We start from the raw sequence: 144,179 nt of genomic DNA, 5'->3' as shown, positions 1-144,179 counted from the left end.
CTTCATCCAATTATGACCCTGAGTTTCAGAAACATCGGAAACAACAGGAAGTTCACAACTTATAAAAACTTGTGTGATGTACTCTGAGTAAAATTTACAATGTAATCAAGTAAACTAAATCTAGCATTATAGTTTCGCCATTTAATATTTACTATGACGTACCAAGAAATTCTTAATCAAGGCCCTTAATTTTCTCCACGAAAGATTCAAACACTGGTGCTGCAACTTTATCGCGCGTGTGAATGCAGGATCGTGAATGCACCTGCCCAACACTGGGAAATAACCCTGTACCAATGTGTGCATATCGTCCAAGTTTTAGGACGCACTTTTGTACGTAAAGAAAGTACGAAAAAAATTATTTACTAGTAAAATGACACCCAATTCCTTTCATTGTTCCCAAAAGAAATTGGCTCACAAAATTTGATTGCAATCTAAGACCCTATGCATATATGGGTTAATGTCTTCCGAATGAATCTATTTACAGGTCATTTCAGGAGGAAATGGCCATCCACGTTAGCTTGATTCAACACTGAAAATAGCATACGTCTAGAGACGATTATTAGTTAAGATGGGGTTTTTTTCATTGACACCTGTAGAATCATGGCGTTTGTTTGCGTAATTACAAGTGTGTTATACAGAACGACTACTACTTGTAAGGTTGTATCGGTGAATTGCCATCATGCAATTTTATTTCTACCGCGAAATGTGGCTTTTGTATTAGACAGATTCGACAAATAAAAGAGGAAAATAATTTTGAATTGTAGTGTAAAAATCAGTGTAAATGGAAAATGATGTCGGGTACCCGTGGTATCAGTTGCTCAGCAACCATTTGCACATTATTTCCCGTACTTTTGTCACGATGTATACGTAAACATCACACTTAGTAATAACCTAATTCATTAACTATTTACTGACACGGGAACGTTACCTTAACGTCTATGCAATAGATACACAAATAGACGTTGCAGATATATTTTACCTTCCCGGCAAATTTGTTTCAATAATAGAAGCGAGAAAGTGAAATTGAGTGAGTTGGCAGTATTTCAGTTTATATAACTGCGTCCAGTAGAACTAGTCATACTCCGCTGTAGCTCACCTGTAAAAGTGTTAATGCGAACAAGGTACACAAAGGTAACTGTATATCACCGGAACCTTGTCGAAATCTGTGGGAATCGTTATGTGGGTAGTCAGTGATAGGCAGTGGTGTTGAGGGGACACTTCTTGGGGCGGTGATTGATTGATTATGGAAGGGCGATCGTATTTCTTGTGTTTGGGAGAAGCAGGCGCTGCATTCAGGCTTATTTCCAGTTATGCACTGTGTTCTACTTCTAGATTTTGCTTTTCTAAAGTAAACAAATTCAACCGGTGTTTTCAAGTTAGGAACGTCAGTGGAAAGACAGTCATTGTGTTCTTGCTGACATTTTGTTCAGTTTTTGAAAAGGCATTTAGAAGTTGGACGAACATGAATGCATGACACGTTTTATGGATACAATTTCTTTTTTATTGTTTCTTGCTCCGACGTTCACCTGATGAAGGAGCAAGAATTAGCTCTGAAACGTCGTGTAAAGAATATAAAAGAGTTGATATCCATACAATTTTGTTAGCACATCAGATATGATATATCACACATTCAAGGTGGAATGCCAGCTAAACTTCAGCCTCGGCTTGTTATGAGAAGCGACTTAATGATCCGGATGGTCTGGCTTAGTTGATTCCTCGACTGTGAGACGTCTCTCGTACTCCAGGGTTTATATAAACATCAGGGACAACGTCATATATCAATTCAGGAATTGTTAATTTAATACACTGGCTACTTTGACTTGGAATTATGGAAAAGGGTGTGAAAACAGTATATATACTTTGCAATTTAGAAAGTGGTCAAATGTAACAAATTTTATATTTGGGATTACACTTTCTCAGTAAAATACAGATTCTACAAGCCGGGGTGGCTGAGTTGGTTATGCGGCTGACTTTTGTGCTGGCGATTAGGTGTCTGATTCTGAGGGTGTTGGTTCGATCCTGGTTGGGACTTTACTGAGAAAGGGTAATCCCAAATATATCATTTGATATGTATGTATGTATACTTTGGTGTATGTGATTGTATAATGTATGCAACTCCAATGTATATGGGCCTGAAATACAATAAAACATCTTTGACTTTTGATTTTGTCTACCTTGTCAAAGGTGTTCAGATTCCTCTGTGTGTAAAGGCAAAATAGAAGTGAGTTGTATTTGAAAGCAGCCGTGAAATCAGTGATGACATGATGTGGTCGCGAACACAGAAAACCATGTCATGAAATACAGGCAGCACCCACCGCTGTCCACCCGCTGTACGACAATGTGACAGCGGCACATACACAAACCAAGCTACTTATTGTCTGGTCACACCACACGTATCATAAAAACACAAAACGATATATTATATTTGAATTACTTTGTGTACAAGCGCAGAAATTCTGCCGTTTATATGGTCAGAAAAACTAATTCTGATGTCTGTAATGACTAATTTTCTGTGTATTAAAAAGTACGCTGAAACGCTTCGAATGTATTCATAGAGAAAATAATTTGGTTGAGCCATTAAACATTATGTACTCAAAAACCTTTCATTTTCTTAATCGAACACAATGTTTTCAAAATGTTACAGAACATGAAAGTGGCGGCGCATGCCTAGCAGTTTGAACATTTTGCAAGCTTTGAGGCAAAATCGAACATGTTCTTTCTACCAAGATTGCAAAGAGCGACGGTTGATTTTTTAGTTCTTACAAACGGATGTAGGGCAATTCCCCACCAGGTAATTACCCCATCTGCCATTTTCCCACCTGGACATTTCCCCACTTCTTTGAAAACACCTCCCCAAATTGAGTTGAATAGTGAATCTGAGGGGAACCGTGTTTGGACGGTTATCAGCAGCTGATGAGTGGGGAAATGCCCAACACAACAGGGGAAAACATTCAAGGTCTGATAAAGGTTCTTTTATGTTCAGAATATGGATTTTAACACTTGACATGGAGTTCCCTATTTTGACGTACATTTCAGCATTTCCAGATGACTTGAGTTTGCAGGTGTTTTGTCAGATAATGTATCTGTGTATAGGGACATGTACATTATGCTATCAAGCAGACATTTGGAAGATAACAAAGCAATTTTACGTTGGGTATATCTCTGCCAAATTTCCAGCGATTTCATAACTGTATATATCTATTTAAATAATCATTCACCCATCAGTTGAAAAGACTTGTCTGCTAACAGGACACAAGGCCATGAAGCTGCCTAGACCCTAAAGGAAAACATATATAGCCGCTGTTCATACTGTTACTGAAGTCTTGAAAGGTGCGTTTCCAAGCTTCCCAGCTGAGTGGTTTCATATTAACGAAACAATGAATCAATACATCTCCACTCGTTTCAACAATGCAATACAATCGTCTTTCCAGGGGTGACGGAAACATCTGTCTTGTAATCGGGAAGGACCACCGAAATGTAAAGATTAAACATGGATCCATCAGAGCTCATATTAAACAAACCCGTGACGTTTCAGTTTCAATGGTTTCGGTGGTTTCTGGGCAGAATATGGGTTTTTGGGCGGACATCGTAAAAACTGGCCTTTAAACTGGCTTTTCAGTCAGGTGAGCTTCAGTAGCGATCACTGCAAACCACAACTCAAATAAGCTATCAAACAGGATTTAGAGTTTCTACAAATCATAAATTATATATGTGCAATTAATTCCCGTGGCTTGGTGGCAAAGAGAACGCTGGTGAATTTCTTATTCACAGAACGTAGGTCTCATGAAGAAATATTTGGTAACGGTACTTTTTCTACTGTTGCACCTGAAAGTCAGTTCGTGTTTTGGAATATCTTCAGAGAAAAAAGAGAACTGGTCCCACTTCCGTTCAAGTACGTTCATATTACAGACACGCCCACCCCGGGCCAGGCTGGACCTCAACAGTAGCCTTGTCTGTGCGTGTGTCTGTCTGGCAGACAGCGAGTGTGTAGGTTTCCAAGCTGTAATAGTCGACAAGCAGTGCAGCATGATCAACACGCCAGTGGGACTTGTTGGCGATATTTGGAAACGTTATCCAGGTGAGAGAACTCTCTGTAGAGCTCTGTTTGCTTTAGGAGTAGGATGAAATATAATATTTTTGATCAATTAAGGTAAAAAGAATAACTGCAGGTATCTATACTCCGTTGATAGTCCTGACAGGTTCTGTCCCTGTACTGTAATATAGGGGGAATAATGTGTGGCGTTAAACAACAAACCAACCAACCAACCAACCCTGTACTGAAGTATGAACTTACTTCAATGTTGCAGCCTTTAATATGCTATCAACAGAGAGATGTATTTGTCTATCTTTATCAGAGCTGTCAATAATACTGACATGTTTTTGTGTGTATTACTTGTGATCTCATATTACTGAATAATCAGCATGTCAGTTGCAAGTATGATGATTGGGTCTACACACGCGATCTCACAATCCATGTGTATACTTTTGAGGAAAGTTTTCTTTTAAAATTATACTAAATTTCGTGAATGTTTTCTTAGGAGTGGGCGTTAACTCGTGTTTTGTTTTTCGTGATATTGCTCATGTTGATTTGTTTGCTCTTCCAAACCATTTTTACACTGCATTACATATCACTATCAACTCTACTCAGAAACCATAGGAAAGTGAACAAAAGCTCAAACTTCACACCAGTGATGACACATGTGCTTGTTCAAATCCGCTGAGATTCACATTGGCTGTTCAATATGGCCGTCACGGTAGCATTTACTATTCTTTCAACGTGCATCTTTGACTTTACGAGCTTTATGATGTCGCCAGACTGACAAAGAAAGATGTTTGTTTGACGTTACAATGACAATTAATTATCGAATGAGAAACTTGTTGTGTCTTGTTACAAACAAAATTTAATTCAGAAATCGACTGAATAGCAATGGATTTTTTAATAGGCTGGTTCGAAGACATTTTACTCCGCTTCCTACATATCCTCGCGAGTTATTGTGCCGTTGAACCACATTTCAATTTCCTATAACAGCTCGGTCATGTTGTAGGACACCACGAACATGCTGAAAGAGTGCTTGGTAACAGGTTGACCCACCGAGTATATGGTACTTAGTCCATCATGTGTTGAATATTACTTTTTATGAATCTATATACGTTCAGTCGCATCAGCTCACCTACAACCTACCCGTGAAGGTCCGGGTTAGAATTGGCCTTCAGTAACCAATGCTTGTCGTAAGAGGCGACTAACGGGATCGGGTGGTCAGGCTCGCTGATTTGGTTGACACATGTCATCGGTTCCCAATTGCGCAGATCGCTGCTCATGCTGTTGATCACTGGATTGTCTGGTCCAGACTTGATTATTTACAGACCGCCGCCATATAGCTGGAATAGTGCTGAGTGCGGCGTAAAACTAAACTCACTCACTCACCTATAACCTGACTTCCGCAGATTCGGCCACATCTCGGGATTTCCAGAACTGTGAAAGGAAACACACGACTTTACATGATGTTCACAAGACGCCGAACCCTTTCTTTGTGTTTGCAACAAAAGGATCTGTTAACGTAACTGTGCTGGACTCTGACAATGGGACTACTCGTACCTGGACCCCTCTACTACCAGCTAAAGGCAACATAGCTGTCATTGCTGCATTTAGATCATCTGGGGAAATATTCTTGTGCTTCAATAACCCAGTGATCATCTACACTGGAAAGCTGTTTGAAGGTCAAAGGATGGATCGGGTGTTTTCTTCGCGATGTAGGTTGATGGTAAACTATTGCCTGTTGTTACGGTTAAATAATTGCCATGACAAAAGGTTTAAGAGTCCCCTTTGAACCAGCAAAATAAAACACACATGAGTGTAAAATATTCAATAATATATTGAACAAACAATGAGCAATCTACAATGAATCACAATACAGATTTCTAGTACAATTCAATTGAGTCACAAATCTTAAGTATTGGGTCACAAATATAAGATATCAACTCCAGAGTCTTGACATTTACAGTTAGAGCAGACATACTGAATAAAGGTAGTTTACAATGACAGTAGTCAGGCACACAGTGTTAGACGATGGCGATGGCAGACAGATGTACGCAACTCCAGTGATATGAAAAGTTCCCTGTAATTCCGAGTCGCACAACACAACAACCAGCCTTTATATAGCTCTTACACAGTTCTAGAGCATTCTAGCAAAGTTAGGCTGTATCATTATTCTCTCAGAACTTAATGCTACTTTCTCGAACATACGACCGGGAGTCAAAACCAAATAAGCCAAGGGAGGCAACTCTGGAGCGCTATCAAAAAAGGCGTACCGCTAAAAATAATATTGCCATTGAACATACATGATGCAAGGTCAACCCACTCTCAAAACTTTAAACACTGTGACCCATAATAACTATCACCTAATCAATGATTTTACAAATTATAAGAACACACTCTCAGAATACTGTGTATTCATCAATTGTGAAATAGGTTGTATACCTTTAGCAGTGTATGTATTACATGTACTCATCATGTCAACGTTTAGTAAGCAATAACGTTGCATGCCAAACCTGAGAATGACATGGTGTGCTAAGCTGTGTGTGTGCGTCTGTGCGTCTGTACGTGCTTGTGTATGTGTGCAAATCGTTACTTTGTTGATTATTGATATGGATTGTCCTCATTGCGTATTACCTTTGATAAGTTCTAATGTCCCTTATATTCACAACTGCCTCCGTGGTGTAGTGGTTAGTGCGTCCGCCCGGAGAGCGGAAAGTCGCGGGTTCGATCCGCGGCCGCGTCATACCAAAAGACGTTAAAATATTATGGTACTTGTTGGTCCCTGCCTGGCGCTCGGTATTAATGGGTACAACAAGGACTGGTCGGCTCGGAGTCAGTATAATGTGTCTGAGTGGGGTATTCATGCTTCACTGCGGCATGGTATGTCAGTGGGCTAGCACTATAAAACCAGCTTAAGTCTGGGCTAGTACAAGCAGCCGCACATACACACGCATGCACGTCGTCATATGAGCGAAATATTCTCAAGCACGACGTTAAACCCACTTTCACCTCACTTCACCTTATATTCACTCATTACAGTTAAAACAATTGGAGCCTTTGTGTTACACAAACACAAAGCGTACGTATCTATTGGTATGAACATCTCCCTCATCAACCTGCTGACACCAAGACCAAAATATGAATACATCACCACATCGAGGATTACAGATACCCAACTATTTCATGATGTCATTCAGAATAAAAGGTAGGTGTACTTATTGCCATCTTCAAGGTGCATCCCTCTCTCTTCAAGATGTGTCCCTCCCCGCATCTGACTCCGTTGTCACAGCAGGAAGAAAATTTACATGAAGTTGTTGCCATCTTCCAGGTGTAATCTTTCTTCTGTTGCAACGGTGGAACGTAACAAAACCAAAGGTGTACTTGTGATCTTCTTGAATGTATATTCCGGCCTGAGTAACTCGTCGTGCTATTTTGGCGGGTGTTCCTGCACAGTGTAAGTGTAATTACGTCTATCTACGCTGCAAAGGCGAGGTTGTCATGCTTGCTTTCTATTGCGTCGTCAAGTAATGATTAGCTTTAGGTGCAACAGAACAGGGAAGAATAGATAGCTGTACTACTCCTGCAGCCTCTAGTCCATACACATGTAATGCATGTGCTCCACTCAGGTTCTCATGTTCATGTTTATTACGTGATTCCGAAAGTACCAAGCACATCAGGGTAAAGCAAATCATACCTGCGGTATGTGCACAGCAGTTTTCTGAACTGCTAGAACGACAGCACAATTAATTACCTTTACTTGTCAGGGCCTGATGTAGACTAACCCAAAATACATGATGGCAGATTTGTGGTATACATGACGCCGGAATGTTCTGTTGCAGCATGGGTGCTGTTAAAAAGTTTTCAAAAACGCTACCGACGGTCATTATCGCGTATGGAGACGTATGGGGTTGTGTTTCGTATGACTGCCAGTTCGATTCCATTACAGTATCAAAGACATTCAGGGGATAGCGTTATCAACAGGAGGTACTGGATACCGCCGTCGTTACACATCTAGATAACCACAACTACGCCAGTCTTCCGATATTCATGGATGAGGAGGCGGGACCTCAGCCTTCTCAAGCCGTCATCGACCATTTGCAGAAACATGGTTTTGAAACATTAACATGGCCCGCAAGGGCCGCATGTCGGTGACATAATCCCCATGGAACATCTCTGATACTGCAGTGTGCTAAATAGCCACGGGTCCGCTAGCCCGTGGCTAGTAAATATCCAGTCAGTTCACAGTCACTGGCAACTGAATTTTCAAGAGGTCATTTAGTAAATATATCACTCTCTCCGACTTGTTAAGTTATAACACACAATCATGCAAGATTATGGCTTGATATATTTTTGAAAATTTTCATCATATTAGCAGTTTGATGATGAAACCCGTGTCTACGTTCATATTTCGGACTAGTGAATTATTTTGTGGGCTAGTAATTCAGGCATAGCTAGCCCGACTGGGTAGCAAACTTTGGAAACTATTTCGCACACTGCTGATACACACAAACTGATCGAGTTAGAGAGTATCGTATTCAGAATCTGCAGTAATTGTCGCAAGCACTACATAAGGAATAACTGCGGATTATGAGGAAGAAACTGGCAGATGATGTCCGTGCGAAGGTACACCAGCTACTGGTGTGGTCGCCAGTGGTGGTACATACAATCACAACAATCATTATTAGAGAACTGTGTGACACTCTGAGTGGCCAGTTGTCATCTTCACCATAGTTACCAGCATTGGTGATGTTTTGTGTTTTCCTGTCAGGCTGCAAGTGAACTTTTACCAGATATCAGTTCTGTTTTTGTTTTCATCAGGGTGAAATATGTTACAGTTACCATGTTCATAGGCGGAAGTTGGCATTGACCAAAACATGGAGAGTTTTTGTACTGATCATATCGAAATGTGCATTGTTCTTAATTAATGTTCAAGTGTATATTTGTATTTTTCTGAAGACGTTTTGACATGTTAACAATTGTTTGCACACATTAGGGCTGTCCTTGCAAATAGGCAGTATTCATTCTTCATCTCCTCTCAGGAATAGAATAAAAAAATTAAAACCCAGAGTTGTAATATTACTTTACAAAACGGAACATCAATTCAATCCGCAGCCTCTTGTTCTGGCCAAGCTCGAAGCTGAATCTCATTGAACGTATCAACTCTGACACCAGGACAAAGTTGGAACCGCTGAAGACAACCACACGCTTGCAGACTAACAACATCATCTGTATGACTATTGACAGAAACAGTATGTATTCTAAAATGACATATTATCAATGTTCAGATTGCGAGTATTCATTACTTCTTGGTGAATGCATGTTCTGCCTGCTCTTGTTACGAACCAAACCATATTGGTTCCAGCCTCCAAACATGATCGATAACCAGGATGATCGCGTAAAGAGGAACGACAAAACCATTTCCACATTCGCCAATAATCTTTGCTAAAACCAGAGTCGATTGTATAATTGTTACTATATCACGAGTATGTATTTGTTTAGCAGTATTGCATCTGTAGTAGACAATCCAGTGATTGACATCATGACATACGAAGCAGAGCATGTGTTTGTGATTCAAACAGTGATGACACCAGGTGTTCGCGAAAAAGTGAGCGTATCCTGCTCCACCGGTGGCACCCGTCATAAACATATTCACATTCCAGTCGACTATTCTGAAACAAATAGGGAACGTATGATACAATCAAAATTCGGAATTGCATTGGACATCATTGTTGTCACTGATGCATCACATTTAGACTCCACATGTCTAATGTAGACCTTGTTTAAAGGCTTTTCAAGTTTTGCATTCTAAGTCAAATGGAATCTATTTTGGCAGCATTTACACTCTTTAAATTACTTAGTAATCAATTGACATGATATTATTTCAGTTCACGTCATTTATGTCTTATCTACTGATGGCACTCTGACTCGACTAAAAGAGATTGGAGAAACGCCCAGTGCCAGCAAACCCGAGCTCGTGTTGAGATTACCTATATATGGATTTCCCGGACAAAGACTAATGCATCGTGGGAATTTTCTATACATCACCTCTCCAAATAAAGTGTGAGTAAAAGTGAGATTCGTTTCTGAAAAACTACCGAATCATAATGCACTTAAGCATGGTGACTTGGAGTTTCTGTGTAGACATTATAATATATGATTATCCATAGTTAATGAATTTACACTTTAAAAAAGAAAACTGATATACTCGACGAATGACATCGCAGTGACAGGTTCAGTAGACACTTCACATCAAAACTGATGTATCGAACGAATGCTATAACCAATGGCTACCATATCACACCTCGGTGCGGAGGGTGTTAAACACGAATGTGTGATAAGTGAACTCAAAGACAGAATGCATCATGCATAAGACTATACTCGTTTGTCATTCTACATCACAAGCAGTAATATTCTACCTACATAACGACAATTTATTGGAAGAGCAAAAGGAGAAATAGAAAAATGTATTATTGGTAACTATATGTAGATAAATATAGTACTCACATTACATATCCGTGCATCAGATGTTTGTGTTTTTGCATATTTATTACACTCACCTAGATTGCAGCTATATTATTGGCTATCCCGAACATGGTTACAGAGTGTCATTACACACTCTCTCTCTCTCATTTCAGTTCTCTTGACGTTGTTGATTTAGAGAAGAGAAAGTTTCTTCCCAACGCCGTCAGCTGGGGATGTTCGAGTTCTCCCCCAGATGTTGTCAGCATCATGGAATAGCGCCATCAACATTCGACGTTCCTCTTCCGCAGCATTAGTGCAGGGCGCTGTGATTGTGTTTTGTAGTTTACCTACAGGAGGTCTATCTTTCCAAAATACATATACAGTATACCCTGGTTATAATGCCACCGTTTGTCCACGAGTAAATATGGCATTATATCCAATGGTATTATAACCAGGTAGGACAGTTAGCGGCCGTATGCAATCACAAGGTGATTGAGCTGATGTCTCCCGTAATGAGCCTTGAATGACTGGATAATCCCAGCGTCTAGGACTTGCTGGTGACATGTAGGTGGCAGGAAGTGTATTGTCGCATGTGTTATCCTATCTGGGATTAAATGACTACTTAAAGCTATTAATGCGTTTGGTCAATTAATGTCAATTAACCAATTAAGGTATGTATACTACCTGCAGACATTGTAATTGGCATTATAACCAGGGGAAAATGATTTTTTGTACCAAAAGCCATTGGCATATGACATTATATCCAGTTTGGCATTATAACCAGAGTATTATATAGGCAGCAAATCCGTTCTGGCAAAAACATGACATTATATCCAGGATGGCATTATAACCAGGGGACACTGTATTCAACAGTTTCTCCTCTTTGGGTCCATTTTGTGACGCATGCTTCGAAAGGACCAATACTGATTTTACAGTTATGATCCCCATTAGCAGGGGGGCAACTCACAATATTTTGGTCCATATTTGAACAACTTAAGAATGTCGTTGTTGTCAACAATAGAGAGGTCGCCTGGTGTTACATGACCTATCGCTTGGTAACCAAAAGAAGTGAAGCTGCCAAGTCCACGTTCTCAAACACGTCCCTTTTACTGAACAACCTTGGTGAAACTCTATTCGTATGTATTGTTAAGGTTCCTGAACTATGAAATACTGTTGGACATTTCGGGAAACTGACCTGTGTGTCAGAATGTGAAGGCATCAAGTTTTCAAAATGAAACTTCTGATTCTATTTTTTGTTCATAATTGACAATGTTTATTTCCTGTTTCCCAAATTACAATAAAAGGCAATGGCGCCAGGGGACTCTAGGGCCTTTTGCAAGAAAACTTTGACAACAGGAAAACAGGATTTGTTCCTGTACCCCACAACACACCAATCACACTTACACGTTTCAAACAATTACAGTAAGTTTGTTTAAGGTCAAGTTCATTTAGTCTATATTTTTCTTCCTTAGGGAACACGAAGAAAGAATTCAGAAAGTCATTTAAAATTTGCAAAATCATGATATAACATCTATTTCTTATCAAACTTATCTCACTTTTACTGAAGGATTCTTTTCAATAAAATACCTATCTTGTAAATAATGTCTAAAATGTTTAAAACTAAGAGTAGTTTTTAATACCTAACATTAATATATGAAGAATTTAGCTAAGAACAATATTAAATCAAGCACATCATCAGTATATACATTTGTTCTCATTCCAAACACAGTAAGTTGCAGGTCCAATTTCATGTTGTGAACATGTTGACATTCAATCATTCTAGAAAGCATTTCCAAAAAGCTTGCACATGTTCACAATACCAAAACAAGTGGGAGATTGTTTCAACCTCACATTGACAAAAGGTACATAACTTGCTTTCAGCTAATTTGATCTTAAATAAAAATGAATTAGTTCAAAGAATACAATGTATAATCCTGAACTGAAACCACTGAAGTTTAGTATCCCTTGTAGTCTTAAAGGTTCTGATTCTGATTCCCATGCTTGATTCTGTACATATGTACACGCTGCCCCACTTTTTGATCATATCTCGCTTACCGACGCTAATGACGTACTTGTATTGTGATGTATGATTTGCTGTGTAACAACTCTCAGTTAGGATGACTGAAAATTGGTTGTATGGTCAGATTGCTTGCGATAGGTAATAAAATATATCCAGTTGTGCTATGTTTTACATTCTTATGTCACTGAGGCTATCTTCACCGAGGAACCTAGTACCGACCTCCATTACAGTTTCTTGACTCGTAGAATAAGTAGAATTGTTCATAAGCATATTTGGGCGGCGGGGTAGCCTGGTGGTTAAAGAGTTCGCTTGTCACGCTGAAGGCCTGTGTTCGATTCCCCACATGGGTACAATGTGTGAAGCACATTTCTGGTGTCTCCGCCGTGGTATTGCTGGAATATTCCTAAAAGAGGCGTAAAACCATACTAAGTCAGTCAGTTCTTGACATCACAGAATCCCCAATCACAGTCACTTCCGGTTTTTTTTGACCAAGTGATCAGCTGCGCTAGTTCTCAACACAAGTTAAGTTATTGCTTTTGCAGGTGCTGATGGTCGACGCGAGCCTGCAACACGCAGATGTTTGCTTCAAAACCTGCTGGCATTGTAAGCCTCAATTTGCCACTGGTTTCTGAGTGTGTAGAGCTGCCTCCCATATTAGAAAAACCTATTAGATCAACGTCAATTCCATTAGCGCGACCTTATTTTAAAGAATAATGTTAAATGTCATTTAACCCCTATCCGTTTCTTAAACTAAATTACATAAGGCCCTTATGTACAAGTCTTCAAAGGCACCATCTAAAGAGGTATCAAAATATGATAATTGCACCTATTATTGTCCATGTTTTATCAGCGATCATGGGTTTCACCAAAGAGGCCAATGTTTATTTCTATCCTACAAAAACCTCACATTTGTATTTGTTTGTTGCCCACGTAACTGACACAACGTTTGGTAAATTAGTTTTTTTTTAGTCCAGCCTACCCACATAAAGACAAGACGTCGTAGTATCAGTGGGAAACTGTCATTCATGCTTGAAACGTTGCACTCACAAAATAGAAGATGTTGATATCCAAAATGTGCCAGTATTGTGAGCATCTAAGGTTTTGAGAAGATAAATTACAGAACTAAAAGCAACTAGCACGGGTTATGAACCACGATGTCCATTATCTGCACGAATGTCAACGAGCAAGGCTGACCTGTCCGCCGAAGGATAAACAATTTTTAGGGAATCCTGGAAGGAGAATATGCATGAAGATTTAACCAATCAAACTATGATACTCCATGTGGCATACGGGTCAGAATATTGGCCTACAGTAACTTATGTTGGATGGAAGACATGACTCGGTAGAGTCGGTCACATATTGAGTTGCTCCTGGTCATCGCAGCCAACGGCGTTGATCATTGCTTAAAATATCAATCACTGGGTTGCCTAGTCCAGACGAGACAATATTCAGGCCGCCGTCACATATTTGCAATATTGCTGAGTGCGTTGTTAAACAGCAGCAACAGAAACTGCGGCATTTTAATGCAGATATAATAGTGATGTTAACCTAGGCAAAGGCTTGTGACTGTACTTAACGGTAGATATTTTAAGGTTACATTCACTGAGCCCTTGTAAAAGCTGGTTGTCGGGCGAAGGAGGCACCTAAAAGGATCGACTAGTTTAGGCATGTCAACGAAACTGTTTGACCAATGAAACTGAAATTGGTTATTTCTTCCAAAACATTTCTACCTCAGTTTCGAACAAGAAAGTGTCATAAATATGGCTCCCACGACTATGTCGGCACCCTCAAACTTGACACAATGCATTGTATACTTTCATTTTCCAGTTTCTCTACAATAATCTAATTACTTCAGCGCTGTGTGTGTCTTTTTCTTGTATATATTTATGTTTTGAACATTTTTAAAGTTTAATATCTGGTGTTTTGTTGTAACATTATATCCGACGTGAAACAAAATTTCCATTTTAGTCGTAAATGTTGACATGGTACGGGTCTTCCGATTCGAATGAACGAGTTCAAAAGTGTGATGATTTGTTTTCAGGCAAGAACTTGGCGTGTCACGATGAATTTAAACTCATTGACATTTCATTTGATACCATGTGCATTGACATTTTAACTTTCTGATTAATATTTCCCAATTTGTGTCCGTAAACATCTTTTAAACTTCGTCTTTTAAACTAGTTTTTCTAGTCTCTATATGTTCTTTCCCAAATTGTTTTCTTTTGGAGAGTCTTACAATTTAGCAGCTTGAAGCGGTGACCAATCTCATGAAACTTGGATGACTGGACATGAACTATCTACATAACATGACAGGGGCGGTGGGGTAGCCTAGTGGATAAAGCGTTCGCTCGTCACGTCGAAGACCCGGTTCGATTCCCCACATGAGTACAATGTGTGAAGCCCATTTCTGGTGTCCCCCACCGTGATATTGCTGGAATATTGCTAAAAGCGGCGTAAAAGTAAACTCACTCACATATCATGACAATTGAAAGCTACTGTGCTACTGATACTGTATTTGATAAAAGATAAATTAGGTCTATAAATATAGATATGATATTTCCATGAAAAGGATCTATCTACTGGAAGCTACTGTGCTACCATGATACATTGTTTTTGAAAATATTATTTTCTTCTTGTTATCAATAAATATTTTCTTGGCATCAGATATATTTCTGGCGTTTTTATTTTGACTATTTCATTATAATGTGTAGGTAACAGGTAGTAGCTATTCTGTTCATTGAACCGTAAATGTTGTTGTTGTAAGGCGTCTGCGAACTGCCTGTCTGCGTAATGGGAGGATACCTCATGGGCTGTCCATACCCGATCGAACACGTGGTCGGGTGATCAGGCGTTTCAGGGCTCATTGAAGTACCATGGGCCAACAGAGGACGTTTTTGAAAGTGCAATTGATTGGGGGCCTGGTTGTACAATACATGGATTTCATTCTTCTTCCGATTGTCCAACAAAAGCTGTCACGTGGTGTCCTTTATCAGACATCAGACACCTCTGGAATGTCGAGGAAAGTCGTGTCCGAAACGACCACTTTCTCCAGCCAACGGACAACAACTGATAAATGGCGATGTATCCCACATGACGTCATCAGACGACGAACAGTTTTCGCATGTACAGGTTTTTGATGTGTTCGCCCACTGTCCAAAGCTTGTTTTTGCCACCCCTCCTCGATTCGGGCCACTCTCCTGTTCATATCAGCTGCTGTATGCAGTGTCATTTTAAATGTGATATTGATCAATACATTTTACTTCACGCTTCTTTTTTGTGTCGTTTATAAAGTAGACTGCTTTGAAACAATGGGAGAGTTTCTTTTGAACGTGAGTTTAATAAATAAATAAGCTGTTCGAGAGAATTAATAAATTAGGCGACATCAGTTTTACTTTTTGGGCAAACAGTCTATATTTTGAATGTTGCTTTGTATAAATCATTCAGATAAAACTCTTCTCACTATGTTCTTTCTGTATGACCACTCGACCTGAACTTCCAGCATATAACATGGGAAAGGCATATATAAATATCAGTCTTTCAAATTGCGATCAGTCTTACATATAATGGCTGCCTCCTTAACTTCTGTCAGTTTCTCTTTCAAGAACGTAAATCTAATGAAGTGTCTGTGGGTTCTGATACTTTGCCTGTTTGTACTGAGAGTTGGAGGAATGGTCGGAACATCCCAGTGGAAGAACACGGGCCATAATGGTGTCCAGTTTCGTTCTGGAGCATTCAGTTCGGTATCAAAGAAACACCGACCTCGGGACCCGGTTCGTGCTGCTCGACTGATCCTATGTGCAGGGCAGTGTTTGTCTCAGGACAATTGTATCGGTTTATTGGTAGCCGAGGAAAGCATCACGTGTGAGACACTGACGAAGATATCGACCAAGGAAGGGATGGTTTGGAAACGACAATCAGGTACTCATTATAAAAAGTATACGTTTTAAACAGGTGTCCTCTTCTAACCTTTAACAGAGCTCACCCAAAAGAGGAATACAAAAAAGACCCTGTAATAAATGTCATGTTGTCCTGTGTACTAAATTACATTAGTAAATACTAGAAGAACACAAGCTATATGAGGCCTTCTGTGTTATCCAATCATATGTCCAAATAGTCCCCATAGTGTATAATGACGTTATATCAGGTTTAAAGTGTGTGTGGTTTAATAGACTATATCAGGTATTAAGTGTGTGGTTTAATAGACCATATCAGGTATAAAGTGTGTGGTTTAATAGACCATATCAGGTATAAAGTTTGTGGTTTAATAGACCTTATCAGGCATAACGGGTGTGGTTTAATAGACCATATCAGGTATAAAGTGTGTGGTTTAATAGACCATATCAGGCATAAAGTGTGTGGTTTAATAGACCATATCAGGTATAAAGTGTGTGGTTTAATAGACCATATCAGGTATAAAGTGTGTGGTTAAATAGACAAATCTCGTGTCATCTTACTGCTCTTCCAATGATATAATTTACAGAGAGCAGAATCTCCGTGTGCTGGATTGACTACAAAAAGCATACGACTCTGTCGAATGGATTCTGAAGTCTCTTCATTGTATAGACCTCCCTGAGCGATTTACTCAAGTCTTTAATGAGTTGCTGTCGACTCAACTTGAGATGTACTCGCAAGAGCAGATGCAGACTTCGGAATCTATTCCAATCAGAAGGGGAATATTTCAGTGGGATTCCTTTAGTCCTTTGCTTTTTTGTGTGTCTTTAAATCCTTTGAGATTTTTGCTCAATAAAGAGGAGGGTTACCATCCCGGACCTCCTCAGCACAGATCCCCAACACCCCTTACTCATCTCCTTTACATGGATGACATCGAGCTCCTTGCCAAAGGAGATACCAATTTGAAAGAGCAGGTTCTCCTTGTTGAGTCCTTTTCGAATGATATTGGCATGACATTTGGACTCGACAAATGTAATACTCTTCATTTGAAACGTGGCAAGGTAACTAATGATGGATCGGTCAAGTTACAAGGGGGAGGAGTTGTTGAGCATCTTGTGGAAGATCTGGCCTACACATATCTTGGAATGCAAGTTCGAGATAAGCTCCAGAACGCCCAGATTCAAGACAAACTTCACGTCGAGTACAAATCTCGTTTAAAGAAAATCTGGAGCTCAGAGCTAAATGCTCAAAACAAGGTCAAAGCCACCAATACATTTGCTGTGCCAGTCCTTTCCTATTCCTTTGGAGTAGTTGATTGGACAAAACCAGACATCCAGAGTCTTGACCGTCTGACCAGAAGGATCATGTCTGATAACAGAGCCCACCACCCTCGTTCCTCTCTTAACCGTTTATACATGCCAATCAATTCTGGAGGTCGGGGTTTGATTAATGTGGCGGCTCTTCATGATAGAATTTTATTGTGTACTTTTGCACATATGTATTTATCAGATGATCCTCTGGTGCTGCATGTGAAGACTCATGATGAAAGTGAGGTATTTCACAGCTATTTTAAGCGTGCCAAGGTTGTTGGACAGAATCTGAAATTTGAGGTTGATTTTGTTGATGGCGATGTACTGCTGGCCAGTACAGCGATGGTAGTAAACCAGGTGAAGTTCTTCACCAAGTCTGCCCAGAGTCGGTCTTTTGTGGAGAAGCTTTCTGAGAAGCCATTGCATCGTGTGTACATGCAGTGTGTTGAACAGAATAGCAATCCCACCGATTCTTTCACCTGGATGAAGTCGGCTGGTCTTAAATGTGAAACTGAGGGCTTCCTTTTTGTTGCTCAGGACCAGTCACTTCCCACTCGCAATCGCCTAAATGTGATTCTTAAAGAAAATATCAATATGAAATGTCGACTTTGCAATGAATTCACGGAGACTGTCCAACACCTTGTCAGTGGATGCCCTTCCTTGGCACAAACATCATATCTTCAACGACATGATGGCATGGGTCGTATCTTTTACTACCGTCTCCGACATGCCTGTGGCTTTGACTCAGAGGTCCATCCATGGTACGACCCTGAACATGTCCAGGGCGTCATGGAAAATGATGCTTTCAAACTTCTCTGGAATAGGCTCATATACAGCCTCAGAAGAATTCCTGCCAACAAACCTGATCTTGTGCTTTTTGATAAAGCCAATGAATTCATTTATGTCATTGAATTTTCTGTCCCTTTTGACACGAATGTGATTGGCAAGATTCAGGAAAAGCATACTAAATATGCGGACCTCGCCTTTGAAATGTCTCGCTTGCATCCCAAGAACACTGTCGCCAGGCTCCCCATTGTCGTCGGTGCCCTTGGTTTGGTACCGCCTTATCTCTTGGCGCAGATCAGGAGAGTGCCCGGGTTCTCCACCGGGAGTACAGCCCTTCTGACACTCTGGGTAATGCAGAAGGCTGCAGTGTTGGGGAGCCTTCATATTCTCCGGAAAGTTCTTGGTGGGTTCGACTAGGCAGCGCTTCCTGGGAGAAGTCCCATTCGCTGTCTGGGCTGCGTGTAGAGGGGGCAAGGGCCCTGAGCTGATGATGAGCCTTACCAGCGTGACTGTGCCAGGATCACCCGAACCCTCTCTGCTACATACTATCTTTAATCTGTAAAACATAATAAGAGCCTGATGATGTACGCCTCTTCGTGTTGGGCCTAGATAGGGGAAGTATGTTCCCTAAATCAAAACCCAGTTAGGGCTGACCCCTCGAAGCTGGGAAATTACTGGGTTACAAATAGTCAAGAAGAATTGAATCTTTCACTTCCGCAGCCCAGTCAGCCTTCCTCCGGTAGTCAAACCAACCACACTGGAAAAGGGACTTGCCCCAGGGGAAGGCACAGAACCCGACCAAGAATATATTGGTCAAACCATCTCAAAACCACACTACTTGAGTGTGCGAAAGCGACAGGATGGGCTGATAATCCACGATTAAATGGCAAGTCGCTTAAGCTGCATTTGGACAATGTCATGCCCATGTATGCTTACCTGACGGAGCAAAATCTCCGAGGCCAATTCCGGCGGCTTAAAAATTTCATGCCCCGTGAGCCAGTTCAACCCATAACTGGAGCCCGACAGGAACCTTTGCATGAGCAGAATGTTCAAGTGGCAGCAGACCCAAAACTTCTGATGGACGTCCGAGTTAACCTCTCTCCTCTTCCTGGTGCAAACTCTTCTGACTCTCACTCTTCCTCCTCCTCAGTTGCAGATCTTTCCGAAAATCCTGTGTATATTCTGTTCAATTCTATTTATGAGGAAATATCTGATATGCCTTTAGAAAAACGGAGGCCAATTAAACAAACAAATGAATCTTTTCCCCAAAATGAAATTAATTTATTAAATGACATTATTTCTATGAAACTTTCTCCAGACTGTTTATTACATGAAGTTAATTGTTGTGGCTATGCTACCGCTCGAACCCTGTAGGAACTTCACCAGTTCCCAAAGATAAAACATCTAATACTGAGAGCAATGCACCAAAGAAAGACCGGTTTCAAGTAAAACTAACAGAAACTAGAAAATAAATTTCCTGGATAGAGCTGTGCCTGAAGTTAAGATCATCAGGGAATCCAATGTGAAAACGGCAAAAGGCAATTTGGAGAAAATTAAAACTGAAATACAAAACAACGAAAGAAAACATATTTCTCCAAATTATCGTTTCCTTTAAGGCCAAAATAAAGGTTTGGACTGAAAAAAAGAAAAAATGGGAAAAAAAATTTATTGATCAAACAGAATTAACTTTTTAGAAATAATGAAAAGCACTTCTACAGGCAACTGAAAACAAATGGTGAAGGTGAGCATGACAAACGGCCTCCCAGGATGCCCACGAAAGGTTCTGGAAACAGTTGCGGTCTGTACCCGGCGACTGTAACCTTGAGGCACCATGGGTCCGTGATTATGACCATGCAATGCATGAGAAAATAACTGGGTCGTTTGTCTGTTACACCTCACCAGATTGCCTGAAAAGTGTCATCAAAAAGTCCAAATCTAATACAGTTCTGACTACTTTACTGATTAAAATTCATTGATAAGTTACTCGTGCTTCAATCGAACAGAAACCCGCTACTCGTGCCAAACACCTTAACACCTACCTGTTATTTTCCGATTGCAGCATAAACAGGTATTTATACAATAAAACACAATTAGAATAAATATAACACGAATCTAGTTATCTTTAATTCCTTTTATTAGACTTTTGATTCCAGTCATGAATTCAAAATGGCTCGAACATTCAGTGATACCTGAGTGCGTAAACAACTATGTGAATATCGCCGTAAGAGATAAAGGCCTGGATTACTTTTGAATGTTCAACATGTACAACATTGGTACTTTTACTGAAGAGTGTCATGCAACTTAAAAATACCTAACACGATAACGTCAGTGCCTGTCCATTGTGAAATCGACTTGCCTGGTTGTTTCTTTGATGAATTGATGTAGATGAAGTTTTCACTGATAAACCTGATGACTTTTGCGATAAAGATCCACTTCCAGCTTCGCCCTACTATTAGCCCAGCGGATAAGTGCAGTTTTTTCACTGAATTGTGCACTTCGTTTTACAAGAATGGAATTTGGGATGGTTGTAGCTTACACCCTTCTTATTAAATATAAATTGACAGGCCTCGCAGATGTTTTTTTTGTAAATCATATTTTTGGTGGGAAAAGTGAAAAAGGTACATTTTACTCGTCGTAATTATTTTTAAATTCTCCAATTCTCATAAATCATATATCAAATTGGTTATGTCTACGGAAGCCAGTTTATATCATGACAACCAGAAAATGGGAAAACTGACGTACATTTGTTTTTATATGTGATTACAATGCTATCAAATTCCCTTAGGCAATGAGAACCAAAGCACAATTGTTGAAACAATGTACAACATCGAAAGTTTGCAAGGTTCATGAGTGCAAATGGCGGCACACGTCCTTTTGATTCAATCGAACATGTACAGGAACGGTTGATCTACAAATACGTCATTGCTTCAGACATTCGCAGAATGTAACATGTAGAAAGTAATCAACTCACATTTCATACTGGCAACAGCGTAGCATCAGTACTTAACATTCCAAATGGCAGTTTGTGGCTCTGGAAAACGGGAAGGTTGCGGCGAAGAGTAGTCCCCAATTGATAGTGAACAAACATAACCTCAACAACGTCACATTCACGCACACGCATTACACCTAATTACACACAATAAATAGTTTTAGTAGATGGGGGAACGTTGAACGTAACCTGGTACACAAGTACAGGTCCCCAGTGTGCAGGGATATCCAAACAATTTTCCAATGTTGATATTCCTAAGCTGATGAATATGAGAAACGTGTAATAATCTGCTGCCTCACCAAATATTTAACTCCAGCAAGCCTCCATTATCCGATTATTTGATCACTGATGACACCAGATGTCGATGACGTCATCCATTATATCAGGCAAGCGCTACATTACACTAATGTAGGGTTTCTGTGTTTTCAATGTGTTTTAGGAAATCGGACCCCCATTCGAAAGAAGACTGCTGTAGACAACAGTCCTCGGAGTTTTGGACGGAAAGAGGACAATTTTCCTAAGTGCAAGTACTTTACCTAATGAATGGTACCAAGATAGGAAGTATGGCTCGACAAAAATATTGCGTTATAGCAGACAGGAAGGAACGAAAAATGTGTTGATTAGAATACAAGCATCGGGTCACCCCAGCCAGTGGGTGACTGGTTACCTGGGCGGGGTGTTTCATGGAATACGCATCCTAATCCTGTCTGAGCCGAGCTATTTGTGTACAGGACTACAGTTCACAGACATGTCTTGTATGGCATTAAATATACGTTGTAAGTAAAAGGGACATCATTAAGGTCGCATTGTTCTTAAAAGCGATATGATCTTATCCTTAATAATCTCCACAAGACTCTTTTCAGACTCAGAGTTCAAATTTTCAACTGTGAGTCCATTATAACATATGTTATATTTGGGATTACACTTTCTTAGTAAAGTACAGATTCTAGTACTTTTTGGGTTGAGTCCCATCCGGGATTCGAACCCACACCCTCAGAGTCAGGCACCTAATCGCCAGCACACAAAGTCAGACGCCTAGACCGCTCAGCCACCGCGGCTTCCACAAAAATGGAAGTCGGACAACTGATAGTCTAGACTGCGGACTTTGTGTACCCCCCTGATAAGTGTTAATTGGCACGGCTCCCACGGCCGAGAGCTATGAAATACACAATGCCATTTTAGAAGTCCATTAGTGAGTCCATTAGTTCCTGCCCCCCAATAAAACATACAATAAAAGGTTCAGTTGGAAATCAATGACCCCACGTATACACAAACCACCTTTATCAATCAAGTTAATCATTTCGTGGGATAACACTTGCATAGAAACTTTCCAAATCGCCTCAAGTCAAATGACTCTAGACTTAGTCGATGTCCATGAAAATCCGACTTCAGTGTACTATTCTTTTGATGTACAAGCGTATGTCCAGTTAATGTTAAAGAAATAATGTCTTTCTTTTCTTCAGTGAATCTCATGACATCATACATTGGCAAAGCAAGAACTAAAATCAGGGACAATCGGGTATCCGACTGGAAAAGCATACAGTATTTTTTATCGAAATGGAGTTTAATTTTGAAGTAATAGTATTGGAAGGAATGACTGATGTCAAGTATTAGTTCAGTCGTTTCCGATCAATTAGTTTAAATGACGTTTATTCACTTACTATGTATGTTAGATATATACACATTTGATTGTTCTATGCAGATTGTGTTTGATAATTGCATCTGTGTTTAAACTTTCAGGGATTAGTTTACAAGGAACGCCCTTTGATGTGAACTATTTGTACGGGTATATTGCATCTTCAATAAAGCGAATTCGGTTACCGGTTACACAGGGAAGAAAGTGGAAGCCTCAGATGGTGTTGTCCAATGTTGAAAAGCCTTTGGAAGTAGCCATTGACTCACAAGACGGGTACAGGTACTGTTATTTGACTACATATTTGTCAATTTTCTCCTTACAGTACCATCAATATTGCTGTTTCTGTTTTCTGGTCTATTAAGAGTGTATGCGCGACCATTTCAAATCAAGCATTTGGTTCCAGAACATGTTGATAAAGTGGGTTATGCAAACCTTTTAGCACGGATTCCTTGGTTGTTCGTTGGTCATTCAATATCTTGTTGTCTTATTTGTTTTTTTCATCAATGTTCATTGCAAAATACAAATATAACTAAACTAGTTCTGTCGTGGACTAATTATTACCTTATAGCATCATCTTCTGGAGTGATAAGACGTATACAGGCATATATCGCGCCCGGAATACCCCAAGCAAGCCGTTTAAACGCATGGATCCGTTAACTTGCAACCGTCCAGGTGTGCCGTTCCACTTCACGATCTATCCAGCTGGTAGGTGGCGCTTGTTCAAATATCTCAAAATGATAAGAATATAACTAAATCCATATCCCGTGGGGGTATGTATATTTCTGGCACAAGAGACAGGAAACATGAAAGAATTTCTTTCAATATTGCTACATTCGAATATGTTCACTCCTAATGACTGTTGCAGATAGCATGACGTAGCCCTTGCGCTTCTTCGCGGTATATACAGCTCGGCTGTAAAAGACGTTTAATTCAGTTTATCAGAATAACTTTTAGACTGGTTTCCACAGGTGAAATGTTTAGAAACACACTTCCACTCCCACTTCCACCCGAAATTTACCCCGACCATGTCCACGGGCACGCCATGAAGAACGTTTGCACGAAACTGGAGCGTCTAAGCGAGATCCATAACACATTGTGAATTAAATAATCATTTTCTAAATGCACATACAACTTGGTTCTTAAGCAGTATCACCCAAACATGAAATATATCCCATTATTTCAAAGAGTATTAATCTACAATAAAAGCATATAATTTATGACATGGTTGACGCATCCCAAAATAGTTCTCAATGTTTATAAAATCAATTTTCAGTGACGATGGAAGAGTTGCAGGTTCTGATGTTAGAATGTTCCTGGTGTAGATTTGTTACAGTACATTTCTTACAGTTAGAATGTTCCTGGTGTAGATTTTGTTACAGTTAGAATGTTCCTGGTGTAGATTTGTTACAGTTAGAATGTTCCTGGTGTAGATTTGTTACAATTAGAATATTCCTGGTGTTGATTTGTTACAGTTAGAATGTTCCTGGTGTAGATTTGCTACAGTTAGAATGTTGCTGGTGTAGATTTGTTACAGTTAGAATGTTGCTGGTGTAGATTTGTTACAGTTAGAATGTTGCTGGTGTAGATTTGTTACAGTTAGAATGTTCCTGGTGTAGATTTGTTACAGTTAGAATGTTCCTGGTGTAGATTTGTTACAGTTAGAATGTTGCTGGTGTAGATTTGTTACAGTTAGAATGTTGCTGGTGTAGACTTATTACAACTGGGATGTTCCTGGTGTAGATTTGTTTCAGTTAGATTGTTCCTAGCGTACATTTGTTACAGTTAGAATGTTCCTGGTGTAGATTTGTTACAGTTACAATGTTCCTGGTCAGGACTTATTACAGTTAGAATGTTCCTGGTGTCGATTTTTTACAGTTAGAATGTTCCTGGTATAGATTTGTTACAGTAAGAATTTGTTACAGTTAGAATGTTGCTGGTGTAGATTTCTTACAGTTAGAATGTTCCTGGTGTAGATTTGTTACAGTTAGAATGTTACTGGTGTAGATTTCTTACAGTTAGAATGTTGCTGGTATACATTTGTTACAGTTAGAATGTTACTGGTGTACATTTCTTACCGTTAGAATGTTCCTGGTGTAGATTTGTTACAGTTAGAATGTTACTGGTGTAGATTGCTTACAGTTAGAATGTTCCTGGTGTAGATTTGTTACTGGTGTTACTGGTGTAGATTTGTTACAGTTAGAATGTTGCTGGTGTAGACTTATTACAACTGGGATGTTGCTGGTGTAGATTTGTTACAGTTAGATTGTTCCTAGCGTACATTTGTTACAGTTAGAATGTTCCTGGTGTAGATTTGTTACAGTTACAATGTTCCTGGTCAGGACTTATTACAGTTACAATGTTCCTGGTGTAGATTTTTTACAGTTAGAATGTTCCTGGTATAGATTTGTTACAGTTAGAATGTTCCTGGTATAGATTTGTTGCAGTTAGAATTTGTTACAGTTAGAATGCTGCTGGTGTAGATTTGTTACAGTTAGAATGTTCCTGGTGTAGATTTCTTACAGTTAGAATGTTGCTGGTATACAATTGTTACAGTTAGAATGTTACTGGTGTACATTTCTTACAGTTAGAATGTTCCTGGTGTACATTTCTTACAGTTAGAATGTTCCTGGTGTAGATTTGTTACAGTTAGAATGTTCCTGGTGTAAATTTGTTACTGGTGTTACTGGTGTAGATTTCTTACAGTTAGAATGTTGCTGGTGTAGACTTATTACAACTTGGATGTTGCTGGTGTAGATTTGTTACAGTTAGATTGTTCCTAGCGTACATTTGTTACAGTTACAATGTTCCTGGTGTAGATTTGTTACAGTTACAATGTTCCTGGTCAGGACTTATTACAGTTAGAATGTTCCTGGTGTAGATTTTTTACAGTTAGAGTTTGTTACAGTTAGAATGCTGCTGGTGTAGATTTGTTACAGTTAGAATGTTCCTGGTGTAGATTTGTTACAGTTAGAATGTTACTGGTGTAGATTTCTTACAGTTAGAATGTTGCTGGTATACAATTGTTACAGTTAGAATGTTACTGGTGTAGATTTCTTACAGTTAGAATGTTGCTGGTGTAGATTTGTTACAGTTAGAATGTTTCTGGTGTAGATTTCTTACAGTTGGGATGTTCCTGGTCTGGACTTATTACAGTTAGACTGTTCCTGGTGTACATTTTTCACAGTTGGGATGTTCCTGGTATAGATTCATTTTTCACAGTTGGGATGTTCCTGGTATAGATTTCTTACAGTAAGATGTTCCTGGTCTGGACTTTTAGAATGTTCCTGGTGTAGATTTTTTACAGTTGGGATGTTCCTGGTACAGATTTCTTACAGTTAGATTGTTCCTGGGGTAGATTTTTTACAGTTAGAATGTTACTGGTGTAGATTTGTTACAGTTAGAATGTTCGTAGTATAGATTTCTTACAGTTGGGATGTTCCTGGTATAGATTTCTTAGAGTTGGGATGTTCCTGGTGTAGATTTCTTACAGTTGGGATGTTCGTGGTGTAGATTTGTTACAGTTGGAATGTTCCTGGTGTAGATTTGTTACAGTTGGGATGTTCCTGGTGTAGATTTCTTACAGCTGGGATGTTCCTGGTGTAGATTTCTTACAGTTGGGATGTTCCTGGTATAGATTTCTTAGAGTTGGGATTTTCCTGGTGTAGATTTGTTAGAGTTGGGATGTTGCTGGTGTAGATTTGTTACAGTTAGAATGTTCCTGGTATAGATTTGTTACAGTTGGGATGTTCCTGGTGTTGATTTGTTACAGTTAGAATGTTCCTAGTGTAGATTTGTTACAGTTAGAATGTTCCTGGTGTAGATTTGTTACAGTTAGAATGTTCCTGGTGTAGATTTCTTACAGTTGGGATGTTCCTGATGTAGATTTCTTACAGTTGGGATGTTCCTGGTGTAGATTTGTTACAGTTGGGATGTTCCTGGTGTAGATTTGTTACAGTTGGGATGTTCCTGGTGTAGATTTCTTACAGTTAGCTACAGTAGGTGTTAGCCTTGTGTTGAGTTGCTGTATTTAGATTGTTCCTGGAGTAGAGCCGTTGTTACAGTCATCTGCGTCATTCACGATGAGGTCGTCGACTGAGTAGTTTTGTATATGTTAACAATGAATGGCAATGTGTTGTGATCAGGTCTGGAGTGTGTTTTGTTGTGAAAGCCGGCGGTGATTATCTGCTTTCAGGTGACCAGATATACATGTTGAGATCCTTGGAGACGCTGTTGTTGTTTAATAACATATCTTTCCAAACAAGCCCTGGGCCAGTGTGGAAAAAAGGCATCCGTTTCAGAATCTCGGTTATAAGCTGTTCCTTACTGTTTCATTGGCCGTCTATATACGTGATCATGAAAGACTTAAAGTAAGTTACATGTGTTGGTCAAGCCTATATTTCATATTTCTTAGTATACCCGTGAAAGCCCGGTTTAGAATATTGATCTTCAGTAACCCATGCTTGTCGTAACAGGCGACTGACGGGATAGGGTGGTCAGGCTCGCTGACTTGGTTGACACATGTCATCGGTTCCCAATTGCGCAGATCGCTGCTCATGCTGTTGATCACTGGATTGTCTGGTCCAGACTCGATTACTTACAGACCGCCGCCATATAGCTGGATTATTGCTGAGTGCGGCGTAAAACTAAACCCACTCATTCATATTATTTAGTATAAACAATTCAGTTTATGGTAATGTATTGAATATACGTTGGAGAAATGGGCGTTATCTTAATGATTTATGGATCCACTTAAACAAAAATTGAAATTAAAATTATTCAAAAAATTATTAATATTCGGGGTACAATAAATGATAAAAGGAGCGTATGTGCGTTATACTGGTTTTCTTTGGTTTGGTTTTCACACTTCCAAATCTTAACTTCTTGGCAAAAGAAAGTGTACACTTGACAGTTGGATTTGAACCAAACTTACAAACGTTACCAAACCGTTACTAGGCTGATCCCAGTCGCAGAACCACTGGGCCAAAACATAAGGCGTTATAGTCTGGGCGATAGTGCAGCAGCCAGGATGACCGCAACAAGCGTTTGAGGCAAAAAGTTCCTTACCGGGAAAACGAACAGCAGAAACAATCCGCATCAGTCGACGTACTGTGCTTCATGTTCGCAGGTGTTTCGAAACTGCCGACCCGTTTCAGTAGAATAAACCCTAGACATCAAACTCGAAGACTGCACGGTACATGAATAGTACAATGCTGGCAGAACGGAAAAAAGTGTCCTTCTTTCGAAAGAAGATTAAGAGTATGACAATGATAGTCGAGATCGTCTATATTCAAGCTGGGGACTCATGCTGGTTGCATTTAGGTTGATTGGTTGGGTTGTTGTTTTCTGCAATATTCCATCTATGTGACGCCGGTCTGTAAATAATCGTGTCTGGACCAGACAATCCAGTGAACAATAGCATGAGCATCGGTCTATGCAACTGGGATAGCAACGGGACAGGACAACGACGCTACGTCCTCAGAACGACGAGGTCGTCCGGGTGGTCCAGGTCGTCTGTGCTGCTTACAACGTCGTCATTGTTCCATAATAATAATAATAACAATGCTAATTTTTGCGCCAAGGACCCAACACGATGCTGTTCTCTGGCGTTACATTATTACCCTGACGGAATTGTACTTTCAAAGCTGCTACTAAGCGCTAAGCGCGACCGTATAGGTCCATACATCTACATCACCACACGGCTCACCACCACATTGATGAGAAACCGAGTCAGGATGTGTGCTGACGCTCGCGTGGTCGTATTCACTTGTGAGGATGTCTGTTCGTTAATGTGGGATGTAAACTAACGACCCAGTATGTTATGTACAAATTACCAGATATGGGATACCCATTGACATCATGCATGTAAGATCGTGTATGGTACCAGTAGCAAATCCATCACCATCGAGAAACCATTTCTTCATCGTTACGCTCTCTTCCAGGCAGTTTACTTCTTGAGGACAACTAATATTTTCATTTCCAACACTATGTTATTACTATAGTCCGTAATGCACAAACCATTAAAAATTAATATCCTTACATTGTTTTCAACAGTACGATTGCTACTGTCGATGTCCGGAACAGGCGTGTCAAGTATATCAGGCAAAGTGAACACCATTTGAGCAAACCACCTCGTGTTGTTACCATCTTTGGAAACTGACCAATCAGAAGAGATGGCAGAGCCCATCATCCCCTACTGATCAATTAGGGAACAGGAAAAAGCCCATCATCTTCAAAAAAGGCAAAGACCACCAAACAAATGTATGAACATGATTGATCACCTATTAAATAACTAAATAAGAGCATTTTTTTATTGGTCAAATGCCATGAGTGAATGCGGCGAGTTTTACGCCGCCTTGAGCAATATTTCAGCAGTATCATGGCGGCACAAAAAAATGGACTTCACACATTGTACCCATGTGGGGTATCGAACCAGGGTGTTAGGCGTGACGAGCGAACGCTTTAACCACTAGGCTACCAACCGCCATCAAACGCCAGGAAAAACAGATAAATGTGAATGCGTGCCATACTGATGACGTCCGAAGTGTCATATAGCAGAGAAAGAATTCATTATAATATGTGCCTTGTAACTGCAGCTATGAGGAACAGAAGAAGTTGCTGAATTGTTCTGACCGTAACTATGCGTTGATAGATTTAAAGGTGCGAGTAACACTGGCCTCGGAGGTACTCACACATCTATCAACAGAGTCGCACTGGTAAAGATTCCCCCCTGGCGGTGCAGAAAGTACCCGCTCGCCAGAGACGACGTCATCATTATTTACTTAATGCTTGCAAGACATTCTGTCTTCGGTGTGATATTCGATGTTTTCGGATGCGTTGTAGCTGTGGCGACTACAACCTGGAATTACACCATAAAATATCAATTGTCTCCGAAAATATTTTAAACAAATTTAATATGCTTTACAATGAAGAAAAACACACACATTAAATTCAAAGTTTGGGATGCTATCAAAAACACTTATTAGGCGCATCGTGAGGTGAGGAATCGGACGCCAAGGAAACCAGTGAGTCCAGCTTATTCCCATCTCTGGAGGTCGTATTGGGTATGTCACATGTTATGTTTCGTTAACCCTCACTGATCAGGACACAGGGGCGGATTGAGGATTTTGGAGAAGGTCGGGGTGCACATACACTCAGGGGCAAATGAAACGATACCATACTATTGAGGAGGTATCCTGTTCCACTCCTCCCTCAAAGCTTGGATAAGGGTTTGTCTGTTCACTGGGGCGACCTGTCTGGCACGAATCTGTCTCCCAAGATGGTCCCACAAATGCTCAATGGGTGAAAGATCCGGAGAGCGTGATGGCCATGGCAGGACAACAACGTTGTGGCGTTGAGAAAGCCTTGAACACGTTTAGCTGTGTGACATGGGGCGCTGTCCTGTTGAAATACGGTTCTTGGATTCTGTTGTATACTGGCCACATAAAGAAACTGTGCACATTGATGGTGGCCTATGTACTTGTAATGTGTTACTGCACGTGCAGCCCTTGCAACTGCACACAACATGTGAAACTCAGAAATTGCTGTCACTGTCGAAAGCTTGATCTTTGCTCATTCAAACGTTCACAAATTCACATGAAAAGTCACATGCACATCATGCCAAGATTAACATCTGCTCAACGTCATGAAACCATTGGAATGGTTCGAGCAGGCATGAGCCAACAACAGGTGGAAGCACATTTCCAATGCCATCGTAACACGACATCTGCATTTGTCAGGCGTTATGGAAACAGTAATGACGTCGCCGACCACCCACGTTCTGGGCGTCCCCGAGTAACGACGCCAAGACAGGACAGATGGATTCGGATGATTCATCTCAGACACAGGTTCCAGGCGGCAGTGACCACGTCCCAAACCATTCCCCAGGCCTTCAATGTTCATTTATCTATGCGTCGTCGATGCACTGCTGTGCTTCACGCGCATGATGGTCATACCCGTTATTGACTGTGACTTCGACGTGTGACCCCCTACTCAATTGTGAACTTCTGACGTCATCGTTACGGATATTGTTCATGTTCTTTTGAAATGTTGTTGCGGCCCGACACTTCACCTTATAAAGTGTCTACATCATTTCGTCTTTTCTGTGTTGTATTCCAATTCTGAAGGAATTTTCTGTGTGCACAGTTTCTTTATGTGGCTAGTATAGAAAGGGTAGAACAACTGGCCAAATTCCCATCGACAACAACCAGATCTGTCTTTCTGTCACCACATATTCTTCCCCACACCATAACGCCCTCGCCGCCAAACGGCTCAACCTCCTGCACGCAGCAACGTGCCGTCTGCTCTCCTCTGTGTGGATGTACTCGTGTCCTGCCGTCAGGTCTGTTCAGGAGGTATCTGCTCTCATCAGTAAACAAGACTCTGTCCCATTGTCTGCGCTGCCAACCTTGAACGATACGTGCCCATCTCACACGTCGACGTCGATGTAGGCGCCTCAGTGCTACACCACGGTAGGGTCTGTAAGCTCGGATACCATGCTGACGAAGTCTCCCTGGACACCGTCCTTCGGCTGATACGATGACCCAACGCAGTCGATGCTGATGATGTCACTGTGAAGAATCGGTTGCGCAAATGCAGGGTACGCAAGTACCGGTCTTCAGCTGGGATCGTGACCCGAGGTCTGCCACTCCTCGGCCTGTCCTGTCTGTCTGTGTGTAACGGGTCATCAGCCTGGTTATTGTCAATCGGCTACAACCGAAGATCCTGGCGACGTGATTGTGAGTAGCGCCAAGCTGGATCATGCCAATTGCCCTTTATCTCTCTTCTTGCGATAATCTCGGCATGGTCGCAAATGTAATCGTAAAATGTGGATGTCCATAAACATTTTCAGGTGCTTTTATACCGAATATTTGTCACATGTGTCATGTGTGCACGTGCACGAAACTATCGTGAATAAGTTCACTTTTCTGGGCTCTTGCTTTGCACGTGCATCGCTGTTTCATTGAGTCAGCTTTGTTGCGTTCGGTTGAATGTTTCTAGCAATAAATACTCAAAATATCAAGGAAACATGGCCACGAGAGGGGTACGAGACTCCATCCGGCTTGCCGGAATGACACGAGTAGTTACGAATGTCTCGTACCCCTCTCGTGGCCATGTTTACGACTTGGCCCTGTCTAAGCGCAAACGGGCATGGAGATGAAAATAGTCTAGCTAGCACTATTTCCAAGGAAAGATAACTCTGAATTTCCAAACATGGCTCCTTGAATATCCTATATCCTGTGGGCAAAACAGCAATACAGTCATTCCCTTTGTAAATATGTTTCAGTGTTTTAAGTTTCTGGTCCTTTAGCTCAAAGTTTATGTTTAAATTGTGCTTTGCATAGTTTAGCGAAGTTTCAAACTTCAACGGTGCCGCCATTTTCATGCTTCGAAATGCGTTTTACTACGCGCGATTTGATTGGTTTGCCACGATTCTTGGCAAAAATGGCGTACGATAGGGGTACGAGTCATCTTGTAGGTCACGGAAAAAGGCGAGTAGTTACGAATGGGGTACGAGACTCCATCCGGCTTGCCGGAATGACACGAGTAATTACGAATGATAATATCATAAGATCAAGGCGCATGCGCATGTTAGAAGTACTGTGGTCATGCTTCTTTCATGCTCTTCATTTCCAAAGTAGCATTAAGCAAAATTATGACATAGCTTGAAAATGCTATGTAATTTACATACACGAAGTGTAGCGTAGTGTACACAAGTCCGCTCCGGTTGTTCCAATTTCCTATGTACTTAACAATTCTCAACATGTTAAACATAATTTCATAAACGAAATTGTGAATATGAATGTCCAATAAAAGTGAAAACATGAAAGTGTCCGGAAGCTGGAAAAATATTAACGCCAGTGACTGATAAAATATTGCTTAAAGCCGCATCAATTCGCAGCTACACCGTCAGTTATAGAAATAATCACAGACCAGTGAGTTTCTCCATGATGCAATTTCATATACGGCTGGCATATTCATTCAAAGAAAATTCTAAGCGACCAATTTGTAGCAGTCGGCTAAAATGAGCGTGTCTGATGTTTTACTCGACACCATATTCGCTAGTTTAGGCCATAAAATATTAATTAATAGATTTTCTTCTGCTCCCGCCTGACTACAAAACACCATGCTTTGTATTATTTTTTTGTCTTCAAGTTCCTACATGTACATTTATATCGCTTATAGTTGTGTTCCTGTGGCAGCCATGATATGGTGGAGTTCCAATGTGTTATCAACCACAGACTACGGGTTATGAGTAAGACAGCTGTTTATTTCCATATCGTGGTGGAAGAAGACACCCTGTAATAACAATAATATACACGATATACATACCATAAAATCACATCTGATGAACATGTCATCGTAATAAATATAGTGCATAAGAGTGCACGTACAGGTATTACGCGATGCAGTATAACACAGGTGACTTACGCGATCACACGTTTACAGTGATATACAAAATGAGTGTTGGTATAACTATGGTAAGACTTCTAATAATACATGGTATAATGATTAAATAGACTGTAGAAACTGTACAAAGAAACCTATCCTGTGCGTGACACGAGAGTGTGTCTGCACATCCAGCAGCCGGGCAGTCAACGCATGCAATAATCCCATATAAATACCACACACTGATCAAATGTATTCTGTGTGAAATACATACAATATACATGATGGATGAGATATATCAATCTTACATGATACAGAAAATAGTTACCAAACAAGAACTACTAGCTAGCATATTGACTAGACATATAGAAAACAAAACATAAGCACATTCATACAAGTTAAAGGATATACTGTGTATTGACTTTTATTTTGTTTATCACGAGCATATGTATACCTATTTTGTGTAATGATTAATATTAATGTTGGGGTTTATACAATTAAAATGTATAATAACTAACCTTTGATTCTGACCAAACTAGGACACAGAACTGTACTTGAAACACAAAGAGATTAGAATGTCCGGGTTAGAATGTATCTTCAGTAACCCATGCTTGTCGTAAGAGGCGACTAACGGGATCGGGTGGTCAGGCTCGCTGACTTGGTTGACAAATGTCATCGGTTCCCAATTGCGCAGATCGATGCTCTTGCTGTTGATCACTGGATTGTCTGGTCCAGACTCGATTATTTACAGACCGCCGCCATATAGCTGGAATATTGCTGAGTGCGGCGTAAAACTAAACTCACTCACTCACACTCTGAAACACAAAGACAAGAGGCAGCTGAACTGACAACTAATTGCAACTTAAATACATAAAAAAAAGTCGTCGTCTGCGAGACCACTTTTTCCTGATATAAGATAACGATGATTTGTTATATCAATATACAACCACTCGCGCGGTGGGCGAGCTGGTTAAAGTGCTAGGCTAGTAATCCAGCGAGGTTGAGATGTCGGGATCGAGCCCACCTGTGACCGGGTGTAAAAACCTTGGAGTGAACTTTGTGTGCAGACTCTTTCCGCGTTGTCACAATCCCCAGTGTACAGTACACAACCCAGTGCACTTAAAAGCACCCACGAATCCGTTGGTATATGACCAGATGGTGACCACGTGAATACATGCAAACACCTAGTTGCGGGTACAACAACGTGCAGTGAACTTGAAAAAAGTACTGTGACTATGTGTCCCAGTCCACCCAGCTGTGAATGGGTACCTCGTAAGGATGAGAAAGTCACAGTGCGCCTAGAGACAGCAAGAGTTGTATACTCCCAAAGGAGTTAAGATTGATAATACGATGTGCCGTTGAGATTGACATCCAATGATGGAGGAGGAAAAAATACCAGAGCTTTGAGCAAGCACTAGTTGCGTGGATATGTGCGATATATAAATATATATATCCTATGATGTTAATAATAATAATTCATCCCTGTTACATTCCTACTTTCTTTACTTGATGAAATACTCCACAAACGTAGCCCTACTGAACATGCTTGATGCATGTGAATCCAATCCTTAAAAAGTTCGATTAGAAAAAAAATAAAATGTAAATTAATATCCTTCCCGCCTTCCATGTTTTTTTAGAAATTAATCAAACTCTGTATATTAATTTATTACGGTCTTACCTTCACAAGCTCGGCATGCTAATACTGGATATAACCCCCCATTCACAGCCCGGGGTACGTGCATTGCTCTGAATAAGTGAGTGAGTTTGGCTTAACACGACTTTCAACAGTATTTATCTTTCAGCTATATCACGGCTTGTCAGCTCGAAAAAGGATGAAATGCACCAACATAGGTTTCTGGCATGCTCAAGGGACGCAACTCCATTGCGACGTCTCAGACGACTGAGCTACCCGTGATCCTGGTTCAAGATGACTGTATAGGTAATTGGCAGAAAAACGCGAGATCGCGAGATCGCGAGATATATCAAGTGTCGCAATCTCGCGATCTCGCTATTTCGTGCTTTTGTGCCAATTGCCCATGCAGTTCTATGTAACGATTTTTATAGGGGCACTGATCCAGAGCGATTAATGTTTCTCGCCAACAGTCTAATTACAAATCCTAGCTGCAAGCTGGTCAGTACCTGCTCCCTCGACTCGGGGACTGGGCTACTGTCCACCTTGGCAGACTTTCTTCAACCTAAATGTAACAGAGGTATTCGTATATGGTATTTCAATGAAGACGAACACTTGTGTAGATTTTCAGGCATTTATTCTGGCTCTGGTAGCGTGGGATATGGAGATCCCCAGTTGGCTGAACTAGAACAAAACGCCCTGAATAAAATAATAAAATATCCATCAATTAGTACATGTCTCTCATAATGAAATGCGTATCATGTTAAACATTTAATATGGTTACCACTATACTATTAATACATCTGATAACTGTCAATCATCCAGATTTAAACGAAGACATGTACTCTGATTATCACTCACATATATAACAACTATAATTACTTATATTTACAATCACATTCTGAAAACAATACCTCACCTCGTCTCGGGGACGCAGGCAGAATAGGCCAACAGCTAATAAAATATCTGATTCTCAGTGAACCTAAATAAACAAAATATTGCCTAAGTATACTGCTAGTATATGCAGATATACATCATAAATGGCATTAGCATACACATAAATAGTTATTTACACTAATACAAGTAGAACAGGCATCCCTTTGTCCACTGTTTATCGTGTTTTGAAAAATATTGCAAATGGATATGGCATTGAGCACCAGGGAGGCGCAGGTACGCCCAGAAAATTGACTGTCGGTGACAGGAGGCGGCTTGGTATTCTTGTTTCTAAAAACAAACGAAGAAGTTTAGAAAACTTAAGGCTGGATATGATTGATAGAAGGAACTGTGGCTGTCTGTAAGGAGACAATTAGAACTGAGCTGCATGCAATGGGTTGGCAGGAAAGTCGAGGAATTCCATCACCGATCATGAAACCTGAACAAAAGGAGCGAAGGTTTAACTGGTGCTTACAGCATAGAAATTTTAACTGGGACAATGTGATTTTCTCAGATGAAAGTTCTGTGTGGCTGTTTCCTAATACACTGAAATTCTGGACCAAACAAACTGATAAACCTTTGTATCAGGTCCAAAGTACAGTCCGAAATTTAACGTGTGGGGTGGCATATCTGTGTTAGGGGCAACGCCCCTCTGTGTATTTGAAGGGAATATGAACAGTGAGCGGTACACAGATATTCTCGAGGGACATTTACTTCCATCTGCTCATGTGTTCTATGGACTCTCTTTGCACGCTCCCTCGTAACAAACAGTGAACTGTGTCAAAAGTTTAATGATAATTTGTTAAACAACTTTTTTACTTTTAAGAACATAAATTCTGCAACAAAAATCACAGAGCTGGTCTGATGTTATGATTATGATCAGTGTTTCATTGAATATTATATGTTTAATAGTTTTCGAGTTAGATTGCAATTCATCGGTCCGATTTTGAGCCAAACGGACTACAGTGTGATATGGATTGCAGTTGGATCACAATGCATTTCGTCTGGCAGCGTGACACAATTTATAAGAAAGGACACCAAACGCAGAAGAACGTGTCGATCTTAATAGAATCGTAATAGATCATAATAGATCGTAATAGATCTTGGTAGAATCGTGGGACAATGGGAACTAACATCTCGTACTCGTTATTACGATCATCCAGACACGCTCCATTGCGCTTTTCCACGCTCTTATACGATTTGTTCCGATGCCCATACTCTACTACGCATTACCGCGTTCTGAAGCGATAGCTAAAACTATCGGCATGATCGTAGCAAGATATTAACATGTTTAATATTTTGCCACGATTATCAAGATGTTTCACGATCATGGATATCGCTTGCGATCGCCATGATTTGGATCTACGATCTCTCACGCTTTATGAGATGAGTTACAACTTTCAAAAAAAATTGGAATCGTGGCCTAATCGTGGCCTATTTTTTTGTGGTATGCAAATCAGATATCCACCTATCCATGTGAACAGAAAGTAAATATACGTTTACTCATGTGAGTTAATTTACTCCATAAGTAAATATACGTACAGGAGTAAATGTGTGCATGTAAAGAGGCTTGGACGTTCCAGCGTTCGTTAAGGAAATACAGACCGCATCACCCTTATGTAATGATCAGGTCATGGATGGTCGGGGCAGGGGGTAAATGTTTTTTACCGGGATTTCGGAGAATATGTCATGAAGTCCAAAGACTAGGGGGGAATGCTCAGGGAATCTTTTATCGGGGGAGAAGGTGGGGTGCGGACGCACGCACGCGCGCTCACAAACACACACACACATACACACACACACACACACACAGTGCCCAGTGTCGATAATCTACTGAAACAGACACCATAGTACATAAAATGACACAACAGTGATGACAATTACGTGATTTACATGAGTTACTTATGACCCAGTGACTCCACTAACGACAGACGCAATGTACTGGCTATCCTTAACTACAACGTGTGTGGCAAGAGAAATCACAACCACCTTCCGCTCGAATGCTGGACTTCAAGGACATTTACTGGAGTATGTTAATCGATTTATCTTGTAAAGTTTCATTAAGTTACCTCCAAAAGATTCAGTTACATAGCAAATCAGTAATTAGCTAGGGTTAATCCATTCTATCAGGCAGGGGAGTATGGTGTGTTTTCTTTGTTAATTACCTACTCCACTGTCTCATAACTGGGAGTCTCACAATTGGGAGTTCTCACAAATGGGAGTAGACCAATTCAGATGCCTGGGAATAAATCACATAAGTGACACTGAAACCAAATCGCTACAGTTTTCATTTCAAAATTTTCATAATTATTGATTACCACGTGCAATTCAAAACAACAGTATCGGTTATCTTCTGAAACAGACACCATAGTGCATAAAAAGACTCAATAGTGATGACAATTACGTTCATGGATCACTTTACATCAGTAATGACACCGGGTGTTCTCTAAAACGGCAAGCACCTGCTACAGACCGTGCCTCATCCTTTTTGTTTACCGTTCAGCATGACCAAGTCAGGATCTGCAATCACTGACAGTACATGGTGGGGATGAATGTGTAACTGCCAGTTGTGGGCCTTATATACATACATATATGTACGCTGAAAAAAGAAAGATACTGGGTTTTTGCAAGTTATATATGGCAATACAAATACTAATATAGGATTCACTGCCATTACCAACAGGGAATGGATACGGTGTTTTCAAGTAACCAGTAATTAAGTGCAAATTATTAATGCATCAGTGTCCTCTTTATGAGGATCTGTACAACAAAATGCCTTCTCTTGTTCCGCCTCTTGGTTTGAGAATTAAAACCATTCATTTCTGCTGCCGGCATTGAACTGGAAAATATATCTCCTTCCCGCCTTCTTTCTTCTCCTCCTTGGCAACTGGTGAGGCCTGAAGTTGACCTAACTCTGACAAAGTTTAAGAAATCTGTAACTAATGAATTACAATTTAAACAAGAATATAATCAATTAAAAAATAAATATAATACATACAAATCCTTATTTACATATGGGTCTAAGGATGGTGGCGCGGTGGCATGTGCCACTATAATTGGATCCCGAACAATATCTTCTCGACTACCAAATAATAACAGCTCTATTTTCACAGCAGAAGCTAACGCCATATTAACAGCTGTTCAATATATTAATGAACACCGTAAATATAAAAAATACATAATATTTTCCGATTCTCTTTCAAGTAACCAGTAATTAAGTGCACATTATTAATGCATCAGTGATCTTTAAGAGTTTAATGTAGATATACATGCCAACACTCACGCATTTGGTTTGAGATTCACGCTTGTATTACTCATGTCACGCTTTCGCAACAAAACTGATAAATCTACCAAGCTTGGTTCATGTACATGCATGTAAGAGTGTAGCTGTTCTATCTCACTAAACATTGAGGCGGTGGGGTAGCCTAGTGGTTAAAGCGTTGGCTCGTCACGCCGGAGACCCGGGTTCGATTCCCCACATGGGTACAATGTGTGAAGCCCATTTCTGGTGTTCCCCGCCGTGATATTGCTGGAATATTGTTAAAAGCGGCGTAAACCATACCCATTCACTCACTCATTAAACATTGGAACAGAATACAGTTTAAAAGTCCAATCCATAAGAAGGGTGTAATTATAACTTCGCAAAGAAATTTCCCCTCTCACCCGATCACACGTGTACGTTTGATATTGAGTGACGGGAGGAGGGAGGAAGAAAGAGTTTGAGGGAGGGACTACGTGATTCTTATAAACTGATTGTATTTTTGGGTAGATATGAAAAGAGTGCGTGAGTTTAGTTTTACGCCGCTTTTAGCAATCTTCCAGCAATATCACGGCGGGGGACACCAGAAATGGGGAATCGACCCCGGGCCTTCGGCATGACGAGCGAACGCTTTAACCACTAGGCTACCCCACGGCCCCAGATATGAAAAGTGACGTCTGGTCAGTGCTTTATGACCATAAAAAACAGTGAAAAGAAAGGAACTTTCTTATTTTTCACCTCATTCTAAGTAAACTTAGGCTCAGTATTATTCGTTACACTGCTCAGTATAACAGTGTAACGAATAACACTGAGCCTATACTTAGACTGTTTACATTACCCAAAACATTTGTTCTGTTTCATTTTTACGAAACAAATAACTCTCAGTTACTAGTATCTCCACTTCAACCATACGAAGGCTACAGTACATACAAATGCTATTTCGTTTCCTGTAATCCGCAATTTACATTATATTCAGGGCGCCATTTTCAAGATGTCCTCCTCCCGAGAGAAGACGGGTAATGAAAGCGGATAACGGCATTAGAAACCTATTTATGTGCTCAGTACCTGCATGGCATTCGCTGATACGTGTAAGTTAGTTAAAGGCAAGGGTGATAATACAAAAATAAACAGGTTTCCAGTACCAGTGATTAAGACGTGAATTATGACTGTACAAAGCTATGACTGAGTACGACTGCTGCCATGTTTTACGACGAAAGCTGGACAGGATGAAAAGTTATGTTCCAAGCAGAAGTCTGTTTTGCCACTTTGTGTAGCGAGTAATTCCTATATTCCCAGTACATTAATTAAGTACGTGACATTTTGAATTTTGTCATAACATTGTGACAAGGTCATGCAGATCGTGTGACAAGATCATGCAGATGCTGATCCCTGTAAAATATCATGTAGATATATCTAGGCAAGAGCACACGTTTGTAAGGAAAATTGTTGCCTTGGTTACTGCCAAACATGTCCATTCAGTATCACAAGATCACAGGAGTCCCATTTTAAGTTATTAGGGACATAATTTTCTGAATTATTTATGATTATACACTTCGCCACTATCCGTATTTTATCACAGACACATGATATGTTGCTAGTTTCCTTTATCTGTTACCATTCTTACAATTGACATGTACACAGGGGACTCAAAAATCATGTTTCAGAAACGGTTGATATAGTGATGACCTACACAGCCTGACGATGGACCCAGCAGTAGCTTGCAGGTGTCCATCAGTGGATGTCACATGTGTGGTCAGGAGAAGGAGAAAACGAGTGGATGTTTCCCAGCTCGGGATGGGTGAGCTAAACCATGACAACAACTGCTTTCATTCCTCCGTCAATGTTGTATTTAACATGTTACTTGGCAGATGAAACAATAAACTTTAAACCTTTGGAACTGAAGCACCAATGTACACACAGTTCTCACAGTTTTCAACCTCAGAATTTTGTGTCCCTTTTTTTCAAGATGATTCCAGACATGAGCCTGCTGCCTTTGACCCTTTGAGTTGGTAGTGAATTATTTTAATCTGAACTGAACCAATAGCCTTATGATCTTGAAATAGCACACACAACCTATGAAGACATGAGAGGTATCATATAAATTGTGTGTTGGGGGGTGTCTGATTGTACGTTTTCTCTCTGGGTTATTATATGATCTCTGGTTTGAGAAAGGAATTATAAATTTGCCATGTTCACCAGATCCTCAAAATTTCACAACATCAAAATATCCATTTCTTACTACTGGCAAACAAGGAAAAGTTGAGCACCAACCTGACAATTGACTCGTATTAGCACGTATGAGTCAGGGCTCCCACAGGTCAGGGAAATTTGGCTTTTCTCTGAAAGTCAGGGAAAAGTAAGGGAATTTTGATATGTTTTCAAAAGTCGGAATAATCAGGGAATTTCGGGTTTAAGTCAGGGATATTTAGGGTTTTGGTCAGGGAAAAATAAGACTCAGAATGTGGCTAATCAGGTATGGCAGTAGTCAAAGTCAAAGATGCTTATTGTACTTAAGGGCTCCGGTCCATATACAGGCAATACAAGTATTCATACAGCACATGTTACAGACATTTCATGAAATAAATTACAGTTCAGATAAGAGATTGCTTCTAAGCATATCAGCATGTTTTACATAAAGCCCTAGATTACATATTACATTTTCATTTTTGGAGGATAGAATGGAAACGAAGTAACGTGAAGGATATTTTTACAGATAATTATTTAACATGTATTGTTTTCTTAAATCAGCATAATGTGAATTTCATCTTCTACAGCTGGGTTACATAACAGACATATTCTTCTATGAAGCACAATCGTTGGATTTGTGAATCAAACAATATGAAACATATTTTCCGGGTTAACATTCCAAAATTCTGGAAAACTGACATAAATTTAATAAGAGCCTTCTTAGCATGTGATTTCAGATTTATAACACCCTTTTTATCCCCCCGGCATGTAATGCGGGGGATATAGATGACGCCTTGTCCGTCTGTCCATCCATCCGTCCATAATCATGTTGTTTCCGGAGCATAACTCGAAAACGGTTCAATATTTTTCAACAAAACTTTGCAGATATATCAAACAGAACCTAAAGTGGTGCCTTTTGCTATTTACAGATTTTTGTCATTTTTATTTTTCCTGGTTGCCATGGAAACGTTTTGGACTGAGTCTCAAACATTTTTCTTTATAGGCAACAGATCCACCTCTTCTAAGGGGCTGTGGGGTAGACTAATGGTTAAAGCGTTGGCTCGTCACGGCGAAGAACCGGGTTCGAATCCCCACATGGGTACAATGTGTGAAGCCCATTTCTTGTGTCCCCCGCCGTGATGTTGCTGGAATATTGCTAAAAGCGGCGTAAAACCAAACTCAGTCAGTCAGGCAGTCCACCTCTTCTAAAGATAACTATGTTAACAGATAATTTGTATTCATTTGTATACCGTTCCAAAATATTATAAATAGTATGATGGCTATGGTGGTTCTTGCAAATTGTGAAAGCCCATTTTGGCCAAAAATACCCATATAAGTTTCATTGTTAAAGTACAGCATAGGTTTATAATATGGCCTATGTTCTGACATTTGCTGTTTATTCACAAAATTGAAAGTGGTTGAATGGTGTTCATAATCTAGTTGTCATTGTTGTACTGAATGTAAAGTTACATCTTGCATGTATATTCTTTCCAAATACGCTTTTGATAATTACAACATTTTGTGATAATGAAGAAATGTGTTCCTGACTTTGAATGAAACAATTCAATTAAATCATTAGTTTCACATGTATGCTCTTTGTCAAAAGCCTTTAATATAAAATACAAATTTTTCAGATGATATTACTGACTTCACCTTAGAATATATATTTGATGGTCACGCTCAAATGTATCTAATAGTATTATGTAACATTGTGGCAGGAGAGTCAAGGAAAAATTTCTTCATCACAAATATCAATGTTTTGGTTAGTGTAATAAATTAACAAATATTGTGTGTATTTATGATATGTGTGAAGGAAATATCTAAACAGGGTGGTTAGGACTGACTGAAAGGGAGGAAGGTGGCCAGTTTTTACTCTTAAATGGTCAGGGAATAATCTATACTTGTCAGGAAAAGTCAGGGAATTTTGGCCTGCCATGCCTGTGGGAACCCTGATGAGTGCCGCACACTGGCGCTTGCCATTGTTAGCGTAGGGGCCCCAGGTTGTCCGAGATCAAGTATAGTGCGACTTGCTACACTGACGTGAGAGTCTTATGAGCAAGGCCTGTGCAGCTATGCGCGGAATCAATTTCATCATCATGCACTGCTCGTTCACTAGCCTACATCTGCTCTACCTTTCACAAACCAAATGGGTTTGCTCATTGCCCTGCACCGCCTACTTGTTGTAAATGCATTCTCTACGCCAGTCCAACTTATCCTTGTTTGCCAGTAGTATCCTACATTTTTCAATTTTTTTGAACCAGATGCAGTTGGTATTGTGTCCATTATAAATGCAGCTGTTTTCATTATCGGGGTCATTGGAATCGATCAAGAAATATACCTGATCTAATAGGTCTAAATTTATCTTAAAATAATTGTGGTATACACTAATTAACGATAATTGGCTGTGTGGAGATGTAGGTGGAGGGAACTTGAGCTGGTTTGAGGATCTCACACATCAGGCACAGCAGAAGCTGCAGCACATGCCCGACGCTGCCACCCCCGAGACAGGATGACCTTCACCTTGCTGGTTTTGACTCACCATGCTTCTTGCCACAGCCAGTAGAGCTGATGCAAGGTAAGCGAGTGAAGGTGAACATCTTAATGCCTTTCATGACTGAAGGGATATCAAAGTAAGTGTCTTTCAGAAAGTGGGAAATTGAACTTGTGTTACATTTGGGATTACACTGTCACAGTAAACTTGGTCTGACTGAAGCTAATTGAGTTGAAGTATGCTTGTGACATATATATAAAGATACATACAAGAGTGAGTGATTCTTTTTCAGAAGTCCTCCTTGGGGTACATATAAGCATTTAAATGTCCATTTTAAATCCTACGACAGTTGTAATTATATTTTTTAATAAAATATTTACAAAACAAAAAACTCGTTTTTGTCTTGTGAGACCACCCCTACAGGGCCCCACCGGACCCCCTACAGCCAAGAGCAGGTAACTCTCGCCGTCTACCTCGTACCTCACTTTTCATGCTGTCGTTCTGTTGAATAAACGTGCGTGATGTTCGTTTCGAGTTTGCTCTCCTACCGATACGATGAGTGTAAAAGAGTCTCAGTCTGTATGCATGGTTCCTTTCTCTACGCACGGGCGTTAGATGGACGTCATATGTTGATATTCTCATTCATCTTTTGTTGTAACTTTGCCGTGGGTTCTCTGTTTTCCAGCCATGTGGCAGGCAAAATGGCGGACCGCGCGATCGTGGTTTCCTTGCTATATGTTCTTGGTAGCTTGTAGTAGGGAGTTCATATATTATGTTTGCATATTATATGGTAGGCTTGCCTAAATTCTCTTTCTTTTCAGCGGATTTGTGGTAAGTCGTTGTTGAGTAATTTTGATAGTGTTCGTTTCGTATCACTCAACTTTACTCTATCACTAGTATGTACACGCAGGTGTGGCTAGCCTTTTTCTGCTTTGCATTGTATGTTTAGTATTTAAATGGCTGTAGCTTGGAGCATTTAAATATCGCCGTGCGTGTTATTCTTGCTATTTACTTGTGTTTATGTGTTTGCTGCTTCACAGTTCCTGCTAGTAACACTGGCATGGTTCTGTTTGTTGCAGTTTAAGCCCTGTGCGTTGTGCCGTGCACACTACCGCCCCCAGGATTGTCATAAAGTGTGCCTCCGGTGTTTAGCCGAGGACGCTCACGACGATCAAGGATGCTCATAATAAACGCCCTTGCGTCAATATTCCTGTTACATTATGTTGTGTTATGTTACATATATACATATTTCATACGTTTACACACAACGTGGCTCATAGGCCGAGGTTGTGTTTTTTGTCTGGGTTTCTGCGCCTCACGCGCATTCTTTCAGACACGCAGATTTTATGTTTTTCAGTAATCTGCTTCAGGCGGGGAATAATATTTGATGAAAGGTTTCTAAGGAAATCCCTTTATCGTTGCCCCGCAAACAATGTTGCTGCCTTAAATATTGACTCAATTGCTTCACTATTTCAGCAACATATGCTTCGGCAGATGACTAATGTGAAGTCGATGATTGATAGCGCGATGTCCGGGCTCCATCAGGAGCTTGGCTCACAACGTGTTGATCTCGATGGTAAGTGAACCAGGTGTCGTCTGTGAAATCCCTGATTGACACGGCGCTGTCTGGGTTCCGCAAAGAGCTCAGCACGCCTGTCGTCGGGGGTTGCCGATCACCTCGATGCTCCTAGGTCTACCCGTGTACACCAGGGGAACCCTGCATTGCCAGGCTACTCCCTTGTGTCTTGGGACTGCAGATCGGACTAGCACCGACCTGGGCTTCGGCCCCGGTACGGAGCAGATCCCCGGCGCTGTTAGCTCAGGTCTCGGCCTGATGTCTATCGATGCCCTGGCCAAGAGGCCGTTGAGTGTGACAGAGCTACCGATCACCTCGACGCGCCGAGGTCTACCCGTGTACACCAGGGGAGACCTGCATTGTCAGGCTACTCCCATGTGTTTCGGGATCGGGGTTCGAACTCGAACCGCCGACCCGAGCACTTACGTATATATATATATGTATATATTTATATATATACACATATATGTGTATGTATGGGTATTTTTATATCGTTATAGGCTATGTTTGACTATATGCTCAGTGCGCTTTTGGAGAGTACTTTGGGAAACCTGATTTATCAGGCTACTCCTACGTGTCTCGGGATCGGGGTTCGGTCTAGAACCGCTGAGCTTCGGCTCCGCGGATACTCTGAACCCCGTGGGTAGCACCGACCCAGGCTTCGGCACTGGTAGGGCGCAGATTCCCGGCGCCGGTAGATCAGGTCTCGGCCTGATGTCTATCGACGTCTTGACCCAGATGCTATCGAGTGTGCCGGGTGTGTCGGTCACCTCGACGCTCCGAGGTCTGTCTGTGAAACCTTGATTTGTCAGGCTTCTCACATGTGCCTCCGAACCAGGGTTCAGGCTCGTACAGTGGACAAGTCGATTTGAGCTTCGGCTCATTTCGCTACTTTGAACTAACCACTGAGTAGGTTCGTCCCTGAGGCAAGTGCGAGATATAATCGCGGCTGTGTTGCCTCAGGTGTTGTTCACGTCGAATACCCGAACCGTTGGAGTTCGCCTCCCGGAGGGAAGCCTGCTTCCAGCATGGCATCCAGGACAAGGCCTCACACTCTACCGTCAGTCTGCCGTTCTTTCCCCTTCACAGCTCAACGCTGTATGCTCCACTCGGCGCATCTCTCAGCTCTGCTGAGGGAGCTGGTGGAAAGGGGAGAGAGCGCCGGTGTTTTTTTTTTCGTCGGCGACTCTGGGCTGCATCTGACGGAGGTCAACTCTCATCTGGCTAGGGACTGCATTGTAGCTGTGCCAGCCACATGATGAGTGCGGTTATGGGCCTATGACGCCAGTGTCGGCTTCCCGGGAGACGGCGAAAATACTCCGTGCCGAGATCCAGTCTCTGCTGGGCAAGGCAACCAGCGTGGTGGTTTCCAATGGTCAGGAAAATGTGGGGTTTGACTCCATTTATTTCATCGTTGCCATTAAGAATGGAATGTTCAAACCCATTCTCATCTGAGAGCTGAACAAGTTAATAGAGGTACTGTCCTTCAAGATGGAGACACCGCGCTCGGTGATCTCATCTGTCGACAGGGGATTGGTGCACGTCAATCGACCTCGAAGTCGCGTACCTCCTTGTTCCATTGCACCCTGATTTTAAGATTTACCTTCGGTTCTTGTTTGACGGGAGGCGCTACCAGTTTCGTGTGCTCCCCTTAGGCTACATTACGGCGCCAAGGGTGTTCACCAAATTGAGGTTTATTACAGCTCAGATAGCCAGATCGCAGTGCCGGTGTTGTCACCCGTACCTAGGCGACTGGCTCATCGTGGTTTTAGAATAACTATTGAGTCTGGGGACCTCACGATCAGTGTTGATCAATCTTACGAAACTGGGCGGAATTGTCAACCTCACGCAGTCAGATGGACAGACGTCAGGCGTCTCTCCGAGGCCCCTGGAGACACCGTCACTCTCAGTCCAGCCAGATACATCCCTACCGAGTTAGGGCGATGTTCTGGGCGACCTGCAGTCTCTTGACGACAAAGTCACAACCTGCACGACACCCGAATCCTCGGATTCACTGGGTGGCTTGGCCTCTGTCGGGTATAATGCCCAGACACGCGGAATTCCTGCAACCGTTGCAGACACAATTCTAGCTTCAAGGCGGGATTCGACACCCGTTCAGTGTGTTGATAGGTGGGGCGCGCTCGTGTGCAGATAGGGGGATTTCATAATCCCTATTCTGCGGATTTAGCTCGGATATTGGAGTTACTATAACTTCGTTTTGGTTGAGAGCCTTATGACCTCCACCATTCCCGGGTACTCCATGGCTATTTCCACGTTTCACACCTCGTTCTATGGTGCTCTGCCTAGGCAGCATCTTCTCGTACATCGCGTCGTAGCTGGCATGAACAGGGTTCGACCGCCTTGGCGGCGACCCAGCCCACCTTAAAATTGCCACTTATTCTCAATTGGCTGTCTGGCCCTGATTTTTCAAGAATATCGTCTCTCTCACTTCACTTGTTGACGTGGAAGGCGACTTTACTTGTTGTGGTGAGCTCTGGTAGAAGGGTCGGGTGCATCCTTCGCGATTCCCACTGACCCGACACTGACAGTATTTTATACTGATCATGTCGTATTAAGCCTCGGATACCTACCACTGTCAGTCGCGATATTGCTTTCCGCGTGACTGCTCATATCGCACTTCCACCCTTACCCAGCCTTCAAACCGGGGACCAATCTTTCGATCGGCTCACCCCGTGACTGTAGCGAACGAGCGGACAAAAGGGATCGTCGGGTACCCATGTGTTCTGTTTGGTGGCGGGAAGACTGGGGAGTCTGCTAGCAAGCGAACTTTATCTCGTTGGCTTGTTTCCGTAATTGTTTGGTTACAATGATAAGGTTTACCTCCCGAGGGTTGAAGGCAGACTGGGTAGGGCAGATGCGCTTTGTTGGCAATACACAGCGGCACTGCTCAATGAAAGATCGGTTTTGTCGGCTCTTCACGAGCGGCAGAACACCTTCATTCGCCATTACCAACTTGACACGCATTCTAAGGATCATGCTCGGTTCGGTCTTTGGTTCTCTCCAGTGGAGAATGTCCTGCCACCCTGACCAAGTTAGTAACTGGTCATTGGTATCGGTTCTGTGTTCAATGTCGATATATTTCATATCACTACATCATTATTAGCCTTACCATCATTTCGGGTTGGGTGGGTTTGGGTGTACATATCGTCCCTTCGTCCTGTTCAAGAGGCGGGTCCGTTTTGAGCAGCTTTAACCAGTCATATATCGCGATTAACCCGTCTTGCGGCGGAATTGAGTACGAACCCCACGGGGCACTGTTGGTATGCCTCTCTTTGAGCCGCATGTCGCGTGACCAGGTTAGTGTAATGGTGAGCCAACACATGTTCGACTCGCTTTTAAGCTATTCAGGGGATTTTGAGTGCGGCTTACAGTTTTTCCCTCTTCCGAGACCCGGTATTTGGGAGTCTGTGTTAATCAGCTTTGTGGGATGGTGGTCTACACTTACTCTCCTCGCCCGAGAGTGTTTGGTGGGGTGTTCTATCCTGTTTTTCACTCGTACAATGCATGGCGTTTGTACTCGTTCGATTTCCTCAGAAAGTTTTTAGCGAGGCTAATAATTTCTCTGGGTTTTATCGAGGTCCCGGCAAGCCCTCTTCCAAACAAGAAGGGTGCATTCGAGCATTAGTTTGCAGTACTTATTAGCTTGACTCCTGGGTTATTGGCTTTTTAGCGTTTAAATTTTTTACGCTTTCCCTACCCTTATACCTCTCGCCACGCTTCTCTGGCTGGGGCTATCTTAGGGTTGGGAGTTGTTTCGGCATGTCCCTATACATTCCTTTCCATTGTAATGGTTGGGGGTGGGGTTTTATGTCATAATTGATATTGAGTCAATTGACATATAAGCTTGGGCTCTCTAGTTCACGCCCCCGTCTGATTGACATCAGCGGTCAGGTGGCTCGGTAAGTGTTTTTTCTATTTCTGTATCGGTTGTAGATTTCACTCCACCACAGGTTTAGTTGTTGCCAGACAGAATGCCACTCCCGTCTCAAATATCTTTGGGAGTCTGTCATATGCTTATATGTACCCCAAGGAGGACTTCTTCTGAAAAAGAATTATACAAACCTGTAGAGGTTATGAATTCTTTGAAGAAAGTCCTCCTTGGGGTACGGCCACCCGCCTCCCCTCATTCTGTCTGACACGTTCAGCATGAAAAGTGAGGTACGAGGTAAATTGCGAGAGTTACCTGCTCTTGGCTGTAGGGGGTCCAGTGGGGCCCTGTAGGGGTGGTCTCACAAGACAAAAACGAGTTTTTTGTTTTGTAAATATTTTATTAAAAAATATAGTTACAACTGTCGTAGGTTTTAAAATTGACATTTAAATGCTTATATGTACCCCAAGGAGGACTTTCTTCAAAGAATTCATAACCTCTACAGGTTTGTATAAGTTTAGTTTTACGCCGCATTCAACAATATTCCAGCTATATGGCGGCGGTCTGTAAATAATCGAGTCTGGAGCAGACAATCCAGTGATCAACAGCAAGAGCATCGATCTGCGCAAGGGGGAACCAATGACGTGTCAACCAAGTCAGCGAGTCTGACCACCCGATCCCTTTTTCTTACGACAAGCATGGGTTACTGAAGATCAATATTCTAACCCGGACCTTCACGGGACGTTCAAGAAATTCAGCATCATGTCCCAACTCTGTAGATCGTTATGATGTGTGAGCTGACCAATCAGCATCATGTCCCAACACTGTAGATCGTTGTGATGTGTGAGCTGACCAATCAGCATCATGTCCCAACTCTGTAGATTGTTGTGATGTGTGAGCTGACCAATCAGCATCATGTCCCAACTCTGTAGATCGTTGTGATGTGTGAGCTGACCAATCAGTATCATGTCCCAACTCTGTAGATCGTTGTGATGTGTGAGCTGACCAATCAGTATCATGTGACAACTCTGTAGATCATTGTGATGTGTGAGCTGACCAATCAGCATCATGTCCCAACTCTGTAGATCGTTGTGACAATGTGATGTGTGAGCTGACCAATGAGCATCATGAGCCAACTCTTTAGATCCTAGTGACAATGTGATGTGTGAGCTGACCAGTCAGCATCATGAGCCAACTCTTTAGATCGTTGTGATATGCGAGCTGACCAATCAGCATCATGAGCCAACTCTGTCGATTGTTGTGATGTGTGAGCTGACCAATCAGCATCATGTCCCAGCTCTGTAGATCGTTGTGATGTGTGAGCTGACCAATCAGCATCATGTCCCAACATGTATATGTTGTTCATGGTATCTATTATTGGTGTCCCAAGACTTGATTAGTTACATGTAGGCCACCATTCACTCTGTTCCCTTTGCTGCGTAGCTACTACACCAGGAACAGGCAGCCTGACACCCCTCAGTGCATGGGCTCTTCTAAGTTCCCAGGATCCCAGCACAAGTACACCAACATCAGTGGATCATCCCAATATAGGAAACAGGTAAGACCTATACAATTGAAACTCTTTTCTTTTAAACCAGAAGGAACCATGGCTTGCAAATTAAAGATGTTTATATATAAAACTTATGTAAGCCCTGTTAGCACAGGGGTGGTGGGGTAGCCTTGACCGCTCATCAAAACGAAGGCCCGGGTTCGATTCCCCACATGGGTACAATGTGTGAAGCCCAATTCTGGTGTCCTCCGCCGTGATATTGCTGGAATATTGCTGAAAAGAGGCGTAAAACCATACTCACTCACCTGTTAGCACGGTGAGAATTCCTGGAGTGTGTGATGCTACCTTACTTTTCACAGCAACATTACAGAAGTTCCTTTTAGTGTACGTCTCACAACAAGGTGCAGCAGTTGACCTGGCAGAGACCGTTAGTCTCAGGAGGCAGTGGGGTAGAGCCTAGTGGTTAAAGCATTCGCTCATCGCACCCCACATAGGTACGATGTGTGAAGCCCATTTCTGGTGTCCCCTGCTGTGATATTGCTGGAATATTGCTATTCAATAGTCTGAGACAAGTAAAAATCTAGTTGAACATGACGTACCCATATGTTACATCAGCTACAACTTGAAAGTATAAGTCTGAGGAAAAGTTTGAAGAAAATAATGACACATGCCAAGATGAATGTGACTGTTCCTTGGTTTCCAGTCCTTGTCTAGTGTCTCCACCAGGTGTTGAGTCCTGTCTGAAGACATGTCGTGGCATCAGCGAACGACTCGGTCTTGTCGCCTCTAACGAGGACTGCAACATGTCCTGGACAAACTCCATGGCAACACCATGTCTTGGGGGCGAGCTCCACACATCACAGGAGGGTCAGTAAAACCGCTAATACTCTCTGGGCAGGACATTTTAATAACTCCCGGTGAGCGTTGTTATTTTTGGCTTTATGCTGATGGCCAGTTCATGCCTGTTGTTTTAATTATTTGTGAAGGGGTTCATAACAGAGTGTCAGGTAAATGTGTTGTTGACGATTCAGAGTGGTAAAAAATAAAACTTTTTAATTTTTTTAAGTTGAAGAGCTAAATTGGTAACAGATTGAATGTATGGCAGATGTCAATAGAATCTTGTAAATGTTTCATGAGGATAAAGTTCTTCGTTCTAATGAAATTACAAATTTTTAAACTTATCCTATCTCATGGTATGCACTTCTCTCTCTTGATTCGACACTGAGTGAAATGATGTAAATGTTTTCTCCCTAGGCCTCTCTTGTCCATCCGCCCAAGCACTCCATGCTACCCTCATTATAAGACAGCTTCCTAGTTGTCATGCACAGCATGCGGCATGCTCCACTAGCTACCCACGTGACTATCTCTGAATCATCATTCTCCTTCTTGTTGCACATGAGTGTGAACGTGTTTTGCTTTACTCAACATTTTCAACATTTGTCTACAACATGGGGAAGGCTGACCAGCCCCAAAAAAGAGGAAGAAATGTGTGCAGTGTAATAAGGTGTTCTCTGCGAGTGATCCACATGCGTTTTGTGTTGACTGTGTGGGACAGTGTAAATGGGACTCTCGTTGCGATAAATGCAAAGATCTTACCTTCAAGGCGTTTGGTGACTACACTCGGGCTTACGTTCGTCGTGTTGCTGACAGAGCTCGTTATGCAGCCTCGCTAGACGGACCCAGTCCCACCAAGAAAGGCAAGTTTAAGCGTCCTACTTTGTCTGCTCGTCGGTCACAGTCCCTTCCCTCGAATGAAGAGGATTTCACGAGAGCGTCGTCAGACTCTTATTTATCTGAAGACCTTCAGAATCTGCTTGGCTCTCCACATTCCAGCCTGAGTTGCTTCGTCTTCAACCATGTAACTGGGAGTGGTTGTCGAGCATGCTACCACCCCTCAGGATACTTCTGCACAGCGGGATCTTTGAACTACGCTCTCTTTCTCTCACTCCCTGGACCAGCTATCTAGGCAACCTGGCTTATCTGTTTCGGACAAGAATCAGCTGATCTCTACGTCTGACGTAGCCGTTTTCGCTCTCGTCGTTCGTCTAGCAGTGACAGGAATCGGTCTTCCTCGCCTAAACGCCTTTTAGTGGCTGCTTCGCCGTCTTCGTTGCGATACCTCCCCTCCTCAGCGGGTCTCCATATGTGCGTCTTCTCCCGGATCATCCCCCTCCAGACATAGATATGGTTCTACAGATAGGAGATCTACTCAACGGGGCTCCGATTATAGATCTCAGCGTGCTACGACCTCTGAGGGGGCTCCTGCCTCCTCGCATCTCTCTGCTCAGATTGTACCAGATTCTTGGACTCCTGCACAGGAAACTACTCCTCCCCCAGATCTGGTTGCGATGTTGAGTGCTATTACTACTGCTTGGAATCAGCAACAGTCTGCTCAATCGGAGGGGAACCCGGAGGACTTAACACATTCCTTCTCCATGAGACAACGGGACTTGGCGTCTATTACCTTTCCACCACGACCTTGTATTGCTCATCTAGCTACGTTCTTGTATCATGCCTTTAAAAGCCTTAAGTGGATTAAGGATGGCCTGTCTTTGCCTAGATTGTCCTTAGCAGCGCCTCACTTCCATGGGTTCCAGTCATTGTCTACTGCCTCTTCGGTGGATGAAGATGTCCAAACACTTTGCGGGAAAAGGACTTGTTCAGCTTTTTAGTTGAGGACAGAGAACTGTCTCACATGGGCACAGCTATTTGTCGCTCCTTATCCACGATCAACTGCATCATCTCGGAGGTGGACGCTGTTGCGGCATCAGTGGAGCACTTTTTCACTGACCAGGATGCTTACATGAGGGGCTGTATGTCCCTTATACTGGACCAATGTCAGATCGTACTTGACCAGCTGTCTCACTTCCTTGGTATCTCCTGGCAGTTCGACATCGCAGCCCGCTCAATTTGTCTTCATGGGATGACAGGTTTAAGGCTGAACTCTTCATCAACCGTGGTCTGCAGAGTAATTATTTAATGGCATGACTGGCGGAGTTTCGACGAAGGTGGATCGGGACACTCATTCTTTTTTATATATTCCTCCTTGGGGTACTTATAAGCATTTAAATGTCCATTTAAATTCCCTACGACAGTTGTAACAATATTTGAATAAAATATTTACAAAACAAAAGCTACGTTTTGTCTTGTGAGACCACCCTTACAGGGCCTTCCGGCCCCCTACAGCCAAGAGCAGGTAACTCTAGACCGTAACCTCGTACCTCACTTTCCATGCTGTCGTTGTACCGACAAGACGTGGGTCCATACCAGAAGGTTTTTCCTTGCGACTAAGAGAGTTATGAGTGTTTCAGAAACTGCAACTGTATGTATGGTTCTCTTTTTTCCCTGCATGGGCGAATTGGAGTTTTTTTCTGAATTTTTTCATTCATAATTTCTCGTTGTAACTCGGTACCTGTCGCGGTCGGCTCGCTAGTGCGTGGCAAGATGGCGGACAGGTCCCTTCGCTAACCTTCCTGTTCATTGGTTTCCCATGTGGTTTTCAATGTTACAGGTGGTTTTAGTGGTTTTATTTGTATCTTTGTGCGTGTAGAGTATGTCTACTGCTCGCATTTTCTATATTACGCTAAAAACCCGTAATTGTTAGTTATGCTGCAGTGTGTACTAGGTTGTCAACTGCATGCTACGTTTGTCGCATTAGTTGTGTAAGCCCATGCGTCTTTTTTACATGTATTTGTATGTGGGTATAGGGTAGATTGCTGCACAGGGTTTTTACTTGTTGCAGTTTAAACCCTGTACTGCCGTGCCTTGCTGCAATTCCCGTACAGGATTCCCACGAGGTCTGCTTACGCTGTTTAGTGCAGAAGGAACATGAGGAAGAGGGGTGTCGCGGCATGTGCCATGTTCTCATCCCCAAACCATTCGGCGTAGGGCGGATAGACAACAGCTGTTTTACAACAACCTGCTTCAGGCGGGGTGATCTCTGGGCACAGGATCCCCGTCCAAAGCGCTCCCATAGTAAAAAAAAGGGGTCCACTGGAGCCGCTTCCCACGCGGAGCCGGCTCCCAAAAAAGCTAAGGCGGCTTCGTCTTCACGCACTCATGCCCCTTCTGCATCTCCTACTGCTTCCGTCTCTGTACCCGCCACCCCCCCTCTTGATTCAGCACCTGTAAAAAGTGTTCCTGTTGATTCGTTAACCGTTTTTTCCAGGAGCAGATGTCGTCAGTCAAGTCCCTGATTGATCACGGCGTTAGCGGGGTTCCGTAAGGAGCTCAGCCGCCCGGTGCGTCGAGGGCAGGGCTGACACATCTGGGGGGGTTAGCTGCGGCCCGACTCCGGCTCGGAAGCGCGCCTCCCGGGCGGCTTGATCCTGGCTTCGCCCTGGTGAAGGCATGCCCTCGGCGTCTGGTGGCGACCTGGCTTTATGCACTGGTCTGTCACAGGTGCCTGGTGCGGGCGATACAGGGTTGCCCCTGTCATTGTCTGGTGTCCCGACTGGCGATGCGCCCAGGGCGCCGACCAGTTCGGGATACCTCGGCGCCCGGCAGCCAGTCGGGGTTGCCAGGGAAGCCTGTTGCGGCAGGTTCCTCTCGAGGCGACTTCGGTGACCTGGTGCGGGTTCCTCCCGGCAGAGGCGATGTTTTCCCTGGCTCCTCTTGACCTTATGAGTTTTCTGGTCCTGCCTCTGGCGTCTCCTCGGCGCTCTCTCAGGAGTCTGAGATTATGGCGGCCAAGGATTCTGCCGAGGTCGATATGGAGGAGGAGGAGGGGCGGTGGAATCGGGAGGCAGTGCCGTGCTCTCTTTGCCTCGTCCCTGCGGCAGGTTCGGGATAAGATCGCCGAAGTCCTGCCGCAGGTGGCTGTTCCGTCCGGCACCCGACCCAGCGGAGTTTGGCTCCGGGAGGCGTTCGCACCTAACCAGGTCGCAGAGGCGCGGCTACGCATTCTCCCATCACTGGTCAGTGAGGTGGTGAATCCGGCTCCTGGCTGGTACTTCGCTCGGCGTTTTGATTTGCCTGGAAGTAGGCGGGCGGTACCAGTTAGGTGCGGAGGCGCTCTTCGAACCACCAGTGGTGGATGAAGTCGTCTTTGCCTCAGTCCGTTAGGAGGGTCGTCTTCGTCTTCCCTGGCCTCGGCCGAGGCAGGGCAAGCGCCTCCCCTTTTCCGGCTAGTGCGTCACTGCGCTGAAGTCTGCCTACCGGTCATTGAAGAATGTTACGGTCTTGTGACCAACAACTTAAAGTAGCAGTCCATTCAGCCTACCTGTCGGCGTTGCAGGGACAGCTGGTGGCCCACAGCGCTGGCGGTGCCGATTCATCGGAGTCGGTGCTTTCGCCGGCAGTTAGCGGACGTACACTCGCATCTGGCCGGGACAGCATTCGGTGCTGTGCCAGCCAGATGATGGTGCCGTCATGGGCTTTGCGCCGCCTGTGGCTGTCTGTGGCGGTGATTCGCGCGGCCACACAGCAAGCTCTACTGTCATTGCCCTATACCATGGGATCTTCCCTGTTCCTGGGGCCTTGCAGGTGGTAAGGGGAGGCAGCGGAGGCTGTCTCTACCTTTAAGGACTCAAAGCCTTTGTTGGAGCAGCCCTCCGCTCCTGCGCCATCGGCCCTCCCGCTATGCGTCCGGCAACCTTCTGCCTCGGCACCCGAAGGATGTTGTTAAGTGGGCTGCCCTTTGCAGTCCAAGCGGAGCGAGCGCCACGAGGCAGGGGCAAGCCTGCTCCAGCGCAGCAGTCTTTTGGGGCAAGGGAAGCCAGCCCGGCTTCCCACTGATTCATTCCCCAGAGCCCTTGTTGCCCCACTCCATGGCCGGAGACTTGCCCGGCGGTGGGGTGCACTGCCTCTTTGCCACCGCGTCCTGTCGGCGGCGGCTGTCCCTATTCCTCCGGGAGTGGGAGGCAGCCACCTCAAATCCTGGGTCCTGTCCACGCTCAGGGATGGCCATTTTGCCACAGTGGGTAGCGATCCTCCGTCCTTCTCCGGGGGTTCGGCTGCGCCTGTGCCGACCCCGACAAAGCGGAAGTCCTCCGATGCCCGAGGTTCAGTCTTTACTGACCAAAGCTGACCATCGAGTGGTTCCTGTGAGTCAGCGAGAAGAGGGGTTTTATTCCACCTACTTCCTCGTGACCCAAAAGGGCGGAGGGTTCAGACCCATTCTGAATCTCAGAGGGCTGAACAAATTACTGGAGGTGCCGTCTTTCAGGATGGAGACACTCAGGTCAGTGATCTCCTCCGTCGAGACAGGGGATTGGCTTACGTCAATCGATCTCAAAGGCGCATACCTCCATGTTCCAATGCACCCGAATTCAGAAGTACCTCGGTTCTCCTTCGACGGGGCGTGCTACCAGTTTAGCGTGCTCCCCTTCGGCATCTCCACGCAGCCAAGGGTGTTCACCAAACTTATGCTAATCCCAGCTCAGTTAGCCAGGTCTCAGGGCAGGTGTTGTCACCCGTACCTGGACGATTGGCTTCACGGGCCTTAGGGCCTCAGTTAAGCAGAGCCCACACTGTGCGTGCTGGATACTCTGGTGTCACTGGGCTGGATTATCAATCTCAAGAAATCAGACCTCGTTCCGGCGCGGGATCTGATATTCTTGGGAGCCAGATTCAACACGGGCTAGGGATTGTTTCCCTTGCTCCGGACCGCATCGTCAAAGTCCGGGGACTGTGTTACAGTTCCTCCAGTCCCCGTTCGCGTCGGCCCGAACATGGCCGGTTGCTCGGCAACATGGCGGCGACAGTGGGCGTGGTTTGGCGTGCGGCGTTTGAGGATGCGACCAATTCAGCAAGCATTAGCTCAGCTGTGGTCCCCACTCGCAGGGGCTACGAGATTATGCTCATAGCGCCAGAGTGGTTAATCCCTCACTTGCGATGGTGGGCCGGGCGTCGGGGAATTTGTCCAGGGGATCCCCTCGACACCCGACACCTTCCCTCTCAGTTCAGACGGACGCCTCCCTCACAGGTTGGGGGTCCTGGGCGAGCACTCAGCCTCCGGCCTCTGGTGGAGCGGGGAGGTCAGCCTACACATCAATGTGTTAGAACTGAGAGCAGTCCGCGCAAGGTGTTCGAGTGCTTCGGTGTTGGTGCAGGGCCGTGTGGTTCGTCTAGAAATGGACAATCAAGCGGCCATGTCTTACATTCTCAAGCAAAGGCGGCACAGTGTCTCCGTCGCTCCTTCAGGGGCGTGGCAGTTTCTACTGTAGTGCGATCAGTTCAACATTAGGGTTTTGCCTGTTTATCTCCGGGGGTAGACAGCGTCCGTGCAGATGCTCTCTCACGGCGTATACTAGCCCCTGCAGTGGATGCTTTCGACGGGGAGATATTCGGGATTATCTCCCAGTTGTTGGTCGTTCCAGGTGGATCTGTTTGCGTCTGGGGTGGCGAACCAGATTCCTGTGTTTTGCTCCAGTTCGGATCCGGAGTGCGTTAGCCAACGGCGCCTTTCAGCTAGATTGGGCCGGACAGGGTACTGTGGGCGTTCCCCGATACCACTGATTTCCAGGGTCCTGTAAGCAGCTGACCGCACAACCAGCTCGGCTACTTGTGCTTCTGGCACCCTTTGGTCGGCACAAAGCTGGTTTCGGTAATTCTCAGGTTTCTGGCTCAGCCTCCTGTTCTATTACCTTTTCGACCGGACCTCCTATCCCAGAGCGGGCGCCCACCCGAATCCCAGGATTCAGTGGGTGGCTTAGCTGCTATCGGGGATGCGCCTCCATCGCGGCGGAATTCCTGCACCAGTTGCAGACACAATTCTGGCCAGCGGAGGATTCGACAAACGTTCAATATGAGGATAGATGGGCCTGTTATTCGCGCTGGTGTGTCAACAGGGGGATTCTTGATCCCTTTTCTACAGATTTAGTCTGTGTGTTAGAATTCCTCCAGTCTCGGTTGGAAGCCGGTCTAGCGGCTTCCACTGTTCGGGGATATTCTACGGCTATTTCTGCGTTTCATATTCCTGTTGACGGTGCTCTCTTGGGGCAGCACCCTCTTGTACAGCGCTTTTTAGTGGAAGACGGCGTTTCTTGTGGCGGTGACTTCTGGCAGGCGGGTTGGCGATATTCATGCAATGTCGGCCGATCCCGCGCTTACTGTTTTTCACAAAGACAGAGTTAGCATTCGGCTGCCTGAGACTTACCGTCCTAAGAAGGATAGTCCCTTCCATGTGACGGCGCCTATTGAGCTCCCAGCTTTCACTCAGCCTTCCCTGTCCGGTACCTCTCTACAACGTGCTCACGTCTTAGATGTCCGTAAGACACTTCAGGCTTATATCAAACGAACAAGGGGTACCCGTAAGGGTAACCAATTGTTTTGTTGTTATGGCGGGGTTCAGGCTGGTCTTCCGGCGATCGAGCAGACCATTTCTCGGTGGCTTGTCTCTGCCATACATATGAGTTATACTCAAACAGGGCGTATCCCGCCTGTTGGGTTGAAAGCTCATTCGGTTAGGGCAGTAGCTACATCGACAGCTTACGCTGCAGCCCTGCCCATTGAGGAGATCTGCTCCGCGGCTATTTGGAGCCGTCCGAGTACGTTCATCCGTCATTACCAACTTGACAGACTCTCCAGTGAGCGTGCTCGGTTCGGTCAGTCAGTTCTCTCCAGTGGGCATGGTTCCACCTCTCTAGCCGATTGAGCTTTCGAGGTTTTTTATTGTGTGAACCATTATCTGCCTATTTTTAACACTGGTGTTGGGTTTTACAAATCTTGTTACATTTTCCCTTGGTGATGGGTTTTATGTGGTGCTGGTTTTTTATTCCCATGTCTCTTGCTTTCTAACCGAGAAGCTCTAGACTAAACTGCCCTTGGAAACTTTGCTGTTCATATTCCGGCATTTCGTTTCTGGGTTTATTGCGGGACCCTTATCTTCACTTCCGAGTAGATTACGGGAAGGAGGGAGGGTGTGTCTCGTTCGTTGCATTAGCGAGGTTTCGCTGGACAAATTTGCATACGTTTAACCCTGACCCTGGCTCATGCCCCCGCCTGATTGGCTTTGGTGGACACGTGACCGGGTAAGTGTGCCTTTTCTGCTATAATTAGCTTGGGAAATTCCACTTCTTGTCGGGGTGTTTAAGCAGACAGAATGCCGCTCCTGAGATCCGTCTTTAGGAGTCTGTCTTATGCTTATAAGTACCCCAAGGAGGAATATATAAAAAAGAATCGAACTAACCTGTAGAGGTTTCAGATTCTTTGAATATATTCCTCCTTGAGAATACTACCACCTCCCTCCGCATTCTGTCTGACTTCGTTCAGCATGGAAAGTGAGGTACGAGGTTACGGTCTAGAGTTACCTGCTCTTGGCTGTAGGGGGCCGGAAGGCCCTGTAAGGGTGGTCTCACAAGACAAAACGTAGTTTTTGTTTTGTAAATATTTTATTCAAATATTGTTACAACTGTCGTAGGGAATTTAAATGGACATTTAAATGCTTATAAGTACCCCAAGGAGGAATATATTCAAAGAATCTGAAACCTTCACAGGTTAGTTCGAATTTCAAGTTTGGTTGGAGTTATTGAAACTCCAGAAATCCCATCTGCAAGTTTCCATGATACAGAGAAGTGCTCCGCAGTTTGTACCATCTCTTCCGGAACTGTGGCCATCTGGTGTTTGTGGCCATTCATCCTGAGCTAGAGGTAGCCGGTTCTCTCATGGCACCTCTTCCCGACGTCCTCCCAAGTCCGACACTGGGGTTGGGAGTGGGTCCCCAAGTAGTGACTCGTCAAAACATGGGCACAACTTGGATCTCCCGCCTCCAGCCCTCCCCATTTACGACTCTGCAGTGTATGGGAGATTAGGGAGGTTTGCTCCCAATTGGGCCATCCTAGACGATCCTTTTGTGACCAACCTCCTCGCCAAAGGCTATCAACCTCCAGTCATCGGACGCCCGCCTCTGACAGTGCATCCGGTACATCGCAGTTACCCAGCGGACCAGATCCATTTTCTTCACTCCACCATAGTTACGCTCATAGCAAAATGTGCAGTCCAGTCTCTCGGTCCCGCGCCCAGCACTCCGGGGTTCTATTCCCCCATCTTTCTGGTTCCCAAGAAAAACTCCTAAAAACAAGACTCATTTTCAACATGCCATTCTCCAGCGCCTGCCTCACTTCAGGATGGTATCGATCGTCCTTCTTGCTGAAGAAAGGAGATTTTCTTGTCAGCCGACGCCGAAGACCCGGGTTTGAATCCCCACATGTGTACAATGTGTGAAGCCCATTGCTAAAAGCGGCGTAAAACCAAACTCAGTCAGTCAGTCAGTCTTGTCAGCCGAGACCTTCAAGATGCTTATCTTCATGTGACCATTCATCTGGATTGGCGGAAATTCCTCCGGTTCATGTTCCAAGGGATCTATTATCAATGGACCTTCCTGCCATTTGGAATTTCCACGGCCCCGTGGCTGTTTACCAGGATCACCAAGCCGATCACCAGGTTTCTTCATCTCCACGGGGTCGTGTTAGAAAGTTACATAGACGACTGCACCCAGTCGTTCTTCTACGTCAGTTGGACTTCGGTATGAAGCTTCTCCAGCAGCTGGGTTGGCTGTAAAACTCTGCGAGGTCGGAACTAACACCGACCCAGACCCTTCAATTCATCGGGGCAACTTTCGACACGCATTGAGGCCTGATTTTCTTTCCACAAGACAGATGGCTGAAAATTCTTCGTCTAGTTCCGTTAGCACTGTCGCAGGCCAGGACCTTACGACAGTGGCGGGAACTTTTGGCCCTCTTGACATCGGCAAAGGCATTGACACGGCGGAAACGATTGCAACTACGTCTGTTGCCACACTTCCTGCTGCCGTATCTCGTCCCAGAGTATCTCAAGGAGTTGATTCGTCTTCCCGAACCCTTATGTCCTCTTCTTCAGTGGTGGCTTGTAGAACCGAACGTTTGTGCCGGAGTTTGTTTGATGCCGTTCATTCCAGTGCACCACTTGTTCGTCGACGCGTCGCTTAAAGGTTGGGGGCTCACTTTCTTAATCTTCAGACGGCTGGGCTGTGGTCGTCCGCAGAACGGGACTTTCACATCAACGAACTCGAGTTCTTGGAGGTTCTTCCCGCCATTCGGCATTTGGCGACGGACCTTCAGGGGTCTGATTCAGACAGACAACTCCAGAAGGGGTATTGAGAGTATGCCGGATTAGAGGGCTGCCAATTTAGAGGGCTTCCACTGTACTTCACTTAGTTTTATACTATTTGCTTATGGGTTAGAACTACTTCACTTTGTTTGATACTAAGACACGGAGATACTACTGTCTCAGTGATTGGAGGAATCTGGAGCACGATTCTGTATCACGATGCTGAAGGGTTCGACATTTCACGTTTCCTGACCTCTACTTTTCAAAGCAATGACGTCAGTGAAGTGTGTTGTAGATTTCGTAGAGTTCTGACTCCAAAGTTGCCAGGCTCATCCTTTGACTAAGCTTATGTAAAGGAGTGAGGGTCAATTTGATGTTGACTGGAACTGAACGTTAAAACCGCGAGTTTTCCGAGTGGTGCTTCTCTTTCACCCACCCCTGGTCGGTGTCTGTTCGGGGGGGTCTTCTCGAAGCAGGGGCTATCCCGATTATTGTCTATGACTTTACCAACATAGGGTATCTGCGTCCCGCCATCTGACACTGGGATAAGTGCATACCGTGAGATAGCATAAGTTTAAAAATTTGAAAATTTAAATATAAATTGTATATTTATTTACTTATCCTATCTCACGCAACGGATTCCCGCCCATCCTCCCCGCTATGAAGATTCTCCAAGATTGATATTATCCAGTGGCTCCAAGAAGAATGATGATTCAGAGATAGTCACGTGGGTAGCTAGTGGAGCATGCCGCATGCTTTGCATGACAACTAGGAAGCTGTCTTATAATGAGGGTAGCATGGAGTGCTTGGGCAGATGGACAAGAGAGGCCTAGGGAGAAAAAGTTTACTTCATTCCACTCAGTGTCGAATCAAGAGAGAGAAGTGCATACCGTGAGATAGGATAAGTATATAAATATACAATTTATATTAAAAAAATTCAATTTGTTTCAGCAGAGGAAGCTCCTAGCCCACCAAAACCTAAAGTAAGATATGCCACAGTGTCATGAGTCTCTTCCAAACATGGCCTACAATGCAATGTATCCAAAGCAATAATTCACCTCTTTGAAAAAGTTGAAGTTAGCCTTTTGTTACTGATGCTTGCTGTAAGAGGCAACTAATGAAATCAGGCTTGCAGACTTGGTCTAGGCATGGCATCATAGCCCAACTGCACATATTGACACTCATGGTGTCAATCAGTAGATTGTCTGGTCCAGGCAGGATTAATTACAGGACACTGACAGAGATAGAATATTGTTGTCTTTGTTTCTTTGTCAAGTGAGTGAGTGAGTTTAGTTCAACGCCGCACTCAGCAATATTCCAGCTATATGGTGTGGTCTGTAAATAATCGAGTCTGGACCAGACAATTCAGTGATCAACAGCACAAGCATCGATCTGCGCAATGGAGAACCGATGACATGTGTCAACCAAGTCAGCGAGTCTGACCACCCGGACCTTCACAGGTGCAACAAGTTTGACTTTAAATTTGTTGGTAGTGCTATTTTCCGGAACATAACATAAAAACCTTTCAATAATCTCCTTCCACTTTGCAATATAGTCACTGACTCGGTTGACACATATCATTGTATCCCAATTGTGTAGATCGATGCTCATGCTCATCACTGGATTATCTCGTCCAGATTCTATTATTTACAAACAGCTAGAATACTGCTGAGTGTGGCATAAAACTAAACGCACTCGCTCACTGCCACACTCACACCATGCCAAAACATTTGACATAGTCGTAACTAATAGACATATTCATGAAGAGTACGGGATCGGGTGGTCAGGTTCGCTGACTTTGTTAACACATGTCATTGGTTCCCAATTGCACAGATCGATGCTCATGCTGTTGATCACTGGATTGTCTGGTCCAGACTTGATTATTTACAGACCGCCGCCATATAGCTGGAATATTGCTGAGTGCAGCGTAAAACTAAACTCACTCACTCACTCACTCACTCACTCACTGACTCACTCACTCACTGATGAAGAGTATTTTGCCATTGCGGGGGACATTGATGACTTCCTCTTCTTGTTTTGACATTGCTTTGGTGTTTTCAGGGGTTTCCACGAGCACTGTTTTCTCCTGATCAGGGCAGAACAGATTCAGATGAGTTGGTGAAGGAGCTCAATGCTACAATGGAGGAGGAAGGTCTCTCTGGCATCTCTCCAGGTCCTCGATCTTCCTTAATGGTGCAAACTGACCGAGGGAAGAACTTGATTAAGGAGCTATTCCTACGCTCCACTGGGCAGAACCAGGAGGTGCACCAGGGTGGATCTCCCCGAGCAGGACAACCTCACTCCCAGACTGTGCAGTCAACTGCTTCACCTAGAGCCAGCTGTAAGAGGAGGAATTTCAGTAATGTTGCTGTGAAAAGTAATATTGCATCACCTCTAGCTAAAGATGGTAAATCTCCAGTTTCCAAAAATCCTGGACGTAAGACTGTGATTGACATTGAAAATGAAGATGTTCAGTTGAAAATAAACATTTTGCAAATGGCAGCCAGTTTTAAAGGTGATATATCTACCCTTCCCACTGATGATGTGTTTGATAAACAAGTGGTTAGTGATACCGAGGTTGATGTTGTGAATCATTTGACAAACAGCAACCAATTGTATCGAGGGAGAGGAGATGAGGGCAATTACACACCTTCTTCTGAACAAAGGACCAACTCCTCCATGTTAAACAGACGAGTGAGGAATTCTCAAGAGCGATTAAAACAGAATAAACGCCTGCCATCTGACCAAAATAGCAGTTTGGTAACGCAGTCAGTTGTGCATGAAGCACTGTCCATTTTCATGGACAGTCCCTCCAGTGCTGAGATCCGACGTCGCAGTGCTCCACGGAAGGGAAAGAAACGGAAGTCCACAGAAACCTGTCTACCTGAGGGTGATGTGGATGGTGCCATGTTCTCTACTCCTTCTCCACATGGAAGTCAGGCCATCAAACCTCACTCTATATTGTCCTCCTCCAAGAAAAGAAAGCATGGCTCTGGCAGGAAGAAAGTGACGTTTGCTGAGAACTTGTGTGAAGAGGAGGGAGTTGGAGCCAGTAAGAAGCTGAACTATGACCAGTGGACGAACACAAATACCAATAGTGTCTGTTCCTCTGTTCCTGAAACCGCCATTGAGCTTACATGCAAGGACAGTTTGATGTTGAAAGAACCCGATCTATCAGACTCTGTTAAGGCTGATGATAAAACCTGTGCTGAGTTTCAGCCAGAGGATAATAAGAGTGTCCAAGGCAATTGTGCCAGTCCACATGTTGATGGATATGATAAAAGACTGAAGGAGAAAGCTACCCAGTTTGTTCAAGACGAGTGTATTAGTCTACATGCAGATGACGATAGTAAAATATTGAAGGAGGAAGGTACCAAGCCTGTTCAAGATGAGTGTGTCAGTCTACATGCAGATAGCAATAGTGGAACACAGAGAGAGGAAAATAACAAGCTTGTTCAAGAAAAGCATATCAGTCCACATCCTGATGACAATTGTGGAAAAATAAAGGAGAAAGGTATCGGACCTGTTAAAGACAAGTGGATCAGTCCACATGCTGCAGAGCCATCAGACGGAGAACAGTCACTCTTTGAGTCACAGCCAGATGAACAGTTTCAGTCAGAGATATGTCAATCAAATATTGGCAATAATATCCAACCAGACATCTCTTGTAATGGTTTACTTAAGGAAAATAGTATTGATGCATCATGTAAGGAACATTCTGACCAGCTCACACGTCAGAATTGTGATTTTCTGTCCATTCCTAATGTTACCAAAGTACTGTCAACAGAGACCTGAGCAATCCCAAGTACAAGGTGCAGCTGATTCACCAACTGAAAATATAAACAGCATATCTCTATCAAAACCCAATGCAGCTGTTTGTGAGAGTTCTGTATCCACGCCAGTCCGTCCTCATCCAATTGTGCATGATGAAATGTTTTCCCAGATTTCTCCGTCCAGTTTGACTGAGATGTGTCTTGTGGCCAGTTCTGATCAGTCTAAACTCAACAATGTTGTTAATGCTCAAGAACCATTCTGCTCCACAGAAGCACACAGAGTTGATGCTCAAAAAACAATCAGTGATGTAATAACAAACTCTGCTGCTCTGTACCAACATTCCATGGAACATGTTGATAAGCTTGTAACAAGAGCCAGTTCAGCTCAGACCTCTCTACCTCAAGTTATGCCCAGAGTCACTACCTCTTCTGATGACAGTTGTGTTAAATGCCCAGATAAGGAGGCTGTATCAGTGCCAACAGAGAATGAAAGGAGTTCCTTATCACATCTACCTGCCACAAACCTCCAGACCTCATCAACAGACATCATATCAAGCAAAAAAGAAGCTCTGAAATCAGACAGCCTTTCATTTACTTCAGATAGATCTTCTCTTGCATGTACGGGACACACAGATGTTACTGAGCCATATGTCCAGAACCCTTTCACCAGGAAACCTAAGGCTAAGCGGTTCTTCTACCCAACCTCATCCCAGATAAAGGCTGTCTGTCCCAAGACTGTGTTTAGTTTCAAAGGTTGTGATGTTGATGCCAAAGCCTCTGCTGCAGTCAGAGAAGCAGAACCTGTTGCCAGTGCTGTTTCCTTTCCTAATGTAGATAATACATCAGTTGTTAATGTTGTTGGACAAAACATGGAATATGAAGCTGGTGTTGGTGTAGATGCTAGCAAGGATGGTGCTACTGATGTGAAGGAAGCTGGTACACTACCTGATGTTTTGCAGACAGTTAGGGACATAGGGGCTGGCAGGAACACTGTGACAGACCCTCCACCACTGACAGACAAGAAAGGAACCATGACCAAACAGCAGGACTTTGGTAGGTATTTAGAATCTCTCATTCTTGATCTTACGAGGGATTAAGGCTGTTATGTGTGATAGTTAGAAATAAACCTAATAAAGGTCCTTTGAGCATTTCTTTTGGAGAAAGTTAGGATTTAACATCATAAGTATCAGTATCATAAGTAGGAGCACATGAATATTATCTTTCTCATGCTTGGTCATTAATTACTATTGAGGTTTGCATTCTCAGACTTGGTATGCCTGAGGTTTGTGTACTCTGATGAAAGTTGCTTTGTATACTTCTTATCTTCCACAGGTTTCACCAAGTTCTCGGAGATGTTTGATGAGAGTCTCATTGACTGGGAAGACTGGGACTGTGCCTCCCAGACTGCTGATCTTCCTGATGGAGAACCGACCTCCAAGTCTGCTGTACTTTCTCATGGTTGTCAAGACATGACCTCTGAAACTGCTGTACCTGCTGTTGGTGTTGGAGAGAGAGAACAAACTCTAAGAATACCCCATCTGCTCATGTTGGTGGAGAAATCACCTCCAAGCTTGCTGTATCTGCTGATGTTGGTGGAGAAACGACCTCCAAGTCTTCTGTATCTGCTGATGTTGGTGGAGAAACGACCTCCAAGACTGCCCCACCTGTTGATGTTGGTGGAGAGACAAACTCTAAGACTGCCCCACCTCCTGATGTTGGTGAAGCAATGACCTCCAAGCCTTCTGTATCTGCGGATGTTGGTGGAGAAACGACCTCCAAGCCTTCTGTATCTGCGGATGTTGGTGGAGAAATGACCTCCAAGCCTTCTTTATCTGCGGATGTTGGTAGAGAAATGACCTCCAAACCTTCTGTATCTGCTGATGTTGGTGGAGAAACGACATCCAAGCCTTCTTTATCTGCTGATGTTGGTGGAGAAACGACATCCAAGCCTTCTTTATCTGCTGATGTTGGTGGAGAAATGACCTCCAAGACTGCCCCACCTGTTGATGTTGGTGGAGAGACAAACACTAAGACTGCCCCACCTCCTGATGTTGGTGAAGAAATGACCTCCAAGCCTTCTGTATCTGCTGATGTTGGTGCAGAAATGACCTCCAAGCCTGCTGTATCAGCTGATGTTGGTGGAGAAATGACATCTAAGACAGCTGTATCTCCTGATTCTGTAGAACATATGACCTCCAAGACTGATGTACCAGCTGAAGGTGGTGGAGAAACAACCTTTCAAGCTGTTGTACTGACTGATGTTGGTGGACATACAACCTTGCAACAAGCTGTACAAGATGATAATGGAGATACAACCTCCCGGACTGGTGTACTGGCTGATGGTGGTGGTCAGAGCCCATCTTCTTCATGTACTCATGACATTGCTGGACATGGAGCAGAAGAGATAGGAATTGTTGTAAAGATAGGTCTTGTGTGAAACCAGGCAATGATATGTTGTGTAAAAACGTTCCTTTTGTGGATGGTAAAGATGTGAAGACACATGAGAATGAGGCACTAAATCAATCTGCTGTGGCAGTATCTGGTGCAGTGAAACAGAATGCTTCAGTAGTGAAAGATGATGGTCAAGAGCAGGTCAAGGCATGCAGTGATGTCGCTAATTGTTCCCACTGGGTGCCCTCTTCCCAATATGTCCACAACTTGGTGAAGGATGTCCAGGAGGAACTCTTTAGTGACATTGAGTTCTCCCAAGTAGATGTAGCAGCAAGTGAGACCACAGATGTCAGAACTGAACCTGAGCAAGAATCATGCAGGGAAGGACGTGATGATTCTCTTCATTCTGTCACAGGAGACAAAAAGGTGTCAAATTTGCTTTCAGAGAAGGTGTTATCAGTTTCTGTTCAAAGTGCAGGAGAACAATGTGTTGAATCGGAAGCATCAGTCAGTGGAAGTATCATGGCCTCTGCCACGGGGCATCAAGGAAAGGATGTATTCAAGAAGCCTGATGTTCCAGGGAAAGCTAGCAATCAGAAGGCTCTGGTGTTCAGTGACTCGGTCACAGATGCAATATTGAGTGATATGGACCTTTCTGAAACATGTGTCAGAGACAAAGGGATGCAGCTTGACAGTTCAGCTCAAGGATGCCGTGACATGTCCTCATCTGATTCCAGTGACTTTGAATCTTGCAAGAGTGAAAGTGATGTTAAGAATGAGAAAAAGTTTAATGTAAACCAAACAAATTGTGCAGCTGACTCATCTTTGAGTGACTCCGATACTGATCTGTATGTGACATCCACAGAAGAAATAAAGGAAATGTCTTCTGAAGTCAAACATCAAACTCCCAGAACCAGAATCAGCACAAGGTCAAGGACATCCAGAAAAGACTCTGTTCTTCTTAGCAAATCACTGATGATAGGTGATTCTGACTCTGATGTCAGTTGTGAGAGAATTGTTCACAAAAATAGGAAAGAGTATCACTTCGAGATGTTTCCCAAGAAAGAACCAAAATTAGTGAATGAATCTGACCCAGATATATTATGGAGTGGTCTTGAATCTCATGGAAGGGATATTACCCAAGGTGGTCCAACAGATGGGACAGACTGTCACAAGGATATCAAGAATATAGAGTTTGTGTCAGATGCAGTAGAATTTAGTTTGAAGAGGGATCAAACAGACACAACCAAAATGGGAAATGAGTCATTAACCCTTGAAGAAGCAAAGTCACCTGCTTCTGTAACTATGAGAAAGAAGAGGACAAGCAGAAGCCAGACAGATTAAACAGAGCTGGAAGTATTTCAGGATCAGAGTCAGTGTGGAGTGATCTTGAACAGGGTGAAGCAGAGATTCTTGAGGAGGAAACAGTTGGTGTGTCTTTCGTGACAGAAAGAGCTGAAGCTGTTACAGTGTCCTCAGCATCTCATCAGTTTGTGGCAGTTGATGAGGAGGTGCAGATCAAAACAGTCCTCAAAGATGAAAGACCAGAGACAGGAGAAGTAAGACCTAGTGCAGAATCTCAAGGCTCTGTGATCTCTCTGAGTCAGGGTAAATCATTAACCAGAGGAAGTAATTTGCCTCTGATGAATATTGATTCTGAACAATCTACATTCAGGGATTGGGACATTAACAACCAGGAAAGTGCCAGACCACCGATTGATAGCCTTGACAGTCCTCAGATCCATTCAGAAGATGCTGGTGTCGAGTTGCCTGAAACAGTGAAGACATTGTTAGATACATCTAACTCTAACTTCAGAACAGATAAAGGTCATCAGTTTATACAGGAACAGAAATTGCTGCAGAAAGCCACTGCTTTGCTTGAATCTGAGGCTAATATGTCTCGAGACATACATAGATCTTCCCTTACATGTTCTAAAACTGGTACGTCCAAAACTGGCTTTTCTACAGCAAGTGGCAAGAAGTTCAGCTTTGATCCAAAATCTCTTCAGAAAGCCACTGCATTGCTTGAAACAGATGTCACTGTCTCTAAAGTGAAGCATAAAACAGAAGACATTCACAACCTTTCAGAAAATGTCAGTTCAAAAGGCATGAAACATACAGTGGCTGGCTTTTCAACAGCAAGTGGTAAGAAGTTCAGCTTTGATCCAAAAACTCTTCAGAAAGCATCTGAATTGCTTGAAACTCATGTTATGTCTGAAGGACCAAATATTTCAAAACCTTTCAGTAAGTCTGATGAAAATGTTAATTCCCCAAATATTTCCCAAACTGTTGTCTCAGGTTTTTCAACAGCAAGTGGCAAGAAGTTTAACTTTGATCCAAAATCTCTTCAGAAAGCCACAGCATTGCTGGAAACTGATGTTGATATGCCTGAAGTTGTGGACACTAATCAAGGAAGGTGATTTCAGGACGGGGCACATGTAAGAGCAACTCTCATTCCAGACGACACAAGACACACATTGACGTAGCAGATGTGACAGCGAGCTGTATTGCAGACGCCAAAAGTAATCTTCCATCATTTGCTACTGCCAGTGGTAAAGATCTGTTTCTGAATAAAGATGCTCTTGTGAAAGCTCAGACCCTAATGGCAATGGAAGAAGGCCTAGGAACTGATGTCAACACACCAAAGGACCAAAAGTTTAAGAGAATTCCAGATCAGAGTACTTCCAAGGCTGCTTCAAACACTGTCCCATTTGGTGGTTGTGAACTGGACTCAATACTTGAGGATTTGCTCAAATCAAAGAAAAGTACATTGGAAAAACATTCCAAAGATAGTGAGTCACAAAGTGAAGATCTTAATCTTCTATCACATAAATCAGTAAAGATGAAAACATTTGAGGATGTGCTTCAGACTTCTGCAAACATCACTCATCAACCTATAGGATTTCGATCACCTTCTTCGGGTTTCTCAACTGCTGGAAAGAAAGGTCTTCAGTATGTCAGTAATAAAAGCATGAAAAAGGGAGACCCAATGCTGAAACCTAAAGGTTTTAGGCCATTTAAGAAACCAAGGATTGTTCCAAAACCTAAGGCATTAGACACAACCAGTAAACACATAGAGAATTTCTCCAGAAACATCTGGTGCAGGAGGAGGTGGACAACCTGCTGGTCAATGGCAGACCACTCCAGGGGACTCCGCAACCAAAGAAAATACTGACTCAGAGCTATGTGATATGATGTTGCTTGAGTTCTCACATGACATGACAGAGTTATCTCAAGGTGGTTTTCAAACAAGTGCCCCCAAAGATCCAATTCAAACAGGTGCTCAAGGACACTCTCAAGCAGATGACACTGCACAAGCAGTTGTCACTAATACCAGTGACGGTTACAATAAGGGTAAAACACATGAACAGGGTTCTGAGATAAAGAACATCAAATCAAGTCCATTCAGCACAGCATCAGCAAAAGTGTGACTATATCAGAAGAGGCACTGATGTCAGCTAGATCACTGATGGATGAAGGTAATGATAATACTGCAGACTCTCAAGCATTGCTGGAAGAGGAGCTGTTTCGGGGAGATATGAGCAGTCAGCTTGATGTTAGGGCAGCACCTTTTGGGATGGAAAGAACTAGGGATGGACATCATGAAGCTAGTGCTCATGTGTCAGATTCAGGGAGAGAAACAGCTCATCCTGAGCCTGATGTTCCCTCAGCTGGTGAGTTTGGAGGGGCTAATGTTGGGTTAAAAGGGACTGGGTTCCAGACTGCTTCAGGGAGACAGATGTGTCTTTCAGAAGATTCACTTAGACATGCAAAAGCAATGTGGGATGATCTTCCTATTTCTGAATCAAAAGCAAATGCTGCTTCAGGAGAAAATGCTGCAAATGAGAATAGGAAGATGCTGAATGTTTGCAGTGAGCAAGATCACGTGGTGCCTAATATTGGCCACTTTGATAGCAAATGTGAAGGGAAGGACACCAAGGTTGATCTGAGAACTGAATCAACTGTTGCTTCATCTACCTCCATTGATCAAGAGGCAATTACACTTTCATGTCGGAATCAGAATTTAGTTGCAAGAGATGTTGATGATATGAAGATGTCTTCGAATCCCTTTCAGACAGCTTCTGGGAAGGTAGTCAGTGTTTCATTAGCAGCTCTGAATCAGGCCAGGAAGGTGGTGAGGGAATGTAGGGACATGGCAGAAGTGCCCGAAGAACCAAGTGTAAGAAATGTTTCATATTTGTCAGATGCCAAACATATGGTTAAGGCAACTAAAGAAGATGAGATGTCATTGTCTAGCCTGTTCCAAACAGCATCAGAGAAGGGGGTTACAGTGTCAGAAAGTTCCTTGTCAGCAGCCAAGAAGACACTCAGTGAAGACTTTGATAGTAAACCTCCCAGCCTGTTCCAAACAGCATCCGGGAAAGGGGTTACAGTATCAGAGAGTTCCCTGTTAGCTGCCAAGAAGACACTCAGTGAAGACTTTGATAGTAAACCTCCCAGCCTGTTCCAAACAGCATCAGGGAAGGGGGTTACAGTGTCAGAGAGTTCCCTGTTAGCAGCCAAGAAGACACTATGTGAAGACTTTGATAGTAAACCTCCCAGCCTGTTCCAAACAGCATCAGGGAAAGGGGTTATAATGTCAGAAAGTTCCTTGTCAGCGGCCAAGAAGACACTTAGTGAAGACTTTGATAGTAAACCTCCCAGCCTGTTCCAAACAGCATCAGGGAAAGGGGTTATAATGTCAGAAAGTTCCTTGTCAGCGGCCAAGAAGACACTTAGTGAAGACTTTGATAGTAAACCTCCCAGCCTATTCCAAACAGCATCAGGGAAGGGGGTTACAGTGTCAGAGAGTTCCTTGTTAGCAGCCAAGAAGACACTTAGTGAAGACTTTGATAGTAAACCTCCCAGTCTGTTCCAAACAGCATCAGGGAAAGGGGTCACTGTGGACAAGCAGTCCCTGGCCAAGGCAAAGAAGCTGATGAAGGATGCTCATGAAACCCAGTTGTTAACTATGCCATCATCAAGTTTGTTTCAAACAGCATCTGGAAATGCAGTGACTCTATCTGAGCATGCCCTAGTCAAATCGAGGGAAATTTTCACTGATGAGCACTTTAAACAGGCCAGTTTGTTCAAGACAGCATCAGGCTCTTCTGTTTCTGTATCTTCTGATTCTTTGGATCATGCAAAGTCCTTATTTAATGAATCAGTAGATGACACGTGTACAGAATCATCAACCTTAATCAGTACTTCCAATACAGCTTTGGGTAGTAATGTTTTCGGTGAACATAATTCTCCACAGCAATCCCACATGTTCCAAACAGCTTCAGGAACAGCTGTTGATGTGTCAGCAAATGCTTTGGTCGGAGCCCAGAGACTGCTACAAGATGATCACGACTCATCAGCAGTGCTATCTAAATCCCTCTTCCAAACAGCCTCTGGGTCCTGTGTTGGAGGTTCTACTGAAGCATTAGCCCAAGGAAAGAGACTGTTGGTAGAAGTACAAAAACCACCCACAGCATTGGCTACTTCTGGGCATGGGTTCCAGACTGCTTCTGGGTCTTGTGTTGGAGTTTCTACTGAAGCATTAGCCCAAGGAAAGAAACTGTTGGTAGAAGTACAAGGACCACCCACAACATTGGCTACTTCTGGGCATGGGTTCCAGACTGCTTCTGGCAGAGGCGTGCTTGTGTCTGAGTCTTCGTTGAAGTCCTCCAGGAAGCTGCTGGATGATGCAAATGAGGACAATGTGATCCCTGAACTCGAAGTTCATCAGACTGGATCTCATGAGGAACTTCTTACAACTGATGAACAGAGAAGATTTGGTGAGTTATGTTGAAACTCTGTTTTGTAGAGAGATGATATGGATTACTAATGTTAATATTAAGTAATGAAACTTGTAGGAAAATGCAGGGTTGATGTTACTGTTCATGGAACTTGAATTAACTTGTACCAGATTCATGTAGACATGAAAAACAAGTCACACCGAACAAAAGAAGATTGCACCCTGGTCATATAAATTGTATGTTCAATGAACAGTTAGGTTATGTTAAGTTATGGTTACAAATTTTCTGTTTGTAATTACACTTTCTCAGTAGGTTAGAGTACAAATTCTGAGGTTGAGTCCTATTTGGGATTGAAACTCACACTCTCAGAGTGAAGCACCAAGTCACAACCACACAAAGTCTGTGATACTTCCCGCTCAGCCACCTAGGTTTCCACTTAAATGGACCCGTGAAGATTGGTTATAATATTGATTTTCAGTAACCGACAAATGTCAAGCGTCCCATATAACAGGAGCTGTTGGTCAACTATGACAAATGTCATTGGTTCCCAATTGTGCAGATCGATGTTCATGCTGTTGATCACTGAATTGTCTGGTCCAGACTCCATTATTTACAGAGTGTCGCCATATGACTGGAATATTATTGAGTGCGGCGTAAAACTAAACTCACTCACTCCACTTAAATGGAAACCTGTGCAGATCTGGGTTAGAATTCGCTTGTTGTAACAGGATCTGGTGGTCAGCTGACTTGGTTGACACATGTCATTGTATCCCAGTTGCGTAGGTCGATGCTCATGCTGATGATCACTGGATTGTCTGGTCCAGACTCGATTATTTACAGACCGACACCATATAGCTGGAATATTGCTGAGTGCGGCAATGCACAACAAACACACAAAAATGGAAGTCTGACAACTTGTCCAGACCACATACTTTGTGCACCCCTCCGACATGGCTGATAAGAAAAGTTGTTAGACACCAAAAGGCAGCAGAATAGGGTACCTGTTGTTTCCCTGACTGAAATTAAGGAAATAATAACATTTCTCCTCAGGTCACAGATGCAGATCAAAGACTCCAATGATGTCATCACCAGAATGTAAGATCAGTTTTGTCAATTCCTTGTTTGTTTATTAAAAGAATTTTGAATTATATATTTGGACAATATTTGCTTAGAACGCATAAAATAAACATTAGATTTGCATTCATACGAATACTCCATGGTGTGTCGTACCTGTTCTTGGTGGTGAGGAAAGTGCTTAGTACAGAACTAATGGAGAAACCATCCATTAAATGAAGCATACAACTTTATGGATAAGAACTTCTTGTTTATTGCATAGTGGAACGCTTCGGTGTAGATTCTGACACTGTTAACAAGCTAAAAGTGATTACAACCAAGTGAAGAGAAGTATAGGTCCGTCTCCTATTCTCGTGGGTTTCCTATCCTCGCGGTAAACACGTTTTCTGCCGAGATTGCCGATGCGGAACACTTAGTGGTTGTAAAAGGAAGTAGGAAGTGGCCCAAGTCTGTGAGTGATCAAAATCTTGCAATGTCACGAATATTGGGGAGTTTATACCAACTTGGACATATCATAACTTTTTCCCGCCCTTTCCGGCAGGATTGCTCTTCCATACACTCCATAACGTTACTTCCTTGTTTTACCGCGGAAATAGGAGCAGCCTCATTTCGTCAATGTCGGATGGCATTGTTTATCACCGGACTCAAGAGTGGTAATTCACCTGATGGATCTAGCAGCTGATAGATGCAGATGTTAGAGGAGAAGGTCCTTCATTTAAAACAACAAGCATTCATACGATAAGAATTGTTTGTGTTATTTTTTCAGCCGATATCCATAAGTACCGCGAGAATAGGAAACGCCTTCCTATATATGTACATAGTATGTTATGACAAACAGAAGATTGACATTAACAACATGATGTAGTTGATAATAAGTGGCACATAATTGGGTGAGGTCAGGTGGGGAGTAAGAACAACAAATCACGCAACAAATAGTATGGGTGATGAAACCAATAAACAGGAGGGACTATGTAGTGAAAACAAGCTGATTGGGTGCTACTGATAGCATCTATAGTTTGGCACTATACAGAGCAGTGTTCATGACATGCTTGGTCAGAGTCGAGATGACACCAGGTTAAGAGGGTTGGTTGGAGTTAAAATGATGTACTGGGCCCACTTGCACAAAGCGATACAATAATAGTAACTCCCATTCTACAACATAGGCTAAGATAGTCGTGGCACTAAGATCCCTTTGTGCAAGTGGGCCCAGGTCAGAATGGGTGGGCTTTCTGTGGACTGGTTTGGATCTATTTACATGGGTCTCTGGATACAAGGACATATAGGAATGGGAGTCTCCATAGTGAACTTATTTGGGGATGTTTGGTGTTGAGGTGATGGAGTAGTGAGGTGGGATCTTGATCTTGTCTGGGGGTGATAAAGGTATCCTCCAATTTCCTATACCAACACACAGGTTGGACTAGGGAGTTGGCAAGGGTTCTTGGGTCATGTAGATTTCTTGTAAAGCTGAGGGACAGAGGGGATCCCATGGTCATTCCGTGGATCTGATAAAAAGGTTGTCTCCCACAGTGAAGTAAATGGACGTAACACAAGATTTAGTTAGGCTGATGATAGCTTGGAAAGGTTGGTGATGAGTGGTTGATCCAGCCTGGAGATATGCTGATGATAGCTTGGAAAGGTTGGTGATGAGTGGTTGATCCAGCCTGGAGATATGCTGATGATAGCTTGGAAAGGTTGGTGATGAGTGGTTGATCCAGCCTGGAGATATGCTGATGATAGCTTGGAAAGGTTGGTGATGAGTGGTTGATCCAGCCTGGTGATAGGCTGATGATAGCTTGGAAAGGTTGGTGATGAGTGGTTGATCCAGCCTGGAGATATGCTGATGATAGCTTGGAAAGGTTGGTGATGAGTGGTTGATCCAGCCTGGAGATATGCTGATGATAGCTTGGAAAGGTTGGTGATGAGTGGTTGATCCAGCCTGGTGATATGCTGATGATAGCTTGGAAAGGTTGGTGATGAGTGGTTGATCCAGCCTGGAGATATGCTGATGATAGCTTGGAAAGGTTGGTGATGAGTGGTTGATCCAGCCTGGAGATATGCTGATGATAGCTTGGAAAGGTTGGTGATGAGTGGTTGATCCAGCCTGGAGATATGCTGATGATAGCTTGGAAAGGTTGGTGATGAGTGGTTGATCCAGCCTGGAGATATGCTGATGATAGCTTGGAAAGGTTGGTGATGAGTGGTTGATCCAGCCTGGAGATATGCTGATGATAGCTTGGAAAGGTTGGTGATGAGTGGTTGATCCAGCCTGGAGATATGCTGATGATAACTTGGAAAGGTTGGTGATGAGTGGTTGATCCAGCCTGGAGATATGCTGATGATAGCTTGGAAAGGTTGGTGATGAGTGGTTGATCCAGCCTGGAGATATGCTGATGATAGCTTGGAGAGGTTGGTGATGAGTGGTTGATCCAGCCTGGAGATAGGCTGATGATAGCTTGAGACAAGTTGGTGATGAGTGGTTGATCCAGCCTGGAGATATGCTGATGATAGCTTGGAGAGGTTGGTGATGAGTGGTTGATCCAGCCTGGAGATATGCTGATGATAGCTTGGAAAGGTTGGTGATGAGTGGTTGATCCAGCCTGGAGATATGCTGATGATAGCTTGGAAAGGTTGGTGATGAGTGGTTGAACCAGCCTGGAGATATGCTGATGATAGCTTGGAAAGGTTGGTGATGAGTGGTTGATCCAGCCTGGAGATATGCTGATGATAGCTTGGAAAGGTTGGTGATGAGTGGTTGATCCAGCCTGGATATATACTGATGATAACTTGGAAAGGTTGGTGATGAGTGGTTGATCCAGCCTGGAGATATGCTGATGATAGCTTGGAAAGGTTGGTGATGAGTGGTTGATCCAGCCTGGAGATATGCTGATGATAGCTTGGAAAGGTTGGTGATGAGTGGTTGATCCAGCCTGGAGATATGCTGATGATAGCTTGGAAAGGTTGGTGATGAGTGGTTGATCCAGCCTGGAGATATGCTGATGATAACTTGGAAAGGTTGGTGATGAGTGGTTGATCCAGCCTGGATATATACTGATGATAGCTTGGAAAGGTTGGTGATGATTGGTTGATCCAGCCTGGAGATATGCTGATGATAGCTTGGAGAGGTTGGTGATGAGTGGTTGATCCAGCCTGGAGATAGGCTGATGATAGCTTGGAGAGGTTGGTGATGAGTGGTTGATCCAGCCTGGAGATATGCTGATGATAGCTTGGAAAGGTTGGTGATGAGTAGTTGATCCAGCCTGGAGATATGCTGATGACAGCTTGGGAAGGTTGGTGATGAGTGGTTGATCCAGCCTGGAGATATGCTGGAGGAGGGATATGCATCCAACTTGTTTTGGAAAAAGAACTGTTACTCATGCATCATGTTTAGTAAGTGTGCAGATTAATTGATTCGGGCATTTGCTTCCTGAACAGCGACCCACCTTGACCGGCTGGTGAAAGGAGGCCGGAGACTTCAGCCAATCATGTCAACATCGTTCAGCACAACACCCAGGTATCATCTGTCACAGCCACAGTTGTAATGATAATATATTTGCCCTCTTTATTTCACCAGCTTTTGAAATAGTGCCCTGGCCTGAGATGGGTTTGAATTCCCACATGGGTACAATGTATGAAGCCCATTTCTGGTGTCCCAGCCATGATATTGCTGGACAATTGCTAAAAGTGGCATAAAACCCAACTCACTCACTCTCACTCTCTCACTCATTCATTCATTCACTCACTCACTCACTCACTCACTCACTCACTCACTCACTCACTCACTCACTCACTCACTCACTCACTCACTCACTCACTCACCTCACTCAGACTTGACTAGATACATACTTTTAACATTAACATTGTCATTAAAGGCCAGGTGGGCAAACCTCCCAAAATTCCATTAGCTCCCATTGGCTACTAGTCAGCAGTGTACTGGTAGATGTTATCTGCCCAGTGTAATAATGTATGCTTTGTAGGCTGTCTGCATACATACATTTTATAATGAGCCTTCATAACATACTTCTTTACACTATAGCTTAATTTCATCATGAACTGGTAAGTCAATTTTGTGATATTTCATGGAATGTATTTCATTGCCATAGTGTAAAGAAGCATGTTATGAAGGCTCATTATAAAATGTATGTATGCAGACAGCTTTAACAAGGTAAGGAGGCCACACCCTATCTGTGTATAGGTTTGAACCCCCGCCTTTAAGGACTTCTTAGTCATAAACATGATTGTATGTTATTTTTGCAATATCCCAGCATTATCACAGAGCTTGACTCATTGTATCCCTGCAGGGAAACGAACCCAGGCCTTCACCATCACAAGCAAACACTTTTATCACTTGGCTACATTACCGCCCCTGGAATTTCATAAAGTAAATGTAAATAGTCCTAGGCCAAATGCTAGAAAAGTGCCTATCTTTTAGCATCTGTCTACAGCAGTAAAACTGTTATCCAGTAATTAGTATGACACCTCCCACCCACTGGAAATTCTTTGTGATATGGAACTAGCCACAGAATATATCAGGTTACTAAAAGCAAACAAGGTTTTACTCACTGCTTGACCCACACAGTCCACATGTAATCAGACCATGAATATAAAGCCTGCTCTACTGGAGGGTGTACCCGTAAAGGTCTGGGTTAGAATATTGATCTTTAGTAACCCATGCTTGTCGTAACAGGCGACTAACGGGATCGGGTGGTCAGGCTCGCTGACTTGGTTGACACATGTTATCGGTTCCCAATTGCACAGATCGATGCTCATGCTGTTGATCACGGGATTGTCTGGTCCAGACTCCATTATTTACAGACCGCCGTCATATGGCTGGAATATTGCTGAGTGCAGCATAAAACTAAACTCACTCACTACTGGAGGGTGACAAGCACTGGTGTTCCACATGGTAAAGATATACTGTGTGGGTGATACGGCTGGGTCTATCATATCACCTGATTTTGATGCTATCTCTACATTTGTCCTTGGAGTATATAACATTATATTATTCATTTACTGGTATTTCAAACAAAAATATTTCATATCTGAATGCTAATTGTCAAATTACAGCATGAACCCTCCTCTTCCTAAAGCTGCAGCTGCCCTTTAATAGACGACATAAAGTTACAATTCAGATATTCTCTGCTTGACGCAGGTCTGATGACTATGATCTTGATGCTATTCTGAACAAGTCATCTGAGAAGCGGACATCAAACACTACCTCCAGCTTCAAGACTCCATACAAGAACTCTGCATTCATCACTCCAGTCCGCAAAGCCAGTGATCAGGACAAACACACTCTAGGGAACTCCAGCAAAACACCTGTATTCTACCCCAGAGCATCTCTGAGAGCCAATCAAAAGCAGGCTAGAAACATCCAAACCAATCACAACAGAAGAAGTCTTGAGTTAGCCAGACATGATTCTTGTGGAATGGGTCCATCTGGTTCAAATACAAGATCTGGTTCAGGGACTGACAACACTTATAGAACTAAGCCATCTATTGCAAGTTTAAGGTCAGGGGAGGACATTTCTGGTAGAGGGAGTCCTGTGACAATGGAGAACAGTAGTGAGAATGCAATGAGCATTGATGATGGACAACAGCAATTTGAGTCTGTTGTCAGTGTTCTCAAGCAGAACACAGGATGTGTTGGGGTAGCTGGGGAGGATCTTGTGTTTCAGCCAGGCAAAATAAGTTCAGTTCAGGCAAAGGAAATAGCTTCTACATCTATTGACTTGAAGCACCACCTGGAGGAAGCAAGACAGAAACAAGGGGAGATAATTCAGAGGAAGAAGAAGCAGAAGGTTCGCCCAAGCTGTGGCCGCCTGTTCAGTGAGAAGCAGTCTGCAGGGATGAGACTACAGTACAGAGACCTCATGGTGGAGGGATCTTTGAGTGATCAGGAGGTGAGATAGAGGGCTTTTTATCTAGGCCATGTCAGCTATGTTGTGGAGGTCATGTCAGATGTGATGAGTCATGTCAGGTTGTTTGTGGTTGTCAATTACAGTATATTTTTGGAGGTCAAGTTTGTATGTAGAGGTCATGTAAGCTTTGTTGTTTGAGGTTATGCCGGGAGGTGATGGGAAACCATGAAAGGTAGGTTTGTTGAGGTCATGCCAGGAGGTAATGGGAAACCATAAAGTGTATGTTTGTTGAGGTCATGCCAGGAGGTGATGGGAAACCATGAAGTGTATGTTTGTTGAGGTCATGCCAGGAGGTGATGGGAAACCATAAAGTGTATGTTTGTTGAGGTCATGCCAGGAGGTGAGTGTATGTTTGTTGAGGGGAAACCATGAAGAGTATGTTTGTTGAGGTCATGCCAGGAGGTGATTGGAAACCATGAAAGGTATGTTTATTGAGGTCATGCCAGGAGGTGATGGGAAACCATAAAGTGTATGTTTGTTGAGGTCATGCCAGGAGGTGATGGGAAACCATGAAGAGTAGGTTTGTTGAGGTCATGCCAGGAGGTGATGGGAAACCATAAAGTGTATGTTTGTTGAGGTCATGCCAGGAGGTGATGGGAAACCATGAAGTGTATGTTTGTTGAGGTCATGCCAGGAGGTGATGGGAAACCATGAAGTGTATGTTTGTTGAGGTCATGTTGATTGCAGTCCATGTTTACTTGGAATTATATCAGGAGTGTTAATTAGTTGCCCTAGTTATCACTCACATCATTCTCATACTGACAACCAGTGATCCTAATAAATCATTGAAAAATTGAAATCTTTGTATATTCTTGTCCACTAATCTTTTTTCACAAAACCTAACTTACATGTTTGTGATTTCCTGGTTTCTACAGCCAGGACTTACCATGTTGCAGAATGATGAAGTTTTGACTGAACATTGTTCACAATATAACGTCTTTCACTCTTGTTTTGACAATACATGTTCTAAGTGTCTACAGTGTACAATCTGCCTTCAGCTGTGTTCTATGGGAGTGAGACAGGAGATTCCTGACATCAGCAGCAACAACGCTGAGGACTTCCGCTTCAACCTGCTACTCTACTACCCCAACATGACGAGCCGTGTTCTGGTGGGGGATGGGGCACACTTGCTTCCTGACAACTCGGGGTTCGCTGGCAAGGAGGAATTCTACAGGTCTGTGTTCCACCTTGGAATTATCAAGAGCAATAACATAACTCTCCTCAGCTATCTAGTATGTCCTCAATTCTTTTATGATGTGCACCTGGAACCATTCAACACCATGACTCTGTTTTACACATCACAAGCATCTGAGTCTCCTACATCTGACCTTAGAGTAAAATAAAAACATTTTTACGATTTTTTTTCCATTTGGATCAGTCTCAAGGTTTATTATATGACAGGTAGATTTCCGCCCTTCTGATTGGCCCACTTGGTCACATGACAGCTTTGACGCTAAGCGATGTCGACCTTCGCCACGTCACGAGAGGTTGACATACAACCTCGGCCCGTCGCGAGAGGTTGATATAACAATCCAAGCACCTCCCGTGGCTAAAAATAGATTTAGGATATTCAAGCTGTGAACTCTGACTGCGTGCGTCACGCTAGATAAGGAATTTTATGCATCGCTTCATCCCTGTGACTGTGTTGGTTGAGAGTTGCGTCCTATCTGTATCAAAATGGCAGACGACACACCATGAAGAATCATGACTGTGTCAGAAGAGGAAATACATCGTCTACTGAAGGAAAAAGATGCATGCAACACTAGAAGGGCTTTCATTTCCACTTACATGTTTCAGAACATGCTTTCATTTACTATTTCTGCCTCTGAAAGCTGTAAGCCTAGTCCAGCTCTCCTATGTGTCTCTCCTATGTCAAAGAAGACCAGGTATTCAGTACTTTTGTCATATAATAAAACAATTATTGACTTCAGCTCAGCTTCGCCTCGGTGAATATCCCATGTCCAAGGTCGATAAATCATTGGATCAACCTCACTAGAAGTCAATAATTGTATAGTGTTGGTAGAGAGATCATGGGTAATAATAATCATCATATCCTGGGTCATTGATGATTTATACACATTGTGGTCTCACCTTAGGCAAGTGAGTTTGTTCAAAATTGCCTCTATTCACCCAGCAGAAAATGGGTACCCGGTGGGATAAGTCATATGACTATTGACTAGTAACCTTCTGCAGCTTGGGTTACCTGGGGTAATGATGTCCATCAAGTCGTATTCTCTTAGAGCATGTCCATGCAGCGTGGAGTTACAGTCCTCCCTCGCAATAACGCTCTTCACGATACCACCGATTCGGTTGAATTATCATGTCTAGTGATGTTTGATTGCAAGGTTCCTGTACACACATCTATTTTCATGTACAAAGTTGTTGTTTTTTTCACCTCTAACAATACGATATAGTTTCGACTTGGCACAATACACAAAGAAGAAGTTTTGTTATGTCCATGGAAAATAGGATTTTACTGGGCCTTTGTTCCCCGTTATGTAATAGTTACTATAACGTGGGTGTCTAATAACGCGGGGGGTCATCCGCGTTATGGCGAGGGATGACTGTATTATTATTATAGACATTACTAACACTAAGGGGGCGGTGGGGTAGCCTAATGGTTAAAGCGTCCGCTCGACATGCTGAAGACCTGGGTTCGATCCCCCACATAGGTGCAATGTGTGAAGCCCATTTCTGGTGTCCCCCGCCGTGATATTGCTGGAATATTGCTAAAAGCGGCGTAAAACCATACTCACTCACTCACTAACACTAAGCATATGTTGTTATCAGTGGGTCAAATGGGGCTGTAGTGATACAGTGGGGATATGTGTGTGAGTGTCTTAAGTTTCGCTGTGATTTAATGCTTATATACAGTTCTACTTCATCAGACTCGTGAAGATCCGGGTTAGAATTGATCTTCAGTAACCCATGCTTGTTGTAACAGGCAACTAACATGATCAGGTGGTCAGGCTCGCTGACTTGGTTGACACATGTCATTGTATCCCAGTTCTGTAGGTCGATGCTCATGCTGTTGATCACTGGATTGTGTGGCCTCGATTATTTACAGAACGCCGCGGTATATAGCTGGAATGTTGCTGAGTGTGGCGTAAAACTAAACTCACCCACTCACTCTACTTCATCAAGGGGAAAGTGTCAGAATGTGCTGGAGTTGGGTAGCAATGTTAAGCGGCAACATTGTATATCAAGAGATGACACTATTGGATTGACATAGGTCTAGTGCAAGCAGCCACACACATGCACATATAGCAGTATATGTGAAACTGTTTTCAACATGGCATTAAACTTCATTTCTCCTCCCCCAGCTCACCCCCAAATGGCATCTTGTAATCATATTCATGAAAGACAGTAACTTTGTACATGTTTTGTTTAAATTTCAGATCGTTTATCAGCCTGGAGAGTGTTGACCCGGCTTTGGTGTCCGATATCTGGGTGTACAATCACTACCGGTGGATCGTGTGGAAGCTGGCTGCTTATGAGGCATCGTATCCAGCTCAGTTTTCTGGAAGGTGAGTTGGTCAGGAACGTGATACCTGGGAGAATAACCACTAACGGTAGAGTGCGTGAGACGCATGCAACATTTCTGCCTAAGGTTTTCTCGAATTTGAGTTGCAAAAGATCAAGTCTCCAATATGTGACTGTTCAATCAATTCCTGTGGATTTTGAGATGTTATACTTTAGACATAATGATGAAAGGCGACATTCCACTGAAAAGTAATGTGAAATAGAAAAAGGTTATTAATAATTTATACATAGGAAACATTTAATGAAAATAAGACAGAATATGGATCAAGGCTCCATTTGATTCAGATCTTGTTGAATCAGAGATCACAAAAATAATAGTGATCAAAGAGTTTGTCCACAAGTTCATTATGTTCAGGCTGCCTGGTGGCTGTGATTTTGTTGACCATAGCACAAAACAACATTCACTCTCACACTGAAGCCTGCGATCTGTTTCAGATGAAATTCCAAAGTACCCAAACAACTCTTTTTTGTTGTAAAACTTAAGGTCATTTTGCATACATTTGTACCATCCTGTGACACCCTGTAAAGTTCTCTCTGATCCTCAGGTGCCTGACCCCAAACAATGTGATGCTGCAGCTGAAGTATCGATATGACCGTGAAGTGGACCGCTGTCACAGGTGAGGATGGAGTGACTCAGTAGATCGCTGTCACAGGTGAGGATGGAGTAACTCAGTAGATCGCTGTCACAGGTGAGGATGGAGTATGACTCAGTAGATCGCTGTCACAGGTGAGGATGGAGTGTAGCTGTCACAGGTCAGTAGATCTCCGTGGAGGTGAACACAGATGGAGTGACTCAGTAGATCGCTGTCACAGGTGAGGATGGAGTGACTCAGTAGATGACTCAGAGTGAGGATGGAGATCGCTGTCACAGGTGAGGATGGAGTGACTCAGTAGATCGCTGTCACAGGTGAGGATGGAGTGATGTCAGTAGATCGCTGTCACAGGTGAGGATGGAGTGACTCAGTAGATCGCTGTCACAGGTGAGGATGGAGTGACTCAGTAGATCGCTGTCACAGGTGAGGATGGAGTGACTCAGTAGATCGCTGTCACAGGTGAGGATGGAGTATGTGATTCAGTAGATCGCTGTCACAGGTGAGGATGACTCAGTAGATCGCTGTCACAGGTGAGGATAGAGTGATTCAGTAGATCGCTGTCACAGGTGAGGATGGAGTATGTGATTCAGTAGATCAGCTGTCACAGGTGAGGATGGAGTATGTGACTCAGTAGATCGCTGTCACAGGTGAGGATGGAGTATGTGATTCAGTAGATCGCTGTCACAGGTGAGGATGGAGTATGTGACTCAGTAGATCGCTGTCACAGGTGAGGATGGAGTGACTCAGTAGATCGCTGTCACAGGTGAGGATGGAGTATGTGATTCAGTAGATCGCTGTCACAGGTGAGGATGGAGTATGTGATTCAGTAGATCGCTGTCACAGGTGAGGATGGAGAGTGACTCAGTAGATCGCTGTCACAGGTGAGGATGGAGATTCAGTAGATGTGCTGTTCAGTGAGATCGTGATTCAGTGATGGCTGTCAGGTGAAGATGAAATTGATTCAGTAGATCGCTGTCAAAGGTGAGGATAGATTAAGTGACCCAGTATATCCTTGGTTTGAGGTGGATGGTGGGGTGGATGTGAAAAGGGTAGATCCTTGGTGAGGGTGTGTGTGGTGGGATGTAGGGTGGATGTGAGGGAGGGTAGATGCTTGGTTTGAGGTGGGTGGGGTGGATGTGAGGGAGGGTAGATGCTTGGTTTGTGGTGGGTGGGGTGGATGTGAAGGAGGGTAGATTCTTGGTGTGAGGTGAATGGGTTCGGTTGATGTGAGGGAGGGTAGATGCTTGGTTTGTGATGGGTGTGGGTGGGGTGGATGTGATGGAGGGTAGATCCTTGGTGTGAGGTGAATTGGTTCGGTTGATGTGAGGGAGGGTAGATGCTTGGTTTGTGATGGGTGTGGGTGGGGTGGATGTGAAAGAGGGTAGATCCTTGGTGTGAGGTGAATAGGTTCGGTTGATGTGAGGGAGGGTAGATGCTTGGTTTGTGATGGGTGTGGGTGGGGTGGATGTGAAGGAGGGTAGATCCTTGGTGTGAGGTGAATGGGTTTGGTTGATGTGAGGGAGGGTAGATGCTTGGTTTGTGATGGGTGTGGGTGGGGTGGATGTGAAGGAGGGTAGATTCTTGGTTTGAGGTGAAAGGGTTCGGTTGATGTGAGGGAGGGTAGATGCTCGGAGTGTTAGGTGGGGTGGATGTGAGGGAGTGTAGATGCATGGGGTGTGGGTGGGGAGGATTTGAAGAAGGGTAGATCCATGGCTTGGCGTGAGGAGGGTCGATTGGTTAATTGGTAGCGTGGATCTATATGTGGGGGCAGGATTTAGGAAGGAAGGGGAGGGAAGGTGGGTCAACCTTTATTATTGAACTCTCTCAGCTGGTTGTTTATCAGTAAATGGAACTATGAGATCCACTTTCTTTTCTCAAAACTAGCAGATTTTACTTAAACAACAGGACTGTTCTATGGATCTCTCATGGTCCTGTCTCTGTAAGCCTATACATTTCTGATGTAACAGAACCTATGCCCACTGCTTGATATGCCTACTGTCCATCTTTCATATGCAGGTCAGCCCTGAAAAAAATAGTTGAGTGAGATGATGCTGCCTGCAAGAGGCTGGTGCTGTGTGTGTCTGGGATCAAGATGCCCCAGACAGGACCAGACAGTGAGGGGGCGGGACAGGTGAGAGAACAGGTGTGTGGGGGCTGTGTGTGTGGACAGGCAGTGACAGGGCAGAACATGTCTGTATCTCAGTCTGTCTGTCTGTGGATGGACAGTTAATGGATAGAACAGGTGAGAAAACAGGTGTGTGTGTGTGTTTCAGTGATCAGGGTTGCCCAGTCAGGACCGGACAATGATATGATAGGACAGGTGAGAGAAAAGGTGTGTGTGTGTGTCTGAGGGATCAAGATGCCCGAATCAGTACCAGACACTGACAGTACAGGTGAGCACAGGTGTTGTGGTGTATGTCAGGGAGCAGAGTCGGCAAGTCATTACCAAACAATTACAGGACAGGTGTGAGAAAACAGTGTGTGTGTGGTATATTGAATTTGTGTATGTAAAATACAGGATCTTCTGGTTAATCAATTATGTGGCTCTACCTGTCAGATTTATTAGCATGATTTGTCATACACATCATGTAGCCACTGAACACTTTTCAATAGGGTTTTCTATTGTTGAACAATGTATACATGGGATTTCAGTGTGTGGTAGAGCTGACTGATGGATGGTACTGTATAAAGGGTCAGCTGGATGTGGGTCTGGCGGCACTGGTGGCCACCAAGAAGATCTCTGTTGGTCAGAAGATCTGTGTCAGTGGATCGGAGCTGACTGGGTCGCAGGAGGCGTGTCCCCCACTTGAGGTGAGTCAGGGCTGTAGGGTCCCCACTGGGAGGCGAGTCCCCACTTAGTGTCCCCACTTGAGGTGAGTCAGGGCTGTAGTGTCCCCCACTTGAGGTGAGTCAGGGCTGTAGTGTCCCCACTTGAGGTGAGTCAGGGCTGTAGTGTCCCCACTTGAGGTGAGTCAGGGCTGTAGTGTCCCCACTTGAGGTGAGTCAGGGCTGTAGTGTCCCCCACTTGAGGTGAGTCAGGGCTGTAGTGTCCCCACTTGAGGTGAGTCAGGGCTGTAGTGTCCCCACTTGAGGTGAGTCAGGGCTGTAGTGTCCCCCACTTGAGGTGAGTCAGGGCTGTAGTGTCCCCCACTTGAGGTGAGTCAGGGCTGTAGTGTCCCCACTTGAGGTGAGTCAGGGCTGTAGTGTCCCCCACTTGAGGTGTCAGGGCTGTAGTAACCCCCACTTGAGGGGCTGCTGTAGTGTCCCCACTCTGAGGTGAGTGAGTGTCCCCCAGTCAGGGCTGTAGTGTCCCCACTTGAGGTGAGTCAGGGCTGTAGTGTCCCCCACTTGAGGTGAGTCAGGGCTGTAGTGTCCCCCACTTGAGGTGACTCAGGGCTGTAGTGTCCCCCACTTGAAGTGAGTCAGGGCTGTAGTGTCCCCCACTTGAGGTGAGTCAGGGCTGTAGTGCTTCTTTGTGCAGCTGTTACCTGTTAATGGATCATGGGGCCAAACTTAGTGACTTGATTGATAGCATGTCATCATATTGCTTTAATGTAGGCATTAAACAACAAAACAACCAACAAATTGTTGTTCACGTTAATTGTGTTGTTGAGATGTTAAGCTTCAGCCTACATGGATATTATGGACTGATGACCATGGATTTAAATCCAAGTTGACTCTAATTAACTACATGCTTGGGTAGATGAGAAACAAATTATCGTATCTCTTAAATATTTCTTCGTACCTTTTGCATATAAGGCCTGAGAATGAGAATGGTAACTCTTGCAATGGGGTAACTGAGTCATAGTGTAGAACTATTCTCATTATTTCCCATTCACCATGGTTAAGCGACATAACGTGACAGATGTTGTGTTGCAGATCCCGGAGTCTCTGTATCTGAAGATCTGCATGAACTCCACTCGGCCTGCCCCGGGAGACAGCAAGCTGGGCTATCAGCGGGACCCCCGACCTCTCTGTGTTCCAATCAGCACCCTGCATGCAGAGGGGGGCGTGGCTGGTTGTGTGGACGTTGTGGTCACGAGGATATATCCTGTCATGGTTAGTGTATTTGTTCAAGTGCTCACAGGGCCTGTATTTACTCATATGTTTTCATTCACATTGAACAGCTACAGAATTTGGGGCTTCAGTATATTTTTACTTTCTTAGTTTGATTCTGTTTGGTGTTTATAAACAAATTTTAACAGAAACAGGATCCTGAAAATGAAAGTAGTATGAAACTTACTCACTCACTCAATGATTCACATACTGTAAACTATGGTTATTCAGAGCTACAGATAACTTCTGGGTCATCAAGTTATGTACTCGATTGTGTTCATCTCAATTGGATATCCTAATTTTCCTTTGAGTAACCAAATAAATTGTATTCACCTCACTCAAACTCAGTTGGGTATTTTACCATTTTCCATTAATTTTATAATATAATAAAGTTTAAATGTTAGTGTTTGTTATTTATATTTGATCTGTAATATGAGAAATGATAAGAAAGACTGCAAGTTATCAAGTTCATGTCCTGAAATAGAACCTCTCAATATACCTCAGTTATTTTATCTATCCACTGGCACAAAAGCTAAGATTTGACATTTTTGTGTGTACACATGTAAGATCACATTTATTGAGTATTTACAAAAATTCAAGCATACTTGTACGTAATATACTTAATAGGAATTGAGTTTTCACTGTCTGTCTGTCTGAAATCTGTCAAGTTCTGTAATAAGTGTGTTTGTTATAAACATAGTTTACTGTATTTGTTGGGTAGAATATTACCACTAGATGAGGAGGTGTATGAAGCAGTGATATTGTCATTATTGACTCACATGCTGCTTGTGTTGCCCAGTACATGGAGAAGCTGGTGGAGGGAGGGACCGTGTTCCGGACGGAGGAGGCAGAGGAGCGGATGCAGCGACAGTTTGACACACACAAGCAGGACAAGATGGAGAAGCTATACACAGAGATACAGGCTGGTTTGGAGAAGGACCTGGGGAGAGGTGAGATTCACTGATATTGATCATTCAACGACATTTTTGTTAATGTCAGTTGTTTCAGTGTCTGCACATAGCTATGATGTGACACATTTTGTGGTACATGGAGAAAAACTGCCCATTCATTAGCCAATCAGAAGGGAGTATCTTCCTGCTAGTAAGATAATCACCAGTGTAAACATGATAAGGTGAGCTTCATGATGAATCAGTTGATTACTTTGTATTACAGTGTTATGTTCATCATGTTGGACACAGTTAAACAATTTCCCTTTAAAGGTCGACGTAAATCCCGGAAACGCTGGTCACAGCGGGAGGTGGAGGATCTCCAGACTGGCCAGGAGATTTACGATGCTGTTGAGGGGTCACTGCAACCAGAGGAGGTCCATGTGAGTTGTCTCCCCTTTGATCTGCATCCCATGTATGTATACACCAGTGTTCAAGGAATCAATGGCTGTACTGGTTGCACAATCAGTACAACCTCCATCCCTCGTGTTAAAATATCCCCCTGTCTCCTTGCCAGTCTTTCCTGTCCCTCATCCATTAGTCCATCAATCTCCCTGTCAAAAGTCCACAAGTCAAACAGTCTCCCTGCACATTTTTCCTGCCCAAGTCCATCAGTCCGTCAGTCTCCTTGTCCCAAATCCATCCGTCCATCAATCTCCCTGTCCCAAATCCACCACTTCATCAACCTCCCTATCCATAGTCCATCAGTCCATCAATCTCCCTGTCCCAAGTCCATCTAAGCATCAATCTCCCTGTCCATAGTCCAACTTCACTGTCCAAGTCCATCAGTCCATCAATCTCCCTGTCCAAGTCCATCAGTCCATCAATCTCCCTGTCCCAAGTCCATCTAACTATCAATCTCCCTATCCATAGTCCATCAGTCCATCAATCTCCCTGTCACAAGTCCATCTAACTATCAATCTCCCTATCCATAGTCCATCAGTCCATCAACCTCCCTGTCCCAAGTCCATCTAACTATCAATCTCCCTATCCATAGTCCATCAACCTCACTGTCCAAGTCCATCAGTCCATCAATCTCCCTGTCCATCAGTCCATCAATCTCCCTGTCACAAGTCCATCTTACTATCAATCTCCCTATCCATAGTCCATCAGTCCATCAATCTCCCTGTCACTATCCATCCTAACTATCAATCTCCTATCCATAGTCCATCAGTCCATCAATCTCCCTGTCCATCAAGTCCATCTAACTATCAATCTCTCCTATCCATACTGTCCAAGTCCATCAGTCCATCATCTCCCTGTCCAAGTCCATCAGTCCATCAATCTCCTGTCCCAAGTCCATCTAACTATCAATCTCCTATCCATAGTTCATCAGTCCATCAAACAATCTCCTGTCAGTCCCAAGTCCATCTCTAACTATCCAATCTCCCTATCCATAGTCCATCAGTCCATCAACCTCCCCTGTCCCAAGTCCATCTAACTATCAATCTCCCTGTCCATCAGTCCATCAACCATCACTGTCCCCAAGTCCAATCCCAAGTCCACTATCAATCCATAGTCCATCAGTCCATCAAGTCCATCTCCTGTCCCAAGTCCATCTAACTATCAATCTCCTATCCATAGTCCATCAGTCCATCCAACCTCCTGTCCCAAGTCCATCCTAACTATCAATCTCCTATCCATAGTCCATCCAGTCCATCAATCTCCCTGTCCCAAAGTCCATCACTTCTTATCAATCTCCTGTCCATCAGTCCATCAATCCATCTGTCCTGTCCACTTCCTGTCCATCCAAGTCCATCCGGTCCATCATCAATCTCCTGTCCAAGTCCATCCACTTCATCAACCTCCTATCCATAGTCCATCAATCCCTCCCAAGTCTATCAATCATCCTATCCATAGTCCATCAGTCCATCAATCTCCCTGTCCCAAGTCCATCCCAACTATCAATCTCCCTGTCCATAGTCCATCAACCTCACTGTCCAAGTCCATCAGTCCATCAATCTCCCTGTCCAAGTCCATCAGTCCATCAATCTCCCTGTCCCAAGTCCATCTAACTATCAATCTCCCTATCCATAGTCCATCAGTCCATCAATCTCCCTGTCCCCAGTCCATCTAACTATCAATCTCCCTATCCATAGTCCATCAGTCCATCAACCTCCCTGTCCCAAGTCCATCTAACTATCAATCTCCCTATCCATAGTCCATCAACCTCACTGTCCAAGTCCATCTCAGTCCATCAATCTCCCTATCCATAGTCCATCAGTCCATCAACCTCCCTGTCCCAAGTCCATCCTAACTATCAATCTCCTATCCATCCAGTCCAGTCCATCAACCTCCCTGTCCAAGGTCCCTGTCCCAAGTCCATCTAACTATCAATCTCCTATCCATAGTCCATCCATATCATCTGTCCATAGTTCATCATATCCTCAATCTCCCTGTCCATCAATCCACTGTCCATCAGTCCAGTCCATCAATCTCCCTGTCCATCTAAGTCCATCGGTCCATCAATCCCATCTCCTGGGTTCCAAGTCCATCAGTCATCCTGTCCATCCAAGTCCATCCAGTCCCATCAATCTCTCCCTGTCCCAAGTCCATCCTAACTCCATCAATCTCCTATCCATCCATGGTCCATCAGTCCATCAGTCCAGTCCATCAGTCCATCAACCTCCTGTCCCAAGTCCATCAGTCCATCAACCTCCAGTAGGTCCCATATCCATCAATCTCCTGTCCCAGTCCATCAATCCCTCCTGTCCAAGTCCATCAGTCCATCAATCTCCTGTCCAAGTCCATCACTGTCTATCAATCTCCTATCCATGAGTCCATCAACCTCACTGTCCAAGTCCATCAGTCCATCAACCTCACTGTCCAAGTCCATCAGTCCATCAATCTCCCTGTCCAAGTCCATCAGTCCATCAATCTCCCTGTCACAAGTCCATCTAACTATCAATCTCCCTATCCATAGTCCATCAACCTCACTGTCCAAGTCCATCAGTCCATCAATCTCCCTATCCATAGTTCATCATATCCATCAATCTTCCTGTCCCAAATGTGAAGCCCATTTCTGGTGTCCCCCGCCGTGATGTTGCTGGAATATTGCTAAAAGCGTCGTAAAACTAAACTCAGTCAGTCAGTCCTGTCCCAAATCCATCCGTCCATCAATCTCCCTGTCCCAAATCCACCACTTCATCAACCTCCCTATCCATAGTCCATCAGTCCATCAATCTCCCTGTCCCAAGTCCATCTAACTATCAATCTCCCTATCCATAGTCCATCAACCTCACTGTCCAAGTCCATCAGTCCATCAATCTCCCTGTCCAAGTCCATCAGTCCATCAATCTCCCTGTCCCAAGTCCATCTAACTATCAATCTCCCTATCCATAGTCCATCAGTCCATCAATCTCCCCGACCCGTGAAGATCCGGGGTAGAATAGGTCTTCAGCAACCCATGTGCTTGCCATAAAAAGGCGACTATCTTGTCGTAAGAGGCGACTAACGGGATCGGGTGGTCAGTTTCGCTGACTTGGTTGACACATGTCATCGGTTCCCAATTGCGCAGGTCGATGCTCATGCTGTTCATCACTGGATTGTCTGGTCCAGACTCGATTATTTACAGACCGCCGCCATATAGCTGGAATATTGCTGAGTGCAGCGTAAAACTAAACTCACTCACTCACTCATCAATCTCCCTGTCACAAGTCCATCTAACTATCAATCTCCCTATCCATAGTCCATCAGTCCATCAACCTCCCTGTCCCAAGTCCATCTAACTATCAATCTCCCTATCCATAGTCCATCAACCTCACTGTCCAAGTCCAACAGTCCATCAATCTCCCTGTCCCAAGTCCATCTAACTATCAATCTCCCTATCCATAGTCCATCAGTCCATCAACCTCCCTGTCCCAAGTCCATCTAATTATCAATCTCCCTGTCCATAGTCCACCAACCTCACTGTCCAAGTCCATCAGTCCATCAATCTCCCTGTCCATAGTTCATCAGTCCATCAACCGACCTGTCCCAAGTCAATCTAACTATCAATCTCCCTATCCATAGTCCATCAGTCCATCAACCTCCCTGTCCCAAATCCATCAGCCCATCAATCTCCCCGTCCATCAGCCCATCAATCTCCCTGCCTGTCTTTTAGGGTCCCGGTCCCTCATTATGTCAATCTCCCTGTCCCAAGTTTTATACACCAATAACATAATGCAGAGTTCAAGAGACAGTATATTTGTGTATAGATGTCTCCAGTCTCTATGCCTCTACAGAGTTCAAGAGACAGTATATTTGTGTATAGATGTCTCCAGTCTCTATGCCTCTACAGAGTTCAAGAGACAGTATATTTGTGTATAGATGTCTCCAGTCTCTATGCCTCTACAGAGTTCAAGAGACAGTATATTTGTGTATAGATGTCTCCAGTCTCTATGCCTCTACAGAGTTCAAGAGACAGTATATTTGTGTATAGATGTCTCCAGTCTCTATGCCTCTACAGAGTTCAAGAGACAGTATATTTGTGTATAGATGTCTCCAGTCTCTATGCCTCTACAGAGTTCAAGAGACAGTATATTTGTGTATAGATGTCTCCAGTCTCTATGCCTCTACAGAGTTCAAGAGACAGTATATTTGTGTATAGATGTCTCCAGTCTCTATGCCTCTACAGAGTTCAAGAGACAGTTTATTTGTGTATTGATGTCTCCAGTCTCTATGCCTCTACAGAGTTCAAGAGACAGTATATTTGTGTATAGATGTCTCCAGTCTCTATGCCTCTACAGAGTTCAAGAGACAGTATATTTGTGTATAGATGTCTCCAGTCTCTATTGCCTCTACAGAGTTGGCTGACTGAGCACCAGGCCCAGATGATGGACAACCACCGACGCCACCTGCAGGACCAGCAACACCAGCAACTACAGGACAAGCTCCACACAGCCTGGGAGGAAGCTCAACAGGTAGGCAGTGTTTGGAGGTGAGCTTATAAGCCTCATAAGCCAAGTCTCTGACATTTACTGCATTATGTTAGGAATTAGAGACCAGCTTCATAACTGTCACTAGCTGGTGCTGGATCATTTACAACACTGCATTAGAGAACCGAATCATATGCCATCATTCTTAGATATAATGTTTGCATTAAAATGGGGTTAAACAAACAAACAAACAAACCATGAAGTCACTGTTGTTCATAACAAAATGTGAACAATCTATCAGTGTTATCTTTTGATATCTACCCGTGAAGATCCGGGTTAGAACATTGATCTTCAGTAACCCATGCTTGTCGTAAGGGGCGACTAATGGGATTGGGTGGTCAGGCTTGCTGGCTTGGTTGACACATGCCATGGGTTCCCAATTGTGCAGATCGATGCTCATGCTCTTGATCACTGGATTGTCTGGTCCAGACTCCATTATTTACAGACAGACGCCATATAGCTGGAATATTGCTTACTGCGGCGTAACACTAAACTCACTCACTCTTTTGATATCTGATGTTAGAACTTGTTCATTCACTTTCTGTGCAGACTCTTTCAGTGTTGTCACAACCCCCAGTGTCCAGTACACAACCCTGTGCACTTAAAAGAACCCACGAATCTGTGTGTATATGACCAGATGGTGGCCACATGAATACGTGCAAACACCCAGTTGCGGGTACAGCAACGTGCAGTAAACATGGACAAAGTGCTGTGACTATTCGTCCCAGTCCACCCAGCTGTGAATGGGTACCTTGTTAGGATGAGAAACCACAATAACTCGGTGCGCCTAGGGGCTGCAAGAGTTGTATGCTCCCTAGTGAGTTGAGAGTGACAATACGATGTGCCATTTGAGTTTGACATCCAGTGATGGGGGAAATCAAAGTGCCTTTAAGCAGCTGAGCAGGATATTGGCACTATACAAATGTTAGTATAATAAAGTACCAGAATTTTTCAACCTCTACATTGAATTTTAGATCCTAAATGTTGCAAACTAACTAATAAATAACAGAAATAGATAAATAATAATAAATAATAATAATGCTAATTTTTGCGCCTAGAATCAAACACGATGTTTCTCTCTGGCGTTACATTATTACCCTGACGGAATTGTACTTTCAAAAGCTGCTACTAAGAGCTAAGCGCGACCGTATAGGTCCGTACATCTGCTTTTCAGGTACCCATTTTGAACAGCTGGGTGGACTGAGTGCAATGTGGACGAAGTGCCTTGCCCAGGGACACAACACGGTATGAGACCCAGGTCACAAATGTTGGTGTCTCCACCGGGATTCGAACCCGGGCCTTCGGTGTGAGAGGCCAGCAAGCTAACCACTACACCACCGTGCTCCATAAATATTCAAAATGGAATGATATATGTACTGTTCTCAACAATGAAGCAATATAACTTCACGTGCTGAAACTGACCAATCAGCTTTGAGTATCACCATGATGTTCATAATGACATATGTTAATATAGGAAAGTTATCACACTTGATCGTTTTCTCCCATGTATAACACATGTAGAGGACGTTAGTGACGGATGTCTCAGAGGGAGACAGGACAATCAGGTGTATCTCCCTGTTCTGATTTCAGGGTCACACTTCGAGGAATGTGACTCCAGTGTTGAAACTGAGGGTGTCTGGCTGTGCTAAAAGAGATGTTGACGCCAAGATATGTGAGTTATCATCAGCAACACACACTCTAAAACACCTAACAATAACAATACACTCTTCCGTGACAGGGGCGGTGGGGTAGCCTAGTGGTTAAAGCGTTCCCTCGTCACACCGAAGACCCGGGTTCGATTCCCCACATGGGTACAATGTGTGAAGCCCATTTCTGGTGTCCCCCGTCGTGATATTGCTGGAATATTGCTAAAAAGTGGCGTAAAACCATACTCACTCACTCACTCACTTTTCCGTGACAGACATGAATACATGTACTTAATACTGCTGCAAATATTTCCTGTACATAAGGCAGATTAAGCCTTCAGCATAATGACAAAATGGAATAAGAAATCCCAGTATGACATCTGGCAATGATGAAATATGCAAGTATGGTTATATACTTGTGGAGTCAACGATATTCTCATTCCCTATACTGATTGTGTCCTCTCTACTATTTATACTATTGCAGCTTCAATCGTGACAGTGTGGCGACCTAAGCTGGAGTGGCTCCACCTGGTGGAGGGGAAGAGATACAAAATTTACGGTCTCGTCGCTTCCTCTGCCAAGTAAGTTCAGACGTCTTATATTGTTGCAAACTGTCCCCCCATGTATATTAATGTCATACTCAGCCATATTTAAGCTGTATGACCACAGCCTGTGAATAGTCCAGTCTGGACCAGGCAATCCAGTGATCAGTTTTTGGAATGATAATTCAAGCCTGAATGTGCAATGTGGCATAATTTTCTTTATATATTAGGGACCGTTCATAATTTATGCTTAGGGGGTTGATGATGATTTAGGGAGGGTCACCCATTTTGTTCTGAGGAGGCAGGGGGTCAGCAATTTTGTACACATGTACTAGGGGGGTCATCAATTTTGTACACAGAAATGTTAAAAGAATCATGCTTAAATATTATGGGAAGGTAGGGGGGTCATTGATTTTGTACATGGCATGCAGGGCAGGGTCACTTACTTTGTACATAAATTTTAGGGGGGGGTGGGGGTGTCATTCACATTGTACATGATTCCCCATGAAAATCATCATCACCCCACCCACCCCAGCCATAAATTATGAACGGTCCTTAAGTGTAAGTATATGGTCAAGCTGATGTTACTAGATCATAGAAATTTTTGAAATGATATAACTATTCAATGAAAACAGCAGTTGCTTGAGAGACAATTTGTGTGTAGGACCCGCCTGGACAGTCACAGTGTACACCTGACAGCTAACAGACAGACCAAGCTACAGCCACGCCCTGTTGATGAGAACTACCTTGACCTTGTGTACGATCAAAGGGAGGTAAGTCAGTACCATAATTTTAAAGGGCATAGAACCAACATGTATGAGGATTAGGATATCATCACATGACCGGATTAGAGTGAGACCTTGTGATGTCAGGCCATGTTACTCCATAACCCTGAGTTGTTGACAATTGTGTAGATACACAACCAAAGGAATATTAATGTTGTTACCAATGATTCCATAATGAAGAAATTCCTGATGGAGAAAAATGAATCTGGACAGTATGGAACTGTCAGGATTAAGGATGCTTCACTGTATGTATGTATTTATCTGCATCTGCTCATATTGTTACAACCTTATGTGTTTACTTTGTAGGCTTATATTTTGCTGATAACAGCCCCTGTCGAAAGGAAAAGCCTTTAAAATATTGTAACTTCTCTGGATTTAAGTGAGAGAGGGAGTGAGTTGGGATTTAACACCAGTTTAAAAATTATTCCAGTGATGATATGAGTCAGCTTGATGTGGAAGGAAGCACATAGAGGAGGAAAGTGATGCATGTGTGAAGCATCTGCTACTGTTATGAAACCCATGGGCTGGGGTATGCTGCTGTTAAAGCTAGAATCATAATCCTGGCAAAGAGGGATTCAAGTGCATGATCATAGGGTACTGCCAAGGGCTGCAACTCTGGTTGTTTTGTTGTTTAACACCACTCAGCAATATTCCAGCTAGATGGCGGCAGTCTGTAAATAATCGAATCTGGACCAGACAATCCAGTGATCAACAGCTTGAGCAATGACCTACCAATTTGGGAAATGATGACATGTGTCAATCAAGTCAGCGAGCCTGACCACCCAATCCCTCTTATGACAAGCATGGGTTGCTGAAGACCAAGTCTAACCTGGATCTCGTCACAACTCTGAGCCTTAGAGGACATGGTAGCACAGGTGCTAAATCCAGGTAACTGCTCCCACTGCACAGGCCTGGCAATCATCTGTCAGTTGTATGTGTAGCATACAGCTTGTAGGAACAATGACATCTGACATAACGTCAACACAAACAGAAGGATGACACTGATTTGTGGACCCAGATCGAAGCTAATTGATTACTCAAGAGCCTGTCACTTGTGGTAGGAACTAGAACAAGTCTGACCTCTTACAACTCAGCTGCAACTATATACTATTCACACTTTGTTAAGGATCAAATCATGGATTCAACAGAAACCTATTATGTGGGGTCAAATTTGGTTTAAATACCTAAGCTTAATGTAAGCATGGATCCTAGGTTTCAGTATGTGATTGCATCTTGTGGATCCCATACCTGCTATTGACATGTGTTGTTTACTTGTTCCGTGATTTGCAAAATGGTTGATTGGCGCCATGAAAACCATTTATATGGTTACTTATGTATCAAGTGCATAAGGTTAGCTTTAAGTGGCTGTTTGCCTAAAGAGGGGTTACCATATTATTATTAATACAATTTTAAATGGATACAATTTCAAATTATAAATGTATGTTTAAGTTAAGTTGTGAATTTTTGTGATCCTTAGCAAAGTGTGAGTAGTATAGTTGTATGTGATTAGGGTGAATGATGTTTTGACTGTGTTGCATGCTACAAGTCGTGCCATGTGAATCCATCTGTAGCTCTTAGGACAAGACTCGTTTAGCTTTCTACTATCAGCTGAAATAATTCATGTTTCAGGTGTGGAGAGTGAAAGACCTCCGTTCACGATCTCCACCATTTAAGGAGTTTGACTTTGTAGGAATGGTCATCACGTCAAAGAGCAGCAGGTGAAAACTAAAACTTACATCATAATGCAAGACTCAATAATTGCATTTTACCAAACTGTATATTATGTGGGTTTGTGTGTTCAACACCATACTCAGCAGTATTCCAGCTATATGATGGTTGTCTGTAAACAATCTGGTCTGGACCAGTAAATCCAGTGACTGACATTGCGAATACTGATCACCATCAACCATGTCTGCAAGCCCAACCACTCAATCATGTTAGTCAAATCTTATCAACAGGATGGGTTGCTGAATACCAATTCTAACTCAGATGTTCATGTCATGAATGCTTGGGAGAAAGTATTTACATCAGTACCCAATATTCATTTGGATTTTATACATTTCCAATAGTACCAGTTATTCGACTCTTACTATATGACTGAACTTGTCGCAACCAAAGGTTACTATACTGCCAAGCAAAAGAAACGCAATTCAAGAAATTAAAACAATTGTGTTAAAGTATCAAATCCAAACTCATGCTGAAAAAGTATAATTTTCATGAATTCTGAGTTGCGTTTTTATTGCTGGTCAGTGTATATTGCAAACAGTGAAACAGTTGTAGTTGGTCTAAAACTGTAATTTACAAAAGAAAGTCGTCTCACAAGAAACCTTCGGCCTACTGTATTTCAGCCAACGGAGCTGTGACACAGTCTACGTCTCAGATATTGATGGGGAGATCCTGAGTATACGTTTCTGGACAGGACTACAGGTGAGGTCACGGTGAGGCATCATGCTGGAGGAGTGGGCTGATATGTTCCAGCTCTGCTAGGACAACCTGTATTAACATGCTAGCAGAAGTTGTTATCTATAAGCGTTATCTATGGACTAAGCGTTACTTGTGTTTGAGTGTGGACCTAAAAGCGTTACTTGTGTTTGAGTGTGGACCAAAGCGTTACTTGTGTTTGAGTGTGGACCAAAGCGTTACTTGTGTTTGAGTGTGGACCAAACGTTACTTGTGTTTGAGTGTGGACCAAACGTTACTTGTGTTTGAGTGTGGACCAAGCGTTACTTGTGTTTGAGTGTGGACCAAGCGTTACTTGTGTTTGAGTGTGGACCAAGCGTTACTTGTGTTTGAGTGTGGACCAAACCAGTGGTGGAAGGCATGAGCATCGTCCCTCATCTTCATGTTACCTTGGGGGCGGTGGGGTAGCCTAATGGTTAAAGCGTTCGCTCGTCACGCCGATGACCCGGGTTCGAATCCCCACATGGGTACAATGTGTGAAGCCCATTTCTGGTGTCCCCCGCCGTGATATTGCTGGAATATTGCTAAAAGCAGCGTAAAACCAAACTCAGTCAGTCAGTCAGTCATGTTGCCTTGACTGACCGTCACAGAGCCAGATCATGTCCATCTCATCAAATGCAGATATTTGACTTATACACCATCCTCTCTGCATGAAAACTGCACGTTCTATTTCTGTGTCCGAAAATCGGGTAAGTGGGGAAAATAGGCAGTTCCAGTATATTGTTGTGGATGTTTTGTGGATGGTAGCACATTCATTGGTACAGTACATTGGTATGTAAGAGAAATGGTATGGAACACCTCACCTCCAAATCCATTCGGCTGACATTTATTTACCAGCGCCTTGAGCATGCACTAGTGCGTGGATATGTGCACTATATAAATATCCAATAATAATAATAATAATTTGCCCAGAAATACTATTCAAAGAGAAACTCACTCAGCTGTTACTTTTGTTAACCTGTGTTGACAGAGTTTCGGCCTGGAGGATCACTTGGTGGCTGGGAAGAGTATCGTCGCCACCAACCTCATCCTGAAGTGGTCCCGTGGTTCTGGTCCCGTCTCTGCCGACGCCTGCAGCGAGGTGACACGCTTATCTTCCACAACCAAGATGCCTGACCACAGGAAATGTCTGGCCAGGTTCTCCAGCTTCAAGCAGGTACAAGAAGTCACTCAAACCAACTTGAGATGAGTACTGAACATGAGGATTGGTGGGGTAGTCTGGAGGTTAAGGTGTTTGCTCCTAATTCCCATAGAGGGTACAAACCACGTGATTCTTCCTGGTTTGCTGGCAGACTTCTTAAAGCAACATTAGACCATACTCATTCACTGACTTTGTAAATTCTGAGTCATATCTTACATATTTAAAATATGTTTCAAGGGTGGTGGGGTAGCCCAGTGGTTAAAGCGTTTACTCATCATGCCAAAGACCCATGTTTGATTCCCCACATGGGTACAATGTGTGAAGCCCATTTCTGGTGTCCCCCACCGTGATGTTGCTGGAATATTGCTTAAAGCGGCGTAAAACCATATTCAGTCAGTCAGTTTAAAATGGTTCCACTGAGTACGATGAGGTAATAGTTTGTGTTTTTCATGATCGTATGACACATAAGGAACAGTTCCCATTTTATTTTGAATCAATATTTACTCCTGAGATTTTTAAAACAGTGTTTAAACAGATGGAACAACCGCCAACATCTATGATAATTCAAATGTCTGTGATGCTAGTCAAATGTACACTTAGAAAATCAGAAATTAAAATTTATACTTGCAGATATTTTTGGTATTTTTAATTACTTTTTCATAGTGAGGAAACAAAAAATAGAATTCAAATTGAACATGTATATCTTTTCTAACCGAGACTCCATTGCCTTTTGCAGACAGCAGCACCAGCCTAACATTCAAAGGGCATGATATTATTTGTTTGACACACCAAGGACCCAAATTTTCCTTCCCCACATGGGAATGTGTTCAGCTCTTTCCTTGTGTATGAAAGTTCTTTTGGCAGGAATATTGTTAAAAGTGGTAGAAAAACTACCTCATTAACTCGGTCCTCATTACCGTCTTTCATGGTTACATTCATGGTTCTGCTCACATTTCAGGTAGAGAAAAACAAATTCCTTGCCGCTGCCAGGGAGCGACTTAGTAAACATGAGAGGAAGGCACAGGCTCCTCAAACACAACTAGCAACTCCTGAGGTGGGTATCCATAGCAACCGGTCTTCATTTGATTCAACTGTGTAACAAACTTTTCAATATCATGGGTATGATACTTAATTATGGAAAAGAACTGAAATCTATCAAACTAAGGTGACACTTTTGTCAATTTGTTGATGCATTTGTATGCCTTTGTATGGTTTCACTGTGAGGATTTTAGTGCTTACAGATATTTTAAGACAAACCATGAACAGGAGAACCGGGTTTTGATTCCACACATGGGCACAATGTGGGCTAGCCCATTTCTGGTGTTTCCTGCTCTGATATTGCTGGAATATTACTTTAAGCAGCATACAACTAAACTCGCTCACTACGTGGGGAATGGAGGAGGCCCAACTGTCGCTATAAGCAAACATCACTGCTTCACCCCACAATCATGATAGATGTAGAAATACAACAAAGCAATATACTGCAAGGCATACTGCAATAAATTTGGAGTTAAATATATTTTTTGAAGTCGTTTACACAGATTATACATGCAGGCCATTTTCTCTACAAACTGAAGTAAATATTACGCGGCATGGCCAGGCATCACAGATACAGGGGAGACAACATGAGAGAAGAATTACTTCCACCATTTTTGTCCATCAGTTTCGAACAAAAACTTGTGCATGAATTTTTGGGTAAATTTTTTGCAAAGTGAATATATTAGTAAACAAACCTCTTTTTTCCGATACATGTTTGTACTGGAACACACAAAGAATATTGCAGTTTGAAATGTTTGAAAAGCATATCACAATCCAATTAGTAGGTGACATATTCTGAATGCAGTCACCAAACACTCACTCATATTTGTTTTCACAGAAGTATTTCTCTGACCTTCCCTCTGAGTGCCTCCAGAAACTCTTCTCTCCAATGGAAGACCAGGGAGAAAAACTCTCAAAGGGGGATAACTCTGCAACACCAGATCCTGTTGTGAAGAAAAGACGGTCGATTCTCCGAGAGAAGTCCGCCAAACTGATGGCCTATGGTTCTCCGCATCCCCTCTCAACCATCAGCTGTCCAGTATCACCTGCTCTGGCCAGGGCTTTCAAACTGCCGTCAGGACTTGCCAAAAATATGAAGGATTCCTTCAAGTGATGCGTGTTTCTGTTCCATACAGTGATCTTACTATGAACACAATCATAATGATTTACACAGACTTACGTTAGTACCAAGATCGTTTTATGGAACAGTTTCCTTGGAAACCAAAGAACGAATTCTTTATCTACAATTACTCCTGTGTTAGTTATAAACCAAAGATTGTTCCAAAGATGTGTGGGGTGGAGGGGTAGCCTAGTGGTTTAAAGCGTTAGATTGTCACGCCAAAGACCTGGGTTCGATTCCCCACATGGGTACAATGTGTGAAGCCCATTCCTGGTGTCCCTCATCGTGATATTGCTGGAATATTGCTCTAAGTGATGTAAAACCATACTCACTCCAAAGATGTGTGAAGACCTGGGTGCCATTATACGAAACAACCTTCGTATTGGGACTGGTGTAAATCTATGTTGCAGTGACAGTAACAACCATCATTTTGTACAAAGGCACCCTGAAGATTGTCATGAACACACAAATGATCAGCTATGTACTTTGTTGTTGCTTGTGAATGAAGTATTATTGACAAAATGTAGAGAAATCTTGATGACTGAACATTTATCATGTGTTGTAAATTTGTGTTGAGGCGTTTATCTGTAATTCCTCAGAGCACAGTCAATGAAGCTCCTGATAATGAGGGTTCTGGGGAATCGATAACTTCATTTATACCTGAAAATGTCCAACTTCACTTATCAAAATTAAAAGCTTGTCCAATAGTAAGAAATATGTAGTCCTAGGAATCAAAATTATTCTTGCAAGGTCCTTTTTCTTATGTTATGATAATAAGTAAAGGCAGTCTGCCTTTTCTGTAGGAAAGTAGTATAGGTTGACAAAACTGTAGCAAGCACCTGTTGAATCTTGACCATCTGAATGTTACTTTTGTTTGTTCCATGTTACAAAGATTACAAACTTTAATACTGTTGAAAATAAATATTTTATTTGTTGCAGATGTTGAGTATTTACAAGCATTAATCATCCCTGAGAGGTCATAATAGGTGGAATCTTTGTTTCATCTCAGGAGACATACAAAATATACATTAGTAATATGTCAGTGTAAAACTGTTCCTGCTGAGCATATTCCTGAATGATCATACAAGATAACTTCAAATATTCTTGTACCATCTGACAATTATATTTCCACTTTTGAGCTGCAATATTACATGTCTGTAATCAACCAAGTCGGGGCCAGATAATCCAGTGATTGACATGAGCATTGATCTGCACAACTGGGATAGAATGAGATGCATCAAACAAGTCAGCTTGTCTGACCACCAGTCTCATTAGTTGCTCTTACAAACATGGTTTCCTGAAGACCAATTCTAAGATGAATCTTCACTGGTAGTTTGAGTCGAAGTAATACTGGTGAGATTCTAATGCAAAAACAAAAACTAAATCACTTCTGAACACATAACATTGACATAGCAGTCATGTTTAACCCACCTTACAGCCTCACATTACATTATAAATATTGGTTGTCATTTGAAGAAAGTAAACATGACATTAAATGTAACAAGTACATATATTACATGTTTACTGACCATGAGTGGAATATGAGTTATGTCACTTGGATGCATGAAAACAAAAACAGAAAAGAAATTACATTCATGTTTCACAGACATCAGCCATGTTCGATGAGATCTGTGTACTGCATTCTGTGAACATACAGATAATCCTTCATGAGAACCATCCAAATTTGCATTATGATGCCTCCTCTTCCACAGTGACACATTCAGCACTACAAGAGGTGTGAGTGTTCAGCTGTCACTCACGTGACACATTCCACACTAGAGGTGGGTAACCCCACGAAGGTCCGGGGTTAGAATATTGATCTTCAGTAACCCATGCTTGTCGTAAGAGGCGACTAGCGGGATCGGGTTGCCACATGTCATCGGTTCTCAATAGGGCAGATCGATGCTCTTGCTGTTGATCACTGGATTGTCTGGTCCAGACTTGATTATTTACAGACCACCGCCATATAGCTGGAATATTGCTGAGTGCGGCGTAAAACTAAACTCACTGGTCTAAAGCTGTAATTCACAATAGAAACTTGTTGTATCGCAAGAAACCTCGGGCCTACTGTGTTTCAGCCAAGGGAGCTGTGACACAGTGTACGTCCCGGATATTGACGGGGAGAGATCCTGAGTATACACCATATAGCTGGAATATTGCTGAGTGTGGTGTAAAACTAAAACTCACTCACTACAGGTGAGTGTGTTCAGCTGTTACACACGTGACACATTCAGCACTAGAGGTGGGTGTGGCTGTACGGTCAGGTATCTCACTCTTCTGTATTTATAGCCAGGAACTTTGTCAAACTTGAAGTTGTTCAGTAAGGTAACGAGAATTGCCTTGGCTTCTGTCATGGCAAAGCGGTGCCCAATACACATGTAAGGGCCCGCAGTAAATGGCTGGAATTTGTATGGGTTGACCTCCTGGAGGAAGCGCTCAGGTCGGAAGGTTTCCGGATCCTCCCAGTTCTCAGGGTGTCTGCAGATGATGAATGAAAATAATTTTCAAAGTCAAATGAACAATTATAACACACCTTTTGTTTTAGCAGTACAATTCAGATCTTGCATACACATACTGGGATGAAGTAGCCTCCCAGAATCACTTCTTGCCTGGCGGAACACAGCAGATGCTGGTTGATACAGTCTTGCATACACATACATATGGTTTAATTTATATACTGCTCACAATAAGTTAAAGAACATCCTCTGTATAACCCACCGTATTACTGCCATGCCAAGACAGACAATTCAAGCCTGGCCGCTATCTACACATCAGCATGTCATCAGTCACGGGTGCATGCCAAATGAGGCACCAGATGGAGACCCCTGGTTTCAACACTCACCTGTTCAGACCCCAATTATGATGCCAAATATGGTACTGGTGGGGACAGCGGGTGTCATCACTCACCTGTGGAGGCCCCCAATACCGATGTCAAATATGGTATTGGATGGAGACCCCTAGTGCAGGCCCCCAATACCGATGCCAACGATGGTCCCAGGAGATCCCAGGTATCACCACTCACCTGTGCAGGCCCCCAATACCAATGCCAACGATGGTCCCAGGAGACCCCAGGTATATCCACTCACCTGTGCAGGCCCTGGAAGGAGACCCAATACCGATCACCAACCGATCCAATACCCCAGCTGGGAGAAGTAGCCTCACCCAGGTTGTCATCACTTCTTGCACCTGTGCAGGAACACAGCAGATGCTGGTGGATACAATCTGTGCAGGTGAAGACAACGATGGTCCCAGCTGGGGCTACATCAGGTTGTCATCACTCTACATCACCACAAGAAGTCATGTTTGGGGGCTTATACAGCTATGTTTGGGGCTTATACAGCTATGTGTCTCTGCACACTAACCGTTATGGATATTGGGAACTTTTTATAGATCCATGACCCCTGACTGCAGACTGGGACTTGCTGACTTTTACAAACAACATCATGCAGCTTTAATACTGCAGAAACAAACGCATACTCTTGACGACCGCCTCCGTGGTGTAGTGGTTAGAGCGTCCGCCCGGAGAGCGGAAGGTCGGGGGTTCGATCCCCGACTGCGTCATACCAAAAGACGTTAAAATATGGTACTTGTTGGTCCCTGCCTGGCGTTCGGCATTAATGGGTACAACAAGGACTGGTCGGCTCGGAGTCAGTATAATGTGTCTGAGTGGGGTATCCATGCTTCACTGCGGCATGGTATCTCAGTGGGCTAGCACTATTAAACCAGCTTCAGTCTGGGCTAGTACAAGCAGCCGCACATACACATACACACGCATGCACGTCGTCATATGAGCAAAATATTCTCAAGCACGACGTAAAAACCCAATTTAACCTAACCTCGCCTCACATACTCTTGACATAGTCACAATTCTACCATCAAGTCTGCCTTTAGCCGAGATTTCTTATGGATGTGGAATGTGTTTAGTCACTTCTATTTTCTTTAAACTGTTGAATGAGAACAATGAACCACCTTTGTCAGGACCCTGCTAGTGTGAAAAACACTTGCATTCCACACAATTTGTGGAACCAGAAATCAATTTACAAAAATGGTCCAATTTAATTTACAATGTTTACAGTAAGATATTGTGAACAGTTGTATTTATATCACTGAGCTTGGTCAAAACAAATGACAGACCAATCAGTCATACTGTTTGTATGAATAAATAGAGAATACTTTCATCAACGAGTGTTGATATGTTTGATATCAATAGACACTCGGGTGAGATTTTACTTATCATAAAAAATCACTCTTCATTAGTTTTCAATGAAAAATGTACATCTCTGAACACAGTACTGCCATTAGATTTGCAGTGTAGCAATTTCATAGCATTGTGACGTCCTCAAGTTCATGACGTCATAGCATTGTCAGGGCATTGTGCAAAATCTACTGTCAAAATGATATCTCCTAGGAGATATCGTCTTATCCCACACAAGCGATATCTCCTGTGGAACACAGTTTTGGATGATAAACATTCGTATCAAGTTCCCTGCTTCAAAAAGTGGCCTTAATAAATATATATACTGAAAGGCAAAAGAAATGTAATAATATTGGAAATGATTTTTAAATATCAATGGAGTATTTGAGCCTATTTTTATTAAAGGTCACATAAACCCTAGGGGGTACAAATACATAAATCACTAACTGGCATCGTTATAAATGAAACCCCGTCATTAAAACTACTCATTTCGACCTTTAATTGACTTAAATCGACCTTTTTGACAACAGTGCACAATTCTAACCCGCGAACGAAATTTCAACCAATCAGAGCGGCGCGCATCTGTGGCGTCATATGAGGAATAGCTTTGAGGGGCCCGATGCAGAATTCATCTACATTTTAGGGGTTATGGTCCCAGAAGGAGACCCCAGGTGTCACCACTCACCTGTGCAGGCCTCCAATACCGTTGTCAACAATGGTCCCAGATGGAGACTCCAGGTATCACCACTCACCTGTGTAGGCCTCCAATACAGTTGTCAACAATGGTCCCAGAAGGAGACTCCAGGTATCACCACTCACCTATGCAGGCCCCCAATACCGATGCCAACGATGGTCCCAGAAGGAGACTCCAGGTATCACCACTCACCTGTGCAGGCCCCCAATACCGTTGTCAACAATGGTCCCAGATGGAGACTCCAGGTATCACCACTCACCTGTGTAGGCCTCCAATACAGTTGTCAACAATGGTCCCAGAAGGAGACTCCAGGTATCACCACTCACCTATGCAGGCCCCCAATACCGATGCCAACGATGGTCCCAGAAGGAGACTCCAGGTATCACCACTCACCTGTGCAGGCCCCCAATACCGATGGTCCCAGAAGGAGACCCCAGGTGTCACCACTCACCTGTGCAGGCCTCCAATACCGTTGCCAACAATGGTCCCAGAAGGAGACTCCAGGTATCACCAATCACCTGTGCAGGCCCCCAATACCGATGCCAACGATGGTCCCAGAAGGAGACCCCAGGTATCACCACTCACCTGTGCAGGCCTCCAATACCAATGCCAACGATGGTCCCAGAAGGAGACTCCAGGTATCACCACTCACCTGTGCAGGCCTCCAATACCGATGCCAACGATGGTCCCAGCTGGGATGAAGTAGCCTCCCAGGTTGTCATCACTTCTTGCCCGGCGGAACACAGCAGATGCTGGTGGATACAATCTGGCGGTGAAGACAACACGGCTACATCACCATCACTCTACATCACCAAAAGTCATGTTTAGGGGCTTATGCAGGTATGTCTCTCTGCACACTAACCGTTATGGATATTGGGAACTCTTTATAGATACATGACCCTGACTGCAGCAACACTGGGACGTGCTAACCGCCTCCGTGGTTGTAGTGGGTACAAACAACAGGTTCGATCATGCAGCAAAAAGAGCGTTAAAATATGGTGCAGAAACAAACAAGGACTGGTCGACACACTCTTGACATGCTTCACTGCGGCATGGTAGTCACACCAGCTTCAGCCTCGGCTAGTACTACCAAATCAAGTCTGCTTTCTAGTCGTAAAAAGATTTTTCATACCATACTCTTCACATAGTCACAATTCTACCATGTCTGCTTTTAGCCAAGATTTCTTATGGATGTGGAATGTGTTTAGTCACTTCTAAACTGTAGAATGAGTACAATGAACCACCTTTGTCAGGACCCTGCTAGTGTGAAAAACCCTCGCATTCCACATAATCTGTGGTACCAAAAATCGGTTTACAAAAATGGTACCATTTTACTTTACCATGTTCACAGTAAGATATTGCAAACAGTTGTATTTATAGCACTGAGTTTGGTCAAAACAAAATGATAGACCAATCATTCAAACTTTGGTGTGAATAATCATCAGTCCCCTGCTCCTATAAGTGGACCTGATCAATATATACACACAATTTTAATGAACACACCTGTGCAAGGGAGACAGTTTAGTAGCAGACTACGTTTTATGGACAGTTTTTACAGAAAGTATAATCATGATATAGATTACCGTATATTACCGTCTATAACCGACCCCATAGATAAACCGACCCCCAAACTTGACCCTTAAAATCAGTGTCAAAATGGTCAGTGTCAATCCTCGCTGATGGGGAAGCAAAACACAGACCACGGACAACTGGCAACCAATAATTATAACTTTGGTACACATTATTCCAAGAATCCACAATCATATTGCGTCTACTTACGCATCGATATGAAGTGTAGTTGACAGAAAATGGATAATATATTTTGTTTCGCTAAATATCATACTTATTGTAGCGATCACATGTCAACAAACTGGCTTACTTTTTACCCCATTCACACAATCGCGGGCTGATTACCGCCTCGTTTTCCATGGACTTCTAGTTTACAGTAACATTGGTAAAAATGTGTGAATTTAAATGGCTTCCTTATTTTACCCCATTCCATGTGCATACAATTTCTGCTTACCACATTCATGAGGGTCCGTATAACTTTGGTGATTATATATATTTTACATTTATAGAGCAAAAACTGTAATCAACATTACACAATGCTAGGACATATTTCTTTGGGTTAAATAATAGTATTCTGTATTATATTTTACTGATGACTGCCTTAGAATTCATCCCGTTATATTATTAACAAATATTGTGCATGTTTGGACTTGATCACCAAGAAACGTGTGCACAGCTGATTGCTATTTCCAGCTCATATACACATGGTAATCTAAATCTTAATTAATTTATAGAGAAAAAAATATAAATTAAATTACACAATGCTAGGATACATTTCTTTGGGTTAAATAATAGTATTCTATATTATATTTTACTGATAACTTCGTCAGAATTCACCCCATTATATTATTGTGCATGTTTGAAGTTGATCGCCTGGAAACTTGTGCACAGCTGATTGCTACTCCTGGCTCAAATACACACGGTAATCTTAATCCTTGCAAATAATACAATGCCCAGCAAAAACAACTTAGAACTTAAAAGGTAAATAATCTTGTCTAGTGATGTTTAATTGCAAATTTGACGTCTTTACTGACAAAGTCGTCTTCTCTTGTTTGTTCATGCGAAGTGATATGATGTTTTCTTACCCCTGGAAAAAAGTTTGACGAAAGCCTAACTCACAGGTAAGCCAACCCCCTTCAACTTCACCGATATTTTAAGTGAGTTTGTTCAAAAGAACTTGCTCTCTGAAAACAAATTAAACTTGCAAAATGTCCTAACATTAACAAGTGACTCCCTTTATCAATTTCAAATTTGGTTACTCCCAACTTGTCATACCAGTAGTTTACCAATAAAGGTCACCTCTTAAGATGAATATGTTATTTAAACCACAATAATTTCATTTTTGTTTGGAAAGTAGCCAGGGCTCTATGCTGCTCTCACCTGAGAGATTCCTTCACCACGCAGTTAAGGAAGGTCATCTTGTCAAGCATCTTGCTGGTCAGCTGACCGGAAGAGGGTTGAAGCAGGGACTGGATCTCTGACCGCAGCTTGTCCTGGACGGCAGGGTGCTCTCCCAGCAGCAACAGTGTCCACGTCAGCAAGGTGCTGGTGGTCTGTGAGAGAGGAAGAGAGTGTAAGTGGACAGTTGGAACTCCTGCGGCAGCAACAGTGTCCACGTCAGCAAGGTGCTGGTGGTCTGTGAGAGAGGAAGAGTGTGTAAGTGGACAGTTGGATCTCCTGCGGCAGCAACAGTGTCCACGTCAGCAAGGTGCTGGTGGTCTGTGAGAGAGGAAGAGTGTGTAAGTGGACAGTTGGAACTCCTGCAGCAGCAACAGTGTCCACGTCAGCAAGGTGCTGGTGGTCTGTGAGAGAGGAAGAGTGTAAGTGGACAGTTGGAACTCCTGCGGCAGCAACAGTTTCCACGTCAGCAAGGTGCTGGTGGTCTGTGAGAGAGGAAGAGTGTAAGTGGACAGTTGGAACTCCTGCGGCAGCAACAGTCAATCCCAAGGTGCGTCAGCAAGGTGCTGGTGGTCGGTTGAGAGAGGAAGAGTGTGTAAGTGGACGGTTGGAACTGCCGTGGAAGTGGACAGTTGGAACTCCTGCGGCAGCAACAGTTTCCACGTCAGCAAGGTGCTGGTGGTCTGTGAGAGAGGAAGAGTGTAAGTGGACAGTTGGAACTCCTGCGGCAGCACCTCAAACACAGCGTCCACATCAGCAGGCTGCTTGTAGTTCATGCGAGAGAAGAAAAGTGTGAATGTGGAAGCTGGATTTCCTCCAGCAGTATCAACGTCCATGTCAGCAAGGTGCTGGAAGTTTATGTGAGAGAGGAAAAGTGGATTGCTGTAACAACAGCAACATCATCCACATCAGCAGGGTGATGTGGTCTGAGGAAGGGAATGAGTGAGTGAGTTTAGTTTTGCGCTTCACTCAGCAATATTCCTGCTATATGGCGGCGGTGTGTAAATAATCGAGCCTGAACCAAACAATCCAGTGATCAACAGCAGGACCATCGATCTGCACAATTGGGAACTGATGACACGTGTCAACCAAGCCAACAACCTGACCACCCAATCCCATTAGTCGCCTCTTATGACAAGCATGGGTTACTGAAGGTTCATTCTAATCCGGACCTTCACGGGTCCTGAGGAAGAGAGGTACAGCGTAGAAGTGGACAGCTGCAACTCCACCACCACCACCACCAGCATCCAGGTCAGCAAGGTGCTGACAGTGTCTGGGAGAGGGTTACAGTAGGGGAGTGGACAGCTCCAGCAGCTGGTGTCTACAGTAGTAGATGTCACACCTTGGCAGTCTGAACTCACCTCAAATCCAGCAAACAGGAACCCAGCAATCTGATCAAAGATCACTTTGTCCTGGAGAGAGTTGCCGTCCTCATCCTTTGCCTGGAACAGAATGGACAGCAGGTCTCCCTTATGTTCCACTCCTGAAACACAGGAACACAGGCTGTCCAACATCAGCGACAAATGACAGTGTTCTACAAAAAGACAAAGATTAACCACGGTAATCTTAGCCTCTACAGCTAGACACACAACTGTAACCAAGGTTTACCTGCCCTCTACTAACAGAAGTACAAAAAAGAAAATCAAGGTTCTCCAAACCTCTAAAAAACAGAAGATGATAAACAAAGACCCATAACAATATGCAACCAAAAACATTGCCATATACATTCTGTCACCACTGATCAAATAATTACAATCATTAAATGTGAGATACATTTTCGTTTTTTTAAAGAACACAGCACAGAAGAAGGATAAAGAAGTTCTTGAAGAAGATGGACAAGGCAGTTGTTGACAAAAGATGAATAAAGCAGTTGTTGAAGATCAACAAGGCAGTTGTTGAAGGTAAAGTGCTCACCCTGCCCCAGCTGTGTGTTCTCCAGCTGGTTCCGCTTCTTGCTGACCATGTTTGTGATGGCCGACACAAATGTCTTGTTGTCCTGCCACAGCTGACGGTTCTCCTTGGTTGGAAGTGAACGGAAGAATGGAATCATCTGCATCAGTCTGCAATGTTATGAATGACAGAAAATATATGAATTAACCACAGCGTTATCACAAGTAATGGTTAAGGGGTTTTGAAGGTACATTGTATATTGCTGTCTTCTCTGCACACCAAAAATGTCAGGTATTGGGACTCCTTTAAACATCATTTTACATCACTCTATCATCTTTATGAAACTATGCAGGTAGGATCCCTGACTGAAAGCCTAGTATGTAGGGGTCATATACATATATATGTGAGAAATTATATGAATTTTTGGCAGCATACAACAAAAAGTAAACATTCTTCAAACTCGTACAAACGTGTAGAGGTTTCTGATTCTTTGAAGAAAGTCCTCCTTGGGGTACATATAAGCATTTAAATGTCCATTTTAAATCCTACAACAGTTGTAACTATATTTAAATAAAAATATTTACAAAACAAAAAACTCGTATTTGTCTTGTGAGACCACCCCTACAGGACCCCGCAAGGGCCCCCTACAGCCAAGAGCAGGTAACTCTGTCTGTTTATCTCGTACCTCACTTTTCATGCTGAACGAATCAGACAGAATGAGGGGAGGTGGGCTGCCGTATCCCAACGAGGACTTTCTTCAAAGAATCAGAAACCTCTACTGGTTTGTACGATTCTTTTTCAGAAGAAGTCCTCCTTGGGGTACATATAAGCATAATACAGACTCCCAAAGATTGTGAGTCAGGAGCGGTATTCTGTCTGGCAACACTAAACCTGTGGTGGAGTTAGATCTACGACCGAAATCAGAGATAGAGAAAACACACGTACCTAGTCACCTGACCGCTGATGTCAATCAGGCGGGGGCGTGGCTAGGGTGGGAAATAGAGAGCCTAGGCTTATATTTCGATTGGCTCAAATCTAGAAGGACATAAACCCCACCCCCAACCATTACAATGGAAAGGAATGTATGGGGACATGCCGAAACAACTCCCAACCTTAATAGCCCCAACCAGCGAAGCGTGGCGAAAGGCATAAGGGTAGGGAAAGCTTAAAAACTAATGGCTCGAATGCACCCCTTCTTTTTGGAAGAGGGCTTTGCCGGGACCTCGATAAATCCCAGAGAAATTATTAGCCTCGCTAAAAACTTTCTGAGGAAATCGAACGAGTACAAACGCCATTGTACGAGTGAAAAGCAGGATAAAACACCCCCACCAAACCCTCTCAGCGCAAGGAGGGTAAGTGTAAACCACCATCACCCAAAGTACTAACACTAACTCCCAAATACCGAAGTCTCGGGAAGAGGGAAAATTTGTTAGCGTATAAAAATCCCCTGAAGTAGCGAAAAGCGTATCCGAACATGTGTTGGCTCACTATTACGCTTACCTGGTCACGTGACATGTGGCTCGAAGAGAGGCATTCCAAACAGTGACCTGTTGGGGATTCGTACCCAATTCTGTCATAAGACGGGTTAATAGCATATGACTGGTTATAGTGTTCAAACCCTGCCCTGCCCTCTCTTGCCTTCAGGTGAAGAGGACGTAAGGGACGATTGTACACCCAAAGCCGACCTGACCCAACCCGGAAGGGTGTTAAGGCTGATACGATGTAGTGATAGCCCTACGGGGTCCTGTAGGGGTGGTCTCACAAGACAAATGTGAGTTTTTTGTTGCTACAACTGTCGTAGGATTTAAAATGGACATTTAAATGCTTATATGTACCCCAAGGAGGACTTCTTCTGAAAAAGAATAGCAATCTATTTGGTGATCTCCTAAAACCAACACAGGTTGCTGCAGGGGTCAACTGCAGCAATGAAATTCCATGGGGAACAACTGGGTTGGGATTTCCTGTAAGTCTTCGGAACATTGAACATCTAATAAATTAATTCTGTACAGACATTACTGATAGGGTGAGCATGAGTTCAATGGGTTTTTTTAAGTTTCTCTTTTGGGGTTCAGTATATATTGTGTACACAGTGAGGTAGGGTATGACAGTATTGCAGTTTGATTACAACTTGACGATCATATTCTAACATACTTGTACACACACAGAACATTCACCCTCCAGCTGAAACCCACAAATATATGGCGCTGACAAGCCAGTTATACTGAACCACTGTATCCAGGGGCAGGTACAATGATAAACATATTTCTCATCTTTGATAATACTCACTGACAGGATCAACATGATGTAAGTGACCTGATTCTACAACCCCCATTTCACTGATCTGTTACTACAGCCCTGATTTCACCAACCTGATTCTACAACCCCTATTTCACCGACCTGATTCTACTGCCCTGATTTCACCAACCTGATTCTACTGCCCTGATTTCACCGACCTGATTCTACTGCCCTGAAGTATTCTTCGGAAACTCTGGACTCCAGCAGCTGTAGGGTTCTCCACAGCATCCAGCTGGTAGTCAAACCCACACTCACAGATCAGGTCTAGAGTCTGAATAACATAGCAACCAGATATTGGGTTTACAACATGGATGCATGTCATACATGGGGACCAGTCATTGGGTTCACAACATGGATGCATGTCATACATGGGGACCAGTCACTGGGTTCACAACATGGATGCATGACAGACATAGGGACCAGCAATTGGGTTCACAACATGGATGCATGTCATACATGGGGACCAGTCATTGGGTTCACAACATGGATGCATGACAGACATAGGGACCAGTCATTAGGTTCACAACATGGATGCATGACAGACATAGCAACCAGATATTGGGTTCACAACATGGAAGCATGTCATACATGGGGACCAGTCATTGGGTTCACAACATGGAAGTATGTCATTGGGTTTACTGACTGACTGACTGACTGAGTTTAGTTTTACGCCGCTTTTAGCAATATTCCAGCAATATCACGGCGGGGCATTGGGTTTACAACATGGGTGCATGACAGACATAGGGACCAGCAATTGGGTTCACAACATGGATGCATGTCATACATGGGGACCAGTCATTGGGTTCACAACATAGAAGCATGTCATACACAGGACCAGTCATTGGGTTTATAACAAAGAAGCATGTCATACATGGGGACCAGTCATTGGGTTCACAACATAGAAGCATGTCATACATGGGGACCAGCAATTGGGTTCACAACATGGATGCATGTCATACATGGGGACCAGTCATTGGGTTCACAACATAGAAGCATGTCATACACGGGACCAGTCATTGGGTTTATAACAAAGAAGCATGTCATACATGGGGACCAGTCATTGGGTTCACAACATAGAAGCATGTCATACATGGGGACCAGTCATTGGGTTCACAACATGGAAGCATGTCATACATGGGGACCAGTCATTGGGTTCACAACATCGAAGCATGTCATACATGGGGACCAGTCATTGGGTTCACAACATGGAAGCATGTCATACATGGGGACCAGTCATTGGGTTCACAACATAGAAGCATGTCATACATGGGGACCAGTCATTGGGTTCACAACATGGAAGCATGTCATACATGGGGACCAGTCATTGGGTTCACAACATGGATGCATGACAGACATGGGGACCAGCCATTGGGTTCACAACATGAAGCACATACATGGGGACCAGTCATTGGGTTCACAACATGGAAGCATGTCATACATGGGGACCAGTCATTGGGTTCACAACATGGAAGCATGTCATACATGGGGACCAGTCATTGGGTTCACAACATGGAAGCATGTCATACATGGGGACCAGCCATTGGGTTCACAACATGGAAGCATGACAGACATGGGGACCAGCCATTGGGTTCACAACATCGAAGAATGTCATACATGGGGACCAGCCATTGGGTTCACAACATGGAAGCATGTCATACATAGGGACCAGTCATTGGGTTTACAACACGGAAGCATGTCATACATGGGGACCAGTCATTGGGTTTACAACACGGATGCATGCATGTCATACATAGGGACCAGTCATTCGGTTCACAACATAGAAGCATGTCATACATTGGGACCAGATATCGGGTTCACAACATGGAAGCATGTCATACATGGGGACCAGTCATTGGGTTTACAACACGGATGCATGCATGTCATACATGGGGACCAGTCATTGGGTTCACAACATGGAAGCATGTCATACATATGGGGACCAGTCATTGGGTTCACAACATAGAAGCATGTCATACATGGGGACCAGTCATTGGGTTCACAACATAGATGCATGTCATACATGGGTCCAGTCACTGGGTTCACAACATGGAAGCATGTCATACATGGGGACCAGTCATTGGGTTCATAATACGGATGCATGCATGTCATACATGGGGACCAGTCGTTGGGTTCACAACACGGATGCATGCATGTCATACATGGGGACCAGTCATTGGGTTCACAACACGGATGCATGCATGTCATACATGGGGACCAGTCATTGGGTTCACAACATGGATGCATGTCAGACATGGGGACCAGTCATTGGGTTCACAACATGGATGCAGTCAGACATGGGGACCAGTCATTGGGTTTACAACACAGATGCATGTCAACACATTGGGACCAGTCATTAGGTTCATAACTATGAAATAATTATAATCCTTTATACTTATTTCAAAACAGGTATTTGACCTCCCATTAAACAACCATCAGTTATATATCACAAAAGATACAGATAAATATACAGAACTGGTCCCCTTAGAAAATGCTGGAGGGTAGTCCAACATATACAAGACTGTCCTATTGCCAGAAATCTGCTCCAACATCATTATCTCCAGCCTCACCAGCCTCATCATCACCATCTGAGCGTCCACCTGAGCCATGCCACCCTTCTGTACAATGGCGGCATCCCACATGGCGACAACCTTCTCTGTGTGTTTCACAAACGTTGGTAGGAAGCCTAAAGGACAACACACTTTCATCAATATGTCAACAGGGAACTGACCCAAAGAACATGCATCAGGATATCCAAACTTTCTAATAGAACATTTCTAGAACTTTATCAGGAATCCAATAAAACAAAAAAAAAACGGCATTATAACTGTCCCCTCAGAAGACTTTGTTTACATAGTAGTGCATGTTATGATGTAAATATTGAAAGACATGGAATAAATGCCTAAAAGTGAATGTAAAAAGGGACATAAATTTGACAAAAATAAAATGTATGGCATCAAATTATTAATACTTGCAATAGTTTGATTCAGTTCATTTTTATTGATTTAACTATGATGTAAATATTGAAAGACATGGAATAAATGACTAAAAGTGAATGTTAAAAGGGACATAAATTTGACAAAAATAAAATGTATGGCATCAAATTATTAATACTTGCAATATTTTGAATCAGTTAATTTTTATTGATTTAACTTGAAAAGTTTCAGAGAAAACTTGTCCCTATTGCAGAGACCATGCACTGAACAAAGCAACAAGGAAAGGCAGATGCCCATATCAAAGCTGGGAATGAGTTAGAAAATATACTCATTCTCATTCATACACAACAAATTTCTTGAGGTATCTCTAGCCTAGTGGTAAAAGCGCACACTCATCACGCTGAAGACCCAGGTTCGAATCCCCTCATGGATACAATGCGTGAAGCCATTTTCTGGTGTCCCCCGCCGTGATTTTGCTAAAAGCAGCGTAAAACTATACTCACTCACTCACTCACTCACTCACTCACTCCAGACTTCAAATCAACTCAGAGTCCTGAATTGTAGTCATCACAGGTTAAAGAATGGGGTGTCAGACAAATGCCGAATTTTAGATATAGTAATCTAAAAGTGAGATAGGTGAGTTTAGTTTTTACGCTGCACTCACCAATATTCCAGCTATCTGGCAGTGGTCTGTAAATAATCGAGCCTGGACCAGACAATCCAGTGATCAACATCATGAGCACTGATCTACACAATTGGGATACAATGACATGTGTCAACCAATTCATCGAGTCTGACCACCCAATCCCGTTAGTTCGCCTCTTACGACAAGCATGCGTTACTGAAGATCAATTCTAACCTGCACCTTCAGGGGTCAATCTAAACATACACAGCATTTCACTTTGCCTTGTATTTTTGAGATGATTAGTTCTCCTGGCAAGGCCAGGGTATTATTTGATGGCTCAAGTGTCAAGGTCACCTGCTGATGGGGGTAAAGAATCAGGGAACTATACAACTATACAAGCCCTTCTTTTCAGTACTGTCAGAATCATATCAAAGGTAATTTCAGGATTAATTATATTATTATTATTATTATTATTATTATTACACTAACATTTGTATAGCGCCTATATCCAGATCAGCTGCTCAAAGGCGCTTTGTTTTTCCCTCAATCACTGGATGTCAAGCTCAACATTATATAATCAATCTCAACTCCCTGGGGAGAATACAACTATATATTTATCTTCTCTCTACAGTTTCCTAACCATATCATCATTTGCCTGAGATGTGGTTCAAACAGTCACCTACTTTCAACTGTGTTGAGTGAGAAAGCTGGGTTCATGACCTTCCTGAGGGCGACATGCTCATCTCTATCCGTGAATAACACAAAACTCGGAGCCAGACGACGCCGGATGCTGGAACCTCTGCAACAACGCAGACAGTAATACACCTTTTCTTGATATTATCAAACATGATGATCTAACATTTGAACTTGCTGATAACATTTAACAAGAAGAAAAAGTCATCAATATCTCCCGCAATGGCAAAATACTCTTCATGAATATGTCTATGAGTTATGATTATGTCAAATGTTTTGACGTGTACATAAGTGGAAGGAGAGTACTGAAAGGTTTCAAAGTTCTGCTCCAGGAATTAAAGGAGCACTACCACCAAATTCAGTTGAAGCCAAAATTGTTGCCATGGAAACTAAAAAAAACCTAACATTTTATTCAGAAATCCTAAACTACCAAAAGGCACCAGTTCACCACTAGACCTACCTATGTATGAAATTTCGTGATGAAACAGTGAACAGTTTTTAAACAATGCTCCGGAAAAGAGTACTACCACCAATTTCAGTCAAAGTGAAACTTGTTGCCATGGAAACGCCAAAAACACTTTATTCTGAAATCCAAAACTACCAAAAGGCACCAGTACCCCACTAGACCTATCTATGTACCAGGTTCGGTGAACAAATAGTGAACGGTTTTAAAGTTCTGCTCCGGAAAAGAGCACTACCACCAATTTCAGTCTGTCAAACTTGTTGCAATGGAAACGCCAAAAATATTTATTCAGATATTTAAAACTATCAAAAGGCACCAGCTCACCACCAGATCTATCTATGTGCCAAGTTTGGTGAAGAAACATTGAACGGTTTTAGAGTTATGCTCTGGAAAAGACGCACAGATGCAGTCCATTTTAATACCCCCCGCAAAACGCGTTGCAGGGGATAATGATTACAAAGAATTTCCATGACAGCATCTTTCACATGTGGGTGCACTCAGAATATTCCAGGTTCAGCGATTAGGAATTGATCGTTTGTTGTTAAGTTGGTTGTTGTTTAATGCCGCTCTCTGCAACATACCACCTATATTCCATTGATGTACATAATTGGATATGATGACATGTGTCAACCAAGTCAGCGAGCCTGACCACCCGATAGTGTTAGCATGGGTTGCTGAAGATCAATTCTAAGACGGATCTTCATGGGTATAATGGCTAACATGTTTTTCCCTGTGTTACATGCTCATAGTAATGACTCTGCAGGGCTCGTTTTAGTGCTTTGTTACTTGCACTGGTGCAACCCAATATTACAAAGTGCAACCAAGTAGTAGTTATATACCATATCACTTCACCAGATTTATTTATCAAAGCATATGTACTTCATTAGCTTAAAGAACATTCATCAAAGATTGTCGGAAGACCAATTGAAGCTTATTTCCTAACCTATATTATACTCGAGATGGGATTGTATCTGGCCATGGACGAAAAGTCATCCATCCATAAAGTCATCGCTATCCAGTACGACTACATTTAATATTAAAAAGAAAACACGTGCGACACACTTCCGCACATCCTCAAAAAAAAATAATCTTAATTTTTTTCAGGGGGCATGAGGAAATAAAATGAACCACATATAAACCATTGGGGTATCCCTGTATTAGAACCCCACTATATAACTACTACTATATAACTACTATGTTATTTGTCTAACATGCAGCAGGTACAAGTCAATTTTTGAGCGGGTAAACCTCTGAATAAAACATCTAAATAAATTCAATAGCATATTTCTTAATAAAAGCAGTGCGACTGGAATTTGGCTGGTGCAACTAGGTATTTATCTTAGGTTGCACCCAGTGCCAATAGGTGAACATCTCTTTAATCGAGCTCTGCTTTGTATTCAGATAAATGGAATTGTCTAGTAACTGGAAAGGCTCTGTGATTGCATGTGATTTCCACTTCTGTAGAGAGGCTTGGGAAATCAGCTCCCTTGGCAGTGATAGCAACTCATCATGAAAGCCGAAGAAGAACTTGTAGTGATCATTACCATAAGGTACAACTTAAGAGAAAGACTGGATATATATTCACGACCTCAGATGTAAGGGTACTCCCTCCCATACCCTCCCTCCTCTTAACAAGACTGCAATTGGTACCCCGTTATCACACCGGTGACACGACACACGGCCCACTCATATCTAACAGCATGGCACCAGGTCCCTCGTGAGATACAATCCTATATGATCCTTGTGACTTACGATGAAAGTCTGCTATAGTTCTTGCTGTTGGTGACGCTGATGTACTTGACAAGGTCAGGGTCGGAAACCAGGACACGCCCCTCGCCATACAGGAAGTAGTAGCGGATGATGCGAGACTTGTACGTCTTCATCCACCTGGCGATACAAGCAGAAACACAATTTCAGTTCACAGAACGGAAAGCACAGTGACATATATATCATAAAGCAAGCATACTTGTGAAGTAAGAACATCCTTGTGAATCCTGCAGTCAGTTCCCATACTCCAGTCGCCAACGACCAGCCAGTGATTGATATTACGAGCATCTAATTGGGGCATGATGATACACCTGACCCATTGGCTACTGGCGGAGATCATACACGGAGGGACGGGCCTCAGTTCTAGTTGGAGACTGACTCACCAGACAAAGTGTGACTTGCACCGTAGACTGTGAGATTTGTTGAGTTACATATACAAGGGTTTCACGTATTGATTTAATTACCCTTGACACATTTATATACTTTGAATGAGTGAGGTTAGTTTTACGGCGCTTTTAGCAATATTTCAGCAATATCATGGTCCGGGACACCAGAAATGGGCCTCACACATTGTACCCATGTGAGGAATCGAACCTGGGTCATCGGTTTGACAAGTGAATGCTCTAAGCGCTAGGCTACCCCACCGCCCTTTATATACTTTAAGTTAGTTCATTTCTATTATATACTACAGTGCATTCATTAAATATAAGTAACTATTCATATACCTCATCATTTTTTGTAAAATAAAGAATGAAAACGTATTACGATATTCCACTGTTCCAAAAATGAATGGGAGCCTGTGAGAAAATTTCCAATGTATCAGTTTTCCAGCATACAATACTCAATTATATATGAAAGAAAGCCCATAGTTACCAGATTCAAGCGGAACAAGAAGTCCCCACGTGTGCTACATATAGTTTCAGTGTGAGAAAACCCAAGTCCAGAAGCTCTTAAACCTAAAGCTACCAAACTTAATCCCCATCTACTTTCCAAGATCAACACATTTGTCTTTTCAGTAATATCCCAAACACTGCCTGCCAGAAACAGTCTGTCTCACTCACAGGGGTTCAATTTTTTTTTTAAAAAGCCACTTGCCACAGGGCAAGTGACTTTAAGAAAGTAACTTGTCCTGACTAATTTTCCACTTGTCCTGATTTTATAAAAATAACTATACTGTATATATGATGCTGTAATTATGAAAGAAGAAATCAACATGGTATTTGATGTTAATGTTTACTGGACTATTTATTGAAAAGTGATAAATAGCAAAGAAAGATAACTCTACTTTATTATCATTCGCTTGAAATTTATTAGCTACATTTTGAGCAGATATGAAATTAAATCAAAGATTATTTTTGCAGTTTGAAACCATAAAGTGGAAATTATCTAGTAGCCAATGGACAAGTAAGATACCATTATTTGATTGCCCGAAATGAAAACTGACTTGTCCCCGGTCGAGTGGCTTATGGGATTTTTGAACCCTGACTCAGTCCACAACGTCTGTCCACTTACTCTATGGTGTTGCTCATGGGTTCTGCTCGGAGGGCATCAAACATGTTCCCCACAATCGGCTTGTACGGGGGGCCGGGTATCTGCAGGAAGGAGAGGACATTTGTTGAGATTCATACACTGTCTTGTATGGGAGAAGTCATTAATTATAGTCACCCTTAATTTAGGGGCATTTTAACACAAAATTTAAACTTGTGTTAAGAAATAATGTAAAAGTAAACATTAAAGTTTCTTCATTTGGTCCTGTTGTCTGTGACACAGCATGAACCGGGAAATGTCTAATTCTAGTCTCGGAAGCTTTACTGACCTCACATCTTAAATGAGAGACCTATGAAGATCTGGGTTAGAATTGGTTTTCAGTAACCCATGCTTTTCGTAAGAGGCGACTAACAGGATCGGGTGGTCAGGCTCGCTAACTTGGTTGACACATGTCATCAGTTCCCCACTGCGCAGATCGATGCTCATGATGTTGATCACTGGATTGTCTGGTCCAGACTCGATTATTTACAGACCACCGCCATATAGTTGGAATATTGCTGAGTGGTGTAAAATTAAACTCACATTCACACTCTTAAATGAGAATAAAACTGAAAAACTGCAGATACTTGTCTATTTGTACTAGCAGTAGTGTTCATTTTTACCCAACAAATGGGTCAATATAACCCAACAGCTGGTCTGTTATGGCAATGGTCAGTTTTCACAAGACAAATGAGCTGTGATGACTGAGACAGCTGGTCAATTTTCCCAATGTTCTACACATGTTCCTACAGTATTACCTGTCTGAGCGGGGAGAGGAAGGGCTTGACAAGCACCTTGTACACAAGCCATGTGCTGCCCCCGACTGTCAAGTACACGCCCACATCTTGCCACGTCACCCCTTGGTTGAGTCGGCTGTACACATCTCTCAGCCATTCCATCGTCCACTCCATAACTGTGTCGTAGGAAGGAGACGGTGAATGTATACTCTGTGTTAAAAACAAGATAATAAAGAAATACAGTGGTGAAAAGTGATCCAATTCTTGCAGCAGACTGCATGAAGAGGTGATAATACATTATCATATTGTACATAAGCAAATAATGATACGGAAAGTAATGTAGGCAGGGACCCTGAAATGGCGTCTTTATGTATTTACAGTGTTGTTGTCATTGTTATTTCCCTTGTGCATTTGTATCGAAGCAACTCCATATCAACTGGGTCATGGTGAGTTTTTAAGCGTACATATCTTATCTGGATTTTGAATATTTTTGTGAGTGCGTTGGTGGCAATGCATCATTCTATCAGTTTGTTTTGTTTGTTGTGTAACACTGGACTCAGCCCTATTCCAGCTACATGAAGGCAGTCGTAAATAATCGAGGCTAGACCAGACAATCCAGTGATTAACAGCATGAGGGTAAGGAAGTGATCTAATGACACCATGCACATCAGGCTATGTCAGCTGAGAATCACAGTGTATGAAGATGCAGAGTTAAAAAAGCAAAAACATGTAATCCCCATTTTATCTGGCAGAAGCAAATAGGGGTAATGCCTCAAACTATGACATCACTGTCTCACATTCCAGGATGTCAACGTGCTCGTAGCGCGGTAAAACATGTAATCCCCATTTTATCTGGCACAAACAAATAGGGGTAATGCCTCAAACTATGACATCACTGTCTCATATTCCAGGATCTCAACGTGCTATCGTAGCGGTAAAACATGTAATCCCCATTTTATCTGGCAGAAGCAAATAGGGGTAATGCCTCAAACTATGACATCACTGTCTCATATTCCAGGATCTCAACGTGCTCCTAGTGCTGTAAAACATGTAATCCCCATTTTATCTGGCAGAAGCAAATAGGGGTAATGCCTCAAACTATGACATCACTGTCTCATATTCCAGGATCTCAACGTGCTCTAGTGCTGTAAAACATGTAATCCCCATTTTATCTGGCACAAGCAAATAGGGGTAATGCCTCAAACTATGACATCACTGTCTGACATTCCAGGATCTCAACGTGCTCGTAGGGCGGTAAAACATGTAATCCCCATTTTATCTGGCAGAAGCAAATGGGGTAATGCCTCAAACTATGACATCACTGTCTGACATTCCAGGATCTCAAGCGTGCTTAGCGTAAGCGGTAAAACATGTAATCCCCATTTTATCTGGCACAAGCAAATAGGGGTAATGCCTCAAACTATGACATCACTGTCTCACATTCCAGGATCTCAAGCGTGCTCAGAGCGTGGCCGTGGTAAAACATGTAATCCCCATTTTATCTGGCACAAGCAAATAGGGGTAATGCCTCAAATTATGACATCACTGTCTGACATTCCAGGATCTCAACGTGCTCGTAGCGCGGTAAAACATGTAATCCCCATTTTATCTGGCAGAAGCAAATAGGGGTAATGCCTCAAACTATGACATCACTGTCTGACATTCCAGGATCTCAACATGCTCATAGCGCTGTAAAACATGTGGCTGTGCAAAGTGACCAACTTATAGAAACCCTGTCACGCTTATATACAGGTACTATGATGTAACTTACTGGTACATTTTCATCAGTAATTAAAACATTTTAAAAGTTAAATGCTGTTGAGTAAACTTTTATGTGAAACAATTAAGATTTAGGCACCATGATTTAATGGCCACACAATAAGCTATGCAAGTTGTGCCTTCTATTAATTTAACTGTGTAAAATTATATATCACGAATCATAATGATGTCACAGTGATGTACCTGTGAAGATCGAGGTAAGAATTGATCTTCAGCAACCCATTCTTGTCGTAAATGGCAGTTTAGATAGATGTTTTCTCACAACTAACCGTATAAATATGAAATGATATATATTTATATCACACAGTAGCCTCGAATAATTGATTGTGTGACTACTTGAGTGTTTTTTTACAGTAGATTGATAGGGAATGAAACAATTAATGACTTGTGAACATTAACTTGCTATTATTATTAACTTGTTATTACTAGACATGAAAATGAAACGTATTGCGATACGCTGATCGAAAACTGGTATTTCGACATGCATTCGGAAAACTTTATAACACTCGGAAATCTTCGGATATTTCCTTGTTTTATTTGTGCCAAATATTATTTCCATTTTTGTTTTGTAATGAATAAAAGTTTTTATTAAAGCTTAATCAAACATAGTGATTTTGTTTTGTTTTTGCTTTTTAAGTCAAGCATTAACTCGATTATAAGTATTTTTTAGTTAAAAAAACCCCTCTTGCAATATATTGCAATACATATCACAATATATATTTTCGCATCGCCTTATATCGCAATGTGAAAATTCTCTGCAATACCAACCCCTATATATGACGGTGGTCTGTAAATAATCGAGTCTGGACCGGCGGCAGTGAACGGGCTGGACACATCGGTGAATAGCTAATAAAGTATCATAATTAATTCTGCTTCATTAATTTAACGAACGATGGAGTAATTTTTGCAAATATCGCTAAAATATGGCGATAACTCTTCGCAGGGAGACTATATAACGGGGAGTGGTCACTCCTCGAAAAGCCCCTTAGCGTATGCCTCGGCTCGTCACGTGACCAGTGTAGCCAATATGGCAGAAGCGTAGTTTTTAAGATTGAGCCCGGTTTATTTTCAACAGCTGATTACATTCGTTGAGTGTTGTGACAACTGAAAACCTACATGTAGAAGATAAGTTACCTATTCTGTCACTTCATTTTAAGTCAAATAATTGTTATTAGTGTCAGTATTAGTACAGTAGATTTGTAGTAAAGTTTTAAGTCGGCATGTTGTAGCTCACTGGCTTCAGTTCTCAGTACACAGCGAAGAAAGACTAAATTCTATCGCTAAAATCTTCTTTCACATATTCGTTTAATGTTTAGAAGGGAAATATACCTTTAGTTGAAAGGTGTTTACAAGTAATAGTGATAGTTTTATAACTAAAAAAGTTTGTTAGGGTGTATTTTAGGTGTGTGAAATATATGACATATCGCCGATCTGTTCTGATTCGCCATTGATGCTTGTGATGGAAAGGTGTTTACAACGCTTTGTGATAGTTCTAAACTTTCTGTTTTTGAGGGGTGTGTGACAGTGTCACTTAACATTCTGTCAATGTCCATGGCATTCCACACATGCAATAAGATATTTGAATTAATTACTAATGTAAAAAAATGTCTCAAAGTAGATTTTTAAAAAAAAGGACAGCTGATGTTAACACATGTGTTCCAGCGATAGTTTTGCGTTCATTAACATGTTTGGGGAGGGATAGCAGTGGTGTATCATTTAATCTTTCATTCATTCACATATGTATTTCTTTGTTTTGTTCTTTTTCTTTATTTCTTTCATTCATTCACATATAACTCTTGCTCTAACTTCATTCATTCATTCATTCATTCATTGTAAAATTCCGACCGATACAATAAACTGGCTGAAGTACTGTTAAACGCAGCGGAAGTTGCGCTGGGAACAAATCAAGTCACTGTGCATGACGAGGCAAACGCTAATTGGTACAAATGGTAAAGAAAGCAAGCAAGTGACCTATACCTGATGTAGAGTATCCCTGCTCTTCGTTAGCCAGTACAGACAACACAACAGCTGATTTGGACTTTGAACCCTTACCCACAACATTCATTAACCCAAATATGTACCTGGTGCGTCCAGTTAGTTGATGGAACTAGAGACTATGTGCAGCTACTGACTATACACAGTTTCTGATGGAACAAGTCTGTCTACCTGCACCTGTGGCTGGTTAACGATGGACCATATTGCAGTACATGAAGTGATTCACTCAGAACATAAGCATTCAATGTCCCATTGTTGTTTTGATATGTACCATTAACAGGTATCATGTCAGCTACCTCCAGTAAATACATGCACGTACCATGACGGGGCTGTGATTACCATACCGGCAGTGATAACTTAATACCTAGGCATCATGACACTGACCAGCTTATACTAACTGCAATGGTGCTCATTGTTGACAGGATATTCGAACAGCCTCTAGGAGCATTTCTGCACAATAAGAAGGAATGAACATATGTATAAAATTACCTGGATATCTGCTAGATGCACGCCAAATCAAATGCAGTGCATGACATCAGCTGAGAGATGTGCATTCTCCTGCTTGACACAAAACAACGACTGGACTTTCCTCGTTCACAGCCCATGACCAGCTGATCACAGCAGATGTGAAAAGTCAGATCGGCACTAATCCGGAATAAAATCGCTTTTAGGCATTCGATACGTTTTGAAATTCACACGAAACAATGCAAAAAAGGTATCTAACGGAATTATGGTAGTAAATATGTTTATGTAATGTTGTTTTGTTTTTTTGTTTGCCCTATACCGTTATATTTATGTTTTCAATAGTCTCAATCATGATCAACAGTACTTCATCATGAGAGTAATATTTTACTGGAGCTTCACTTCTTAATCATAATTCATGCATAAGCACATAAACAGTGTTTTTGAATGAGCTAACATATCTTATGTTCATATTTTTCAGTTAACTATTATGCTATGGTGTTACTGTTGCTAAGAAATGTTTTCATCTATAACAAATCATATTGATGTGTGAGTATGATTTTACGCCGCTGTCGCAGGAGTGAATGACTGGGTTTGGTTTTACGCCGCTTTTTGCAATACTCGAGCAATATCACGGCAGGGGACACCAGAAATAGGCTTCACACATTGTACCCATGTGGGGAATCGAACCCGGGTCTTCGGCGTGACGAGCGGACGCATAAACCATTAGGTTACCCCACTGCCAAACTGGATGTTTGACGGTGCTCTAAGGATAACCAACATTTTCTTTTCTTTTAACGTGTTTAAGGAACATTAAAATAGGAAACAGAATTGTTGATTGTTCGGTTCTTTTAGGGAATACCACAGGGTTCAAGCTCAGGTCACATTCTGTTTCATAATGTTGTTACTGATATGTTTTCCACTCTTGGTGTTATATTCCCAGTAATGTGTCCGACTCGCACACCGAACCTGAACATGTCAACGCTGCCCTCTACGAGTATTGTAAAACACCCTGCAAGAAATAGCTTATATTTGTCGGTATGACGATGCTTTGTTATGAAGTTGTTACTTTGTTTGCTAATGATAAACTAACAGATTGCCGACCGCCTCCGTGGTGTAGTGGTGAGAGCGTCCGCCCGGAGTGCGGAAGGTCGCGGGTTCGATCCCCGACTGCGTCATACCAAAAGAAATTAAAATATGGTACTTGTTGGTCCCTGCCTGGCGCTCGGCATTAATGGGTACAACAAGGACTGGTCGGCTCGGAGTCAGTATAATGTGTCTGAGTGGGGTATTCATGCTTCACTGCGGCATGGTATCACACTGGGCTAGCACTATAAAACCAGCTTCAGTCTGGGCTAATACAAGCAGCCGCACATACACATACACACGCATGCACGTCGTCATATGAGCGAAATATTCTCAAGTACGACGTTAAACTAAATTCCACCACCACCACCACTAACAGATTGCCAAGTTCAGCCAAAAGTGAGAAAGAGCTCGAAAATTTTATACATGCATATGGGTCGTATACCACAAGATGGGGTAACACGTTTATCTTCAAATTCTTTCATTCAAATACTGCCCCCTGTCACTTATGTGACGAAACCGGCAGTACGTTTGAAAGCGTGAAACAATTTGAAACCAGCCCAAGATTTGTGTAGCCTCCAAAGTCTCCCACCTACAACTGACACTAACTGTGTTCTTGTATGGCGTTTGAAGAACCCTACAAGGGCATCACCTGTGTAGTTTCAAAATTTGATTAGTCTATCACCCTGTGACAGGAACGTACAGCGACGGAGAACATCTTGTAAGCTCCGACTGAAGTCACCTGTGCAAGAGTCCAAACGGACCCGGGATGGTTTTCGAAACTCTGAATCATATAGTGATTTCTAGCTGATCTGCAGTCCTTTACAGACGTGTTCAGGACCACCATGCACGTGTCTGTATCCAACTACAATAATGATTTTCGCCTGTCATTTGTTTTTCACTTCTTACTCCACATTTGTTTTGGCTTACCATGTACGTTTCATCTGTCAGTTGTTATATAGTTTTCTCTGCCTGTCCCCTCGAAATAAAGCTCTAATTAATATTGTTACTTAACATTTCAAGTTGAAGTACCCGTAACTCCTTGTAGTTTGTAGATTAATTCCGTGCCTATGCATTTGTTGGAATATGATTTCAGAGGTTTTGTCAGCTTTTTTGTAGTTGTATTGTTCGCGTTTGTAAACAAACATTAACTTTATTGTATTTTCACATTTTCTGATTGTGACGTTCACCTCATCTCATCTGAATCCATAAAGTTGATAAGTATACTGCCGAGATAAGAACGTATACAGTCGTTTGTTGGTGGCGAGATGAAACCAACAAGAAATGGCTATTCGATGGTGATATATACTGGACAAAAATAGTTAGGGATATACGTAAATTTTGAAATTATGAATTATGATCTATTTATTCATTGACACACTGATAAAATATCAATCATAAAAATACCAATATCCCTAACTTATTTTGTCCAGTATATTTGATACGGGAGGCATAGTTGTGTTTTGGACCTATATTTTCTGCTGGTTGATGTTTTCACCCTGCTGGCGTTTTATTGACGTATATATTTTTTGGGTCAATTCCAATTTTCAAGTGTATGCCTTGCTTGGCATTTCAGAAAAAACAACATTTCCAGAGCGCGGTTAGGAGGGAGTGAGCGAGTGAGTTGGGTTTTACACCGCCGTTAGCACTATTCCAGCAACATCACGGCGGTTGACACCAGAAATGGGATTACCCATGTGGGGAATCGAACCCAGGTCTTCGGCGTGACGAGCGAACGCTTTAACCACTAGGCTACCCCTCGCTGTAAGGACGGAGTTACCTCCCGCCTCTATGTGTCCTCCAACAAACCTTTTGTCATTCAGATGTCCCACCAGTGTAGACTCCATCCTCTACATCTCTGGTGTTAGCAGGTCGGTAAACCTGCCAGTTCCTTCTTAATGTAGGAATTATGACATCGAATGTTTTCCCTCATTCATAAAAAGTAAACATAACATAGGACATCGACTGAAGACTCTCAGGCGGACTTGTAATTCAAACAATGAAAGTTTAATCAATAAATGCATTGCATATTTACAACATCACATTCGTGGTTTGTTAATTCTCTCTTATTGCAAAAGCAAATACGAAAAGCAGAGATCCTGTTGGCGAGTGACACCTGAAGGGTCATCTTGGCCGACCCAGCAGAACACAAGTGTCAGTATACCGAACTACAAGGTATATGACTTCGCTGTCGCGTCAGTCTGGAGCCACAGGGTATGGGACTTCAATGTCACGTCAGTCTGGAGCCTCACTGTATGGGACTTCAATGTAACGTGAGTCTGGAGCCACAGGGTATGGGACTTCACTGTCACGTCAGTCTGGAGCCACATGGTATGTGACTTCAATGTCACGTCAGTCTGGAGCCACAGGGTATGTGACTTCACTGTCACGTCAGTCTGGAGCCACAGGGTATGTGACTTCACTGTCACGTCAGTCTGGAGCCACAGGGTACATGACTTCAATGTCACGTCAGTCTGGAGCCACATGGTATGTTACTTCACTGACACGTCAGTCTGGAGCCACAGTGTATGTGACTTCTCTGTCACGTGAGTCTGGAGCCACAGTCAGGTGAAACTGGAGCCACAGGGTATGTGACTTCAATGTCAGGTCAGTCTGGAGCCACAGGGTATGTGACTTCACTGTCACGTCAGTCTGGAGCCACAGGGTATGTGACTTCAATGTCAGGTCAGTCTGGAGCCACAGGGTATGTGACTTCTCGGTCACGTCAGTCTGGAGCCACAGTCAGGTGAGTCTGTAGCCACAGGGTTTGTCACTTAATTCTGTCACGTCAGTCTGGAGCCACAGTCATGTGAATCTGGAGCCACAGGATATGTGACGTCAATGTCACGTCAGTCTGGAGCCACAGGGTATGTGACTTCTCGGTCACGTCATGCTGGAGCCACAGGGTATGTGACTTCACTGTCATTACACTTGCAAGTCACTCTGGAAGCATTATTGTCAGCCGATATAAAGTTTGGAGCCACAGAGTATGTGACTTCTCTGTCACGTCAGTCTGGAGCCACATTCAGGTGAGTCTGTAGCCACAGGGTTTGTCACGTAATTCTGTCACGTCAGTCTGGAGCCACAGTCAGGTGAGTCTGTAGCCACAGGGTTTGTCACTTAATTCTGTCACGTCAGTCTGGAGCCACAGTCATGTGAATCTGGAGCCACAGGATATGTGACGTCAATGTCACGTCAGTCTGGAGCCACAGGGTATGTGACTTCTCGGTCACGTCATGCTGGAGCCACATGGTATGTGACTTCACTGTCATTACACTTGCAAGTCACTCTGGAAGCATTATTGTCAGCCGATATAAAAGTACGAAATGGAAAACACGGATCTTGCGAGCAGAGGTATCTTTCAACAGTACACCAGTTCCTTGCATTCAGTTTCAATGTACTACACCGTTAAGCACATCAGCAACTGCCGTCGCTCATGCCTGAATCAATACAGGCGAGTCTAAGCGTCTACAGCAGTGTGAACCAAGGTGAGGGTACAACTGCAGATTAAAGTCAAGCGAGCCAGCTCTGCTAAAATAAAAGTAAACGCCATGTACCCTTACTCACGAGAAACATTTGTTTCGAGCGTGTGTTTTCCGCCAGAGGAGAGTTGTTGTAAATACGAAAGAGAATATTTCTGACCGAAAACTAAATGCACTCAGACCATACACTCCAGCGTCTGTACAAGGTGTCAAGGTCACTGGGACATGTCGATGACATACAGACAGGCTGGTGGCTCATTCACTGTAGAATATACCTGTAAACCCCAGACACTGTGGCACTTGTTTCTGCAACAATAGCCAGCCTTCATACCTTCAGTGGCCCTCCTTGGTAATGCAGACAAATAATGTTTAGGCACAAGCTCGCAATTTAACAGTCTCTGAATCGAAAAATTCTATAGATCATTGGCTTAAGGTAATGATCATTCTGGTTCTACGTAGGACTTTTTGAGTTTGATGGAGAGACTCTGTTGGCGTTCAGTGAGAGGAAGGCACGGGAAGACTTCATAGCCGACATCGATGGAACCATGGACGTGTTTCTTGCTTGGGACACGTTCGCTTTCATCTTAGCTGCCAAACGCATCATTTTCACCAAGTCCTCCCTGGCCTGGCTCTTACAGAAGGAGTCAAAGGCAGCTTCAAGTTTCTGTCTGTCGAGAGTCAGCGCGTTGTATCTCTTGCCCACTGGGCTGGTAGGTGTGCTCTCGTTCTCCTTTAGATAGCGAAACAGCTCGGCTGATCCTTGCAATCGTCTTTTGGGAACAGGTTTCTCGTTAAATGATTTCACCTCGTCCAGGAAGTTCTTGATCTTCTCCTCCAAGGGGTAGGCTGTCTCGGGCTCTGCCTCATCCTCTGACTCTTCAGATTCAGAGTCAGAAGGCGGACGCTCCCCGAACGTCACATACCTCTTGGGGCCCAGGGTGGGGGGCTTTGGTTTGGGTTTAGGTTTTTCGAGTGTTTTGGGTAAAACAACAATCGTTTGTAGCTTTCCCCTCTTGGAGGGAAGAGCTGGCAGCTTGGCCATCTTGTCTTCCTCTATCTCAGTCAGGAAGACACCTCTGGATTTCCTCCCTGGTGGTCGTTGCGGACTCGAGTCTCGGGATGAACCGACTGGGGCTGACCTGTGGAGAGCAGACAGGGAACATGAGGACACTGGTATATATGATTTATGGAGTGAGTGAGAACGGTTTTACGCCGCTTTTAGCAATATCCCAGCATTATCACGGCAGGTGACACTAGAAATGATCTCCACGCATTTTACCCATGTGGGGAATCGAACCCGTGTATTCAGCGTTACGAGCTACCATGAGGCTACCCCACCGCCCTAGGATATATGGATATATATGGCCACTTGTATATTGGTCATTGAAATATAGGACATTGGAATTCTGAAATCTGAAGCTCAGACTAAGCTCTGACTAAGACAAAGTGACCAATCACAGAGCTGCTTTCTGGCTCGCCTCCATTTGGTGCAGGTGCGATGTCCGATTTGTTCCCACTTGGTGTCAAAATGGCTAGTCGATATCGGTGTTCAGTAGTATTACAGAATCGAGAGGTGTCGAGCATTTGAATCAATAGAATAATATCACCCAAATCAAAGTGGATATCAGGCAAAAGAGACACATGGCGAGTGGTACTGTACGGAGCATCTGGCCTTGTGTAAAGATATATAGGATGGTCGTTTTCTGACATGAATTCGTGGTATTAATTGATTTGGAAATATTTAAGCAACGACGGCCTCTGGTCCGGCCTAAGGCCCATGTCCTGCATAAATCCACGCACACATACGCCAAACATGATACACCGTACTAATTTGGATTTGGGGTAAAGTAACCGTTTGAGTTCACATTCCCCACAACCATTAAGTCGTCCTGAACGCTTATACGTATCCTATACAACCACTGTCCGTCCCGTTTCACAACACCAAATCCGTCCTTATCCTCAGCTACAGGTCTTTACAGTCCAGTACTTCTACAATTCAGCCAATCTTATCCTTCCTCGTATGTCCACATTCTGTCCTTTCCCAGTTCTACTTTTCTACGGACCTACACAGTCTGCTCATTCAACAGACCCGCACTTCAACCCTTCTACACATTGATCTACCGTCTACATATCCATTCAACCCGACTCTCTAAATATAAACACCGTCCACCATTCTATAGATCCTCATTATTCACTCTTTGTACAGACCTACCTAGTCGAATTATATGTACAGATCCACCAAATCCCTCGTATAGAGTTCTATACAGTTATAAAAATTGCAAAATTCCCGAATCCCCCATTTAAATACTTTCAAGGCCCACCCTATCAACCATCCCGAAGACCCATCTCATCCACCTTTCGGCCTACCTTTAGAATACAGCACCACAAACTTTAAAAATACGTCATAATACCCTTTTACGTAATGTTATGTGATTTTGTTCGAACGCACGTTCTCGAAACAATGCCCTATGACGCCTGCATGGCAACACCGTTGCGTATAAGCGAGTGTGTATAAGCTCCGCTCACTGGTGTTTCATCTCTACGAGCTATGTCATTGCATAAGCCCAACGATGTTGAGAGTTTCCAGTAGTTGTATACCGGCGGATGCGCAATATTTTGCAAGCACCAGTTTGAAATATTTTTCTTTTTTCACTAATACGCTCATATTTATTTGTATTACGGGCTGCTGAGGTGTTATGTTTTGTGTATTTTGTATTTTGTAATTTTTTTAATTTACATATATATTTTTGTCATTCAGTAATTTGCACCATTACATAGAAAAGTGTTTTATTAGTATTTTATTTTTCGAAGCGGTAATAATGCATTACACTAGACACGTCAGTCGTGTTTGTGCCGGTTCGGTCAATGCATTCTATTTATTAGGATTAATTCAAGGGATTGGGGTTAGGGCTAGGGCTAGGGCTAGGACTAGGACTAGGACTAGGACTAGGACTAGGGTTAGGGTTTTGGGTTTAGGGTTTAGGGTTAGGGTTTAGGGTTGGGGTTGGGGACCTAATGCAATATAGTAGGTACATGTCCGGTGGTTCGGTCAATGCATTCTATTTATTAGGATTATTTCAAGGGGTTAGGGTTAGTGTTAGGGCTGAGGGTTTAGGGTTTAGGGTTAGGGTTGGGGACCTAATCCAATATAGCAGGTACATGTCTGGTGTAATACGTGAGTACCATTTGTTGTTTTTCCTTTTTGCATTTTAATACTTTTTTTTCACACAAAAACGGAAAACCCAAAACGTCGAAAGTACATTATGAAATGGTTTAATGTAGAAATTTTGGGCTAATGGAAATTGGTCTGGAATTTGCACTCAAGCCTCTTTAACACGCAACATGAATTTTGTAAAGTAATGATTCGAAGGCTAACTCACCCGAGTGCCGTCACTACACATGCTCATGTCTCCCTCGTTCTTTAGTGCGATCCACATTATCCTTACAGTGTTCCCTACATCACTTTTCTGTCACAAAATCACCGATTTATATAAAAGCGCGTCATTCATGAAATCTACATATGACGTCAACAACCCTTTTCAGTTTGAGGCATATCGGCTCATTCCACGCCACACGTTAATTTGTAGATTACGGAATGGGACGAGTGTGCCAAATGGCATCGGATCCATTCGGCAATTGTCCGGAGAATAAAATCACGAGACACCAAGTCTACCCGTAGCATTCGTAATTGTCCGTGACCTATTCGACTCTTTCCGTTCATTTCCGTGACGTCACAGGAATGACTCGATAAATTTGCACATTTCGCAACAGTGTGGACGTAGCTCAGTCGGTTAGCTGTCGAGCTAACAATCCGAAGGTCGCGGGTTCGCGTCCGACGGGTTCTCACAAACTGGTTGCTTGTCTTAATGACACGTGACCTACGGCAGAGATCGTCCTCACGAGAAGTTGTGGTGCTGTATTCTAAAGGTGCTCCCATCCTCCTTTTAAACATCCACCCAGCATAGTCCCCCAACATCCCGACTCCTCCAGATCCACCCTACCTGCTCCTGTCCTTCATGTCCAGCTGCTGCATCCTCCTCATCTCCTGGGCGGAGTAGGACCTCTGGACGATCAGCTCCTTCTGCCTGGACACCAGCCGATGACGGTACCTGGACACAGGGGCATGAACCGTTAGGGAGGGGCGATGTCTATATTACTTTGACACAGAGGGTTTGACGTTATATCTGTGGGAGTCTCATTGCTATTTTACATGAGGGAAGAATAACTCTTGAAAAAGAAGGCAGTTTACCCATGATTTACCCAAGGAAGTAGGTAAAGGAAATGCTAGACCTTTGGGGAGGAGGGTGAGATATACAGAGGGAAGAGGAATGGTTATATAGTATTGGGAGGATGGAGGCGTTGTATTACGTCGCGGGGGGAGAGAGACGGCGAGAAAGGAAATGCTATATTACAAAGGAAGCCTTACATGTGGTTTATAGTTGTGATTTTGGGACTTTAAGTTTGCAGTGTTTTGACAACGTTTGTACATGGTGGAGTCTACAGTATATTGCCTTTCGGTCACGAAGTGCGGGGAACACGCTGTGTAACACGAGCAGTGTAAAATGCTACATTTCACAGGAAGGAATACACTTTGTTACAGAAGGAGAGGAAAAGGCCCTGTTTCACAGGACAGAGCAAAATACTGTATTACACAAGGAGATTAAAATGTCCTATTTCTCAGGACAGAGGAAAATACTTTGTTACAGAAGGAGAGGAAAAGGCCCTGTTTCACAGGACAGAGCAAAAGACTGTATTACACAAGGAGATTAAAATGTCCTATTTCTCAGGACAGAGGAAAATACTTTGTTACAGAAGGAGAGGAAAAGGCCCTGAGGAGGAGAGGCCCTGTTTCAGGACAGGACAGAAAGGCCCTGTTTCACACTGACAGAGGAGCAAAAGACTGTACAGAGAAGGAGAGGAAAAGGCCCTGCTTACACAAGGGATTAAAAGGCCCTGTTTCACAGGACAGAGCAAAAGACTGTATTACACAAGGAGATTAAAATGTCCTATTTCTCAGGACAGAGGAAAATACTTTGTTACAGAAGGAGAGGAAAAGGCCCTGTTTCACAGGACAGAGCAAAATACTGTATTACACAAGGAGATTAAAATGTCCTATTTCTCAGGACAGAGGAAAATACTGTATTACACAAGGAGAGGAAAATTTCACAAAACACATGCGAGAGGAACATGTTATATTACCCAGGGGAGAAGATAATGTTATATAATACAGACGAGGTGATGATGCTATATTCCACAGAGGAGAGGAAAGTGATATATTACAGAGGGCAGAGGAACATGTTATATAACCCAGGGGAGAAGATAATGTTATATAATACAGACGAGGTGATGATGTTATATTACACAAAGGAGAGGAAAGTGATATATTACAGAGGGGAGAGGAACATGTTATATAACACAAAGGAGAAGATGATGCTATATTACACAGAGGAGAGGAACTTGAAAGAGTACGGGGAAATGCTATATAACACGGGCGTTGGGTGTGTGTGATAACTACATGGGTAGTGCACCATCACAGTTCGCCAGTGAAGCCAACCTACCTCTCCATCAGCCTCTTCTCCACTGTGATGTCCTTGACGAGCGTGCTGATCTGCTTCTGATACAGGTCAACCTCCTTCACGTACTGGGTCCCCAGCGTCTTGTGCTTGTTGAACAGCAGCTGCGAGTGGTTGGGAGATAGCATCACCTCCACGTTCAACGTGTGGTCCTGCCATGACAGGTTCTTCGTCTTTAACAGAAGCAGCGACATCGTCCACTACGAGATCTTCACACAGTCGCTAATAACCAATAATCCCAGTTGCTTACTGTATCTGTGCTGTGTGAACAGTCGATCTTAGACCGTTCATGGAGAGCTCAGTTGTTTGCCTTATACTCTATCCTAACATAGGTACATTTCCAGTACCCACACGTAAAGTGTCTTGGTGTGTAGACAATACTGTCAAGTGATCACTCCACACGTCAAACCTAACCAGACTGTTTCTGTGAATTATCTCAAGCTATGAGGCACCGTCACTACAGCAATCACCGCGGACACTGCCTGTATCTTAATAGCTCTCCTTGGGATTACTCGTTTCGACGACCGAACTCTTCATAATCCCAAAATTAATTATGTAGAATAATGAGATCTCTGTTAATAGCTGCATTGAGAGATCAACCGTTCCTTTGATTAACACAGCTTCTTCGTAGCTCCTGTTTCGTCAGATTAATTGCAAACTGTTCTGTCAGTTCTAAGATTCACCTGGTGTTATATTCTACAGTCATATTCCATACTGTAATCTGGGGATACACTCATGATCACCCAGTGTGACAGCGTCCTTCCATACCTGCTTCACTCCACAGACACCTTAAGAGAAAAATCAGTACTTGAGTTTAACACAGATACCCACCACGTAACACGTATTTACTATGTACTGCTGGCAGGTATTAAGTCTAACACGAATGTTACCTGCGAGAAGTCATTGCAACCTACAGCTGGACACCCGGTAACCCCGATACCTACAGCAGCAAGTCACTGTATAGAGGTACAGTAACAAAATTGATGTGCACAAACTCAACACACCTATCAGTCGTGTCCTAGAGCCCCGTGCTCACACCGAAACAAGGGGTGGTACTATCTCATATGTATCCAGGTGTATTCCACATTGTATCCACTACCTGGGAGATATAGGAGAACCGTGCTGCCACCTACCGTCTTCCATCAAGCCATGCTCCATTAACCGTCGTCAAGCTAATCTGATCCCATCTCCACCCAGAGTAACTGTAACAAACAGTCTGGGAATAGGAGCCCGTACTTCTATGTAATAATCCTAGCGATCCGCTACACATGATTAATTCCCTCTGTGATTCAGTAAGGCAGATTATAGTCTACATAATACACACGCGATATGAATATATATAGGCTCGCGACCCCTACAGGGTATAAGCCTGGAGATGCGAAATACAACAACAATGTGATCTACATATGAATTTTGTAAATATTTTTCAGGACAATTTTCCAAATTTACTTTTAAGAAAGGTAATATTGTCGATATTATGGCCGGGACTTATCCCCTCCATGGTGACTATAAGGCCGGGGGCTGTGGTTTTCGCTTGTGGCGTGGCGCAGCAACGGGTCGATGCTGACTTAACAGTAAAGCCTAGTGACTTGTATCAAGTCTCCAGAACACAGAGGTTAATCAAGCCCGAGTCTGATCACTGTGGGTGAAACAAAACACACACATAGAACTCGTATTGCAATAAACATGTGTCTATATCCCATGGCCTTATGCCAGCATATCATCGCTTAGATATTATGTACTAAGTGACACTGGTATATTACCTGAGTGTGGTTATCAATTGACACTTGGTCAAATTAGCAGAGGAAACGGGGACTTTAATTGAAACGAAAATGAATTCACTGTGACTGCTGACATCTCGAGCCTTGTCCCTGTATATAAATATTCTAGTTGCGAGGGGGAAACTCGTTTACACTTAGGGCGGAAATGACAGATAGTAGTTACACTGACAGTTTGTACTGACGAGAAATATCGTCGACGTAATCACAGATTTGTCCGTGGTCCGTGGAGCATGTACGAAGACGATGACAGCATTTATTTGTCGATACTACTGGCTATGGTATATATAGATATCTGTATAGGTTTGCGTGCAAAATGGGTGCAGCGATGAGTATCAAGTACATCTTGAGTAAAACATGTAATAGTGCTACCCGTTTTTTAACTTTAAATTATACAGGAATAAAGGTTCTACCTCGGGGTTTGGCATTGATGCTATGCTTGATGGTTTCTATGTTATCTCCACTCATCCACATACACACACCCCTTCTTCTGACCCCCACCCCGCAAACCAACAACCGCACCCACACTACTCACTTTCATCTTCCTTTCTTCCCCGCTCTCCCCCCCTCCTATACCCATTCCCTCCCCCTTTCTTCATCCCTCTCTCTCCTCAGAACTGTTCATTTCAAACAATACAGTTCTTACAACAAATAAGAGAAATAAATGTGCGCCCTTCTGAGTCTTCTTATGTTTATAATTATTCAACTCGATAACCGAAATCAATATTGATACGACAGTTAACTCATCAAATAAAGTACGACTTTACAATCTTAATACACTTACCTGGCATCTGTAGGTGTGATAAGCCAGTTATTCACCAGCTAAGAATCCGTTTCCATGTTGCTAGTACCGTCCACATTGTGTAACATCTCCATCGGGATAAACAAACACCTGCCTCCACGACCTGCACTGACTGCTGTGCCTTCTGATGGTCGACTGTTATCGCCTGGCGACCGGCTTGTTGTTTAATTATACACGACTATTGGCTGATGATAGTCCGACTTGATTAAAACAGCGGCCATGTATCTATGTCCGGTACTTGCGTCAGAACTGACTGTTTCAAGTCAACTTCACGTAACGAAATTATTGGTTATTAAAACCGTTTACACATTTTGTTTCAAGTGTCTAAACACCGTATCGGTATAAAAACACATACAGGGATGATCGCCTTTAAAAATGTTTTGCTTCGTGTTACGTAAGATCTGTGCGTGTTATAAGCTGACTGAACCGTGGGTGTCACCAAATCTGTAGAAGTGCATCACGTCTCGCTCCCCTCACTCACTCAAACAGGCCGAAATATAAATGGAATACTGTCATTATTCAGTTTAATTGTTGACTTTCAATCTGCCAATTTTGAAAATGAAAATAATCTGAAACTGACTGTGATATATTACGATTCACACAAGGTTGTAAGTGCATTTTCTAACATTAAATATTTCAATTACTTTCTCCAGATAACATTCAACTTATGATGTGTTACATTGTCGTCATTTATCAATATCCTGTCAAATATTATTTTATACAAAATAAAACGTAACGCTTTGACAACATACATTTGGGAAATCCTGAATAAATGAATCTAGAAATGAATAATAACCAGATATCGATTATGAAATGTCCTCATTGCACGCTGGAGCGAGAGAGATTGGATTTCTACCGATCGTAAAAACCTTCCGGCAAATATATTACATAAGATTAGATCAAATAAAATCATGTTGACATCTCAAGATGAAAATTAAAAAAAACCATGGCCCTAAAATGATTCACCATTTTCCTGTGACGTGTTGTATAATTTTGATGGGTTACAAACACCATCAAGCTCACTAGTATACAGATAACTTAACGTGGTGATTCTGTACTCAATCCCCCTCAACACCCACCCAACCCTCCCTCAAGCCTGACGCTCGAGTCAGCCACAATCCTGAGACAATGACTGTGCTGCCTGTGATGGTTAAACTTGCTATCCATCACTTTTGGGTCGGAGCTAGACTCGGATATTTCAGACAGCAATGAGGTTTGAGTTTTCTTGAACGGCGTTAAACATCATTCACTTAATGTTATCTTGTTCGATCTGGAACTCTGGGGGACAGTTCACCCCGTATCCGGATGTTTTATGATATGTTGTATCCAACTGTAAGTCTTTAGTCAGTTACATTTTATACAAGCAAAAGTTTTTAGATTCGTATCAGATCAGATGACAGTCAAATTTCGTCTTCGATTTCATGTCAAGGTCTGTGCCGTTCAGTGGAATTACCCACGAGTAACGTGTGCACGACTGATAATCCAGCTAGGACCCTGCGAGTCACTTGACCTGCGAGTACACGAACAGTGCACTTGTATAATACCGGGAAGTTCACCTTGCACTTAATGTCAGTTTGACAAAAGTTGTACTTGTATAAAATCAACACTATAGACCGGTTGATCTGACACACTGATGCCTGGATGACAGAGTAGTTCTGTGTCATGTATATCACATTAAACAGACCAATTTTCAGTCGCTTAATCGAAGTATGATCGTCAAGTGCCGTGGAATAAATAGTTTGTAAAGACAACATAACTTATTATGGATTTACATCACTAATACCTCAGCCTTTGTCAAATACGGCAGTCGGCGACATGCAATGACCAATGTAGCTTCTAAACTGCATGGGGGCGGTGGGGTAGGCTAGTGGTTAAAGTGTTTGCTCGTCACGCCGAAGGTCCGGTTCGATTCTCCACATGGGTACAATGTGTGAAGCCCATTTCTGGTGTCCACCGCCGTGATATTGCTGGAATATTGCTAAAAGCGGTGTAAAACCAAGCTCACTCACTCGCTCACATACTCACACTAAACTGAATACCTTTACTAAGATTTTGATAACTCTGTGTGTAAAGGGGTGCACGTACGGGTACGACGTGTACAGGTGTATGTATGTGGTGTACTGAGTACCGACCATGTACAGTTATATTTTTAGTTACATGTACACATGTAGGTGTACGATACAATTACAGGTGCAGGTTATCTAAATGGATAGCAAGTAGACTGGATCGTTGTGTGTCCTACATGTTATCAACCAGGTGAAAATATACACATCAGCATTAATTAAACATCAAAATTGCAGTATTGTGCTACACTTTTCAGAACTGATTTAGTAGACGACAGTAATACAAAATGCACGACGCCGGGACATCCTGTCGCAACATCGGTGCTAACATTGACCAAACGGTTATTTGTCGACTTATGAGGATTAGGATTGAGTGAGTGAGTGAGTGAGTGAGTGAGTAAGATCAGTTTTACGCCTCACCCTGCAATATTTCATGTATATGGCGGCGGTCTGTAAGTAATCGAGTCTGGACCAGACAATCCAGTGATCAACAGCATGAGCATCGATCTGCGCAATTGGGAACCGATGACATGTGTCAACCAAGTCAGCGAGCCTGACCACCCGATCCCGTTAGTCACCTCTAACGACAAGCATGGGTTACTGAAGATCAATATTCTAACCCGGACCTTCACGGGTATATGAGGATTAGGACTTCACGGTATTACCG

The 144,179-nt window shown here is 43.1% G+C and overlaps 3 protein-coding genes across 4 annotated transcripts; 1 reads left to right on the top strand and 2 right to left on the bottom strand.

Annotated features, from left to right (window-relative positions):
- Nucleotides 1–41,008: 41,008 nt before the first annotated feature.
- LOC124257334 lies at nt 41,009–104,644 on the top strand. Its single transcript, XM_046691369.1, is given in 33 exon segments — nt 41,009–41,136; nt 43,944–44,100; nt 50,925–51,039; nt 51,695–51,858; nt 62,971–63,002; nt 64,081–65,813; nt 65,815–66,845; nt 67,125–67,518; nt 67,641–68,140; nt 68,329–69,376; nt 69,463–70,599; nt 70,644–70,975; nt 71,570–73,966; nt 74,978–75,022; nt 78,434–78,512; nt 80,151–80,901; nt 81,918–82,093; nt 84,318–84,446; nt 85,008–85,079; nt 87,072–87,186; nt 87,708–87,866; nt 88,935–89,114; nt 89,911–90,061; nt 90,332–90,441; nt 94,843–94,959; nt 96,565–96,646; nt 97,105–97,201; nt 97,827–97,935; nt 99,577–99,665; nt 100,296–100,374; nt 101,378–101,563; nt 102,507–102,602; nt 103,425–104,644. Coding segments are annotated over 32 exon segments (11,988 nt in total). The 5' UTR covers nt 41,009–41,136; nt 43,944–44,093; the 3' UTR covers nt 103,701–104,644.
- LOC124257330 (cytochrome P450 3A6-like) lies at nt 104,616–128,895 on the bottom strand. Of its 2 annotated transcripts, XM_046691364.1 has the most exons (12): nt 128,756–128,895; nt 124,514–124,702; nt 123,741–123,820; nt 122,214–122,348; nt 119,989–120,104; nt 118,315–118,430; nt 115,906–116,018; nt 113,477–113,622; nt 112,924–113,045; nt 111,545–111,717; nt 109,248–109,361; nt 104,616–106,184 (listed from the first exon to the last, which is right to left on the bottom strand). In XM_046691364.1, the coding sequence occupies exons 2-12, from the start codon at nt 124,664–124,666 to the stop codon at nt 105,920–105,922; spliced, it is 1,533 nt and encodes a 510-aa protein (XP_046547320.1). In that variant the 5' UTR covers nt 124,667–124,702; nt 128,756–128,895; the 3' UTR covers nt 104,616–105,919. The 2 variants fall into 2 exon arrangements, with proteins under 2 accessions (XP_046547320.1, XP_046547321.1); XM_046691365.1 differs by lacking the exons at nt 123,741–123,820; nt 128,756–128,895 and having other exon boundaries at nt 124,514–124,647.
- Nucleotides 128,896–131,802: 2,907 nt separating this feature from the next.
- Nucleotides 131,803–141,566, bottom strand: LOC124257344. The gene is made up of 4 exons (XM_046691382.1): nt 141,432–141,566; nt 138,855–139,657; nt 137,298–137,405; nt 131,803–134,435 (listed from the first exon to the last, which is right to left on the bottom strand). The coding sequence occupies exons 2-4, from the start codon at nt 139,061–139,063 to the stop codon at nt 133,748–133,750; spliced, it is 1,005 nt and encodes a 334-aa protein (XP_046547338.1). The 5' UTR covers nt 139,064–139,657; nt 141,432–141,566; the 3' UTR covers nt 131,803–133,747.
- Between the last annotated feature and the right edge of the window lie 2,613 nt (nt 141,567–144,179).

Source organism: Haliotis rubra, unplaced genomic scaffold (assembly GCF_003918875.1).
Source record: "Haliotis rubra isolate DU_JTF1 unplaced genomic scaffold, ASM391887v1 Scf659, whole genome shotgun sequence".
Lineage (NCBI taxonomy): Eukaryota > Metazoa > Mollusca > Gastropoda > Lepetellida > Haliotidae > Haliotis > Haliotis rubra.
The sequence above is the reverse complement of the archived record's forward strand: the minus strand, read 5'-3'. Positions and strand labels throughout refer to the sequence as shown.

Bases quoted from the DNA above. Each gene is read 5' to 3' on its own strand.
- LOC124257330 (XM_046691364.1), bottom strand. From the start codon at position 124,666: ATGGAGTGGACGATGGAATGGCTGAGAGATGTGTACAGCCGACTCAAC. The intron at 123,821-124,513 runs GTAATACTGTAG...TCCTTCCTGCAG, and splicing joins TCCTCTCCCCGCTCAGACAG to ATACCCGGCCCCCCGTACAA. The intron at 116,019-118,314 runs GTGAGGCTGGAG...TATGTTATTCAG, and splicing joins AGATGGTGATGATGAGGCTG to ACTCTAGACCTGATCTGTGA.
- LOC124257344 (XM_046691382.1), bottom strand. From the start codon at position 139,063: ATGTCGCTGCTTCTGTTAAAGACGAAGAACCTGTCATGGCAGGACCAC. The intron at 137,406-138,854 runs GTAGGTTGGCTT...CCCTGTGTCCAG, and splicing joins GAGAAGAGGCTGATGGAGAG to GTACCGTCATCGGCTGGTGT. The intron at 134,436-137,297 runs GTAGGGTGGATC...TGCTCTCCACAG, and splicing joins GACATGAAGGACAGGAGCAG to GTCAGCCCCAGTCGGTTCAT.